General features: G+C 45.3%; 1 protein-coding gene across 1 annotated transcript; it reads right to left on the reverse strand.

Annotated features, from left to right (window-relative positions):
• Window positions 1-13,367: 13,367 nt before the first annotated feature.
• On the reverse strand, window positions 13,368-72,095 carry LOC8030462 (cytosol aminopeptidase). The gene is made up of 15 exons (XM_002401257.5): window positions 71,997-72,095; window positions 68,004-68,125; window positions 67,464-67,518; window positions 57,325-57,430; window positions 49,550-49,618; window positions 48,903-49,014; window positions 45,378-45,521; window positions 39,371-39,526; window positions 38,728-38,852; window positions 35,710-35,798; window positions 33,946-34,048; window positions 28,950-29,029; window positions 23,476-23,625; window positions 15,022-15,115; window positions 13,368-13,432 (listed from the first exon to the last, which is right to left on the reverse strand). The coding sequence occupies exons 1-15, from the start codon at window positions 72,093-72,095 to the stop codon at window positions 13,368-13,370; spliced, it is 1,569 nt and encodes a 522-aa protein (XP_002401301.3).
• Between the last annotated feature and the right edge of the window lie 72,084 nt (window positions 72,096-144,179).

Raw genomic sequence — 144,179 nt, forward strand, 5'->3', positions numbered from 1 at the left:
AATCACCATTTACATATATCAATGAGCTTATTCACATTATTCCTTTTCTTTGCGTAATAGACAATATGCTAAATATAGAGCGCCATCTAGAGGCGCGCCAAGAACTACGTCGGCCATCTTGGTAGCGTTGAGAAAACGAAGCCGAAACCAGTGACCCAACCGACAAAACACTATGTAAACATTTGACCGCGATTCGTGCGAGAGATGCGACGATAAGGCATCGCTGCGTTCTGCTCTGGAAGCAGCGATATACCTTCAATTCGTGCATGACGGTAGCCCAAATGTGAACAGGGTTCAAATTTTATAATTTTTATTTGTTACTTTTCACGCAGCGCGCTTGACAAAAATAATCAACGAAAATGTGGAAAAAAAAACATTCGAAGGTTATCGCATTGCGCAAATTTATGTATAAACCAGTATTGAACTGGCCCCTAATCTTCAATGAAGTTTGACCTAGCTAGTTTGTCAATTTGTGATTTCTTTTTTTATTCATGCTCTGGTGTCGTCCTCTCTTTTTGATACGAAGCAGCTCAATATATGCGGATGAGACCAAGGCTGAAATATGCTAGTTTTAATAATCCACGCCACCAAGTACCTTCGAAGATGCGTGTGATTAACAGTGAACGACAAAAGATGAATACACCATAAAGTCGTCCCAATGAATTCTGTATATTAAAAAAGAAGTTGCACAATCAGAAAACAATCTCGATCCATAGCATTGAATTTTATGCGCCGATCAAATGAGGGCGACGAGTAGATGAGAGATCGTGGGGACGTCAGAATTACAAGCTCTGGTTGGAATGGTTAGCGAGTAGACCGAAAGCTACCTGCATTTGTCTCCGCTGCACTCGTCGAACGCGCCAGATCGCGGAACGCCGGCGTCCGGCGTTTGGCTTTTGCAATCAAACGCGGTCGACGTGTGCAGTGGGGACAAAGACAATTAATTATAGGCCTACCGAACTAATCCTTCCAACAAGAACTCGACGTTCTGATGTCCCCGCGCACTGTCTTCTCCTCCTCTCCCTCAGTTTCTCGGCCCATACACTTGATCTTGTACTGGGACACGACGTTTATAAAAAACCTCTAAATCCAAACGGTAGAGTTTGCTGATAAAATATTCTTGAAGATATGACGTTTCTGTTTATCTGAAATCTCACTGAAGGGAATTTGCTTTATTTTTCGTCGAACGTCACTTTTGATTCCATCACTTGCTTAGGTTCATCGAAGTGGCTAAAATTTCAACGCCGGGTGAGGCGAAAACCTACGCCGCAGACGTCGGGTGGAGCAACACCGGTGATGCCTACTTTGTTAACGGCCTCCTTTTACTTTCTTTTTTTATCGCAGCAGAGTGAAACTTTTGTTTAGTGCGAACGTGCTAGGCCGGTAGTTCTGGGAAACACGACGTTGTAAATCTGTGAGGGTTAAAGAAATCTTCATAAACCAAGTGGATATCCATCAAGTGTGCTTGAGGTAGATGCCATCTGAAACTACTTTTAGCACTTTTCAACGCCGGAAAAATATTGTCCAGGGCACAAGTTTCCTCTACAAGAACTCAGAGATTTCCACACATTAAAACTTTCTACAATAATAGCTTAAAAAAAACTAACCTTGAGTTGCAGGTATTGGTGGGGATCAGTCTACCCCCAAACCGTATGATTCCATTCGTCTTCGTGTAAAAAATATTTGGAAATGTACTCAGAAATGAAAGAAACGACGGCCTAGTTCATCGTCCACATTGGGGATCGGAAGCAAGAAAACAATACTGTCGCTGAATCACAATCACTGGCAGACCATCTTTGCCCATGAAAACTAAACCGAAACTCAAGAAACATAAAACTACGAAGATGGCAGCCCACACAGTGCTTCCAGATCACCTATCAGTTTTGCATATCGTCTATTCCCGGTGAGAAGTTTGAGTACCGCCGCCTGGTGGAATTTCTTCACAAGCCAGAGTAAAGATACTTCAACTTCCTTTGCTGATATAAACTCGTGCGATGGAAAACATGCATGTACTATGAAGATTTAAACATAACCGCGTGCGTAGCACGTGCACTATCTAGAGTGAGGAAAACAGCAGCGCCCCTCGCGGGCTTCAAACCTCGAATTAGGGTGGCAGTGCTGGCCAGTGGTTCATACCAGGTTCATACAAAGCAAACACGGCACGGTGCACAAAAAAAAGACGAAGACGAAGGAAAAGGGTGTCCACAAGACAAACATGTTAAAGTAGTAGAAGGGTCTACAAAAACCATGTCTTTGCAGCACAAGGGTGCACACAAGAGAAGCGTTTAGAAGAAGTATAAAGGTGTAGACAGCTTTTGTTAGTGAACACCCTTCTACTTCGTCTCCGTTGTTTGTGTGTATAATAATTTTTACAAAATGGACTTCAGTACCCATTTGGTATTTTTTTAAGAGTATGAAGGACTCCTAATGACCTCTTATTAAACAATAAATCAGTAATTTGTTCACCGTGTGTACAAAGCTTGCTTCGTTACGGAACTGAGCATTATGATGTCAAATATATTCAGCGTGATTCCCTTTATATACGGTCGACTTGATATAACAGTATTGTTGTACCACATTTAATTACAGGTGGATAACAATATATTGGCGTAAAAAACTTTATTCGATAGGCTATTCAGGGGAGCAGAGAAGGAAAAAAACGATAAAAAATTAACACGAAAATACGTGGAAATGGCGCGTGCTGGTAATTTTACTGTGCTAGAGGAGAGATGTGTCGTCCTCACCTCGTCATTTATGTAACTCTCCTTTTACACCAGAAAATGCGTCATGAAAGTGGCGTCATCACCTTGACGCGACCATACCACGTGATGTGGTCAAGTGATCTGGTCTGTTGTGTCCCGCGAGGCGTATTACGAGCCAAGGCGTTGTGCAGCCCCAGTTTATATCATATATGTCTGGTTGTAAACACGGTCGCATGAGTTTATCGGCCCTGTAACGAATGTACGTACATCACGCTTTTCGGGGACGGCCAAAACCAGCTGCAAGTTTCCTGTTCATTCTGATGAAATCGTCTCAGAAAAACGTGGATAAGGAGGAAAAGGCAGCACAGATTGCTACTTCCAGCTGAGAGTTTTATTGAAAAAAGAGAATTGTATTCTTCAATAAAACTTCAATTTGTAAGTTACTCTCTGTGCTGTCTTGTCCTCCTTGTCCTTGTTTTTTTCTGATGCGCTCTCTTATTAATGAACATGAACGAGCTAGTGCAATCACCAATTATGTTTTAAGTTTTCAGTCTTTATAATTCAGTCGTGCTGATGCTGACCACCCTTCAAAGATAGTTTTTCAGATAACTCTTTACAGACGGTTCTGCTCTTGGCCCTTGTTATGAGAGTATGCTCATTTCCCTCCGCACGTAGTTTTGCATACGTTTACCAGAAGGTTGTACTGATGACCCTTTGCAGGCGGTTTTGCTGATGACATTTCGCAGACTGTTTTACGGATAATCCTTTGCAGGAGGTTTTAGTGATGATCCTTTGTAAATAGTTTTGTTGGTGGTCCTTCGCAGATGTCTTCGCTGAAGACATTTGCAGGCTTCAAGTGTTGACATTTTGAAGTCTGTTTCGCTGATGACTCTACGGAAGAATTTACTAACCCCTCTCTGCAGACGGTTGTAGTGGTGGCCCTTCGCAGATGTTGTTGTTGATTCCGGGCTTTATGGCGCAAAGCTACTATGGCCATACTGCGCCAAGCTTGCTTCGCAGATGGGTTTCCTGATGACCCTTTGCAGATGTTATTCTTAAAATATTTAGCAGACGGTTTTCCTGATGACCTTTGACAGACCCTTTTGCAGACGGTTTTGGTGATGACTCTTTGCGAATATTTTTGCATTCGCAAAGAGTCAAAATCTCTCGAGTCATTTTGACCAGACTGCAAGGAAGTCTATCTTTGCTCAAGCTGCAGGCGTCCGGTAATGCTGCGCACCTTACCGGTTTGCCGATACCAGTCAGGGTGAGGAGAGGTGAGGGTGACCAACAGAACCCTATAACAAGGAGTAAAACAATGCCATCAATGGCATGTTGAGCCTCAGCTGCATGGTAAAAAATGGGAACCTTCCTAACGTTGCACCATTGTCCTCCTTGTGCTAACCAGTTATTTTGTTATCAAATGAAGTTATGGCAAGAACTCATGTTTGTTTAGTTTTCGGGCTTCTATACCCGTGCGAAAGTTGCGAGTGCGTACTGTTAGTTTCGAAGTACCGTTTCTTGCCATGTGTGCTCTTTTGGTTGGAGTCGAGTAGCACGTCAAAACATTCTTAAGATGGCCATGAGAGCAGTGAGAAAGATTCATGCGCCGCTTTTTTTTAAGGTTTTCGACTTTAATTTTAAGTAACTTATCAGTTCCAATAAACAGACCTTGCTGAAAAGAAAGCCTTTATGTCGCGAAACGAACGGTCGTTGGCGTAACGATACAAGCCAAGAAAACAGTACACCCGGCGACATTCGAAAAAAAAAAGTTATCTAACTGTTCTTTTTTACCTTTGACTATGTCTGTGTGGTGGCTCAAAGAAAATGTGCATGACTCAAGTATGAATTGTTGGTGGGAACACATAATATATGACACAGATCAGCAGTGCTTATGTGAACCTGAACTCTCAACAATACACTACTGTATACCGTATATATATATGGAAGAAAGAAACCCTTGGTGAAAACAACAACGCACGATGTATTCTTCCACGTTTCGGCCGGAGTCCGGCCTTCGTCAGGAAGAACTTTTACAGATGAACGCGGGTGGTATTTATAGAATGCCACGGTCGAGTCCAAGTTTAGTAAAGTTCAGCAAGTTTAGTAAAGCCGCTAATATACGAAAGGTTTATAGATTATATATTTATTTTCTGGTCGCACACTGAGCAGCTGGTGGAATTCATAGGTCGGGGATACGGTCCATTCGTCACATGCACACTCGTCACAGGACGATTGGTCACAGGACGATTCGTCACACTGGAGCATTCGTCATCGGACGACTTGTCACGCGGCCAGCCGGTCCCACAATAGTTCGTCCCCCCCAAAATGTATTGTTCAATTTGGTTCGGGCGGACAAAGTGGCTCACCTCATATCTTAGTATGTCTTTGGCTTCTGAAAGGCGAAGAATTTGTAACAGACGTGTTAGCTTCTGGTTCGGTCCCGAACATTGAATGCTGGTTCGGCCTGACAAAGTGGGTCACCTCTTAGCATGTCTTTCGCTTCCCGAGGTTAAAGAATTTGTAACAGACGTTTTAGCTTCTGCGTACGTCCCGAACGATGAATGCGGAGGCCATATGAGAGCGACTATTTTTGAACTACGGGGGAATGGAAGAAGGTTTCAGCCGCAAGGCATCGTGTTAGCGGGGGAGAACGTCACAAAGGTCACCAAGCAGAGGTTCCTGGGAATCGTCATCACAAGCAGGTTGAGATGGCACAAGGCGTAAAAGCGACATCGGAAACATGCAGGCCTCCCATGAATGCTGTTCGCCGTACGGCTGGAACCGCGTGGGGATGCACGGAGCGGACCATCACAGCTGCCCACACGGCGCTTGAACCGTCAAGGGTAATGTATAGACTCCCATACATGGCCCCATCTCGGACGGACCTGGAGAGGATGGAACAGCGACATCGGCATGGACTACGAACAGCACTGGGGATTCCCAACGCTGCCAGGAACGACGTGGTCCTTCTGGAGGCGGGGACAGAGTCGCTCAGAAGACAGGCCAAAGGAAGGAGACTTCACTAGCTGGCGCGATTATCTATGACCCACCCGGGCAGATGGTTCCTACATCGAGTCCAGGCCCGGATGAAATCGCTATAGAGCAAGGCGGTAGAAGAGTTCCACAATGTCACGGACCCACTACCGACGAGGACGGACGAAGCAAGGATGGCTCCATGGGACGTAATCAAGGTGTCCAGTGAAGTAAGAATCAAGCACCTGCGTTTCAAGAAAGATAGGCAAGGCATCGCTATTAGAGCAGCAGTTGAAGCACACTTGGAAGAACACCATAGGGGAAAGCTTCGAATATACACGGACGGGTCCGTAAACAAAGCAAGAACCTCCAGCACTGCGGCCTACTGCATACCAGAGAAAGGCTGGGAGTGGGGCGGTAGACTTCAAGCACCCACATCCTCCACGGTGGCCGAACTGGTTGCCATCGATAAAGCCCTCCAAGCGGCCACCCTGTTGCCACCACAGGGAATGGTGGTGCTCACCGACTCGAGATGCGCCCTTCAGAAGAATGCGAATGCAGAGTGCGGGGACCCAGCAACGGTCGACCGCCGTAAGGAAGTCACTAGCATCGTTGGAAGCACGCGGATCCACAGCGTGGCTCCAGTGGATTCCAGGGCATGCGGGGATTGAAGGGAACGAACAGGCAGATAGGCTGGCCGCAGCTGCTCACTTGGAAATCCTGGCTGTCCCGACACCGGCAAATCCGAAACAGGCTGCACTTGACGTCCGCTGGTACCTTCTAAATGCAAGTAACGAGCCGGCGCTGCCAAAAGGAGCCCTGTCTGGATTGTCACGGGCGGCAGAGACCCTGGTGCAACGCCTACGCACAAACACGGCCAACACGATGGCTTTTCTGGTCAAGATGGGCAAACGGCGGATGTCAGAATGCTCGCAATGCGACGAGAAAGAGACTGTGCACCACATTCTCCGCGTTTGCCCGGCATACGAAGCTCAACGAACTGTGCTGTATGAACAAAGTGGCATGAATAATCCGGGAGCAACAGTCGATATCCTCTTCCCAGATGGACCTCGAAGGAAATGCCAGAAAGTGTTCAAGGCGGTGCTGCGCTTCCTGCGGGACATTAACCTGATCGACCGACTGTAGTTGTATCTAAAACATAACAAAAGAATGTTTTTTTTTGTTTTTTAAAAGTTTTTTAAGAGCTCGTCGCCTGCCCATGCCAGCTAATTGGGGCTAGGCTAACCTAGGTGACGTAAAACCTAAACGGCGCACAACCACCACGCACGAACTCAGAGTACATTCAAAAGGATGGAGGTGATCGCAACAGAGAGATGATGCTGCACAAGGGGTACTCGTAAATATTCAGCAGAAAGAATTCTGATACGTAATGGTTTTGTCGAATAGTTGTATGCAAGGCAAAAGTAAAAACTGATTTGGCTGCCAGTCGGCCAAATCGGTTGCTGGCTCGTTCAAGCCAGCAACTGAGATCAACCTGCTAAAGGCTCGTAATATAATGCAAGAAAAGGGGGATGAGTATTGTACAATTAGTTTTTTTAACCATTGGTTTAAGTGGCAGTGGGAAGTCGTGAAACTCCTCATCAGGGAAGGTGGGCAGTTGTTTAAATTTACAATTTACTATCGTCCCCTGCCCGATCGATGTGACCAGTTGCCCGCATGACGAGTCATCCTGTGACGAATATTCCTATGTGACGAATCGTCCTGTGACCAATCGTCCTGTGACGAGTGCGCATGTGACGAATCGTCCTCATCCCCATATGTCGATACAACGCTGCTCATCCGAGCATCCGCTTTACACATTCGTACTCTCAAACCTAAATAAACTTGTTAGACGTCAACGTTAAAATGTACGAAGGTAAACTCGCCACGAGCCTGTACCGCAAGCCAACAGATCGACAGCAATACCTGCATTATGAAAGCGACCACCCACACCATTGCAAGAACAGCATTTGCTATAGCCAAGCTCATCGTTTCAAACAAATTTGTTCCAAAAAGACAGATCTTGATGCGAGCAGTCAAAATTTAAAGTCAGTGCGAGAGAAACAAAAGAATCCACCCCGTATAGTCGACGATGCAATGAGAAAAGCCAAGAAACTGAGCCGAGCAGACCTTATCAGCCCGCGCCCCACGCAAAGCGACACACAACGCATAAATCTATATCTAACTTATAGTATGAACAATCCTAATGTAAATAATATCTAAAGACGACATTAAAACATTCTCGAACAAAACGAGCGCCTTAAATGCGCGTTTCCATCCGCCCCTGCAGTAGTCCACAGACAATCGCGGAACCTCAAAAACGCGCTAGTAAACTCTCGGATAAATTCATCCTCACCACCTAACGAATGTAGGCCTTGCATGCACCCAGGATGTCTGATCTGTAGACAGATGCAGCACACAAACACGGTCAGCTGCACGCACTCGCAGTTGTCGATAAAAATTAAAGGGAACTTAACATGTGCCTCGTAGAATGTCGTGTACTTATTCGAGTGTACGATATGCAAAATGCAATACATAGGGCAGACTAGAGCGGAATTTAGACTGCGCTGTAATAATCACAAATCTCACGCCATCAATCTTCCGACACTGCCTCTATTCAAACATCTCGCTCTCCAAAAACCCTGGTTTGATAAATTGTCAGTCACGCTCCTAGAATGTGGATTTAAAGAAATACTTCAACGAAATTTGAAATATTCCTGTCGTGTTCAAAAATAGGTTGAATATGATCCACAATATCCGTAACTGACAATCCCACGTTTGTATTTTGAGCCTGGTGGCTGTATTTTTCGTTACACTCTGGCAAGCGCTCGAAAAAGGCCCAGCGGAGACCACGTGACATCAAACGCAATAGTGATGTAGGTCGTCTCGTGAAGAGCAAAGCTACGGCGAGTCTGACGTCGAGAGAATGGCCTAGTCGTTCCAGCTACCGAAGCGGCTGTTTTTGTACGAATTTCGAGTGACGGGTTAATCTTCTATAATCATGTAGTTGGACAATAGCGACTTCTGCGACACACAAAAGGCATTCTCGGGAAGAGGCGAGTTCCTCCTTCCCCTCTTCTCTGGTCGTGGCCGGAGGTGAGACACTCACCGTCACTAGCTGCCAAGGTTCCTAGACGAGCATTACAAACGAGGCGTTAGCGACATCCACCAGGTGCTCTTTGCTAATCATTTAATTCGTTTTAAAATTTATTTTCGAGACTTTTTTAAAAAGATATTGGTATGATCGATGTGATAATGCTCCTTTGAACACACATAGACCAAAAAACGAGCGCCGAAATTTCATTGTAGTATCCCTTAAAATCAAATCGCGAACACGAACAGCGTGAATCCTACTTAATTTACCGATTCAACGCTATTAAACAAGGAACCAATGAAAGCCCCGGTACTCTGGCATCACTTAAAATGCTAACAGACGATGAGCAACAGCGATCAGGGGACGTTTTATCAGGTCCCAGACCTTGGGCCCTAATCTGGACACTTGGCGGAAAAGTCGGCGAGAAATTCGGCGGCTATGATTGGCCGGCGCCAAGGTCAAGTGTGGCGTTGGCCAATGGCGGCTGCCAGATTTCTCGCCGTCGTTTTCGCCAAGCGTCCAGCCTATGGCCCCTGGAAGGGAACAATGTTAAACCTAGAAATGAAAAGTAAGGAAACGAATATCACAACCTGGAAATAAAAGAGAAAAGTTGATGATCCAGTTCCGGCCACAAGCACAGTACCACTGCTAACAATAAGGTCTGACTCATGCATGCCCCACAAAGCAACACAAATGACCCTGCTGTTTTATTTTTTTTATTTTGAGACAGCATTTTAGTTGGCGCGCATAACTGTCGTCTATTGTACGCTATCGTCCAGGTCATCCCTGCACGCCCGGACACAAAGTCACCCTGCGCCCCCTCTTAAGAAGCTAAAACCGTCATCCCACTGTCCTTGAAACTTGGCCCTTACCGGCAAGCTTCTTCCCCTGGACACGAACTGCCCTACGCTTCCCTCTCACGAAAGCTCCAAGCGTCACCCCGCCGAAATTCGGACCCGACCGTAGCATTGTAAAAACGTTTGCCCATCTGGAACTCTTCCTACGCTTCTTTGGAAACTCGAACCGTCATCCCGCCGTTCTTAAAACTTGAACTCGACCGTTGCATTTTATAAATACCACCCGCGTCCATCTTCTGTAAAAATTCTTCCTGACGAAGGCCGGACTCCGGCCAAAACGTCGAAGAATAAGATATATATATATATATATATATATATATATATATATATATATATATATATATAAGTCAGAGATCCGTACTTGCGGAGTTGCTATGCTAGGAGTTTATTGCATGTATTTCGACAGTTTCGCCAGAGGCTCGGCTTCGTCAGGAGATGGCATACATGTGAGGGCATCAGACTGTGCAAAGCAGTAAGGGGCCAATGGGGCGAGGAGGACGTGAAGTCACAAAAAATAAAAGTAAAAAGATATAAAAAAAAAAAGAAGAAAAAAGTTGTATTTGAGCGCGTTCCCACGTTAGGGCGGCGGGTTTCAAAGCTAAAGAGGCGTATATGAAATCTCCGACACTGCGGTGGGTACAATAGGTCATAAACGGACGGCACTGGCTCTGGAACGACATCTTCGGTACTAATTGTCCGTAAGGCTAAGCCGATGTGGGCGTCCGTCTCCGCGACGGTCACCCCTCGTCCCCTCGGGCGCCGCTCGCCGCGGAAGAGAGGGGAGAGGGGAGCAAGGAGCAGATCGCGGGGCAGGGGGGGCGCAGAGGAGGGTGGGGCGAATACCCCCGGATAGTTGCAAAGCCGTCGTCGTACCGGACAGAGAATTAAAAATGCAAATTTAAAAGATAAAACATTAAAGTAAACCTTAAGATAAATACAAATAAATACGCATGCCTCGGGTCAAGACCGAGTAACATTGTGTGCAGCAGGACAGCATAGCGCGGAAGGCGCAGGTTTCCTTCGCCTTTCAATGAAAAGAAATGAAAATTGAATATTAGCGGATCTCGCATATGAGTGGGTAGACCAACGAAAAAGGACGCAATGTGCACAGAAGCGCGCGTGGAAGGCTCGCTGTTTCGCACACACACACATACACAAACAAAATAATAGTCCAATTCCACCAGCTAATGCAGTGCCACTTGGTCAGGGTGAGAATGGTGATCCCTGTTAATTCTTAGACAACGTTTTAATCGCTGCAAGTGTCCCTGGATTTTCATTTATTCCTTTATCGATCGTGTTGAATCGGTATCGGAGATTTCATATACGCCTCTTTAGCTTTGAAACCCGCCGCCCTAACGTGGGAACGCGCTCAAATACAACTTTTTTTTTATATCTTTTTACTTTTATTTTTTGTGACTTCACGTCCTCCTCGCCCCATTGGCCCCTTACTGCTTTGCACAGTCTGATGCCCTCACATGTATGCCATCTCCTGACGAAGCCGAGCCTCTCGGCGAAACTGTCGAAATACATGCAATAAACTCCTAGCATAGCAACTCCGCAAGTACGGATCTCTTATTACATTTTCCCGGTCCATTGTTCTCAAGCTACTCTGCCTCACCTATATATATATATATATATAGCAGTGTGTCGAACCGAAAAAAATACGGGTTCGGTTACGGTTCAGGTTCAGGTAAATTTATTTTGTTCCGGTTCAGTTCCGGTTCGATTAATTCGATCCGCGAACCGGTTCGGGGCGCTGAACCGGTTTCCGAACCGGTTCGGAAATTATAAATGACAAATTGCAACATCAAAATAAATTACAAACAAAACATCTGAAATCAGTACATACGAAACGGGATACATCGTAGTGTAAGGCTCAGGGATTTCTACCAGGAATGGTTTCTTTATGTGCGCTCAAAGGTTACCTCACCGACGTTTACGCATTCGGACTTCATCTAATTGGGTTCGACGCAGTAGCTGTAAAATCCGCGACCTCCTTACAAACCCACTTACAAGTAGAACTCGCTAACTATCCCGCCACCTCGGCGTGTAAGCAACTGAAGGATGAGTGGGGAGAAAATACAGCTTTCTTTATTTGATGTAGCCTTCGGTAACTCAAATTAGACCCTTAAAGAAGTTTTCATTAAACAAGATACGGAATATGAAAAACACTTCACCGAACGCAATGCCAGAAGGACGTAATAGGATAAACATTAAAATAGAAGAGTTCGCTGTCTCACAAATATGTTAGCTTCTAAGTGCCTATACGAAACTGGATGCATTATTATCAAACTCCACAGCCTTTTCTTTTCTCATTCCGATGGAAGCAAGCTTCAAGAACTCGCGCGTTCTAGAAACGTGTTACGAAATGAGCACACAGCAGCATTTAGGATTTACGAGATTGTAGGAAAATAAAATTCCGTGACGCGGTTTTTTTTTTTTTTTTTTTTTTGCGACGCCTTCCCATTCTTTTTTTTCCGTGCAAGCCGCGACCAGCACAATACTGGTTCCTATGTCAAGATTCATGGATGCAGCGTTTGTCAAGATTCATGGATGCAGCGTTTATATTCCTAAGACTGAGTGGAGAAGGAAAATATGTAAGCGAGGTGTGTGTCAGTTGACGGCACTTAAAAAACAAATGGCATTGATAGCACATTCATTGTCAACAGCGCGTGGCCGAACCGTTTTGACATGAGCCGGTAACCGTTATTTTTTTTCCGGTTCAGTTCCGGTTCGGGTTCATCGCGATAACAATATAACGGTTCGGGTTCAGTTCCGGAAAAAAATACCGGTTCGGTTCCGGTTTTCGGTTCGGTTCGGTTCCGGTTCGACACCCTGATATATATATATATATATAAATATATATATATATATATATATATATATATATCTTTGTTTTCAGAATACTCCAACCGCCATCCCGACGTTTATGATAGAGAAAATGGTGAGTTTCTAGTGTTATGCCCAAGACTTGCACAGCCGGCGCGTCACGTTATCCTGCATTATCTGCCGCCTTGCTAGAATCATTAAAAAAAAAGGAATATGTTTCTCGCGATTTTTAATCATTTATGTAGTGACCTAATATTTAAGGTCTTAAAATATTGAGTGTTAATATTTTGTGTCACATGATGTACGTCTTATGTCGGTTTTCCTTTATTTATAAGAACAGAGAATATTTCTGCGATTAACAATGAATTTGCAAAGAGCTTGTGACGCCTGTCTTGCATTCTTGATGCTTTCCATGTAGTTGTCCGCGCACGGAGCATGAAGCCCAGCTTCAAAAACTTACAAAAAAACAATAATTTGTTTATTGAAAAATGGCAATGTTGTAGATACACTAAACGCCAGGAGCGCTAATTGTGACTAAATGACGTAGGATAAACTCGGCTGCAGACATATTTAAAAGCCGCCACGCATAAATATATTCTAGATGTCACAGGTTTTCTTCAGAGAAAAGTTCACTCCTGAGATTATTACAAAATACAGCTGAAACTGAATCACTAGAGTTGCATTAGGTTTACATGAATACTCTTACGCATTATCAAGTTTACTCGTTATACAAAAATGGAATTTATTTTTATTACCATATAAAAGAGAGAGTCAGCAAAGGTCAATAGATTCTATGTTAAGTGTTTAATAGCCTATTACTCCCGAAAACTCCAAGATAGCAGTCTTTCTTGTAGCCATTGGGCTCCGAGACAAGATAGAAAAAAGATAAACATCCACAGAGATAAGCTCCTATGAAAGGCTCTGTAACTTCGACAGTCTCTCTGCAAACTCCACCAAGGTGCGAACTGGCCGTCCTGTAAAGTAAAATAAAATAGATTTATGAAATTTACAACCAACAGAGACAAAGAGGTGAAAAAGGAGCGCGGAGCGAACCAAGAAAGTTGGCCTTACACAAAGTTACATAGATTTTGGTTGTGTTTGCTGCATGTTCCATTTCTTTGCCCTTGTCTTTTTGTGCGCGGTACTGTTCACCAAAAAAGAACAGTTCTTCGTGCCGGAATTTGGATTTTGACTTGCCATTTGTTGTCCTATGTAGCCCCAAATAGTCAAGGAAAATCAAGCTTAATTTTATTTTGCTAACGTCTCGGTATTTTGTTCCTACGTTGCCAAACAAATGACCTAATTAGGCCTCACTGCCAGGTTGTCCGTTTGATAGCTGGCCTTTTTGAGTGTCGGTTCCCAAGGAAATGTCATAAGTAGACTTGAATTTGGGTCTCTCAACTGGCAACCTCGTGCCTAAATAGCCAAGCAAGTGTTATAATTAGGCATCACGTTGGTTGTTTGGTTGATACGTGAAATATCTGGCTTATGTCCCGCAATTCTACAATTGTAAGGCGAATCGGAAAAGAACAGGAAAACTAATTCGGCCCTAACTAACACCTTAGCGCAAAACTTATTAGGTCGACGTTAGCTGTCTAGAATTGCAAAATTTGGTTAAGGCTAGGCGTTTCTCTGGCCTGCCGCCTGGGACGCCTCTAACCGGCCTTGTCAGATGGGAGTCTTAGGCTTAACTGCAAGGAGGGCGAATGCAACAAACGGGACAATAGTAATATTCCCATATCCGCGCGAGAGTTCATCAGGATTGGAATTCATGAATGTAACTAGTGAGAAAACCTATCGACAGATAAAGTATGAACGATTTTTCTACTGTAACAAAACTCGAGGGCTGCGAGAACATGATTCTGTGCATTAGCTTTGTTCGAGTTCGAGCGGCTACCACATGAGTCCGATGGCGAGCTTTGTAGCTCCAGTCTCCACGTCTACTTGTACTACAAATATCAGAGCTAGCGAAAAAAAAAACTTTTGCTCCCATTGATATTCCCATACTCTATGGTAGATCGTAATGCAAACAACCCCCTCCCCCCCCCCCCCCCCCAAAAGAAAAATAAATAAATAAAAATAAATAAATACTGCCCGGCTTAAGCTTTTAGCGCTTCTATCCTAATTTCGCACTGACGCCAGTATATAGATCTTCCTCTGCGGAAGTCGGCTAGTATTTGTGTCCGCGGATCACTAACGGTACGTAACATCGCACGTAAAGCGGCCGGCACATTCGCCGCTGCATATCACAGCCAACCTTAGTAACCAACTTTAATCAATAAGGAATTTTTTTATCCAATGAGCGCATACGATCACATTAGTCTCTATAAGATCACCTAAGAAACAAAAAAGAACATATAAGTTATAAGAAGATTATATAAAGTTTCTAATAACTTCTGATGTGATCTTATATTACTCTTATACGTTTTTATAAGGTTCGTACATACTCTTATATTATATATTTTTATCATATGCGTTTATTGGACAAATAAGTTATTTTTAATATACGACATTTCACTGGGGAATGCACGTATATCGCAGTGCAGTTTGTAGTCGCCCAGACCTGTCATTCCGACGCCAAGATAGGGAACCTCGTCCGTGTTTTGCATGACCCCGGCAATGTCCAAGTGAGCCCAGTGTTCAGCTTTCACGAATTCCTGGATAAACCCGAGACACAATAGAAGATAAGTCCACGGTACGCCAAACGTGGTAGCTATTCAGACCAGTTGAGACCAGGGAAACAAATATTCTTATTTTTAATGAAAGTAGTTAGATCAGTAGCATTTTATTTAACTAAGGTTAATTTGATTTAAACATGATTTATTTCATACTAATCAGATTTTTTTATCTGATTAATCATAATAATTAGATGTACATCCTAAAGCTATAAAACAGTAATGTTTTACACTATTTGTAATTCTCAATATGGCAACTTGATTAATTCGCCGATCACTGATGAAATGTGGATTGAATAATTACAGTAAATGTAAAGTACGGTTTTACTAACAACAATTATTGGCAACCTGCAGTAATAAAAAAATAACCGTTTTTTAGGGAATAACGAGTTTTATTTAATTTTTCTTTCGTGTTCAGGCTTGATTGAATTAGGATATTGCTAGCCTAGTTTTTATTTTTTGCGCACTGAATTTGCTTCGGTAGGATGCTACGTAGGTAATGAAAAAAAAGTGTAAGAGAGCTGAAAGCTACGATATGCTCAGAACACTTGGTTTTCCTTGTGTGCAGTCATATATTTCTTCCTTGATGATTCCTTGATTCTAATACGAGAGCATCAAATGATATAAAAGCATTAATAGTATGTTTTTTGTGGATATATTTTTGGAGGTCCAATTTACATTCAAATCGTCATACTACACCTTTTTGATGTAAGCCACAATTTAAATCACGATTTCAATAATGATTTAGTTATTACTGCTTATCATTCTTCACTCTGGTAGAGGCAGATGTGGATGTTTGGTGCGCTGCCAAAATTCAGCGATGGTATTCTATAACAAGAAAAAGAATCCGTTTGTGGATCCTTACGCAATGCGTTAGCTTGACCCTGGGAAAACGCCACACGCGTCCTCCTTTGGGAAACGCCATAGCTGTCCTCTTTTCTCTTTTGGCTTCCGTTCGCGGATTTCTCATTTGCTTCTTCTGTTTGTTTTTTTTGCGACTTTAAACTTCGTTATGGGCTCAGTGACAGCGTTTCACAAATGAGGACGTGTGTGGCGTTTTCCAAGGGTCATGCTGATGCATTCCCTGACGATCCACGAATGGATATTTCTTTTTTTCCGGGTTCTGTCGCTCGCAGACCCGCGTCGGCTTGCCACTTCTCGCTCCGCATTTCAGCCAGCCGAGCTAGGCCTCCGCTGCCCTGTCTCACTGACCCGGCTTGCACGCTCAGCAGCTGTATCCGCTGCCTCACGCTGCTGCAAGTTCAGACTTGCCCCAGCATTAGCGCGCGCATTGACTTCCACCCGTGACATCTCCTCCCTCTCGCCTTTGACCTACATTACTAACTTCCCCTCTACGAGGTGCGCTTCACTTTCCACTGTTTTGTCCGGAGACAACGACGACAGCTTTTGTCTTTCATGTAGAATATGAATGCTAACACATTATGACTCAAAATTTTAATATTGGCATTCACACAAATTAGCATTAAAGTTGCGTGAGATTTAAATAGAATAATCAAGGATCGTTGCTACCTTCAGAGCTACTGGAAGACCACATCTCTCGGCTTACCCTTCGCATGTGGAGGCTACGTACGACGCATGAATAGATCATTCGAGCTACTACTCCGATACACCTATTTATATTTTACCATACATTGATAAATGGAAAAGGGTACTGAACAAGTAAGCCCACGAGAACACTCGATGAAGATAGGCAATGATATATCGTCGCTGTGCTTTCCCCTTGCGGAGGGCTATAACACGCTTAACTACGTTGATCTGATTGGTTCAGCGTTTGCTTCTTTCCAAGTGATGGATGTGCGAAGTATAAACAAACTCATCTTTGTACGTCCTTGGAACCGGGCCTTGGCTTTCTGAGCATGTAGAGAACATGGAGCTGGCGTTTTTGTGAAACAACAACATTTTCCGGAAAGATGCACAACAGAGTAGAAAGGGAGAGGTGTAATGACAGCAGTGAAAAAGACTCTCTCCTGCGATCACTCTGCTATTAACTCCGAGCTTGAAGAAGTGTGCGTTCGTGTGAAACTAGGATGTTTCATTCTTGTTGGCGTAGGCAACCGACCGCAATCGTTTTCCCTTCACTTCTGCGGCCTTTTGAGCGAATGCACGATCTAAATAATCAACAGCTATTCCAGAAGCCCCATAATCGTGAGTAGAGACTTTAATTATCCGGTGTCAACTGAAGCGAGTGTTCTCGCAGCACGGACGGTCATGATTCGGCTGAGTGTAGGGAGCTTTGTCGTTCTCTCAATCTTGCAACTTTTCTCAGATGGTTCCATATCCTTCGCGTGGTCATTCTGTCCTTGATCTTCTATTTTTGCCTGAGCCCGACTGTATTTCTGTTTGCCACGTTTTATAAACCATTAGTGATAAGAAATCCATTCTAATTAACTCAGAATTCTCTCCTGCTAAGCGTAATGTTGTTAAGAATAAATTCTAAAACTATAGGAAAGCTGATTCCAGTAAACAGCTTTGTACCTTAACTTTTTTTCACGCGACTTTTTGGGTCGCTTTGACACGCGATCTGAAGAAGAGAACTGGGCTGTGCTAAAAAAATATATTTCCTTGTCGAGAAGTTTGTCCCAATATTGTCAATAGGAAAGAATATAACGAGCGCTTGGTTTAATAACTTCCTTTGGCATTCCCTAAATGAAAAAGAACGAAAAACTGTTGTTTTTCCATGGCCAGGAAAAGATATTCTCCTGAGTTCTCGGCTAATACGAGGAAAGTGCAAAAACAAAGAAATAAGCAATAAACAAGAGTAAATAAAAGTTATTTTTCATAATTTGCCCAATATGCAATCAGCAAACGCTCGAACGTTTTGGCAGACGGTCTAGCCTAAATGTCAAAATCATTCTCCCGTTCTGAATGACAGTATTGTAACAACAATTTACCCCTTAGGCTCAGCGGCCATATTTCACTCGTTCTTCAGTTCAGTCTTTACCGAGGAGTCATTTCCTCTACCCTCAGCTTCTCATGATATTAGTACGAGTACGGACTCAATAATACTCACTCCCTGTGGAATTGATAAAATTATTGACCATTTGCGTCTAAATTCTGCTTGCGGGGACAATAAACATTTAGAAACGTTTTTGAAACTAACTACAGGTAACATAACCACTCTTTTGTGCTCACTTTTACAAAAAACTTTCCTAATATTCAAAAAATATCCTATCATTGGAAGTTTGCAAATGTTATTCCCATTTTTACATCAGCTGATCGCAATAACCCGTCCAGCCATAGGCCGATATGTCTTAACAGTATTCCTTGCAAAACGAAGAAGCACGTCAACTATTCTCAAGTTATGGACTATCTGAACGATAACAGCTATCTTTTACCAATCAGCGTGGCTTTAATAAAACCCTTTCATGCGAAAATGAGCTATTGGAATTTGTGACGGACTTGCATGACAGTTTAACGCCGCCTCTACGACCGATGAAAACTTCATCGATTTCGCTAAGGCCTTTGACAGAGTCCCTCATCAATGATAACTGGGTAAACTTTTAATTCTAAACATAAACCGGGATGTCATCAATTGGATTTCTTATTTTATAGCTAATCGCGAACAGTCTGTGTCAATAGACAACACCTCATCTCATCAAATTTCAGCAAAAATCCGGTATGCCACAGGGCAGCTTCCTAGGACCCTTGTTTTTGCTGGTTTGCATTATTGACCTACCTCCATTAATTGAGTTATCGGTGAGACTTTTCGGTAATGCTTGTTTTATATACCTCCGGATTTCCAATCACAATGACTCAAGAATCCTCCAACGAGGCATTTACATTCTGGCGGAATGGTGATTAACATGGCAAACGAATATTAATATTGTGAGAACAAATATTGTATATTTCAGTCGTTCTAAAACATATATTCCATCCTACTCTTACAAATCTGTTGCTATTTCACCCTGTCCCCTCTTCTAAATACCTTTATATCACTTTCACGGACGATCCCTCTTGTTTTTAGGCACTTTTGCCAAGCCCGTCAGGATGTAAAGCTAATGACATACAAAAACCGTCTTTCAATCTAACCTTGAATATGCCAGTAAGATATGGGACCCTCACCAATCTTAACTTATCAATAGGCTACAGTCAATTCAAGACAAGGCAGCCCGATTCATGCATCGTATCCATTTTTTCCAAGGCAGCATCTCCCAAGTTAAGGATCTGTCATACCTAACTTCCTACGATGTATGAAGCAAACTCCCTCGTCTTTTTCTTGCTCATAACACATATCGCAATATGCCATCTTTCATGCTGATATACTGGAAGCCTTCAAAATGCATTTTTCTACGCTATGATCATTCCTTGAATTTTGAGCCAATAATCTGTCGCACTGATTAATTCAAATTTTTCACCACTGCGCGTTTTATTACAAACTGTGACTTCTTAATTGACGATACTGTTAAAGAGCAAAATCCTTCTGTTTTTTGCAAGCAATGTTTAATTGAACTGACCTAAGTAACGAACACTATAGCCTAATTATATTAGTATAAACTACCAGTGCTACGGATCCCTGTATATAGTTTTTCTTCGTGTGTTTTATTATTTTGTGTGTGTACCCGCAATTATTGTTTAATATATATAGTATATTTTTATTGCCGCAACACAGCATTGTTTCCCTCTAATATTGCCGCGCGCGCAGCTGGCCAAGTAGGCAGCGCGCGTGTGGCCCAACGGTTATTGCGCTTGCCTTGCACGCAGAAAGCCAGGGTTCGATTCCTGGGGGAGATGCGTCTTTTTGTTTATTCTTGCAGACTAGTATTCTGGTAAATTCGTGAATCCTGTTGGCTTCTTCGAGGTCCGAATGTTCTACGCGTCGAACTTTCTACGCCGATTATTCCAGAAGACCACGCATGTACTATCGCGGGACAATATGAGCTGCAACAGCGCTCCGGCGGGCGCACGGTACTACCTTCGCCGCCTGTCGCCTTGCTCCGCACACATGGCGCACCCTGAGTCCGAGATATTTTCTCACTTGCGCTCGCTGCGCCACTGCGCTCTTCCGGCTGTCTGCAAGCTAGACGGTAGATGCGACAGCGGGCATGTGTGGTAGGGCGGCGGGGGGAACAAAAAATTACATTTGTCGTTCCCTTTTTGGTATTGATTCACTTTACTCTATCGCGCAAAATCCCGTAGGAAAAACGCTGACTGGTGAAGAAAAAATATTGAAGTGTCTTAAATTTCGACTGTGATTACAGTTTTTGAAAGTCATATCAAAATACGTTGCAGGTTGTTTTTGTTTGATTATAGGTGCATGCACAAAGTGGCACATCGTAAGATATAGGCCAAAATCTGTATGCCAGATTTAGTCCGGCTCCAATGTATTTTTTTTTCTGGTTCACTGATCACAGATGTTCAAAAGCGGTTAGCATACATATTACTAAAAAGGTTTTTAACCTTGATTAGTATGAAAATGTTCCAAAATAGTATTTGTTCATTACTAGGCCCACGTGTTTGTTTCAAGTAAGTTGCTGACAAAACACCAGTTTTTCGCTTACGAGTTCCTAGTCTTAACAAGGTGGGACAAACAGTGATATATTTGTCAAGAGAAGGAGATTGAAACATTATCCAAAAAAATATTTGCAGAAGACATTGTCAGACGCGAAAGATTAATAGTCAGCGTGGAAGTTCAACTGCACTATACAAGAAGATCGGGATGAAGGGGACAGCACTCAGAAGTATGCGTGGTTAACGGCGTCAAACAGTGTGTCGCAACTGTAGCATCAAGTTTTGTTACAATCGGCAGAAGTCCAGTTCAGGGGGTCCTGAGGCGCAATAAAAGTTGCAAAATAATTTAATACCGCGTCATTCTCCCCTGACCCGCGACCGCGGCTCTCATCCTCTCTGGTAAGAAGTCATAAAGCGCGGCCACAAAGTCTGGCTCAGCCCCGAAGCTACTCCCATTCACCTCCCATCGCTTTCCACAATTCGTAGGCAGTGGCGCGATGGAGGGGACGCCGTGACATGGCTACCTTGATGCCCCTTCAGATGTTTTCAATGATATTCAGATCGGCACCTTTTAGGGGCCAAGGCAGCTTCGTCAGGCAGCGCTCCTCGAGGAGATATGAGCGTGACAGCGCATTTTCCACTTCGGCGCTTTCGTGAAATCCACTGAAATGCACGTTAGGTGAAAACGTGAACATCGGGCTAGCAGACGGCCGGAAGAGCGCAGTGGCGCAGTGAGCGTAAGTGATAATTTATCTCGGCCTCAGGGTGCGCCGTGTTTAGGGAGCGATGCGACAGGCGGCGCAGGTAGTACCGTGCATAGGCCGGAGCGCTGTTTCAGCTCATATTGTTCACGATAGTACATAAGGGGCTCCGCGTGGCGAGCCACAATCAGTTTCGCCCCAGGGATCGACTCTGCTGTGACGCCGACTTTGACGCCCGCGAGGCTGTTATTATCTTTTGTACCCTTTTATTTTCTGCACAAGTTCTCCACATTAAACGTTTATTTCTTCCAGTTTATTTTTGTTTTTTGGTCACCACCCGTTACAATATAATGGATTCCACGAGAATTCCCTTTAGGGTAATAAACTTGAGTTTGAACTTGAACAAAACAGTGGTGGTGGCGCGTCGGGCGCACTTTCGGACAGAGTTGGTGGCCGGAGTTTGCCGTGAGAGAACAAACACTCCTCTCTTAAAAAAAAAAAAAAAAAAGCCTGCTTTTTCGTTAAAACGCCGCGAGTGGGGCTTCACGGAAAATGCCGGGAAGGTGTGAAGACCAGTTCCTTGTGATATCTGTCTGCTCGGTTCATTTGAGAACGTGGATGGGTGCCGTGAAAATGAAAACCAGACACCGTCGAACCACGATTGCTTGTCTGAAAAGCACTTTGGTTTGAATTCACGGATACTTTTTTTTTTATTTCTTTGTTTTTTTTTCTAACATTATTACGGAAAAACCGTCAAGCTGTCCGGACCTCCCGCTGACCACATTGCGTGCGCAATTACATTCAAATGGCCGTCTGATCGTTCGAATTGTCGTCTGCTCTTTCAAAATTGTTTAAACTGTCGTCTGGTCCTTCAAACAACACCGGCAAGAAGACTTATCATTGCTGTAAAAAGTGAAGGCCTCAACATAAATTTTAGGTTTGATGGGTTCTTGGGGTAAGTAGGCTGGGTCTAAACAGTGCGAATAAGAAAGTTCTTATCATTTTTATAGCTGGCCATCACGGACGCTTATGCCTGATGCGCGTGGTCTGATTCTGATTGCGATTTTCAGTATCGACGTCGAGCATCGCTGCTGTCGTCCACGCTTATTTTGCTGCCCTAGCGATCGTTGAGACTGAAAAAGCGAGCAGAATCTCACCATGGGAGTCACGCGCACTTCCCCATTCTGCGGCGTGCACGCGACCTGAATCGCCGCATGTTACATTAATCATGTGATGTTTTGGGGTGTGACGAGCCTCGTTAATTTCGCTGATTCCTTTAAAGTAGCCAGACTTTGCTAAGAAGACGTAGAATAAACATTTGCAACGCGAAAAATAACGAGGGGAGTCAAGCCTACGCGACAACATCGCATTCTAATGGTTTGTTGATAGGAAACGTGGCGCGTCTTGCACACACTCAATCACGCATGCGCAACGCCGGTGGCGTCCACTAAGGGCGCTCTATATTTTTTTTTTTTTTTTATTTATGAGTGCGGGTACACTGTAAAAGATTATTTATTTTGTGGTTCAATATAATAAGATTCCTGACAAATGTGAAATTTAGAAATATATCTTAGACAACATATTTTCGACTTAGGTGCAATGGTGTGCATTCGGCACCATAGGGCGGTATATATGCAGCACCAGACTTTTGAAAGGAAGTTCCAAGACGTGAACCTCGCCAACGTTAGGTTGTAGATAGCAGCTCACCTATGTTTTTTTTTGTTTTTTTTTTATTTTTACAGATTGGGCTTTAAGGGGCACCACGTAGAGTTCGAGGTCGTTTTACTTATTGCGCAGCATATGCCATTGGTATTTATTCTTTCAGGACATTAATCTTCGTAAAGAATTTTCGTAAAGAACAGCAATAGATGCTATAAGTTCTTTCCCGTCATGAAACAATGTAAGGCATTCGTCGTCGTTAGCGTAACGTGACACTGTAATGTACCAGAGGTGCGTGGCTACACGATATTAGGTGACATCATCATGTCACCTCATATTGGGCTGTCAGGCAACTTCACGCTGGAATGCTACGTCAAGATATCACTTGACGTCATATCAGAAAAACGAACGTGCACAACCACTCAAATTATTCACTGAGGAACCGTGGCTGACTTGAAGGTCGTGGCCACTTACTCCTTTCCAGCGAGCAAGCTTCAGCTGACCTGCACTCACCTTGAGAAAGGCAGCCGGGGTGCATGCTGAGGCGGCGGGCACAGGCTTGCCTATGTTGTTGAGGTCGGCGAGGGCAGTCTTCATGATGTCCTTGCGGTAAACCTCCAGCAAAGGCATGCGCCAGAGTCGGTCACCACTGGTCATTCCCGCCTATGAGTAGTCGGGAGAGGCAGTTAGGGACGCTACTTGCCATGGCGTGCTACTGACGATTTCATTGCGCTAACACCGCAGAACGTGAAGGTCGTCATAAACCTTGTCGAGCAACATCCCAAGAAATATGTGCCACTTTGTGCTTGCATATCCCTAACTGGTTACGTCAGCACTCATTTAGGAGGTCGTGTATTTAGTATAAAATATTGGTAATAACAGATGATGATTCCGCGTCGAACAAGTTTTCAAGCTACTATAATGTTCAGTAGACAACAATTCTTTCAGAATCTCTTCAATAAAATAACATATGAATTATACTGTTTCTATATAATCATATGTTTTAATTAACAGTACGAGAGTATCTAGGTTATTTAAAGTGAAAAGTTTACTCCTAGGTGTAAAAAATTCACCATAACTTTATTTGTTATTTAAAATCCTCCCCAGTATTACAACATATGCTGTGGTTTCTACTATGTTTGTTACATCCATAAAAATATATTTGGGAGGCATCTCTCTTAAATATTTGTTAAGAATGAAGTTTATACCAGCGGAATTAAGAAATACTATGATATATAAGTCTCTTAGTTTCGCGGCTGTGAGGACATTGTTAACATGCTGAGTACAGTTCACGTTTTCTTAAAGTCACCTGCTTTGGTTCTTGAGACAAATATGCAAATAAAGTGTGTCGGTCCTTGTTCAGCCAGGCGTCAATTATCATTTCAAAAATCTTGATTCTAAAACTAATAAACTAGTACACAAAAACAGCTGGTTTGCAAAATGGCATTTCTTTTTAATTATTCACAAATGTTTCTAGCATATTTTCAGGGATTACGAAGATGCCAGCATATCTGCTGATACGCCTAAATTTGCGATTAGATAGCTCTTGTTACAGTATATAAAAACCTAGTCTAAAGTGAATTGATAATAAATATATGATTGAATGGTGTCAAAGCAAGAGAGGGAAAGGTTTGTTGGCCCCACAATGTTTATCATTATAATGTACAGAAACACTTGTTCTGTACATTGTGTTCTGAAATCAATTTTAAAACTAAACACATCCACAGATTTCGTTTTTGCACCTAGGTTATGCCATCAGGTGCAGACTAAGGAAGGGATGGTCATATTGAATTAACAAAAAATTTGACAAATAACTTTTTTAATTACAGTGTATTGCATGTGCCAATATTGGAAGTGTGAAGGTGGCCATGTTATTAGATTATTTCCGTTTTTAGAATGCATCTCATTAAATGATGGAGATGCGTTCTGCATCTTCATCAATATGAATGTCTAAATTTACCAATTAATCCAGCTAATTACGGATTACAAGTTCGACGCACAAGATATAATGGTTACGACCGAAATATTCCGATGACAAAGGCGTAAGCTGATTGCATTTTTTATTAAAAAAATACTTTTTATTTTAACACAGCATTTCGCGCCCGTCGTTGCAACAGGGAATTGTGGAATGGATTGCAGAAATATGTTTAATATTAATATCACATATCATCTTTTTCGTAACCTTGGCAATCACTGGCAAACTGGAGATACGCCTGTATTTCCCGAATTAATTTTTGCGTCTACTTTTGAAGGGTGGTCGTGCAATATAACCTTTAGCTCAACTGGCATTTCTTACCTTTCAATAGCCCGCTCCAAATGGCAAACAGGATGTACTTTATTGTTTCAAAGTTCCCAGAACATTGATATACTTCCTGGGCGAATTCAATGAATTTGATCTTGTTCTCTTATCGTTATTGTACTTGCTATCTTACATAAATCTATGCCTGTTATAATAAAAAAAATAGCTGAATTCGCGTTCCTTACCGGTTTTTCGACGGCATTTGATGATTTGATTTCATACCATTGAGACCTTTTATCAATATTAAAAACTGTTATTATATTTCTTGACAGGAAGGTGATGTCAGTTGATTGACCGAATTAGTTTTGCATTGTATCAATAATGCGCGCTGTTTTTTTTGTTTTTTTTTTACAAATTTTAGTTGACTTGCTAGGTCACATGTGTGGTTTGTTATGTATTTTCCATCCTATTCATTTATTATTCATCAGCATACTTTCGGGTTGCAAACTTAATATTTACCTGACACTTGTTTAATCTTGAAAGGGATTAAGTTTTCAGAACAGTACTGCCAGTTTTTCTCTTTCAACAGGTCCACATTTTATATTTTATGTAACACTTTCTTGCTCTCGGTTCGCGGTGCTCTCTCATCAACTCCGTCCCGTTGTGGTAGCAGTGCTATGCGAAACGGGCAGTGTCCAACAGGGGCAAGCTTCTGCACTGATATTCGCGGGTTTTTATTATTTCGTTGGCAGGATTATTCCTAAAAAAATGGACCCGTGTGTATCTCGAACCACGGGCTAATTAAAAAAAAAATGGATGTTTTGAATTACAGCATTTCTGATAATTTTAATACAAACACATACATAACCTACTAAGCGTAAGTAAAACATGTGATGAGTTTTACTTAAACCAAAAATTGAGAGCGTCAAATATTCCTGCATTTAGTTTCGACCAAAGCGCATAACCAAGGTGCAAAAACGTATTAACGTACTTGCATCGATTATTTGTTTAAATTGTGTAAAATTTAACTTGGAGCTCCCTGCGTAAAATCCACTAAACTCCTCCCATAAAACTCTCTGTTCGCCACGACTGGTGGTTTTCTTCTGGGCTCCTCTCCACTCACACGCTTTTCAGAACTTGTCTTGCTAAAGTGGAAGGCTTTGTGAGAAGAGCGTGTGCTCATCTTCGAAAACTGCGACGTACTCCAGAGCGCAGTTTCTATAATGGAAGACATAACAAATCTATTTTAAATATATACGGTTAGGTATGGCATAAAATGGGCATTACCCAGCAGATTTTAACCCACAAAAGAAAATGCTGCAAGGCGCATTTTCCTCGGGGCGATTTCAAGCACTCGCACACGTCAGCTCAAAGCGGGCTTCCAATGTAGGTCACCGACGTCCAAAAAAGAAATCATTTCGTGAGAACATTCTGCGCAACATTCTGCGAGAACAGAAAGTGAAGAGGAGGTGGACCAATACTGTGGACATTCACGGCTCTATATCTGCTTCGGCGTAAATATTGCAACAATGAATGTACTCTTTTTAGAAAACTTTTCCTTTCACAGAACTCAAAATATTAGGCAAGAGCCTTCTCATGTTTAACAAATCTTTAAAAAGAAATCGTCTCTTTGTCTTACTCAGCATACCAAACGCAGCGACAAAAAAAAATTAATAAAGATTAAATATGGGATGTGTAAGGCAGTCGAAACTGTGTACACACGTAGAGACCGAGTTGTGCGAAAAACAGCATGCGTAATTTATTAGTTATGAATAACGAGGTCGCGTTGAAGTGATGTGCACCACCTGGGTTCCGAGGGCTCGTTCTTTACCCCATGTAGTGGAATATGATCCCGGTACCTATATCGCATGACACCATAACGAATAGTTTGAAAAGTACCATCTCTATACTGCCGCGGTTCCGTGCACGACAGTTGGATAGTCGTGTTTGTTTAGGCTACAAGAGCGCTCAAGCTTTTGTAATACACCTTGCCACCCGTGGTGGTCACTGTACTCGAAGTGTAGCATCACCGTCTTCATCGCGGAGCGACTGCGGGCTGTCTCCTCGGCGCGCCGTGTTTTTCCTCTCCTTTTCGGTAGTTCTCTGTTGCACTATTTCTCTGGGAAAGTCCGGAGCGCGTGCTTGTTTGACAGAGCAGAGTTCGGCTGTGTGTCTAAATACGTGGTGTTTTACCCCGAGAGTTGTAATAGCGATGCGCTCGAAGATGCCGCTTGGCTGGCACTGGTGGTCTTCTCTGTGAGGATCCGAGCGCAGCGTCAGCGCTCGGTTAACATCCGGCTTCTAGACTTCCGTCTCTACTTTGGAAGTGGAAATAGCTAGGTCCCAGTCATTAAACACAATACGTGCCTAAAAAACAAACAAATAAAAAAAAAACAAGGACGATGGGCATTTTTCAGGTTCGAAACTAATTGCCTATTCGTCTGGGACACACCGCACCCGTCCAGTGCAGTAAACTCTTTCCACTTTAGTACACGAAAAACTGGCGGGGCAAAAAGGAAGCTCCCCACTCCCCTCTAGCCTTCCGTGTACAACGAGCCTTACTGCACCGGTGTGATGCGGGCCCACATGGATTGGCCATAAGGACATAAAAAAGTCATAAGAAAAGGTCAAGTAACCCCCAAGGCCCGCGTGTCGAGCTTCACACCTTGAACTGGCTCATGCAAAGAGAAGGGACTGCCGCAGAGTAGGATTTCAGCAGGTTAAGCTGATCCAAAAGTCACGATCTGGTGATCCATCTGCCCTTTGCTCGTTTCTTGCACATTAATACGGCAGCAGGTTGTTTCATAATGTGTCATGGGTGCGTGCTCATTGCAATGTATGGCACTTGGTCTTTCCAGGCATGAAATAAGTTTTGCGTAGTGTGGGTCTTATTTGAGCAAGGTGTACCTACGAGTTCCTCTTAAAAGAGCTTACGTTGGCCGCAGAAGTGCTTGTTCATTTGTTTAATTATTTATTTGTCTTGAGTCTAGAAACAGCCGAGGTCTTAGACCTGTTACACGCTCACATACAAAAATTATTTTATTAACATTCATATACACTATAATAACACTCACAGAAAGGGCAGAACACTGGTGCAAGTAGATGGGAATGTTTAGCACACTTTTGAATTCTCGCTGACATCCGAAAATGTGAACTCATTGCATTAAATTGCCCCGATTTCGTAAAATGATGGAAAATCAGCACATTTAATTGACGTATTACGTGTTTGGTGGCGACAGTTTCGTCGAAGCACATATATACAAGCACATAAACAAGTCTAGGCCAATGTATTCTGTTATGTACATTATTTTACAGAAATACACAACCTAGAAAACTCCGAAGAGCTACCAGTGTCGGCAGTTTTGCCCGTGTAACATCGACTCCTACCTTATAACGACTGGCGTCCGTACTAACGGTCGCATATAATGCGTGCTAACTTTCTCTGCACATGTTGCAAGCTTTCAGAGCTGAAAACCGCCAGACAGTTTCATGCTATTGAGCCGAACTACATCTTCGAACGTGCAATAAAGGTGTCAAACTTTAGAAAGCATGACGAATTTTTGGAATGACAAGTTTCACACGAAACAAAAAGAATCAAACAAGAACAATAAGTTACACATGAATATTAACGTTAAGGGATGAATTTATCAAAACTAAGGGAACAGTGTAAACGAAATGAGCGTGACCCCCATACCCACAAAAATAAATGTAAGCCACGAGACTCCGCGCGAAGCGAGCCGGCACTCACCTCATGCAGCAAGGTCCAGAGAGCGTCGGAGGAGCAGAAGGCCCCGGCTGCCCCGGCACCCAGTGCCACTATCATAGAACCTGCAACACATGAGATATTACGATGCCGCACACGGATCATTAATGACTAGCTGGTGATGAATCACCACCCTCTGCGGACAGCTCTGGGGACGGCAGTGTTGTGTTTTATCAAAGAGCCTGAAGTGACTTAGAGACAATACGCCGAATAACGTCCTACATATCTATATCGCAGTATTGTGGGGAATATTAACAGGCACTCCAAAAGACGTTGCAATTGTGTAAGTGGCTAAAAAAAACTGCGGTGTCTTGAACCCGTCTTCCACTGGTAGGTTTAGTGCCCGATCCCGTCATTACATGTAAAGTGGTCCCGAAGTTGAAATAACTGACATCACATCACATATGCCGGTCTTGTCAAAATTTCGCGATCCTGTTGATCCTGGCCAAAATTAGGAGCGAACGCAAGTGTTGCTGTGATCGCGGCGACCATGTCTCTTGCTGCAGAAGCCTCAGCAGACTGCCAAGCTATTGAGCGACCTGCAGCAGAACAGGCGTCTGCCATATTAACCACAACATTTGCAACATATAATCTTGCAAATGTTGTGGTTAATATAATCTTGCAGCCTTTCCACTTATGGATCCTGTTATAATTGATTGCTTTGGTGTGCTTAGCATAATAAAAAATTTAAAAGTTTCTTCTTCATCTGGAACTGACGGGATTAATTCTAAATTTCTGAAGAACACTGAAATGCTCTCTTCTGTAATACTGTCTAAACTTTTCTCGCAGTCCCTAGATCTTTGTTTGTTGCCCAGCGATTGGAAGGTGGGTAAGGTGGTACCTTTGTTTAAATCAGGTGATGCTCACTCTCCTCTTAATTACAGGCCTATATCTTTAACTAGTGTCCCGTGTAAAATGTTGGAGCATATCATCTATTCTAACCTAGTTAACTTTCTTGAATCCAACTCATTTTTCACATATCGTCAGCACGGTTTTCGTAAGTCATTCTCATGTGAAACGCAACTGGTTTGTTTCACGAACGATGTTCTCTCTGCGCTAGACAATAAGCTTTCAATCGACTGCATATTTCTTGATTTTTCGAAAGCCTTTGATTTAGTCCCTCACCAACTGCTCTGCTTAAAATTAAAAAAAAAAACTAAACATTGACTCTAACATTCTTGCATGGATCGAAAATTTTCTCTCTAACAGAACACAGTTTGTAACTGCAAACGACTCAGACTCTCTTCCCTGCCCTGTTACTTCGGGTGTGCCGCAAGGTTCCGTCCTCGGCCCCCTTCTTTTCCTTATATACATAAATGACCTCGTTAACAATGTCCAGTCATCCATAAGGTTGTTTGCAGATGATTGTGTCATTTATCGTGTAATCTATTCTGATACTGATACGTCTTTTCTTCAGACTGACCTAAATTCCATTACTAACTGGTGTGACGTCTGGAAAATGCGCCTTAATGCCAGTAAATGTAAAGTAATGAGAATGTCACGGAAAGCTGCCTGTACTAACTTTTCTCAATACAACATTGGTTCTGTTCTTGAGCAGGTGACATCGTACAAGTACCTAGGTGTCCATATAACATCTGACCTCTCCTGGCAAACTCACATTAAATTTATTGCTAACAACGCTAATCGCATGCTAGGTTACTTACGCCGCAACTTCTCAAGGGCTCCTTCATCATTAAAACTACAACTGTACAAGACCCTCGTTAGATCCAAGCTTGAGTATGCGAGTTCGGTGTGGGACCCAGGCCATGCATTTCTAATTAATCAAATTGAATCCGTACAAAATCGTGGCGCACGTTTTATTTTTGTCTAATTTCTCGCGTTTTTCCAGTGTATCATCCATGGAACTAACTTTACATCTTCTGAATCTTTCATTGCGTAGAAAATTATCTCGTTTGTCCTTATTTCACAAAATTTATCATCACAACCAGCATCTAAGTGAAGAGCTTTTTTCTGAACCATCGTATGTATCCCATCGAAATGATCATCACCATAAAGTCAACGTTCCTTTCAGTCGCACGAAGCTCTTTTTTGATTCTTTTATCCCAAGGACTACTAATGACTGGAACCACCTGCCCACCTCCATCGCCACAATCACAGACGCTCCTGCATTCAAGTCTGCCACTGAAAACTATTATGTTAACTAATATGTGTTGAATTCTATTTTGTACTTTTGTTTTTCCCCCACTCCCTTCTGTAATGCCATGTGGCCTTGAAGGTATTGAAATAAATAAATAAATAAATAAATAAATAAACACCGCCAGGATCGTGGCCGGCGGCACCATGACATATTTAGGACGTCATCCGGCGCAAATCGCGGGACCACTTTTTAACACAAAGTAAACACCAACGTTTCTAGATTACCTCAGTTGTGGAACTCCCGCAGAAATGGATACCCCTTACTCAATTCAGTTTACCTTCCGTCGTTCGAAGCGCCATCTAGATTTTCGTTTGCGAACTCTGTTTTTCATAAAGTATGGTGGAACGCCGTCTAGACGTTGCGCTTCGAAACGTACGCATCCCGTAGAACACACTGCAGCTTCCATAGCGGCCGTCCGGCGCATCGAATGACGGGAGGCGAGTCGTGGTGAGTGAGGGGTGGGGGGAGGGGGTACTCTTCGTGCTTGCAGCGTCTAGGAGCAGTTCCGTAACTGAGCTAGTCTAATAATGTTAGTAAACAGAGCCATGGGACATGCGTTCCACGCACCTTTACGCAAGCAAGGCACTTTCCAAGGCTGCTAGGTCGTAGCTAACGCGTACATTTTAGATCGCACATGGAACAAATTAGGATCGTAAACATGCACAGTAATGTGGGCAGAAAGCAGGGCAGGGCAGTGATACTCCAAAAAGTATTTGCGAACACAAATACTGAGATACATGTGTTTAAATTCAAAAATACAGATACTGAGATACATTTGTCTTTTATGCAACCGGATATCCTTATTATACTCTTGCAAAATATGCGAAAATGTATTTCGGAACACAGATACAGAAACTCATAGAAATATATTTGTTCCCGAGCATTTGCTAAGTAGGGAGGGTGTAGTTTGAGGCAAAAACAAATGGTAATTATTGCTTGTGCTCCTCTTTTGTGCGATATTACGCTGTTCCAATTAGCTCGAATTCTTTGCTCATCATTAATGCCGCTATAGAAAACAAGTCGCTCCGGTTGAACCACATAGTTACAGAACGGTGAAGGCTGCGCGCCGTGCTTGCTAAAAAGCGCCTGCCCGAAATGAACCCTGTTTTGACGTGAGGGCGCATCTCAGACTGTCACATTATAGGCTTCTGAGTCACTTATAGTGTGGGGAGATCGGACAACAAGGCCGCACTTTTTCTTCAATCAACTTCTTTAGAGCGGTCTCTCTGATAAATTGGAAAGACTGAAGGGCATTGTGAGAGGAGTTGGTTTTGTTATTCTAGCCAACGTTACTAAAACACTCAGTTGGCAAACTCGCCATCGAAACCTGGGCCGCTGGCGTCCACCGAGACCGAGCTAAATACGACAACAGCGCCACTCTTTATCATTGGTCTGTACTGTGGTCACCTTGAGCTTTTAGAAAGCCTGTTTTTGCGTAAAAACAAACGGAAAAGACTCTTCTTTTATTACACTTATTGAAGTTTGCTACAAAATGAAGGGCGCGTGATGCTTTTAAAATCTTTAGTTCGCAAGGTTTTGCGGCACAATTAATAGTGTTTTAATACAACCATGCCTTAGCAGTGCTTTCAGATAGCGCGTCCCGACCTAGGCGCATATTAACTTCGGCAGTAAGACGCGGTACGTCCGCTGGGGAGACGGGAGTGGCACCCCTGAAACGTCTTCCGCTGTATCTGTTTTGGCGCCAAAATGGCCGATTAAAGCTAAAATAGGCGTCACGTGCAGTTCCTCGAGTGGCCGCTGCGGGAGAAATGGCGGCGTTGTGTTCGCCATTAGCTCGGTGCTCGAGGACAGATCGGGGACACTTTTTCAGAGCAGTCTCTATGGCAGTTCCCTACTGAGTCGTGTATTAATGTCGATTCTAACCGAAAACCTTTTTTTGAAACCACTTCGCTTTAATGTCGGTGACTGAGATGGGTCAAGTCATGGGGAGGGTTTATGTTAAAAATTGCGAAGCATACTTGCACCAAACTGATGCTTTCATATTTTAAATTTATCTTAAAAAGGGCAATAAATGTAACGAGATACCTAAATCTGGCAAAAATATTGCGATACAAGCAATACATCTTAAATGTATTTCATTGCTAAGATACAAATACATTTTTCGAATGTATCTTATTCCAGAGATACAGATACTCGAAAGTATCTCTAAGATACTATATCGATACATTTGTATCGCGATACTGGCCACCCCTGGCAGAAAGAGGGTTATTTTCAAACCTTCTTGTAAATGATCAGATTTCAGATTATAGCAGCCTTTACTTCAGAACCACTAATTAGTCGATGTTAATTATAGCACAAAAGATGTGCCTGTAGTAAGGAAATGTTTAAAATAGGTTAATAATAGTTGTACAGGCATTTTAGGTACTAGATTAATTATGACTCTAATCAACAGAAATGTTTGTCTGAAAACAATGGCTGTACTCCAGATATTCTACTCGAGCAGCCCTTCTGCCCCTTCGAACATTTCTGTTCCAGCAAACGTGCGAGTTGATGTTCAAGCAAAAGGTTATATGGTAGTACTGAGTTAAGTGGGACCACCTATACTATCATGGTTCCACGTGTATTCCATTGAAATAAAAATAGCAATTTTTTTAGATACGCTGGTTATAAATCTATATTTATTCACGATGAAGGTAATATAAAACTACCTATGCTGCACGTCCAGGATAAAGGGAAGTTATTTGTGTCTTTTTTTTTTTTTTTTACTATCTTGAGAACGCAGCTCTAATTTTAACGTCCGAAGCTTGGGGTGCTCTTCAATTCCTAATTTTCTGGGGAATCAACAGGAAGCGAGGGACACACCGGTGAGGGTTGCAATGTCAACCACAGCCTTCGGGTTGAAGTTGGCAGAATAGCAGAGCGCGTCAGCCAGGATCAGACGGCCTTCTGCGTCCGTGTTATCCACCTGCCCAAGAGAAAGACGTGGACAACCCCCAGGCTGTGCCTTGCCAAACACGTATTCTACTATTTCCCACAGCCGGGTATCGGCGGCTGAGTGCGTTACCGTTTCGTAGAAACGAGCACGTGTAGCGACAGCACGTGCTGAAAATCCCTGAGATTCTTGCCTCAATCTTCTCCTATGCTCGTTTAGATGTGAGTAAGCATTTTACCAAAGTGCTGTTGATACCCCTAGTGCGTGATGCACACTCAAGATAGAAGCTGGAGGATGTACTGCACTGGGTAATTGTATTATCTACATCAAATACACGACATGCCCGTTGGAAGTAGATTGGTTTCCGCTGTTTACAAAAACACGTACACCATTATATTTCTCAGAGTTATCGCTCGGCTTGTCCAAAACACCTGAAGACACTGCGCTTCCATAAACATTTTAAAGCTGAAGGTGCATACAAGGTTGGGTAAGTTATTTAATTTTGTGCAGGTATATACTGCATGCTCTTGAGTATCGAATGCACGCTCTGATATGAAAAAAGTCAGCGCGCCTACTTTGTCGTAAAGCCCCGACACAAATAATTCTTCAACTGAAAATAAAATAGTTTTGAATGCATTGCCCTTAAGGCACCTTTGGTCACGTTCTCCCAAAGCAACAACCTGTTGCGCGCGTTACACACGGCACCGAGCAGATAGTCCGTGAACTGCCACTTCAGCCAGCATTCGGCTTTTTTTTTTTTTTTTGTAACGAAAACTGGCGTCCCATCGCTGCTGGGACCATTGCTCTCGTATGACAGTTATGTTACCGATCCTCCAGCTTAACCCTGCCCCGACACCGTTTTTATGTCGACACCAATTTGGTGGTACACGTAGCCCATAAGCGGGGTGGATAATTGATATCAAGAGGTTTTGCATTGTGATTTAAAGCGCATAGCTTTTGCTATAATGATTTATGTTAAAACTTTTCTAAAAAGAGAATTGCCGAAATTGTGTTTTATTTAGTGTTTGTCTAACATTCTATGCTTTCTGAGTGCATTCGTCTTCTTTTTAAATCAAATAACATTAAAGCGAGAAAGATTTCAATAAGGCTGAGCACACACAAAAAGCTACACCAGCAAATCATCATTCAGCTTTATTTTCTACACTCCACCTAGATCGTCAGCTACATAATGTCCTCGGGTCGGCCAGCAAATCCGAACACCAAGGAAACGAGAACAAGAAGAGTAATGTCTTATTAAGAAAAAATCAGAACACAGAAATGTTTTCAATTATAATATATATATATATATATATATATATATATTCCGCTCTCTGATCGGTCAGATTGATAATATATCTGCAATATTTAAAAATACATGTAGTGATGAATATGATGGTTTTCCAGAATATGGTAATTTAATTTTATTAAATAAGAAGGTGTCTAAGTTATTTACCTTTTTTGTATTTATTTTTCACCTGCCACACAAGCTTTCAAAATACATGTGGTCCGGTATGGTGCCGCCGAGCTCGCACAAAGGGAAGTTCCCGCTTCGATAGTAGGTGGCGATATGAAGCGTAGCGTGCATTCGGCGACTGCACGCTCTGTCGAGCCTGGATTCCAGGCTTGAATATATGAGCGCTAATAGCAAACCCTATATATGCTATGCATTAAAACAAAAGTATGACGAGTCGCACCTGGATGGTAGTTCCGTTCATGGCAGTCACCACATCTCCTGGCTTGGTTGCTTTCCCACTTGGCATATTCTCACAGAGAGGGATTAGTCCTGCAGAAGGTGACACTCGTTTATCACGTTCACTTTTTGGGATTATCTTACATACCGGTATCAATGCATCCGCTCAACTCATATAAAAGCGAACATCCAAGGATCATCTAACATAGCAACTATACTGGTACTTTAAGGCGTAATTTACTATAGAAATTGTACATGCTGACGTTTTGTGTAGTGATTGGGAACCGTAAAATGTGTCTGTCGCAGCGCACAGACTCAACAGCAAGGGGCGGGTTACATGAACAATAACTGTTTTATTATAGTTCGTTTGGCCTAAAGTTCGAACAGTGCCGACGCAAGGAGATGATGGGATCATTCAAACATAGTAAAAGCCGTTAGACACTGGGGCTTCTCTGTGCATGATGGGCATTTAAGAACACAGCACATGACGAACACTATGTCACGCAACGCCCGCAGAATCTCCCGCCGTCGTCAGTGTGAGTCGTTGCACGGCTAACAGTGAAGAACTCAATGGGGGGGGGGGGGGGGGGGGGGGGGGCATTAAAGTATGTGGTTCAGACGGGTTAGCCTATTGAAGATCCCCCAGGATTTCTAGAATGCTTTGACCTGCCCTATAAGAATGTTTGAAGGGTTCGAGATGTTCGTCGAAGTTAGCTAAAGCGCGTGACCGTACCCGTCTAGAATTCCTAAAAGGTGTAGATACCCGTCATATTTCTTTGAGAGGAAATTTTCAATGAAATCTAGGCACCAAAAAAGTGTTTTAACGGGTCTGCGGGAAAGATCACGCGACCCTTCACGATATTTGCACGGGGAATCAGCTTGGCCATTTTGCATTATGCTGCCCTATCGAGTCTTGGAAATTGAGGGGGCGCTCCATTTGTCGTGGCCTTGGCTAACGCGGCCTCCTCGCTGTGTCAGTCTGTTCCGTACACGTGATTTACGAGCTAGACAAGAAGCGCCCAAGGACGCCAATTCCTCGCTCACAAGGGAGGGAGGGTGCGCGCGGAAAAGGGGAGGGAGACCCTTTTTCTCTTTGTTTGAAGATAGCCTGTTTTTAGTCGATCGAAGTACACCCTTCGTCAGTAGCTAGTCGCCGGGTATTTTCTCCGTCAATGAGCGCGGACTAAATGCGGAACAACAATCGGACGCTCAGTTTCGACTTCCCGTCCCGTGCGTGGGACCTATCATCTAGAGCAGCGGTGGGTGCGGATCTATAAGAAATCTCAGTGCCCTGCTTTGTGCGCCTCTTAGTCCGGCCGGCCTCAGAAGCATCCAGCGAGCAGAAAAGGCTCCGGAGACGACACTGTTTCTGTGCTCAAAATTTTTCAAAGGTGGCGGATGTTGGTTGCGCGTGCGTGGTTTTCACTAAACGTCCTAGTGACATTCTGTACCTGGCAGTGTGGTGTATCGGCTCGGTTTTAGGAGTTGGACAACCGTACATCTTAAGAATTTACCCAGCGGCATTGTGAGTACTCCACAGGATATCACTGACTCTCTCTCTCTATATATATATATATATTAATTTATTTATTTATTTTTTTTTTGCGACAACGACCTCGGTTGTTTCTATTTGGTCTGATCGCTTTCGTCTTCAACGTCTTGCGCCCGGGTTTCAGCAACTGTTGCTTCTTATCGTCTTTTGAGTTGCAACATGCATGTAAACCAGAATGCCGGAAATAAATTTCGATTAAGGTTTTAACAGTATTTTTCGTCTACATTTGACTGCCATTTGGGCGTTTTTAGTCGATCGAAGGGCACCCTTCTTCAGTTTGAGGGTGAAAGGGGTCCGAAAGGCTGAAGGGACTGACGGCTAGGAGGGGTTTGAAGTGCTGAAGGGGTTTGATGGGCTGAATGCTTTTAAAGAAATGAGAGGGCCACATAACACATCAGGGCTGAAGTGTAATTTTCAATTGGCTAAGTTGTTAGAATTTCACCACGAGCGACTTCAAGTAACTTTTAAGTCTGCAGTATCAAAACAGAGCCTCAGATTCACATCGACAAATGCAAATATAATAACATACTCACACTGATTGTCTAAAAAAATGGCGGATTTTTGTCGCTGCTTTTGAGTTTAAACCAGTGTTCGATCGAGACAAGACCGCGCGAACATTGCTTCTGGGTTAGAAATGTTAATAAACAGGTCTTTGACATTCCCTTCAGTAACAGTCCTCACCTCAACCTAAATTCCGTACTATAGCCCGCAAAGAATATAGGTATAAAAGTTTGAATATTAGGTGATGCAGGCTATCTAGGGGTGAGAATCACGCAAGGATGCATTTTCCGAGAGAGGTCACTATGACAAGGCATGACGGATTTTGTGAATAGTAAATGAAAGCATCGAGATTTCTGTATGATGGAAGCTTCTTGTGGCGCGAAACATAATTTTTCGATGACTTTTGCTTTGGAAATTTGCTTTCGTTCCTTATACGCACCGGCTAAGCACTACTAAAAAACGTTTTTTTTCTTTCTGACAGAAGTTCTTTTTCGTTAACTATACTCATATGCGCACGACAAAATACGGTAATATAATGAGTGAGTTTTATCATTGATGTGTTGCTAACCCTCATCAGGTCGCAAATTTTGGCATTCACACAGAACGTTGATGGCGTGTTTTTAATGACACCTTTACAACATCCTTAAGACCGCAAAAAAAAGCAGGCGTTTTTTTATTTTTTTATTATCGTAACATTTAAGTTAGGCTTGCCTTCGATGTATCCTGCTATAATTTAGTTTGGAATATTCAAGGTTTGCGGGATTTTTTTATTTCTCTTTTAGTTTTGTCTATTTCACACACTACAAGGGCCAAGATCTGTTTGTTTTCACTGTAGATAAAACATAAAAACGAGCAATAACAACAACAAATTTCTGTTATATGGCCATCAAAGTAGTACCGTGTCGAGAACGCGTATTTGGAGCTATCAGATGAGATAGCGCGTTACAACAGCCCCGGGGCTGCACTCACCGACTATATTGGTGGGAACACCGAGCGATGCGATTGCCGAGAAGGCGCCCACGACGCAGGCCCCGCCCCCCATGTCCCCGCGCATGCTGTCCATGTTGACACTCGGCTTCAGCGAGATACCTCCACTGCGTCAGGACAGTGAGGTATCGTCAAGGTCATCGTAATAAAAAATGAAAATATACCTTTCGCGTTCAGGAATATGTTAGATATGATACTCTGTAAATGAAAATTCCACCTTTTTATATTGAGTGGGTGACTTTTGTTTTCCTTTAATGGACCAAAAAGCCATCTACGAGTGCCTCAAACAAAGGGGTGTTTAGCGCGGCGGACGACATCTTCAGATAGAAACGAGGCGAGACTTCCGACAAAACTTTTAAGAGGGAGCTGTTGCCAAAGCTCACAAAAGTGTGACTTGTGGCAACAATAAACGGTTCCATAACACTTGTGTGTTCTTTGTCTTAACCTACTGCAGTGAGGTAGAAAGTAAAGCCACGGAAGTAGCATGTTACACTTCGTGGTAACGGTCACTTAATTTTATGGAAGGATAATTTTAACTGCAATTAGTTGCAATTAAGCCTTGTGAAATTGTTAAGGTATTTTACTATTTTCAGTAACGTTTACACCTCCCCTAGGCCTGACCAACCTGTCGAAGGTGACGCCCTTGCCGACGAGAGCCAGAGGCTGCTGCTCGTCCTTGGCGCCCTCATAGTGCAGCTCCAGAAACACGGGCGCTTCGTCAGAGCCCCTGGTGACACTCAGGAAGGACCCCATCTTCTGCTCCTCGATCCACTTCTTGTCCCTGAGAAAATAGGAAGTGTTCGTGTGCACGTCAACCACAATACAGACGACGAGTCGCAGTGGCACGAGTTCATATATGTGTCCCTAAAATATTAAGCAATGTAAATGCGGTTGACTAAATTTTCTTTCACGAAATTCGAAGGTAGGGGGTGGACAAAGAGACCCCTGGGGCTGACGAGATAATATGAAAAGACACACGTCGCGTCTTGTATGTTTAGTATGTTCATCATTTACAAGTTTGAATGCCTTTTTCTTGTTCCACCGCTTCAGAAAGAAAAAAAAAAAAAGTTCAGTTCTTAAAGTATCAAAATAAATCAGCTGAGTTCGAGGAATACGGCTAGAGTATAACTGCATAAGTTCCGATTCACGAGTCATGTCAATTACTTTTGCTTAAACAGCTAGTTTATATGATTAGTGTAGTCTAGTGTAACCATTCGTCTCAATAATTTAATCTCTTAAGGACTCAGTTGATTAACTTATATATGCCATGCAACACTACCACATATTTCCGCACGCACTGAAGTTCCTAGGTCACGTTGTGAGCAACAGATGTGTTCGTCCTGACCCCATCGCGGCATTTCCACAGCCCATCGACAAGAAGGCCTTCCGAAGATTTCTGAGACTTTGCGCGTTCTACAGGAAGTTTGTCCTATATTTTGCCGGGAGTTTTGTGCCGCTCCATCCCCTCACGAATGACGCCGTGAGCATGAAATGGGGAAGAAAAAAACAATAGGCATTCGGCAAGATAAAGAGCGACGACTCCAGTCGCCACCCATTCTTTGCCACTTCGACAAATCAGCCGAAATAGAAGTTCATACGGACGCCAGCAATAACGGACACGGCGCAGTACTGGTCCAACGACAAGAGTGTACAGAGGGCGGGATCGCCTACGCTAGTCGGACGTTGTCGAACGCGGAAAGAAATTGCTCGACGGCCGAGAAGGAATGTCTTGACGTCCTCTGAACCCATCACAAAATTTCGCCTGTACTTATACGAAGGCTCTTTTCGAATGCTCAACGACCATCACTCGCTGTACTGGTTAGCGAGCCTGAAGAACCTATTGGTACGCCTCGCTCGATGGAGCCTACGACTGCAGGAGTACGATCCTACCGTGGTCTACAGGTCGGGCCAATATCACAGTGACGCCGACTGCCTGTCTGGAGCCCCTGTCGAGTCAGCTACCGGCGGCGCCAAAGACGATGACGACGACGACGATCGCATTTTTGGCGCAGTGGGCGTTAACGGCATGGCTGCGCTATAGCGGGACGACCCTGAGCTTCGCGCACCGATCGACCATTTGGAGGGACGAGGGAGTACGATTTCCCGAGACTCCTCACGTGCGCTGACAACCTTCGCCGTCCTGCACGATATTCTCAACAAAGAGAGCTTTGGGGACAGCAACTCGACATAGCTCCTGGTAATCCCTGCTAGTCTTCGAGAAGAGATCTTCGAAGCCTGCTACGACGACCGGACATCAAGTCACCTTGGCTACAGCATGACTTTAGCAAGAAGTTGAGAGAAGTACCACAGACCCGAGCTCCCGAAGACTGACTCGTTGTACACACGATCGTGCCATGAGTGCCAGCGACGAAAAAAACTGCCGACGATGCGGGAAGGCGTCCTGCAGCCGATCGCGCCCTCGACTGGTTCGTTCCAGTAGATTGAAATTGATATACTTGGACCTTTTCCTTTGTCGACGCCGTGAACCCGTTGGATAATTGTGGGAACTGATTACCTCACCCGGTACGCCGAGAGAAAAGCACTCCCTTCGAGAACCGCGGTAGAAGTGGCCAAGTTCTCCGTCGAGTCCAGCATCCTCCGACACGCCGCTCACCAATTCCTGATTACAAACCGAGGCGCATCGTTCATGGCGCAACTGCAACTGACTCATGGATACACCGTCTGAGCCACACTGACCACCGCTGAACCACGGAGTAACACCCGCTGACCAACGTGATAACAGAGTGATTAAACACAACCATTGCCGACATGATGTCAAGATACGTGGCGTGAACACAAGACGTGGGATGAGGTGTTGCCCTGCGTCATGTTTGCGTACAACACAGCGGTTCCAAAGACCACTGGGATTACACCTTGCTAGCAGGTGCACGGCAGAAAGGTGACGACGATGATCGACGCCATGCTCCTCCACGACCCGACGCACAACGGCGTCGGGTCGTGGAGGCGCATGGCACCCAGCTAGTCCCCCTACGGGCAAAAGAGGTACGCCAGCTAGCCCGCTTCGAATAAAGGACCAACACCGTGTCGACGCTGGGTGATGCAACCGCCATCGTCCCGATGCTGAGTTGCAGCACAGACACAGGGTGAGGTTGTGAACGCCCATTCGTCGCCGCGGCCTCAGCGAGAAACTATTAAAACGCTACTTTGGACCCTACGAATTTATCCGCTGCGTTAGGGACTTGAACAACGAGATGCTCCCCGACGGACCCCGACCATCAGGACGCCGCCAGCCACGAGCCGTAGTCACGTAAAGTGTTTATATAAATCGCCTAAAATACTACAAAGACGTTGAGGTAGACGAGACAGCTTTGACATTTAAGGTGAGCAAGCGCGGTGTTCATAACGCGCTGAACATTTGCTGATGCTGTTCATAGTTCGAAGGACATTACTTTAAATTCATACAGTCCGTGCGGCGTAATCAAGGCTGTCTTCTCGCAATCTCGTTCGTCAACTTCGACCTCCCAGTAGCCGCTCTTCGAGCCTCTTAACGAAAACTATTGGGCGTTGTGCAGCCGATCTAGGGTGTCGTCCATTCAGAGAAGCCAGTAGACATCTCTCTTCGTAACGGCATTTTGTCGACGATAGTTTACGCATGGCCTCCAGTGATCCGTCTTCTTCTTCACCACTACGACTGGTGAGAGCCACGGGCTGCTTGAAGTCTGGGTGATGCTGCCGTTTAGCATTTCTCGCACTTGTTCATGAATTTGCCTCCCTTTACTTTGGGGAGAGCCGGTACGGCGGCCGATGTACAGGAAGCGCACTGTCATATGTAACGATGCGATGCTTCGCACCTGTTGTTTTGCGCACTTTTAACGTAGTCGCAAATCAATCGCTGAATTCGGCAAGGAGGTCGCTGATCTGTGGTCGTTCCGTGGCACTGAGCGTGTGGTTAACGTCTAAATGCGGCGGCGGTGTACTGTACGGCTAAGATGGCGAGGACTCAGCGGAGGTCGGGGTGATCTCGGCGGTGTTCCGGTATTCCTCGACGTGGCCTGCAGTGGCACCTTCCGAGAGGTGGTGCACCTCGTGTCAAACGTTCGTCACGGGGACCACACTGCGTCCACCCTGCAGCTCTCTTACGGCCCTGCGACGAATATTCATCCTTCGAGACTCAGTTGGACGTTTCCTTTCCGAATAATGTCCCCGCAGGCGGCCTCATTACTCACGACGGGCACTAAAATACTCGACCGCGGTGTTAGGTTCATGTGATGCTCCATGACTCGGAAGGCAACTGGCGTCGTTCGGGACACCTCCGAAGGTAGGACGGGCCTTCGCAGCGTCAACCTGTTCGCTCCAGTTCGATCACTGCAGTGTATTTACACAGAAAGTCCAAGTCAAGGTTGACGTCTCTTGCACAGTTCTGAAGGATGAAGAACTTGACTGGACAGGTCTTCCCTAAATTTCGACGTGAACAGTGCACCGCCAACATACGTGATGAGGCATCCTCCTGCGGTGCGTGCGTATTAGCGGGTCGTCCCATGCCATCGTGTTTTGCTGAAGAAGGCGAGAGAGCTTCCCACTCAAAGTGGAGTAATCCGCTCCGGTGTTCACGACTGCCGATCCGTTGTGGCCGTCGATGACAGCGTTAAGGTTGTCGGGTACCGTCACAAAATCGTCGTTCCGATGCTCGTCGTCGCTAGATTTGGGGCCCTTCGACGTACTTGGAGGGTCTTTCCGATCGTCGTCTTCGGCAACTACACATCCGGAAGTGTTGAGCTTAGTTTCCACGACAAGGCAGCTGAGACAGACTCTCTCGGCAGGACCTACGAAGTGACGATGCCGGACGTCGTGATGAAAGCGAACGAGAACCCCGGGGGCAAGCGGGTGTTCGTGACGGCGGGCGATGCAGGTACTCCTTGATGTCTCGCGGCCGTTCTCCGCTCCTCGGGCAGGTGGCGTTCGGTGCGAACCTCGAAGCCCAAGCTGCCGGTAGAGGCATCGCCGAGACACATGGTTGAATTCGGCGCAGTGGTAACACAGCGGTCGTCAGTCAGGCGTCCTCCATGCATCCGTCTTCCTTGGCGTAGGTATCTCTGGGCGGACGCACTGCGGCGCTGTAGTTCCACGTCGAGGTGGCGCCGTATAGACGCAAAGGGTGGCGGTTGTTGAGCAATTGCGCCGAAGCTGAGAGTCGGTCTCTCAGGATCTTGCATGTCGGTGGGAGCCTCCAGCTGAAAAGCTCGTTGTACCTCTTCTCTAACTACTTCGGCGATCTAATTTGAATCTGAAGTTGGGAGGTATATTCTTCCGCTCGTCATGGACGACGTCGCGAATAACCTGGCACAGGTTTTCATAACCCACATCGTTGATGAACGGAGTATCTTAGCCGATCGTGTGCACAAAATTCATCTTACAAAAAAGTTATGCTCAGAAGTGACCGGTAGACGACGTAGCCAGAGACAGGGAGCGCAACAATAAAACAAGCCTTGGCCGCCATCCTAAAAGATCGTTTCAGAAAAAAGAAAAAGAAAAGGACGTCCCATTTACGAAGCAATTTACAAAAATAGTTTCCTAAATGAATACAGGAGGCACCATGCAGGCCACTAAAAGAAAAGCCCGAGAGGGAAAAAATAAGCCCAGACGGTGTGTCTGTCTATGATGTTATCTGTTCGCAAGTAATATTATTAGGGAATTGAGTGATCAGAACGCCGAAACACGAATCACAATGCAAGAACCGCACACATAATAAGCCTCCCACAGCATTTTTTGAGCTGTAAGAAATTCTGGCATTGAATTCAAAAAACGAGAATTATCAGTTATCCCGCTAGTCCACGGTATCGATACCACAAACGGCTCCCTTCACTTAGCTGTGTAACATTATAGTTCGTAAAAATGCCTGATGCATAGGCGTATATTATGAAAAGTGGGCGGAGTATGTCAAGAGGACAATACATCATAGCACTCTGATTGGCGGGTTTTCACGGACGTCAGATTTCCTGGTTTACGGGGGAGGTATAGTTTCAAAAAACATCATAAGTGTGCAGGCGAGCTGGTGAATGTCATTTATGTTGAGTCAACCTGAAACTCGGGTAGAAGAGAAACATCAAAACGGAGAGGAAACAAGTAATAGACTAGAAAGACGTCTTTTCAGACGTCGTCCGGTCTGTTTTGTTCTCTCTTTTACGCTTTGATGATCCTCTTCCACCCCAGTCTCGGGTTAATTCAACGTGGTCAATGTTTATTTCAACACGGCCTCTGTGATTTACGCACTCGCCATTAAGCGGGTGTCACTTTTTATTATTTTATCGGGCAGTTAATCCTGGCAGCCGGTTAATGGCCAGCGCCATAGCAACAAAGGGAAATTTTGCTTGGGAACTCCCCCCCTCCGCCGTAAACCAGGCAGTCAAGGAAAACGGCCCAATGAAAATACCTGAGTTCGCGCTATTGGCTTAGTTCTCAAGCTTTTTCCAGAAAAGGAACAGAAAATTTGCGGCGAGCGCCTATTAAACGTCGCCGAAAAAAGCGCGAAGTCATTGTCGTGATAGACCAATCGTTGCGCTCCGTGAACTTCGGGCCCAACTTTGGGTTTGACGAGTTTAGGGGCCCAGTACGGCGACGGGTAACGAGAAAAAGACGTCGCCAAGAGAGGGTAACTGAAACTGGGTAAGCACCTGGGGATAACCTTGACGCCCTTCTTCTCCAATGTCTCGGCGGCAGCTCCTGCGAACCGCGTCGGCGTCATGTGGTTGGCTGGCGTTTCCATTAGCCACCGCGCAAAATTCTGGGCCTCGGACGTCGTGAGACCGCGCTGCCACCTGACGTTAGAAAGACGTACTGTGAATTTTCCCACTTACACAAGCACCATTTACTTTTTTTGCTTGCTTCACTGACAAAGTTACGTTTCGGAGTCTATTTAGTGCTACAGGCAAAAAAGGTAAAAGGGGTTGAAAAAACTAGGCGCCCTATTTACAAAAAAAAAAACAAAAAACGGATGGTAGTTATACCGCATCTACACAAAACACTGCATAATCTAAAGCAAGTAGAAAGTAGGTATGTGGCCTTCTAGGGTTGGCGCCAAAGCGAAAGATTATCAAAATGCACTTGCCACAAAAAACACGCGCGGCTTTTTTTATCTGTTCATAGGGCATTGTAAATAGTATTCCACTTTCCTGTAAACGATGCTATGTCGGACAGAGTGGAAGGTGTCTAATTTACCGACAGCGAGAGCACGCGAGGTGGTCGAGCACGCGAGGTGCTCGAGGCGTTTACCATGTGGGTTTCGCTGACCACTGTGACAGTCAACCGTCGTTTGCTTTAAGTAAAAAATAATTTGCCTCTTTTCTGATCATTTGATTGTGACTGAACTGTATTCCCCTTGGTGCCGGTGTCCCCTGTCATGAATGAATCATGCTTGATTTTTTCTTTCGTCACCTAACATACCAGAGTTGTGAGTACACGCCTGCCAATATCCTGTTCCTTCCTCATTTTTCCTTGTCTTTTTGCGTGCGATTTTTCATCATGAGAGACAAGGGACTCGTAAGCGGTCTTCAAAAGAAGGAGTCCTTCATTTACAGCCCCCACTGCAGTCCACTCTTTTAAATGTAAAAGAAAAGAAAATGATTGCGTTTACCTTTTTGTTTTTTAGGTTGTACTTTTTAAGGAAACTAAAGGAAAAGCCGGGCCCTTATGCTCCGAGAGTTGAAGTGGGGACCGAGGACCGCGGCAGGGCATGGGAGTAAAAATGGAAAGCAAACGAAAAACGTTCCTCTTTTGAGGCAAGTATTCTAATCAGAAACACGAAAACACACGGAGAACGGTGTTTTTGACTAAAGCTGAGAATCGCAAAGTCACTTCCTTTTGAGCAGTGTCTCCCGTCCCCTCGTGGCGGAGTGTCGAGACTCATCGAAAAAAAGAGGGTGCGGGAGGACTGCCTTTAGTGATCGGCCATCGTGGCGGGGGTTATTTGAATTCTTTTGTGGCACCCCTATTTTTTTTCACTGGCTGATTTTTTATGGAAAAAAGAGGTTCACCAGAGTGTGGCGGTATCATTCATGGTGAGTGTTGAAAGGCAGTTTGAGAAATCTTTGTGCTGTCTCTTCTTCATTTACTTTCTTCTGTTTTGGTTTCCCTTACCTCGGGGTGCTATATATTTGCCAGCTAGCCATCCCCATGACCATTATTTCCGGCCGTTTGACCCCCTTCGACTCCCACCTTGTCTATGAGCGTAAACATTCCTTCACATGTAATGAAGGTGCGATGGCATTTGCGTGGAATACTTCGGCGCCCGCTGATTATTTTACTAACAGGCAGTTCCTACGCATATGCAAAGTCTCCGTTCCTGCGGAGCGAACGGGGAAGGAGAAAGGGAAAACGAGGGGATTGTTAGTGCACTACTCGCCTTCCGTTCCCCCTCAACTTCAAAAGGTGGGAGGCCACCTGTCGCGCACTTATGACGTCACACAAACAGCTGCGCCTCTTTGCTAACAATCTCATCCATTGCCTTGCCACGTTGCAGCCAGCACGAGCAAGTAAGGTTCGTGCAGGGCACCGATATAAAGCTGCTTCTTGAACGTCGTAGACAAGACCAGGGACCCGCATTCGCAGAGTTGCACTTACTTCTGGGACAAGTGTCATAATCTTAGCTGCTGCTCGGCGCTCAAATGTAGTTTAAGAAGTGATCCCTTAACAAGAGTGGGCCGAATACAGCTTAATCTTTTTTCTACATAAAACACTGAAACGGGTGATGTTGAGTATGTAACGTGAAGAGTTCACAATGAGTTTTCTTTCTCCACTTTCGTCGGAACACTTCTTTGAGCGGCACTATCTTTGAGTATCCCCTTGCCCTTTTACGTAGCGGGCCAAACAAACGGCTATCTTGGAAGAGGCTTGGCAATCTTGAGGGGCTCACCTTAGAACTCATATGGATTTTCTCCAACGTGTTATTGCCAGAGTACTCTTCTGCGTTTTTCTGCACCATTAATTGGCTCGCCATATAATTGGCAAAGTGCCAAACTTGAGACAAGAATATCACGTATGAGCCAAGAAAACAGCAGTGAAGCCTAAAGCTCGCAGATGTTTGACAATATAGGCTCGAAGTTGCCATATAAAAAAAACGAACATCATAAGTGAATAACTCTGGGATATATTTAACGACTCTGGCTCATACATGCCAGATGACAGCCAAACTACCAGAACCGAATCCTAGTATTGACACTCTGGCGAATTAGTGCCAGGGTACATAGACTCTGGGCAAAGCGGTACATTTGGATCAACGTTTTTTTGTTTTTTTTTTTGTTTTTTTTTAATGTTTTAAATGATCAATGAAAGGCCAAGTTTGGGCCCGAAGAACTGGGCTACCTGGGGCCCTCTTCAAAAGTTTGGTCGAGTCGTTTGGATTTCTTTCAATCGTGTACAACCAGCGTGATAAGGCTACCAGACGATCGCGATTTCAAATAAAGTGTCTTGAATTCAATCATCAATATGGTGTTTTTGACCGAGGCATATTTCGCCTCATAGCTCTGCTGTAGTTCAGGTAAGCATAGCAACACCGAGCAACTACTAGTTATGAGAATAACTAGGAACTCCCTTCGTCTCATCTGGTCATAAACGTTCAGTTGACTGTACAATATTTTGCTTTGAAATACGCTCGAACCTTGCTGATCGTGGCGCCGGCCGCAAGACGATAATATTTTGATTGCTGGTGCTAGGTGTCTGTCCAATTTTCACAGAGAGTGAAGCTTTAAACTATTAAACTAACTTTTATAACGGGAGACGTCAGTATACTGGGGCATTTATTTTTACATCATATATAAAAAGTAAACAAACATATTTATGCGTTTATGTTAAAAATATATAACAAACGACAAAATAAAATCAGTAGTTGTCTTGACGGCAGGTGTCCAAACATTCACCGCAAATTAATATAACCAGTTGCATATGACCACAAACACTCTTGCCAAAATGTGGCATTGAGGGATTCTACGTCGTTTATTTTTGTAAAAACGAAAAAATGAGGCAATTTGTGCTTTCGACATCAGGAGTATTCTTTTTTTTAATTTATATTATAAATTTATTCTATTAACTGGCCTATGTAAGTGGCATTGTCGCAGAGCTATTTCGCCCTAAATTCCACCCCACGAGTGTAACGCTAGAAAAAATAAGTCAGGGTTATTAAGTAAATGCGCAAGAAAACTTACCTGTCAGTGTCGTGACCTCCAAAAAGGGACAACGAGACGGGTGGCATACGTGACTCTTTTTTCTTTAGGTCTTGGTACACAAAAAGTGCCAAATTGGATCCCTCGGCCGCAGCTGGAACAGTGAATGGTATAATGTGGTGTCAGTGCAAACCCATTAGTCCTCTTTTTGTTTATAAGGAAGAGGAAATAAAAAAGCCATGTTTTTGAAGCACGCGTTTTTTCGTTGGCAACATAGATTTATATTTATGTGCTCCCATGAAGCATTGAGGTTCATGTTTCGCACTGCTAGAAGATAGGCGCACAAAGAAAACTTTATGTAACGATACATACACATTTAGAGGGCCCTGAATTTCGGTGATAGACGGATAGAAAATAATTGTAGTAAGAGAAATGAAACACATGTTCCTTTTTATAAAAAAAAGTAATTTTCCTCCTCCGTTTCTTTTAAAGCTATCACATATACCTCAGAGCAGATTGTTAAATAGGGTGTACGGTATAAGTATCAAAATATCTAGTTCTTGTAACTGATTCTGAAATAGCTTTTGGCGTCTAGCTTTAGCGCCGAAGGAAAAAATAGTAACTGACGTATTATCGACGACATGTGTTCGGCACCAGGTTATCGAGAACAATATATCATGGTTGCTCACCTTCCGGATTGGCGCAGGGATCAACTTCGATGCTGGTGGCGCCGACCGATCTCAAGCTTCGTACCCCAGCTACGAAACCAAATGAAGAAATTTCTCAAAACACGCAAAACATACAAACCTAAGAAAAAAACTCAAAACCACACACTAGCCACATGCCGACTAAATACTAGTTTAATTGTAAATGCACCAGCCGCTTGAGCCCAAAACTCAAAAGGGAATGAGCCTCTAGGTAGTATGTTCACCATAGCACCACAACCTTTCCGGACAAGGCTAAGACGGGAAGAAGCCTGGTGATAAAGATAGCGTGGAGGTCATTCAGAAACCTTTATATCAGACTCCAGTTGTTACTCGCAGGTTACTACTAGAACTCAGGATCTTTGAAAGTCGCCGGCAATTGAAAATTATAGCACACTTATTTGTTTATTTGTTCAAATACAGCCAGTACCAGGAAGCCACGCACAAGGTTTCTGGTAAATGAAATCAAAACAAAGATGTCTACGGAGTTTTCACGTCAACAAAAAAGATAAGCAATAGCCGAAATGAAAAAAAAAAAACTAACATGTGTATTCGCGGCCAGAGTGCATGCTGCAATGGCATTTTACGATGTGAACTTTATTAACCTAGAAAAGAAAAAAAATCGTGTGCATTACGCGCCGAACGCAGCCAGGCCTAGCGATAAAGGAATGGTGAATTCGGGTGGTCGCCTCTCTCCTCTGACCTTGATTGAGCAGAACGCCCCCTTCTCGCCACCAGAGCTACTCGGGATCCCTTTCAGCCGATCACAACTGCTGGATTCAGAGCGCTCAGACATTCTCAGACTAGTCACGGAAGCAAAACTTCCTGAGATTAATAATGCATAAAAAAAAAGAGTTTACATCGTTCCGTAAACGATTAAGTAGAATTTACGTTCGCAACGCGATAGAATAACGGCTGTGACGTAATTGTTTTACGCATAGGCATGCAAATAAAAAGAAAAACTGCAGTATGCCAATTGATTTTTGCAGAACGGAACGAAAGCCAATGCCTGGAAAGAGTTGTAAACTCATCGCATTTTCGACAGTGAATGCGCTGCGATAGCGCTTATACGTACGGCATAGCAGGCTATTATAAACTGGTTAATAAACCGTATTGGGATAACCTCTTCATCTTTCCAATAAACATGTTTTCTTTCTCTAAATCGTATTTGTCTCACGGCAAAATATCGCGCAAACAGGATATACCACAAATCGCCATTTGACACAAATCACATCGCATTATATTTGGCTCTCCTTTCATTTTACAACACAAAACTTAGAACGCACATTTACCAAACATGAAAATTTCTTGAACCGACCACAAAACCCGGTAAAACAGCGTCAAGCTCTGCGAGCTGTTTCTTCGTCGGTTAGGCTTAGCGGATTCACCGCCGTGAGACGAACGATCTCGTGAAAGCACTGGGAATACTTCACACGTCGACTTTTCTATTTCGATCCCACCGATTTCTGTGAAGTGTCGCATGGGTCGAGCCGACACCTCCTTGCATAATGTAAAGACCACCGTTTTTCGTTGAGTGTGGGGTGTGTTTTTTCTAAAGCAGATACACTCTCAACAAGAGGGTTGTCGTGTGGTACTAACTTTGGGGTAGTCAGAAGCCGTCACAGATATCGCTACCCCACCTTCGTTATACTAACAACCCCACGGGTAATCACACGGCACGCAATCAACAGGTTGTCACAGTGAGCACCCCCAAAAGCAACATGGCGGCTGGCAAGCGACGGTGGAGCAGTACGAGTAAGGCCTAGCAAGCTGGACTGCTTTTTGCTAAAATACGATTCTCAAGTGCGTGCGCCCGTTCGCAGCCTTCCGTGCGCACTGAAGCACTCCAAAACGCGCCTCGAACCACGGGCACCGCACGTATTACGAGTAGAGGCGACGATGTGAAAGGAAAGGGAGGGGGGGGGGGGGGGGGGGGGGGGGGGGCAGGGCAGGCAGGCATTCGAGGGGGTGTCCGCGACTGCTTTCGCGCGGCCGGCTGCATTTACTTCGCCACCAGAAAACATTCAAGAAAGGAATCGTATAGCGACAAATGGAATGATATCTTTATTGAACAGAGCGTCTCCTTGCTGTGCTTGCCGCAAGTGATCCGGCGGTTTCGGTTGACAGCGGCGAGGCGAAGCATCACGGATTTAAGCGGCGTCGGTTCCGATCGTTCAAAGCTCCTGCTCACCTGTTAGCATTCGTTATCCACTTCCAAGTCCCTGGTAATCCTCACCGCGTTTGTGCACGCACTTAGCGCTATTCACCGCACGGAACACCCATTCAACTGGCTATGAGACTGATCCCACTGGGACGAGAGGCTGAGAACCGAACCCTTTGGGGCTGCTCTGGCTGCTCCGTAGAGCCATGGAACGCCTCCATGTTTTTCACTCAAATAAGTAGACACATAAACGCGCGACTCCTTGAATTGGGCGGCGCCACGCGCCACCTAACGGACAGGGCTCAAACTAGAAAAAAACGAAACGAGCAGTTTTTGTGTTCAGCGCCTCGCCAGACATTCACGTATGTACATACTCTACTACACACTTCACACATACGCGACATACAGACACCATAGCATTCTACACAGAAACGCGTTCAGACACAGCACAAGGTACTACATGCTACATGAGATATTGACACTCTACATTCCTATACACACGTCTAGTCGACACCGCCACCTTATATACTGCTGTATTTTCTGTGACTGATTAGGATGGTGACCACTGTCATATTTTGCATAAATACGAAAAGACTGTGCAAGGTTTACGCGTATATATTATTTTCCTCTACTGCCCTTAGGAAAGCGCTCGTATCTCTAATGTAATTTATTGCAAAAGTGAACTGCAGGTTATGAATAAATTTGAATAGTCGCTACACGTCACATTTTGATCAGTTTCGTTTTCTCGCTAGCCTACACTTTAAGTATACAGAAGCCTGTTTAATTAATTGTATTAATTATCGAAAACAATTTCTGCAATCACAACTTTCTGAACACGCTGATGCATTTTATTTTCTCTTTTTACATATCCGAATGACTTCAGCGGCGGTTGAGTAAATGTTGAGTACACTGAGCGCGCGCAGGTGATTCTGGCGAAGCCTGTCCGCCGGTCCTCCCCACTGATCTCTATGACAATTGCTGGATCGCGCTTCCCCGCTTGTTCGCTGCAGCGCAAGTGAAGCCACCGGACTTCACTCGCTTGGGATACGATTTGCCGTTTTCGCTAGCCTTTGCTGCGGTTTTCCAGCGTGCTGTGGACACGTTTTCTACTCGTTCGTCGTCATTCGCCGAAGAAGTTTTTTGAAGACTCTGTGTATTGTTGAGACTTGCCGTTGTGAACACGTGGAAAATTTTACGAAAGTGCAGTGTCGCAGGGAAAAGGCACAACGCGTTGAAAGGAAGGGCTGGCGGCGTGTTCAAAGCTTCCTTGGCACGCCGAAGTGCCGTGTCTCTGTGCCTTCGCACGCTTGGATACCGACCAAGAACCGACGCCGTGTGTATGTGTCTAGCGAGTGCAATGTGCGTGAAGCTGTTCGTGCCTCTGGATCAGCGTCTTTTCCCCTCGCGGTTTAGGAACGAGCTTAATCCAGCGTCCACTAGCGACGGAAGATGGGGGGAAGGTACGTCTTTTTTTTGTCCTTAGACGATTTGCACAATACCGTGCACAACAGCTCCTCATCACTGATCAGTGCTGGCTTATTATCAACCTACTTAATTGCACTTTACGTTTGAGCGCGGCTCGCCTAATTGTAATTGGTCAGCAGATTGCACACGACCATATCGGCCGCGCTTCAAAGATTTTCATTCTTGCCGTCTTGTACTTTTGCTTTCGAAAACCCCCCTGGCTCCACAACGTTGCCCTATTCGTGCTCCCACGGAATCTATTAGAGTAGATTTGGGACATAGCCATGGTTAATATAGTACATAAGAACACGTACAGATCTCTCCCTTTTATTGATAGCAACTCACCGGAACAGCTGGACGATCCAGAACTCCGTGGCCGATATATATAAATGATCTAAAGGCTTCTACGCGCGACACACGTTCAGAACTTTGGCGCGGCGTCAATTCTTGACCGGTATCCAAGCGTGCGAAGGCACAAAGATGCATCACTCGGCGTGCCAAGGAAGCTTTGATCACGCCGCGACACCGGCGACACTTGTTTTCGACGAGTTGTACCTTTTGATACGGCTTCACGCACATTGCACTCGCAAAACACATCCACACGGCGTCGATTCTTGGTCGGTATCCAAGCGTGCGAAGGCACAGAGACACGGCACTTCGGCGTGCCAAGGAAGCTTTGAACACGCCGCCAGCCCTTCCTTTCGACGCGTTGTGCCTTTTTCCTGCGACACTGCACTTTCGTAAAATTTTCCACGTGTTCACGACGGCAAGTCTCAACAATACACAGAGTCTTCAAAAAACTTAATCGGCGAATGACGACGAATGAGTAGAAAACGTGTCCACAGCACGCTGGAAAACCGCAGTAAAGGCTAGCGAAAACGGCAAATCGTATCCCAAGCGAGTGAAGTCCGGTGGCTTCTCTTGCGGGAGCGGCAAGCGCGATCCAGCAATTGTCATTGAGATCAGTGGTCCTCCCCGAAACGTTGTTTCAGTTTTCTTCTTTTCGCTACAATTGTTTTTGCTTAAGCGCGTGTCTTTCAAATATGCGTTCTATGCGCTCGCGCTCGCGCCAAGAGGACAGTTCAGAATTGCCGCTTTCGGGCCCGTGCCTTCACCTGCAACGAACGCGAAATACGTATGCTAAATTATGTAAAGCCTGGTTCAGACAGTGGCGTTTGACTGCGTCTGACTGCGTTGCGGCAGCGAGAAACCAGGGCATCCCTGCTGCTTACATCGCGTGCCAATATGATTCCTTGAATTGGATTCCACGCTTCATACGAAGCACAGTCGTGCCGGTGAGTCGCTTTCGGTTCTCGACGCAAAGCTGTCAAACTCATTCAAACGCAAGTGTCTGAACCGGCCTTACCGGTCATTCACACTAGAAGCGGATCCGCGTTTGCAAAGCGGTTGCGAACGCGGTTGTATAAATATCCAGTACGATTGCACGCGCACTCCATGACATCAAGTGCGCGTGCAATTGGACTGGATCTTTATACAACCGCGCTCACAACCGCTTTGCGAATGCGGATCCCCTTCCAGTGTGAATGAGCTGTTGAGCATCAAAGAACGCCGAGAACATAGTTCTCTGCGCTGCACCTGCTGTCGTCTCCAGCAATACTTTTTCTAAAAAAAATTGAAAAGATCTAAAACAGATAGCACGTATATGTTTGCTAATGCCTTATTTTTGGAAATTTCCTTGGAATCTTTTATATAGATAAAAGGAACGCGTGCTGGAAGGCCTGAAACCCTAGTCCCTTTCGAAGTACTCCGCCTTGGATGACACACACTTGTTTGAGCATTTTTTTATCGAGTATGCTCGATGAAATGTGCCAAATGAGCCAGTGAAGGTGAATCATGTATCCCGAGACAGAGAAATAGTGAAACACACGAACATGATCGCAGATATCTGTGTAGGTTCGTCCTGTCCGGCCTGAGTCGTGGTGTGCAATGCTTCATACTTCACTGCACTTGCAAGCGAAAAAATTGGGTACGACAGGAGCGCAAGTTCGGCGGAACGGGCGGAACCGAGGAGGCCATTTGCAACTGAACTGCACGCAGAACTGACCGATCATACCTTTATTGAGTGCACGCTCTTTACTGAACCGCACAATAAAAGACGACAAGAGTATCTCGTCCGACGAACATTCAAGTCAACTCACGCCTGTGCGTAGCTTTCTGTGCTTTTCTAGAGATTTGGTTAAATTCCTCGAGCACAACGCCAGCTGCCAGCTGTTGTTTGCTGTTGTACATGGTAAAACCCGCGACGGAACCAGAAAATACAACCGCGATACTTTTTATCTGCCTCGGGTTTTAGTAGGTGCGTACCAATGTTGCCTGTACTTGTTTGTTTTCTGCCAGTTTAGGCGAAATGAGCCACACGCTTGTTTCGAGCGGTTTAAATTTGGATAAATAATAACCAACGCACAAAGAAAACAAGTTTTAAGTACTTTTTGAGATTTTTGAAGTGACTTTTACTATTAAACGACTGCATGCACTTGAATGTTCAATTCAAGAGTTTATAAAACGTGACTACCCCATGCTTGTCACCTTCCAACAGGGTGCTAACTCTCAATGGCTCGAGCCCAGTGGGTAGTTAGGTAAGCCTGTGGGGTAGTTAGAGCCGTCAAAACGCACGATGACTGGGGGGGGGGGGGGTGCTCACTTTTTCTTAGAGTGTAGGCCGGCTAAGTATTCCCATTTATTGATGAACACAAGACCGAGTTTGAACAAAAAAAAAAAAAAAGATAAGCCAAACGGAAGTTTCTTAATGTTTGATCGAGAAGGAAAAACAAAGCAAGCAGAAGGAGCTTAGTTGCATTTTCTATACCCCTTCGACCTGAACTTTTGTTAAGCCTACCCAACTTCTTTTCTGTCTTCGTGTGTCTGTGAATGGAGCGCCGGCTGCTTCAAGCAAATCGGAGGGGTGGTGCGAGACACATCACCGCTCTCTTTAGAATAAAATCGTTTGTACCAAAATGTGTCACGTGACTAGCTCTTTCGCGCTGATGGAATCACTCTGGTCATAGCCTTCGCCGCCTGCCAAGTTAAGGATATTGATATAGGGGCCACGTAACATCGGTTTCCGAGATGCCCTCTTCAGTGTTCTGTTGCTTTGGCGCACGCCAGACGAGCCGTGGGTTTCCATCGTAAACGGCAGGAATATATCCAGGCCAACTTTTTCGCAGTGCAGTTCTCTTTGTTCTAGTCATTGGAATGCTTGTGCTGTGTTTGTTGGACGCGCTTCGACAAAGTACTGCTTATCGACGACAGCGAGGATTTTGTTGAATGTGGGAGGCCTTCTTCTTTCAAGACTTTGTGTTTGCATTGGTGTATGCTGTCTTAGTCGGATAAGGCATCTATCACTAATTACATCAGATTAATGTTTATTTATAATTACACTGGAAGCGTACTTGTGAGAGTAGTCCTGCTGGCGTCACATTTATAAGCTTAAGTAGGCCATTCTAATAACTTCAATACCCCCGACAACGATACAATATATGCGCAAAGGCAAGTGGGGTATAAGGTATTGTCATCGGAGTCATCGGAACGATCTCCTAAACCTCTCTACTCTCCACGGTCGTTTGTGTTTGTTTTATGAATTTTAATCGGCATGAAGACTGCGAAAATTTATTGAATACAGTACAAGCTGTGTTTTGTGGCAGTGGTTTAATAAACTCGGGTGAACTGTCGAAAACGATACCGTTTGTTTGTACAGGAGCGCAAGCCGTGCCTTATAAAGGCAATTAAAGTGCTTGCCGATACTGCCGATAGGGCCGATACAAAGCGAGCGCATACCCGAAGTCCGGCCGATACGGTGCATATGCAAATCTGACATCTGGCCGATGCGCGGCCGACACTCCGAACTAGGCGGTATTCGCACGATATTCCGGCGATACTAGGCCGGCGGCGGAACGGCGATACCCAAATACCTGCCGGATGTCGGGTTGTGGTGAAAAACCGCACGTTCGGACGATACTGGCGCCGGTTTTTGAACGAAATTGCCACGACACTGGCCAACTATCGTCGTGCTGCTTGGGTTTGTCCAGGCGCGCCAATTTCGAGCTTGTTTTAAGTATCAAAGATTGATTGCGGACACCCTAAGCAAAAATAAATTAACCTTCAAAGAAACCCTCACCGGCGACGGCACCACGAACGCTTTCAGCCACCTCGTCGAGGTCATGGAGTTTTGCTCCTTCGGGTTTCCTGGGTCCGAGATGGACTACGGAGGTGAACGGGTACTTCTGCGATGCAGACAAGACAACAACCGTCAGACATTTTTTGTGTTTTTGTTTTTACAAACTAGTTTATCATTGAATGCGTTCACTTCATGCGTACCCGTCAAAATGTGACTTCTCTAAGGATAAAAGGAACGGCTAAATGGAATGCGAATCTTAAGGCCTGTTCACAGCAGAGATGGCAGTAATGACATTAGTGTAATGGAATTACAGTAATTAAATTACTTTCTGGAATAATGAGTAATTCAATGAATTACTTCTCTAGGCTAGTGATTTAGTAAAGTAATGAATTACTTTCAAGCAATAATTTCGAGAAAATTACTCATTACTTTTGAAATTACTTTTCTCCAAAATAGGAAAGTTCGTTTGCAAGCTTTAAAAAAAGAAGAGAAAAATTATTTTGCATGATGACATGCTGTGAAAGAGCATCAGAGGAAATAAACGGCGGCCACCATAGCGCCCAGCCTCTTACGAAGAGCTGGACAGATGCACAAAGGAGGGCTGGAAAGGCGAAGGAGAAAAGCTTACGTGTAGACATCGCTGGAAGGCCACGGCTTACGAACTCCAGGCACGACAGATTCGCGGCGTCGCGTCATAACGACGATACTATAGTTCGTTCATCCCTAAGCTGACAGTGCGGTGGGAGCTGCAAACTAACCAGAACTAATCAAACACCTTCCTTTAATCACCTGTCCCGTCGCTTTCTCTGCACGTGAGTATGAACGACTGCGTGGTTATGTGGCGAACGATGGACATGTGACTGCTCCAACAAACACGTAGCTTTCACCGCTCATCCCTAAGCTGACAGCTCGCAGCTGAGGGATGAACGTCTCATAGCCTACAAGGCGACCGTCACATCACCAATCAGTTAGGCATGATTTGAAACCTGCGAGGACAAGACAAACAGATCCCCATTCTTGTACCTTCGTCAAGCGAGGTCAAACCTTAAGCTTCGACCATTGTGAAGATCAAACAACCGGAGTAACTGGTTAATTGCAAATGCCTTGTCGAAGCCCCGGAACGTTTCATGCGTCCTCGAGCGAAGCAGGTGACGCTCGCGGTATGCATCGCTGCCTTCCCTTGGGACGATTATTCGGGAATAAGCCTCCTAGCAACTATCGCCCCCCATTTGTTGGGAAATGATCCTTGAAAGGAATGACAAGTGGGTCAACTATACTCGGCGACAACATTTTTTGGCAATGCAGTGAAAGGTACAGGCACGCGTTCCCTCTCCCATTTTGAGCGCTGAATAAAGCTTTGCGCGGGCTCTCCTCATCTCCACTACCTTGCCAAGAAAAGTTGTCACCGAGTAGTGCTCTTGGAATAATAGAATTAGATTCAGTCCGAGGCGGAAGGGAAACGTTTCACATGACAGCTCCTTATAAGAACAAGCTGCCATTGCCCGACTTAACAACCCGACACGGACTACACTTCTAAATCAGGAAAACGGAAACATATCACCCTTTTAGTAGGAACCTTCACCGTTGAATGGACGGCGAAACCGGTGAGTCGACTGTCTTTCTGAGTCACATCTAAAGAAGCTATTCATCATGTTTAACAGTTATGCCGTGTGCGCCGCAAAACCACTGTTCAATATGGTTCACTTTGAGGCACATAAGGGTGTTGCGGTGTAAAGAGAAATATCTGCGTTTTGGCACATATAGACCAACTCAGCTGTTTGACGTCACATCATTGCGGTGGCGCTGCTGACGGCACTGCGCGTGCGCAGCACCTCGCTTCTCCCGGATCTGGTTCCTGCACACGCGCACTGTGGGGGCAAACGAGGGCTTGTTTTGTAAACACTGTGTTGGTGTATACGGTAAATAAATTGAGCACGAATTACTGCCTTAAGGTATTCAAAAGTAATGTCAAAGTAATTTCAAAGGAATTTCATTACTTTTGGAAAGTAATTGAAATGTAATGTCATTACTTTTAGTCTGCAGTAATTTGTAATGTAATTTCATTACATTTTTGCAGTTTTCAGAAAAGTAATTAGTAATGCAATTTAATTACTTTTTGAAAGTAATTTTGCCATCTCTGGTTCACAGACACATCCATCACAACACTAACCCAGCGCTGTTTAGAAACAACTTGAGCGCCTTGGTATTGCCGGGCTGGTTGTCCCTCCAGACTGGAGGGGACTCTGAATTCTGGTAGCCAAGTTGCTATTTGACCGACGACTCTGCCAGCCGTTTGTGAGTTCTTCACATAGTTATGCATCATTATCTCCTCCGAAGTGACAATGGATAGGTTTAACAACACGCAACGTCACGCGTTCCGTCAAATATTAATTTGCTTTCAGCGCCGGTCAGAAGGAAAGAAGACAAATGTTCATTACGGTCAACGAAAATCGGCACTTGCCGTTCGTAAAGATTTCACCACACTAGCAAAGTTCAGCCAGCAAGCAACTTTGAGGGACTTTAGACAGAGCCTTGACCTCGCGCTACCTAGGCGCGGTATCAGCGATCCGCTGGATGTAACCTCGCCTTTTCGAACGTGCAAACACATTGCAGTGCAAATGGTCTGCTGAATTCATAGAGAGAGAGAGCGCGCCGATGCAGTGTTGGTTTGTGCCATCTCAGCGCTTCACGGGAAATGTGATTTGCGCCACACGGTGATTAGAAATACTTGGAAGTTGGCAACACTTTTTTTTTGTGTCGGACCTGTATGCATAGAACGACATGCAACCGAAAAATACATTAAATGTTTGAAGCGGTCCCTTGGAAATCCGTTTTCAGTTATTTCTACGAGGTTCAACTTACTTTATGTTTACGGGAACTCTTTCGAAGCCCAAAGGATAAACGACGGGATACCCCTAATGCGGTTGAGTTGTCTTGCTATCGTGAAACACGAGGCAGTTTTGTTACCACAAACCCCCCTGCTTTCGTTTATGTCTACAACTTATTGAAGGTTTTAGGAAAATATATATCCAATGTAAGACTGCGAAGATTCTGGGCCTACTTTTAGGTCAAGTGAATTCTGAGCTATTGGGATTATGAAGCAGAAAACCCATAGTTTGGTTATTACTGCTATCCCGTCAAGCTGGGAGGCATTTCCTAAAATCCTGCATTGTGCGTCTAACTGAACCAAGGTTCAGCAATTTTACTTGGAGCTATCTAACGCCTTTATTTTATATACAGGGTGAAACAAGGAGACGGCAGGCTCTTTAAATCGACCGCAAAATTCGGTTTCTTAACCTATCACGCTACGACTTTGTGCAGCGTTGCCCACAGATGGTGCATTTTTTTTTGTTGTAAAATTTGCAAAGAGCGAACTTACCTGAGGAAAAAGTAAAGAAAGAAAAATGCTTAGCTCCTATGGAAACTCAGCGACGCCACCGGTCTGCAAACAACACGGCGCCGTTTCGCACGGGAGACAAGAGATGGCGCAAGCGGTCGCGACGCCAACTGCCGCCAACGAACGAGCAGACGACGCCGAGAGCCGGCGTATTTAGCAGACAAGGAACTGCAGTTCCTTGTTGTTACCGAGCCTGTTTTTGTTTCTGCGACTGCCGCCGCCTGCGGAACGCGCACCGCTTTTGAGTCGAACAGATCGTGTGCTAAGACGCCGGGTCTCGGCGCCGTATGCTCGTTCGTTGGCGGCGTTCGTTGCGCCATCTCTTGTGTCCCGTGCGAGACGGAGCTGTATTGTTTGAAGACCGGTGGCGCCGCTGCGTTTCCATTGCAGCTAAACCTTTTTCTTTCTTTACTTGTTCCTCATTTAAATTTGCTCTTTGCAAATTTAAAAAAAAAGCACCAACTGTGGGCAACGCTGGACAAAGTCGTAGCGTGATAGGTTAAGAAACCGAAGTTTGCGGTCGATTTAAAGAGCCTGCCGTCTCCTTGTTTCACCCTGTATATTAAATCGGTAATACTTACTAATTATGTTTCGTTATTCGTCTTTGAATTCATCCAGTGCGGCAAAGGTGGAAAGTGAGCTTGTTGACCCTTTTAAGGCTTACCTCTAGATAGCTTTTACTTGTAGAATATAATTGGAGGTCCGTCATTTAAGTGCGTTAGGCAGAAAAAAGATATCGATTCGAATAAAGTACCAGTCAGATAGCTTTTGCGCGGCGTCATGAGATTTACTTGTATAAAGCCAAAATTGCAGAAAGCTTCAAAATAGTATATGCCTCAGATTCGCAGCAGGGCATTGATTATAGCTCCCACTGATATTTTTCGAGTTTACTTTCTTTGAGCTCACGTCCACTATGCGATAAACACATATTCTTGTAATAAAAAAATTATACATTAAAAATTACCAGAACAGGAACGTCGCCTACACTACAATAATAGTAGCAACTAATCGCTTTTAAGGAAGTAAAAAAAGATACCCCCAAAATTACTGTTACCCGGTTCATGAATAATAAAAAAAAAAAAAAAAACTCTTCAATACAATTTTTCTATTTCTTCATTTTAATGGTCTTGATTTTCTTTTGCCAGTCATATCGTCTGCAGAACGCACCAGCTTATTCTCAAAGCTTTCCCCTTTCGAGTGTTGCGTCTCTGTACGCAGAAAACATATGGTTTTTATTCTTGTGTACTCGAATGTCGGCAATTCATGGCATCTTCTGTCGAAGATGCCAAAGAAGAGTTCTTTGGCAGCGGCAGCAGCGAGCTGTTCGGAGGGCTTATTATCCCACTCTGTTCACAGATACCTTCACGATCCTGCCCCAGCCCCTAACGCACCATCATCGTCAGGGGTGACCTTCCACGTGCCGCATCAAGATCAAGACCGGTCCACGTTTCGACCGAGACCATCAGCGCCACCACCGCAAACAGCCGAAAAGGAGCCTTGAACCAGCGGCCAGTTCTTTGGCAGCGGCGGCAGCGAGCTGTTCGGAGGGCTTATCATCCCACTCTGTTCACAGGTTGTAAGCAAACGTTCTTTATTTTTGTATCTTGCATGCCTAATTCTGTATGTTGCGCCATATCGCTGACGCTGCTGCCATTTAGCGTGCTGTTTGCTTAACCGTTTGTGCAATGACTGCTGATTTTGGTAAACTGTGTGACGACCTAAAAAAAAGAGATAAAGCAAGAGTTCAAAGATTTCCGTAGTTCTTTCGAGAGAGAAATTCGGAAAGAGCTCAGGGAGATCAAGCTGAGTCTCGATCATTTCAACAAAGACTTTGAGGATATGAGGGCTGATGTCGCCATTCTAAAAAAAGAAAATGCAAGCTTAAAAAAACAGCAACGGTGACCTCCGAGAGGAGTGTAAAGCCCTGAGAAGCCAAGCCGAACAGAGTGAACGTCGGCTCACGGGCTGTGAACAATACTCTAGAAATCGAAACATAGAGATTAAGGGTGTTCCCCCAGTCGAAAATGAAGATCTGGCAGCAATCCTACAAAAAATCGGCAATTTGATTGATGAACCAATCCTTCCCTGTGATATCAATGTATGTCATCGCGTTCCTGCTGGCAATTCATCGTCATGCCCGCTCATCATTGCACAGTTTAAGTATCGTTCGAGACGGGACGCTGTAATCGAGAAGGCGCGGAAGAAACGGGTATCAACGGCCGATCTAGGTCATGCTACACGCGCCCCTGTCTACGTCAACGAACACTTGTGTCCGGAGCTAAAAAAACTGCTTGGCATGACAATCGCCAAAAAGAACGAACTAAAGTGGAAATCTGCGTGGACGAGGGGAGGAAAAATCTACGCACGAAAAACAGATGAGCCACGGGTTGTTCATATCAGTAGCACTAGCGATCTTGCCAAGATGATGTAGCAACTTTGGCATATCTTTTCTTGTGGTCTCGTTTCTTCATCATGGCTGCTCACGCACATCTTACGCCAAATGAAATAACCACTCTTTTTACATCCACTAAAGGAAAATCTATATCTTTCTTTCATTCGAATCTGCGTTCTGCGCGTAATAAAGAGGACGAACTCTGTGCGTTGTTCCAAGACTTTGGATTCTCGTTCGACGTAATTATGCTCACCAAAACCTGGTACCAAAGTGAGGAGGAAGTACTAAAACTGAATAAATACAAAACGTTTTTCTTAAATCGTGATTGCAAAAGGGGTGGAGGAATATTGATCTGTGTAAAAACTACTTTCGACTGCGAACTTGTTACTGAGTTTTCTAGCATATGTGTTGATTTTGAGATTCTGACGCTGAAGTGTGCGCAAAATATTTTTAGTGTGGTGTATAGGCCCCCAAGTAGAAACTCGAACAATTTTTTGTGTTATTTTGATAAGTTTCTAGATTTTTCAAGTGCAAACAAGTATAATCTTTTTGTGGGTGGGGATTTTAATGTCAACATGCTTACTGCCTCAAGTGTGCAATGTTCATTTAAAAGTGTCCTTGATTCAAACGACTGTGTCAACGTCATTACATCGCCAACACACGTTACATGTGTCTCATCCACGCTTATCGACCTATTCATAACCAATACCGATTTAGGTAGCGCATATGGCGGTGTCATTGGTGTGCAGATAGGTGATCATTTGCCAATATTCATGATCGCGAGCAACGTCAATGTTATACATTGCGCTACACTTGCAGGCATTCGTGTGTTTCGAGATATAAATTCTCAGACACTCGAAACCTTTAGGTCCTTGATTGTTGACGTAAACTGGAACCCAGTATACAACTCAAGTTCCGCTGATGACGCGTATATCAATTTTCTAGCTCTTTTTTTGGAAGCATATAACAGTAGTTTTCACTATAAACCAATCCAACAAAAGAAAAACATTCATAAGCCGTGGGTAACCCAAGAATGTCTCAAGATGATTCGTATGAAAAATAAATTATACCATAAATTCATAAATACTAGGAAGCCTGGTGATTTAAAAAAGTTCAGGACACATAGAAATAGACTGAATAAAATGCTTAGGCAAGCAAAGAAAAATTATTTGCACTCTTTATTTAATGAAGCCACAATGTCAAGAGTAGACAAAACATGGAAAATAGTAAATCAACTCCTAAATCGATCTCTTGAAAACAATAGCATTCTAGAAATTAAAATTGGTGATAGAATATTACGCGGACAAGAACTCGCAAAATCGTTTAACAACTATTTCGCTAATAGTGTTCATAGCAGTCATAACCCTCTGTTGACAAGCTACCTAGAAACTCGCAATGAAAGCAGTGCCTTTTTTTCAGCCTACTGACGAATACGAAGTTTTCAGTACATTCAATTCCATCCAAAATAGTAAATCGAGTGACATTGACGATATTCAAATTTGGCCTGTCAAATACGCTCTGGACTTATTAGCACCGGTATTATCCCACATTTACAATGTTGCAATTTCTTCGGGCAATTTTCCGCGTCAAATGCAAATTGCCAAGGTGGTGGTTATTTTTAAAGGTGGTGACAAAAATGATCAATCCAATTACAGGCCTATCTCTATTTTACCCGTCTTCTCTAAGTGCCTGGAAAAACTCATCCACTCCAGAATTTCTTCGTTTTGCAACCAATTCTCTATTCTGACCCTCTCGCAGTATGGCTTTCGAAAGGGGCGTTCGACTGAACTTGCCTTGCTAACCCAGAAAGAAATAATCTTGAAATCATTTGAAGAAAAGTGTACTACTCTCGGTATATTTGTGGACTTTTCTAAGGCATTTGAGCGCATTAATCATGTCACTCTACTTAAAAAGCTTGAGTATTACGGCTTTCGTGGGATAACTCTTGACGTTGTGGCTTCATATTTAGAATTTCGTCAACAGTGCGTTGTCATCGACAATCAGCGTTCAGGTTTACAGTCATTAGCTGCCGGTGTTCCTCAGGGAAGTATACTGGGTCCTCTACTTTTTAATATATATGTCAATGATATTGTAAAAATTAGTACGGAGGCAACTTACGTTATATATGCCGATGACACTAGTTTATTTTTTTCTGCTCAAGATAAGGAAAAACTCGCGCAAGTCGCAAATCATACTCTTAACTCGCTTCACAAATGGAGCTCTGTAAATTCACTTCCTATTAACACTTCCAAAACTAAGGCAGTGCTCTTTAAACCGAAGAATAAGTCTGTGGTTTTCGACTAGAACCTTGTTCTGGGGCCCTCCATCATTGAACTAGTACCTAGTACTAAAACCCTAGGCGTAATTTTTCAGGAAAATCTGTCATGGGATATTCACATTGAAGGTCTCATTCGCAAGCTTTCAAAAGCCGTTGGCATTTTTAACAGGTTTCGCTTCGACCTCCCAGTAAAAATTAAACTCCTTTTATACAATTCTCTATTTTCTTCACATTTAAATTATTGTCATCTGGTTTGGGGAACCATAACATTAACCAATATAAATAATCTTCATGTCTCTCAGAAAAAGGCCATACGGAGTATCGTCAATGCCTTATATTATTCTCATACACAACCCCTTTTTGAGACTCTGCGTATCATTCCAGTTACCAACCTGTATGACTACGCAATAACTTTAAGATACACAGCGGGCATTAAACTGAACAATCCTTTATTTCAAGAGATCGCTGGTCTAGCACGAAGTATAAATTTTTATTCTACTCGTAATGAGGATGTCTGGAAGGTACCATACAGCAGAACAAACTATGGAACGCAGATGTTGAGACACCACCTCCCATCATTATTGAACAATCTAAGGAGCAACAACTTCACCATAGAAACACTAACACCTCGTGCCATCAAAAATATGTTTCTGTCGCTCTCTTATTTTTGTATTGTGCCTCATGATATCAGTGTTCTACTTCCCAGTTACAAGTGTCTACATGTTTTTTTGTTATGTTTTTTTTTTACTCGTCTTCCTGCTATATAATTAACGATTTTGTTTTCATTTTCCTACAATTTGCTTATCCGCCTCTGCCAAGGAAACGGGGGTGGGGCCCAGTCAAGCCAACATGTGTTGGCTTTTTGCCCATGTTCCTGTCGTCTGTACATATAGACGAATTAAACTGATTCTGAATGTAATATGTGCGCTAGAAATGAAGTCGGTATGGTTCGGAAAGTTACGGATAAAAGCACCTGCAAGCAGAGTGCACAATGTACTGCCAAGCGCTTCACATACTCTAAATGCCAGCTGCTAGTCTCATTTCGCTCACATCCTACCATAAAAGTGGCGAGGTCATCGCCAGTCTGCTCCAATTCTAAACCGTACATTTCCGACGGCCTGCGTATAGCGCTTTAACTGCACCGACACTGATATTTTTTTCGTTTAACTGTATATTCTATACTGTTAAAAACGCGCCTAATGAAAGAGCACCATATAACAAAAGTCCACCGAAAGTGCAGCAATTGACGTCTCCGGTTGACCTTTGAAGTACATGACAACTCACTCGAGAGCAAGATGCGGTTAACAAAATATACCGTTTTAATATTAGTAACTCGATGCACGAACACAATTCAAAAATGAGTCCTGAGCCATCTGAATAAGACACTTTGGTACCTGATGTTGTAGCTTTCGGGTGTTGCCCTAAGAGCATAAAAGAAATGAATAATAAACTCTGAACAAAAAAAAAAATTACCACATTTCAGAATCAGCTCCCCCCCCCCCCCCCCCCCCGCAATAGCGAGGAAATATTCACATTTTGAGCTTTTACTTGGCTGTTTTGAATTTTTAGTATCATGATTTACCTAACCTTCACACCAAGTCGCCTGCCCGACTTCAGGTCAGCCCGGAGACGCTGCTGTCGGACTGGCTGCGGACAGATGCCCGAGCTCACCACGAATCCGGTCTCTGAGGTCGCGCAGTGCTCACCCGTGGTGTGGGCGAACGGGGGCTCGTTTTTAACGTTAATGTATACGCGAGCAAAGGGTTTGTCAATTAATTATTTTACACTTTCCAGTTCTTTAACTCCACCAGGACCCATAAAAGTGGCAGCCCTTACGGGAGGATAAGTGGGACGCAGAAAAATAGAAATCGATCAAATATTTCTTTTACTTTACGAAGAACCAAACACAAATCAAACACTTGGTCACAGTTACTGGGTCTTAATTCACGACGCGTCTAATACAATAAATGCAGAAGCAATTCGTATCATATTCAAGTATATATGCTCCAGCAAATTGCAGGTTTCTATCGTACTGAAAATTAAAAAGAACAATGAAAAGAGATCACGAGCACCTCATTCAGTCCATAGAATACTCTTGTTTCTCCTTTCCTAAAGGAACCCTTGGTCCTGAAAAAAATCGAAATATCACGTATACAGAACTGTAGTGGGAACCCTGACCCGACACGCCATTATTCATCTCTGGGAAATATAAAAAAAGCACGGTTCAACTGGATGTAGAAATATAAATTCTGCAATGTAAAAAGTCGGGCTACCTGGCACAAGGTCAAAAATCTCAAGAAAAATTGTACAACTATTACAAAAATTAAAGTACAGTGTAGGAGCGTAGGATTATGCTGCCACTGATTACATTTATCTGGGATACTAAAGAGTTTTGCTAGTAATGCTGCAAATGTTTCACAGATAAACTGTAAGCTTAGTTCAAACTCGAATTATAACGGCCCGCACAAAAATGAAGAAGGTTATCGATGTCGCGCCTGTGTGCATTAGTAGTTTTCTAATTACAACAGTTTTGACCATGCGGAGCATGATACAACATCGGTGTTAAAGTAAGGAAAGTTTAGCAGTCAATATTAAGAACTCTGGGTGCTTACAAATTGAGCATGTCTGTAAACTTGGCGCCGACAGTGCCAGCAAACTGCTCCGCTGCAGGCGTGAGAACAAAGTGCGCATCCTTCTCTTTCTCCTGGTATACTCCCAGGAGCAATCCTTGTTTCTGCGAGACGGTCGGAACGTAAGGACGATTTTAGATACCTTCCGTGTTCGAATTTTATACGGTGGCACACCCGGTGTCATTAACTCAGACGAAAATATTCTGCAACATTTGCGCATACTACTCGTTTTTGAGTAAATCTACGATCTCCGTCGTACACTGAATAATGGCGAATTCCACGGGGCGTTTTGGAGCACGCCGGGATCAGTTGACCAGATGCGGAATGGAGCACACGATCAGAACGGGTTCGCGCCGCGTACGGATCCCCAGTGGCATATGACCACTGCTCCGGGATCGACGGATGCCTTCCCGTCATTAACCTGCCCGGGAATCCCCTTTCCGCGGCCGCCGCGGTCGTTTCGAAGACGTTTTCGCAATCACGGCGCTAACACGTGTCCGACGCACGAGCGGCAGGAATGGCTCAGGAGCTTCTAGCAAAGACTGCCGGAATGCCGGAAGCTGCTCGAGCAACCTGACGACGAAGTGTCGTCATGTAGCAGCAGTAGTAAGGCGGACAGTACAGGCGGCACCTCCTGAGCGGCCATTACGAATTCTTCTGAGGCGAGATGGGAGAGATCAGGCGAGATGTGCCGCGAGAAAGGAAGTCACGTGTGTGCGCCGAGGACGGGTCCGGCTGGTTTCCGATGGAATCCGCCGAAATCGGCGGAGCGACTTTTTCCGGATCCAGATCAAAATCTGGAGCGGGAGCTAATCCAAAACGACCAATGGTACACGTTCGTCTCGATCCCGATGGCCCCAGAGAAATAGGATCGCTCCAGAAAAGTCGATCCCGGCGCGCTCCAAAACGGGCAGTGGAATTCGCCATAAGAAGGGCCTCGACGTGCTGCCTTTAAAGAATACCCTTGACATTACGGTATTTTATACAACAGTGTCAAGTCTATCACTGCTTTTAAATACAATTCCAAGGGCTTCGTAACTCGAAGATTTTATTGCATCAGGGGTAGTGGTATGCCTTCTTCAACATGTGGGTCTGGTTCTCTGCGTCTTTCTAACGCCACACTGCTTCCAAAAAAGGAGCATCTAGGTAAACTTGGTAACACAGAGGGTTTTATGTATGAGAAATTTTTGTTCTAACTGATTTATTGTTTTCCGGCATTGATTGTTTGTGCTGGACAAAAAAAAAATCATATCTGGGAGGTGCGTATTCCCATCTCCGATGACCAGTCAATTGACCCGAATGCATAGAAAACTTTAATATACAGATAGGCAAACAAACGAAGATAAGCGATATGACTCCTAAAAAAACAAGTAGCCACACGGACATTTCAACGTGGTCTGTGTTTAGGGACAACACAAAATAAAGCTGTATAAGTGTTTATTAAGCTTATGATTCTATCCTTCAAGGTCAGCTTCAATTCGTCATTTTTCAGTTTTTATTTTAAACCGTTTAGGTGATAGTCTTGTTATCGAGCTGTGTGAAGTAAAGGTATTATTTCATTATCAACGCCCAGACCGAACCATACCCTGACTGAGCAAAGCTTAGCAACGGTGGTAACAAGGGGCGTGGTTAGTAAAAAAGACCAGTAGATGTAGACATGTGACAAAGCAATGCCAGGACACGCTCTGGTGCAGAGCCGTCACGTGCCTTGCTCCAGCAATTTTATGATCTGAAAAGAGTCAGTTGGTTCGCCGTCTGCCAAGTTCTGTTGAAGTGAAGATTATTATTGATCAGTGTATAACCTAAATACCAAAAAAGTTCATGCACCTCCATTTAACTCAGACTCTTATCTTATTCACGGCGACCACTCCTAACGCATTTGTAACAGTATAATAGCCCCAGTATTCCACATAATTACTGGAGGCAAACGACTGCCTTATATGCTTGACAATAGGCCTCTGCCCGAAAACTGATACAAATTAGATACATAGAGTTCAATACTTGGCAACATATTTTCTCAGAACACGTTCGCTATTTTAATGTTCCTATATTATTTAATACATAATTCAGTGGTTAAGCCGAATGGACGAGAGAGACTATACAACTGTAGACAAGCACTTAGAATGCAGACAATATTCATGCATTTTACATTAGCAGCAGAAACCGTTTACCGTTCTGGCTTCCTTTCGTTCGACTTTTGAGATAAGTTATTAAGCATAAATTTATTTTGAAATGAAAAACGTTCCTAATTAATGGTTAATTATAATTTCAGAGTGTGAGAAATCTCACGAAAAAAGTATGTTCTCCCCTTGGGCTGAAGTAGGCTTTCCCGCGAAAAACCGGGCAACATTGTGCAGTTTGCTGTTCGTTCTCCTGCTATAGCGCCGCGTCGCATAGTCAACCAACAGCTCGTATACTAGTTCACAATTCAAGTTTGTAAATATATGCCGATAGAAAGCGGAGGTTTTGTATGTCATATTCGGTGTAATGGCTCGCTGACAAATGTTCGTGAAAATGAAGAAAACAAAACAACAACAACAACGAGGTATTCTGGGAAAGAACTTTAATAAAATCAAACAGTTTTGATGTACGGGCGAATATTATTTAAAAATCTGTTTAAAAAATATTTAGAGTAGAAATTCACTACAAAGCTTTAACACTATTCAAACCGTCGTTACGATTCCTTGGAAATTTTTCTCTCGTGTTTGCAGTTTAAACCTCTTTTTCTCACGGGCCATTTTGGCAGGGGTCATTTTGTTGGCAACCATTTAGTCTTGGCGGTGTAAACGAATGCGTACCGTTCAGCGCGCCTTGAGCTTTTGCATTGCACCACCCCTATAGTGGTGCAATGCAAAAGCATTGCACCACTATAGGGGTTTAGTTACTTTGTGCGATAAAATAAAAGCAATGGAGGTCTTATCAAATGGCAGTTCCATAATTGTGCATGAAGTTTTGTTTGGTATTTATAAACAAACAGTGCCATCTTCGGTTTCAACTCGTGACGGACCTTAGGGAGGTGCTCATTTAAAGTTAAAAGTGGAATAATACACTTTAGTATTATTCCATTTGTTTTGCTATGTGGTATTTCCTCGCCGCATTAGTTCTTGCAATGTTGGCCACTGTATTCTTTTCTCTTGCCCTTTCATTCGTATTAACTTTGCACTGTTTTCTTCGATCGACTTGCCGGGTCCTGTCCCACAAACCTAGCGTGGCCTGGACAGACCCGTACATGTCTGTACATGTCTCTGTCACATAATAATTGTAAAATAATTTAATATTAATATTTTTATCATCATCATTATTATTATCATTATCATGACTATTTTCATTATTTTTGATATTATTTTTTTCTTTTTATGATTATTATTATTATCGATTGCAGATTGCCTAGTAACGTAATATCCAGAGAGATATCCCACCATAAATTGAAGATAGATTTGGTGAAAATAACAAGTTGACTAACTTCCAGTTTGCTCTAAAAAAGTTGCAAAATGAAGTTTCTAGATTTTCTGGTCAGCAAAGGCTTTTGATCGCAGGACGGAGCAATGAAACAAAGACGACTGTCCTTCACGCACATAAATACTCGCCTATTTCCTGCCGTTGGTAAGTAACACCATTTGTCGAGGTCACCATTGGACCGTGTCCTGAAATCACTAGATTCGGTGTTTATAAAAAATAGCAAATCATTTTAAAATTACAGGTACATTATCTTTCAGGACAGAAATATTTCTCGGAATATTACGAGGTGCACTTGTTTTATGCTTTGTTTTTGTAGTGAAAATTTATATTTAAAGCTGTTTCTAGTTAGATTCTCTATTGAAGCCACGCTTGAATGCCCACGAAGATAATACGGCGCCGGCGAAAAACAGCTAGCTCAAGTGAGGGGTTCTTGTAGGTAAACATTTGTTAGCACTTTAGAAAAACAATTAACTGTGCGAGAGCTATTACTCTGTGATTGAGAGATATGTTACTTGCCTGACACGTCATCGAGGTACTTAGCCGCCGTGCAGCTAAAATGCCAGTTGAGCCCACACGCGGTCCCGTCAAAGTTTTCGCAACACAGCGGCTCAGCATTTGGCTAATTCTTTGTTTTTAGGTGCCTCGACGGTGAGCATCCAAACATCTGCCGCGCAAGGGAACGTCGCGCCATTTTATAGCCTTGCTCTGGCTGTAATGATGGATTGGATCGGATTGGGAGTCGACTCAGTAAATTCAACGACATCGAAAGGCTAACGAAAATTGACATTCTAGTTTTGATTTCAACTTTTGGAGTGATTGTACGTAGAAAACACACTACAGCTTAACGAAATAAAGTTAGAAACAATATTTTGATTTAGAAAGCAAAAGAGGAAAATAGAAGCAAGATCGACGACACGGGCTTTGAATATGAAACAAAACGCTTACTGCAACCATAAAAAGGTGTCAAAATAGTAAAGAGTAGGATATGTTTAGTAGAGTTGTGAAGTCGTTCTATAGACTATGTTTTCACGCGCGTAAGCTAGTTAGCCTGTGGGGATATTTTTTACAATTTTAGAGAGGTGATATGACTTTATAACAAACTGCATGCAGCTAGTCCAGAAATGCTTACCGTTGTTCTGACACACGGTTATCGAAACTAGTACTAAACATATATTGAGCAAATTAAATTTCTTTGGGCGGATAAGTCAAGCATATGTGCATGCGTACGCTGCAGTTTTGTGAACAATTGCAAAATAGTTCGCATCCGAAACGGGAAAGGGCGCAGCTTGTGCTGTCGGCGTTCAGTGAGGGCTGCTGAATCCATAACACGGTAAAATAATCTTATGCGTAAAACTCCGGTGTTTAAGCTTGGGTAGTTGTAGTGTGCGTGATCTTCTCTTGCACCAAGAGCTCACTGTCTCGAACAAATTTTTTAGACGGTAAATTAAGTAGATATTCTTCAGATCTTTTTTATACAACCTTTTCAATCGATACCCATTCACCACATAGACTAACTAGAATAACCGCTCAGCGGTAGCAAGTCAGTTCAAGTGAACGCCCCTGTCAGGTTGGAGGATGAGCACGCGATGCCAGGGGTAGCAAAAGTTTCCCGTGTAAGATAAAAAAAAGTGGCAACATATACACATTGCAAAGGTTCCTAGCCTCGCATTGTTGAAAGGGATTGAATGAATTCATAAAAAAATGTCCTATGTCGCTACAGAAGCAGTCCGTAGTTTAGCAAGAGTAAGTTTTCTTGTCAAGTACAGTGATTTTGCAGCAGACCGCTCCTCATTCAAAATCTGCAGAACATTCTTTTCGACGCTGTATTTGGCACAATGATGCAGATATCCTCGTAAAGCAGTGGTTCTCAAATGCGGGTCCACGAATGCATTCTAGAGGTCCGCGAAGCTCTGCCTCATCAGTCAAGCCCAACAATAAAAGTTTTCTTTTTTTTTTCAACTTGAGAAGAAAAGTTCCGATTTCCGGGTGAGTTTTCTCGTGTGTATGTCAATGAGAGAGGTCTACCTCACACAGCCCGTAGTTATTTCCATTTATTAAATAATTATCATATTTAACCTATACCTTTACCTTCCCATGACAACGAACAAGGTCCTCCATCATCTCCGCCGACCTACAAGGGGTCCGGGAAACATCAATGGTTGAGAACCATTGTCGTAGAGTACTAGACATGCACCGCACTGACGGTCTAGTGATGTCATTGTGAGCACCTTGTACGTTGCAAGCCTGGGAGAGTGAAGAAACATTCTTACAAGAAGAGACTTGGTTCTTAGTGAATCTTTTGTGATGAAGAACCTAGTTGGATTGCTAATTCTGCATAAAACCGAAAACAGCTAACAAGCCTTTGGAATATAAAGCATACACTAAAGACTGCTTGTCCTTCACTCCTTGTGTATTCACCGAAAATTACCAGATAGTTTCTGCAAAAACTCCTTGTGCGACACTTTTCTTCTATTCACTGAAAATTGCCTGATAGTTTACGACTGCAATCAACGTAGCGCTCTAAGTGCGTGTCGAAGCCAGACATAGGTTCCGGCATAACAATAAACTCTGTTAAACGGCTAAATATTCCCCGTGACTATTCACATGCTCACGTTAGGCACAACCTCAGATTGCCGATTTTATCGTTACATTTCAAGAAACCCTCGGTCTCGATATTGAGTGAGCTTCCTCCTTTATTCAATTTTTCGGGTGTACGTCTGAGTGTTCTGCAAAAAATGCGGCAAGTGAGCCTTTTTACACGTGGCTATCTATATATATATACACGTGGCAAATTCAGCTGCTTTTAATACTCTTTGTTTCCCATAGTCGCGTATTTTCGCAATGCTGAGTTGGAGAACAAGAAATATTCATTGTTAGTTAATATGCAGAAGACAACAACACAGTAATCGAATACCGATTCTTTCGAGCTAGTTCTTTTTAAGAAGGCTGCAGCCATTGAACGAAAAATATGGCAAAACACATAATCCTTCCAATTATACTTTGTCATGCTCAGTATAAAACATGGATGCATCATCCTCTCTAAGGTTTGAGAACTTGCACCACCTAGCCTAAGTCTAAAATGATCAGCATATGACACCTCCAGCCCCTCTAAGACCAATCTATTCCACCTAACTATGACGTGTGACGTCACGTGTGACGTCACACGTCGCATAATGCTACGCGCGGTTGCGCCGACGCCGCTCAACCCGCAAACGGGCGCCTAAGAGCTGCGCTCTGAAAGAACAATTAAAAAGTACGAAGGGTTTATTGAAGTTGTAATATCATTCAGATGACGGAAACGCAGTTTGTTACTAATGCACAGTTTGCTACTAATTCAGCACGTGTTTTTCGTTCCATAACTCCATGATTCGTTCTTGTTGTCTGTTTTGATTGTTTTATTTGGCGTATATTAGCATCCTTTTGGTGTTTTGTCAAGCTGATTCACTCTGTGTGCTTCATAGCATTGACAATATGCAATACGTGCCCTATAATAGCAGTTTGCAACGTAAACACGTATTATATATGTGCATTTGGCTATTTAAGCACACGGATTGACGCTGTGGGTTCCAAACAAAAAAAACCCGTAAGATGTATTTCTCCATCTGATTGTAAAACGTCCCAAACTTTTATTCTGTCACAACCCCCCCCCCCCCCCCCCCCCCCCCCGCTAAGCAAAATTTCCTCATATAATCGAGCGCAAAGAGAAAACGCATTTGCGTTTTCCCATGGTAATGCGTTACCAGAAGTCAAATTTAGACTGTTCGCTGTTTGCTTCAAAGTGCAACAGCACACTAACGCCATTTGAGCCTCTAGCGTTTATTGCAATAACTCTATGAACACACTTTTTGCGAAATAATTACTTTTTGTAAAATTCAAATTGAAAACTAGCGCCACCTGCTTCTCGGCATGTGCAAGTCTGGATAACACTGGTGTACGGACCGGCGACCGTCGAGGCCAGAGAAGAACGAACACACACACGCGCCTGGGTCCGGGTGGAACAAAAGTAACTTCGTCTGGCTCTTTACTCTCTTATATGTATACAACCTAATGGTAGCGACACCTACCACAACACACCCCTTTCTCAGAGACATCCCTCGTGGAAGAACGAATCAGGACACACGCCCTCACTACCAGTTCAGTCTCTTCGGAGCTACTACTCGACGCCAGATCTCGTGCGTCGAGGAGTTTGGATCCACATATTCGCTGGTGCCTGACTTACATCAGGTCTCGGACTTGCCCTTGGCTCTGCGGGAGCTTCCTCGGCAGAAGGCTGCGGAGAGGGAGCTGTAACCAGTCTTGGTTGTTCAGAATCTTGGGGTTGCAGGCCCTTGGCTCCATCGGCAACAGAAACCGGCAGAAGCGGAGGTGGCAGGACGGGAACTGGCTTTGTAGTGTAGGCTGCAACGCACCCACAGACCCATTCTCCTCATCAAAATAAAAGAGATGGCTCGAGGCGCAGCACGCGCACGCGCCTCGGAGAGCGCGTGCAAGAGAATGCTCTGAAGCCGCCATCACAGGCAGACACGTCGTTCGCTTGTCTCGTTCCATGTCCTCATTTTAAATAACGTGGCAGGGCCTCGCGGCCCCCCACTTATTTGGTGACCCGGTCGAGGACCTTGGACAACGGCGAACCCCAAGGAGCAGCAGCCGGATCCCCGGCTTCCATCTCGTCGGTTGCAGTCCGACTTCCGCCGTACTATGACAGAAACCCGAGGGTCTGGTTCCTGCAGGCTGAGTCCCAGTTTCATCTCGGCGGTGTGACGAGCCAGGAGAACAAGTATCCTCATGTCGTCTCGGCGCTGTCGCTGGCAGCTGCCAACGAAGTATACGACATCCTTGCGCAACCCTCGGCCACAGCTTCCTACGACCAGCTGAAGGCGGCTTTCCTGCAGAGAACCGAGGCATCAGATCGCACCCGCCTTCAAGTACTTCTTTCGGCGGAAGAACTCGGCGATCGACGTCCGTCCCAGCTGCTAAGGCGGATGACTCAGCTCCTTGGAGATCGCGCCAACACGATCGGCGACGCTCTGCTGCGGGAGCTATTTATTCAGCGCCTGCCAACCAACGTACAGATGGTGTTGACCGCCGCTACGGCGCTCGACCTCACAGGCCTCGCAGCCCTGGTGGACGCCGTTATTGAAGTTGCCACCCCATCCGTCGCCAGCGTTACATCGGCGGCAGAAGACGGTAGCGAAGCTATGCCTGCCCTGCCAGGCACTCCATCGTTCGACGGAAACCTCGAGCAGTTTTGCCAGTGGTTGGAACAGAGTGTTACCGCAGGAACTCACCGGCGAGATCGTCCACGGACTCAACAACAACGTGGACGTTCAACATCTCGTCGGAGAAATGCTGACCATACCCGCTCGGCAAGTTCAGCGGACGTCTGCGTATACCATTGCTGCATTGGTTCCGACGCCCGGCATTGCCTTCGGCCTTGCTCCTGGAGCAAACCCATAGAGTCAACGAAAAGTCAAAACCTGCCAGGAAGTCGCCTATTCTACATCGCCGACTAGACCACGGGAACCCGTTATCTCGTCGATACCGGGGCTGAGGTAAGCGCTGTTCCTGCAAAACGCACGGATCGATCACAAACGCCCATCTACTACCTTCGGGCTGTGAAAAACTCGTCGATCCCCGCCTACAAGGAACGGTCGATCACCATAAATCTTGGCCTCAGACGAGTCTACCGATGGGTGTTCCTGGTCGCAGACGTAGGCAACGCGATTATCGGCGCTGACTTCCTACATCACCACAGCCTCCTCGTAGACGTCAAGGAGAGACGTCTGCTCGACTCCACAACGCGACTCTCTGTGCAAGGCGTCTCAACAACTGACACCGCAGGATTCGCGTCAGTCTGCTCCAACATCGACGGGCCACTGCAACCTCCCCTCCAGGATTTTCCAAGCCTAAGGCTAGAACCCCTGACTGGACAAGACCGGCTTCGCACGATGTTCACCACCACATCGAAACAACTGGCGCACCGGTTCATTCCCGACCCCGTCTACTGGCTCCAGAAAAACTCCGTATCGCTCGCGAAGAATTCGAGCATATGCTCGAGTTTGGAATCATCCGACCCTCGTCAAGCAGCTGGGCGTCTCCGCTGCATATGGTGTCTAAGGAGAACGGAGACTGCAGACCATGTGGCGACTATCGCGCACTGAATAAGAACACAGTGCCCGACAGATACCCTCTTCCGAACATCCAGGACTTTACTGTCAACCTACAAGGCACTACCATTTTTTTGAAGGTTGACCTTACCCGCGCGTACCACCAGATACCCGTCGCTAACGAAGATATCCCGGAGACAGCCATAACTACACCGTTTGGCTTGTTTGAGTTTCTCCGTATGCCTTTTGGCCTCAGTAATGCGACTCAAACCTTCCAGCGGTTCATCGACGCCGTCACGCGCGGGCTTCCCTTCGTATTCGCCTACGTTGACGACTTGTTGGTCGCTAGCTCGACACCGGAGGAGCACACCAACCACCTCCGTCTTTTGTTTCAAAGACTCTCAGATCACGGCATCATTACCAACGCCGCAAAAAGTGAATTTGGGAGAACAGAACTTGACTTCCTTGGATACCGACTGGACCGCCACGGCATTAGACCTTTGCCGTCGAAAGTTCAAGTGATCAGAGACTTCACAAGACCTACCTCGATCACCAAGCTCCGCCAGTTCCTCGGCCAGGTAAACTTTTACCGCCGGTTCGTTCTAAACTGGGTGAGACTGGTCCTGCCCCTTGACTCCCTCCTGACCAAGTCTCCACGTCCCTTATCTAACGTACCATGGAGTGAAGACGCGGAGCAAGCTTTCTGCGCAGTGAAGAACGTACTTGCCGATGCCGTGCTTTTGCGACATCCAGAGCACTCCGCCCAAACCTCGATTATGACCGATGCCCCAGTCACTGCTGTAGGTGCCGTCTTGCAACAACACGTCGATGGCGAGTGGCAACCCCTAGCTTTCTTTTCCAAGAAGTTAAACGCCGCTCAGAACCGCTACAGTGTTTTTGGGAGGGAGCTGCTAGCTGCGTACTTGGCAGTCCGGCACTTTCGACATTTTATCGAAGGTCGCTCCTTTGTCATCTGGACGGACCACAAGCTACTGACGTACGCCATCCGAAATTCCGGTTCCACCTACACGCCTCGAGAGATTCGGCAACTTTCGTTCTTGTCAGAGTTCACGACCGACATTCGGCACTTCGAAGGTACAACCAGCACGAAATGAAACCCGAACGCCGAAACGCGTGGCCGCTGATACAGGCTGCTCCACCTGGAGGGCCTCTGGGAACTAATGGAAATGCACCGGGGTTCGAGAGTCCGGGGCCTACTAAGATGAGCTCGACCATCGCGCGGCGCGTCTGGGAGTTCCGCGCTTCGCCGGTGGCGCGCTGTAAGCGCCGTCACATTCGATAAAAAATGCACTCTCACTCGCTTTGTGTATCGGATTCCCAGCGATATCTCTTCAGCGCTGTCATTATTTATCACTTTGCGTATCGCAAGGGCGAAATTAAAGTTAAAACATTTCGTGCACAGAAGACCCGTAGTGCTCGATGACGTGTCACCGGAAACAACGTGCCACGCGCGGTTTCTGAGAATTAGTGAAACGTCATAAACGTGAAATAAATTTCGTTTATTCGCACACCCATATTCTTTATGAAAAAGAAAATGCTGCAACAGACCGACGCGGATGCCTCGGTTTTATGAGCAATGCGCAATTTTTCGTGCGAGGTTATCAGTCGATTTTTAAATAAATCGAGAAATTGCTCGCTGAGGTTCTCTTCGGTAACCACCGATATACCAGGCGTATAAATTCCGGAGTGAAATAAATTCATTACCCTGTCTGAGCAGGGCCTATCGCAAAGAGTTATAGCCAGGATAAGCGGCCGCCCGGTGTCGACAGGGCGAGTGTGGTGTTATGTTTCTCCGGGAGAATCGACGAATCCGGAGACCGACGTTTATTTGGCAGCGTTTATTGTTCGGCAGCCGGAACCAAAAGAGCGCAAAGGTTGACGGCGATGCCGCTTATATCGGCAGCAAGCACCAGAGGTACGCCCCCCTGACTCAGCAGTTCTGCTGCGGCCGCGACAGCGATAAGCGATAACATCGCATTGTAACAACTCCTCCCCCTTTTAGGGTGAAACCGCATAAAACAATTTTCCCGCCACTCTCCAGGTTTCAAGCACGTCCTTGGGAATTTTCGACAGACAAACGAACGGCGTAATCCTCGTGCTGCTTGCGCAGAACTTCACAGTCGTTGCTCGAAGAAACCTTCGCAGCGAATACAGGTTCAGCTTGCGCTGATCCGAAGGGCGGGAAGTCCTGGAGACGCAGGGCCCAACACCGTCTGCGAAACTGGCCTGAAGCGTCGACGCGCGGCCCAACACCGTCACTGCAGTTTTCAGTGTCCTTGACTGGTCGGAAGCGTCGACTGTGCGGTCCGAGAGGCGCAGGAAGGAGCGGTGATGGCGTTCCTTGCGACCATGAGCCACAGTCGCCAGCGGCCCAGGAGTAGCAGCCGCTGTCACGTGCCGTCGGTGCCAGGACGTCGGGACGACAACAGAGGTCCGTCGTGCTTCTGAGGGGAATGAGAAGGGCCAACAACAACCAAACACCACAGAAACTGCGGAGGCACCCGAAACGCCCTTTCCACTCACCGAGAGCACGAATTATTCAAAAGAAATAGCTTACAAAATATGCCCCAAACGCAGCCAGAATTTTTTGAAAATATCGTTCCCGATCTTTCGGGAATAGACAGCTAATGAATGAAATTGAATGGAACTATTTACAAATGTGCAGATGAGACAAAAGAAACAGAAAATCGCACTGTGCGCCGGTTAGACCGCTCGGCTCAGACAATCTGCGTTCGCATGAAGCTTTCCTTTTTTATGTCAAACCAAGAAAGAATATTCCTGGAGGGTCAAGCTCCAGCGTAACAAGCGACCGTTTTTGGGGGACAGCTGCTGAAGCCATGTGAGCGGTCTATGATCTGTAATTAAAATAAACTCCGAACCATAGAGATAGCAGCGAAGCTTTTCTACAGCCCATACGAGACAAGCGCATTCTTTTTCGATGGTACTGTAGGCTTGCTCCCTTGAAGTTAGCTTCCATGCTGGCAAACAAAACGGGGTGCTCTTCCCCTTCATTTTCTTGGCTTAGAATGACGCCGAGTCCTTTTTCGCTGGCGTCGCACTGCACTAAGAAGGGTCTTGTGTAGTCAGGGCTGACTAATACGGGCTGAGTCGCCAAGGCTAACTTAAGAGCCTCATACGCATGTATCTTGCGATCGTCCCATTTGATCTTAGTGGGCTCAGTTTTCTCGAGCGCATCCGTCAGGGGACTCGCCTTTTCAGAGAACTGGGGAATGTACTGGTGGTAGTAATTCACCAGTCCGATAAAGGACATCAAATCTTTTTTTGTTTGTGGCAAGGGAAACTCTTTAATGACCTGAACCTTGAGTTCTTGTGGACGTCTCATTTCTTGACCGACTATGTGTCCGAGATACGATACTTCGCCTCGGCCAAACTTACACTTTTTCGCCTTGACTGTAAGTCCTGCGTCTTGCAGGCGCGAGAACACCTGTTCTAGGTGCTGAACGTGCTCTCTCCACGTGTCCGAAAATATAGCGACGTCGTCTAGGTACGGCAACGCAAAAGACTCGGTTCCGACCAGTTCCAGATTCATCAGTCTCGAAAACGCATAGGGTGCGTTTTTCAGTCCAAAGCTCAGGACAAGCGGCTTAAAAACACCAAACGGGGTCATGAAGGCGGCAAGGTTGCTGGCGTTCGCGGTAAGTGGCACTTGCCGGTAAACTCTAACGAGTTCGATGGTTGAGATAAACTTGGCTTTGCTTACTTTTTCAATGCAAGTTTCGATATTAGGGATTGGGTAGACTTTTGTTACCGTTACCGCGTTTAACTTTCGGTAGTCCACACAGGGACGAGGTTCTTTTCCTGGAGTCTCTACCAGAATAATAGGAGACACGAAGTCGCTCTCGGACCGCTCAATCAGCCCTAGCTCTAGCATTTGATCTACGGACTCCTTTAATAGCTTTTCTTGGCGGGGGGAAAAGCGATAGGCCTTACACTGAATATTTGACCGAGTCCTCACTTCGATGTCATGTTCGACTAGATAGTTGAAAACAATTTTTGGTATTTGCCAATTAATGCCGTAAGATCCGAAAACTGGTTTTGGGTGAGCGTCTTATCGACTGCGGCCTCTACGACTTCGGCGATTGTCAGGATCCCGACGGTTTTTCCCAGCTCAGGAATTCGTGTAGGAACTTCCTCTGGTTGGTTTAGTACAATGCTAACTACTTGCACCCTTTCCACGTACGGCTTCATGAGGTTGCAATGGTATATGCGGACCTCTTTTCCGCGACCTGGCAGTTTTACCACGTAATTTGTCTCGGATAGCCTCTGCTGGACCGTTGCTGGTCCTTCCCATTGCAATTCCAACTTATGAGCCTTAGAAGACCTCAAAAGTAGGACTTGGTCACCCACCTTAAACGTTCGGAGGCGGCTGTTTTTGTCATAGTAGGTTTTACCTGGCGACTGCGCTTTTCCCAGGTTAGCCTCAACTAGCTCACGCGTTTTGTGGAGACGGTTTAGTAAGGAAAGCACATACTCCATGTTGGGTTCTCGGCTTCACCCTCCCAGCCCTCGCGCAGCAACCGCTAAGGTGAACGCAAATTACGTCCATAGACCAGTTCCGCTGGCGTGAAACCAGTTGACTCGTGAGCAACGGTTCGCAACGCGAAAAGCATAGCGGGCAATGCCAAGTCCCACTCTTTTTTCTGTTCGTGACAAAGGGCCCTGAGAATGCGCTTCATTACCGAGTGCGCTCTCTCTACGCTGTTACTTTGCGGGTGGCTTACAGAACTGTGAACAATCTTAATGCCACACCTCTCGAAAAAGCTGGTTGTTAGAGCACTGGTAAAAACGCTACCCAGATCACATTGAATTTCACTAGGAAACCCGATTCGAGAAAAGACCGAGAGCAAGTTATTTACTACTTCGACCGATGTCTGCTCTTTCATTGGAACGGCTTCTGGGAACTTGCTGGCTGGGCATAATATCGTTAGAAGGTACCTAAAACCCGTCTTAGTTGTAGGTAGGGGTCCTACGACGTCTATCACTAGCATTTTGAAAGGTTCCGTGATTATGGGCACTAGTGTGAGAGGCGCCTTTCGGCGCTCGTTTGGTCGTCCTGTTCTTTGGCGGGTGTCGCAAGAACGGACGAATTGCTCAGCCTCCTTAAAGCAGCCCGGCCAATAATATTCCGCCAAAAGCTTGCACTTGGTCTTTGTGATTCCTAGGTGTCCCGACCACCCTTCTCCGTGAGCAAGCTCGAGTAATGCAATTCTATACTTGGATGGAACGACAATCTGATCTACCTCGTTCCCCGATTTGTCCTTGAAACTACGGTAAAGAATGCCGTTGCTCATAAAGAAGGAGATGTTCGGCTTGTTTTCTTTTCCCACGCTATCACGACACTTTGAAAGACTCGGGTCGGATGACTGTTCGGCGATAAGCGTAAGCTTATCTACACCGGCTAGCGCACGAAAATTGCTGCTCTCCGGCGAAACCAGCGTGGTCATGTCAGCTCCTTCGTTCGGCTCTTCATCGGGCCCGCTGCTGGTTTTACCAGTCGTCGCGCTCGCTTCCGTCTGAAGTGTTTCCGGCACTGCACTAGTTGTCATTGAGCGCGTGACGACTAGAACAGGATTCATATCACGCGGTATACCCGACTCGCTCAATTGCCTTGCAGTTCTGTTTGACAATATGTACGGACAGTTTGGAAGCACTCCGTCAGAAACAGCTGCTTCCGTTTCCACTACTCCGTAAGGTCCGTTTAGTTTTACCTTAGCTACGGGCAGACTAACTGCCCGATTTTCCAAGGCCTGACGGATTCACACACAGTCGCCTGTAAAATGTTCTTGCTCCACTAGCGAAGAGTGTACCAGATCATACGTGGCGCCGGTATCTCGTAAACCTTTGCAGAATTTACCATTTACTTTCATGTCATACAGATACGGCCTGAGTAGGTCCTCCGCTTCTCCCAGACACAAGTTAACGGGAGCAACTTTAGGGACGCGGCAACCAGAAGCGACATGACCAGGCTGTTTACACCTGTAGCACACTATTGGTTTACGCTCCTCGAACGCCTTCATTTTACGTTTCTTTTCGTCTGAATCAGACACTCCCTTTGTCGGTACTTCACTCTCTTTGCACTTTTCGGCGCCTTTCTTCACGAACGTGCGAGGTCCGCATCGTTCGTAGAAACGGTTTGAGCTACGGTTTTCTTCAACAACTTTCTTCCCGTGCCTAGAGCAGTACTCATCCGCGTAATCTGCAGCTTTTTGCACCGTTTCTACTTCCGGTCTATCCTGAATCCACTCCTTTAGACCTGTCGGAATACAGGAGAGAAACTGCTCTAGTGCTATCTGCTTCAGCACCTTTTCACGATCCTCGTAAGAGTTGACACCAGGGAGCCAACTTTCCAGAAAGCCTTTAAGCTTATAAGCGAACTCCGGGTAACTTTCGTCCGGTCCTTTCCTTGTCTCTCGAAATTTCTGTCGAAAAGCTTCAGGCGACAACCTGAACTTCCTAAGCAGGCATGACTTTACGGACGCGTAGTCATCGGCTGCTGTAGGATCTAGTCGGGCCAAAACGTCGGCCACCTACGCTGGCAGTAAACTCAAGAGCCTTTGAGGCCAGCTCGACTCTACAAGACCCATCTTAGCGCAAACCCATTCGAAATTTACTAAATAGAGACCCATGTCTCCGCCGACGCGAAAAGGTTGCAAAATGCTCGCATGTCAAACTTTTTCGAGCTGTTATCCACCACAATGGCCTCACCAGCGTCAAAGTTACGTTGACGCATTTCTAGCTCAAGTTTTTCTCGAGCAACGCGAAGCCCTTCTTAAGCCGCGTGAAGTTCCGCTTCCTTTCGTCTCTTCTGCACCTCGCTCCAACACTCGGAAATTTCGTCGGCGCCCGCGCCACAATCTTCAATGGCCTTGATAATCTCGGGCTTTCTCATGGCCTTCACCACTTTAACACCCAGCTCTTCCGCTAAGAGCATTAAATCGGGCTTCACAATCGCCGCGAGATTTATCGGATCCATGTTCAGAAATTTCCAAAAAAGTTTGGCTACTTTTGCCCAGCGCCCGTATCAACTGTTTGGCGACACCACAGAACTAACTGACTTAAACACTTAAGCTGCTCGGTGAACGGAAAGGAAGCCTCAGGCACTCGCCGACAGCACCCATGGAACCCGGCGTCGTCGATCCATCCCACCGCTGCCACCAGCTGTTACGTTTCTCCGGGAGAATCGACGAATCCGGAGACCGACGTTTATTTGGCAGCGTTTATTGTTCGGCAGCCGGAACCAAAAGAGCGCAAAGCTTGCCGGCGATGCCGCTTATATCGGCAGCAAGCACCAGAGGTACGCCCCCCTGACTCAGCAGTTCTGCTGCGGCCGCGACAGCGATAAGCGATAACATCGCATCGTAACAGTGGCGACAGAAGAGCACCCCAAGTGACGTAAGGCCCCTTAGAGTGACCGCGCTTACAGCGCACCACCGGCGAAACGCGAAAGTCCCAGACGCCCAGCGCGAGGGTTGAGAATATCTTAGTAGGACCCGCACCGTCGCACCCAGGTGCATTTTCATTAGTTCTCAGGGGCCCTCCAGGTGGAGCAGCCTGTATCGATGGCCACGCGTTCCGGCGTTCGGGTTTCATTCCGCGCTGATTGTACATCCAACATCCCTGCTGATGTACTGAGCCGAATTGACGCCATGCCGTCATCTTCTCCACAAGTCGACATCAGGCTGCTGGCTCAACATCAGGCATTCGACCAGGAGCTGCAGCGGCTACGCACAACAAGCACAACTTTACAATTGCAGGACGTCCAGTTTCCTGGAGACATCACCATCGTCTGCGACACATCCACAGGAACGCATCGCCATTCGTTCCGGTTGCTCTACGAAGGCAGCTTTTTGATGCCATTCATTCGTTGTCGCACCCCGGCGTGAAGGCGACGCAGAAACTAGTGGCCAATCGCTATGTGTGGCCACGGCTCAAGTCCGACGTGCGAAACTGGGTACGGACTTGTTTGGCATGTCAAGGCGCCAAGATACACCGACATCCAGTCATTCCACACACGAGCTTCTGCAGCCCGATTCCCGTTTCGACAAGGTTCACCTTGACCTTGTCGGACCCCTTCCGACATCCCAAGGGCAACGATACATCCTGACGTGTATCGACCGCTTCACAAGGTGGCCCGAGGCTACGCCGTTGCCTGATATGACTGCAGCCACCGTCGCCGAGGCTTTCGTGTCCTCTTGGGTGGCGCGCTTCAGATGCCCTTCTGAAATCGTCACCGATAGAAAGCGACAATTCGAGTCCAGCTTGTTCACTTAGTTGTCCCGAATCCTAGGCATGACAAGATCCCGGACAACGGCATACCATCCGCAGTCTAACGGCCTGGTGGAACGTTTCCACCGACACCTCAAGTTCGCGCTCATGGCCCACGCGAACACTAGGGAGTGGGTACAACAGCTTCCACTCGTCTTACTCGGAGTTCGAACGGCATTGAAGCAGGACCTCGGCTGTGCAACCTCTGAACTCGTCTATGGGACGACCCTCCGATTACCATCGGACTTTTTTGAGGTCGACCCATCTCAAAACACGAGGCCAGAAGACTACGCCACAAAGCTGAAGGAGGTTTTTGCAGACCTACGACCAGTTCCTACGCGCGCGGTATCTGTGAAGACTCCTTACGTCTCTCAAGACTTGCACAGTGCAGCGCATGTGTTCGTGCGCCAAACCGCCCGACGGAAACCGCTCCAACCACGCTATATGGGACCGTTCCCGGTTCTGGAAAAGAAGCCAAGTGGCTTTGTTGTACAGATCAATGGACGACGAGACACCATCGCTCTCGAGCGTCTAAAGCCAGCCCATCTGGAGCACGCACCCGTGAACCTCATCACAGGTGAGACGCGCGAAGAAAGTCCGTAGTCTCGCAGGAAGTCTGCTCAAGTCCACTGGACAAACTCATCACCACAACTAGCGCCCTAATTGTGTGTTGTCGTTTTTCTTTTTGTTTTATTTAATCGCTCGTTGGGGCTAATCGCTAAGGGAGGGCATATCTGTAGGCTGCAACTACGGTGGAAGAAATACATTTAGGTGATGACTCTCTGTCTCGCCCGGCGCCCACATTATGTTCGGCGCACCGAGCGCGCTTCACTAGCAGGGGGTAGATGGCACCCACGTATAGATGGGCTTGTGAAGGTTTGTATAGAGGGCTTGTGAAGGAAATTATGCATTCTTTACTCGGTCCCTGTGTACTGTGTGTTGAACTGATGAATTTATGTCGGCGCACTGGCACTGATTGCCTTTTCCCCGTGCACCTCCTGTTTTCTTTTTTTTTTTTTTTTTTTAAACGAGAACATTCCGATGACGATTCAACGTGCCAAAAATACTCGTATAAATATAAAACTTCCCGGCATAATCTACAGGGCCTTCAATCATTTTGGAGTAATTTAGAGTAAACACATTGGTCGTACTCGCATGTTTTGTCAATCAACATCTTTGGTAACAGTTCCGTAACTTGTTTACACAAATTGCGTGGCTTTATATGAGGTCGGTGACCTTTGCCCCCTGCTCCTGCCTTATTGAAAAAAAATTCTAATAATGTTACATAGTGGGGCCTAAATAATTCTCTACGTGCACATAAATGTTTTACCGTTATAAATGGGTTATACATAAAATAAACTTGGAACATACAAACCTTGTGAGCAGAAAAAAATCCTATTTATGATGACATAGTGACTGAAACGATGACACAGTATGATGACATACTGATTGACATGATGACACGGTGACTGAAAGTCAAACAATAGTAGCGGTTATAAGACATAAATCACTTTTCATCTATACTGTCACAATATGGTGGCACTCCGTGTTACAGGTAAAAAAATACCTGACAAGTATTTTTGCTTTAAAATGTATATAAAAGCTGAATTCCCTGCATACTACCAAAGAACGCCACGTCCTACATCCTGTGTTTCTCGCCCATGCCCTTAAACTAAGAAGAGCGCTGCTTTGCTGATTTCTTTATTTCTTGAGCTTGTTTGTTGATACTCATCGTAATATGCTTACAGTGTTGTCGCATTCGCATGCTGAAGTAGTAGTGGAGCAGCTGGGCAGTTGTTTCTTCTTTGTGTTCAGCGAATGGAAACGTTATTGTGCATGTGTCAAGAACACTGTCGATTGTGTCCCAGTAGACAGTCTGGTGGCTTTTATTTTCCACGAAGAACTGTTCCGCTTCCTTCAGTAGCTGGAAAAAGGTTCTTGTTGGGGTGTATAAGGCCTCCTCTGTTCTTCACGTTTGTCAGGGCTGCTTCAGTAGAAGTGTTCTTGTCGATGCTGAAAGCTGATCGGCATGCAGGCAGGGTGTAGCTTTTTTTTTATTTTGACTCTCAACAACCGAGTTACATAAGATAGCATGCAGTTCACAACCTTGGTTTCTTGAGCCTTTTCTGTCCAGATATCTTCGCATTCCCAGCCTTCGACAGAAATTAGACCGTCAAGCTTGGTCTTCACTTGGTCAACGAGATGAGGAGACTAGGTAGTAACTTGCGATCGGCCCTCGGGATTGCACGACGCCACTGCTCCAGGCGAGCGTCATTTGATGGAGCTTTAAACAAGGACACTCGCTCTGCGCAGTTCCGGTACCCCGAATTGCAGTTGGGAACGAACTACGTCTTTCCCATCCTTATAGCATCACTTCTTCGGGTTAAGGCTCATCTTCGTGCACGATGGTGGCACCGGTGATTGACACAGCACCAAAGCAAAACATAAGGCCAGCCACTGACCGCACACCACCACCACACCGCGAAAAAGGCGAGCCAGCTACGCCCCCGACACCGTGCCCGCCGAGGAGAAACCTTATACCCACGGTGCTCACACCTCAGCGCCCTCCGCGGCGGCGCGGAACAACTACACCTCATTTCACCTTATGTTGTACCGCAGCGAGGGCTACAAGCGCGAGCTCATAGCGTTGGCAGCTGCTCTTAAGTCACGAGAGCTTGTGCCGCCGGGATGTGCCCCAGAGCAAGGAGTTCGCGCTTGTAAACTTTCCTGCGGTACATCATAAAATGAAACAGAGTGTACTCCTTGTTAGAGGCTAGCTCCGAACATGATCTGGCCGCTCGCTCCCCGCGTGAAGAGCGGCCAGAGTCACCACCTAAATGCATTTCTTCCACCGTGGCTGCAACGCACCCACAGACCCATTCGCCTCATCAAAATAAAACAGATGGCTCGAGGCGCAGCACGCGCACGCGCCTCGGAGAGCGCGTGCAAGAGAATGCTCTGAAGCCGCCATCACAGGCAGACACGTCGTTCGCTTGTCTCGTTCCATGTCCTCAGTTTAAATAACGTGGCAGGGCCTCGCGGCCCCCCACAGTAGGTTGGCTCCCGAAAGGAACCAGGAGTCGCCGATTTCTCTGCAATACACCCCGCGCAGTTCCGACGATATAAGAGCGTGGACGTTGCGTTGGGCTAAGCACTTGAGCAGTGCACTGTGCGTCGGTCACCCACACATATTCGTCAGGTGAAAGTTCCCTGAGCTCGCGCACTCCATGACGACGGTTGAAGTCAGAAGCTTGGCGTCACTTCGCTGCGCTGTCCCGCTCCAGAAAGACCTGTGACTTCGGCCATGCTAGCTGGAGTTTCTCGGCAGCCTTGGGTACTTGAGTCCGGAGCTGTCGACCCATTAGCAGCTGAGCAGGGCTAAACCCATGATGCCTGGAGTATCTCTATAGACGAGAAGTGACAAGACCGGATCGTCGCCTTTAACCAAGAGGTACTTCACTGTCCAGACTGTACGCTCCACTTCTCCGTGTGACTGCAGAAATCCAAGGCCGCTAGTGACGTGCTTAAATCCGTAGTCTTCCGCGAATTTGGCGAAGTCGTGGAGGCAAACTGTGGTCCGTTGTCACTTCGAAGTACCTCAGGGATCCCGAAACGGCGCCATGACACTTTTTATTGCAGAGCTCACGGCTTAACTTGACGTGCTTCGCAGTGTCATTACTTCAAGATTTCGTGAGTGATAGTTTACCATCAGTAGAAAATCTTGGCCGTTTAAGTGGTATAAATTGACTCCCACCTGTTGCCAAGGTAGCTCGGTTGAAGGCGACGTCATGAGAGTTTCAGCCCGCTGTACCCTTGTCGATGCGTAGCGCTCGCAGTTCTCGACCATAGTTTTGATTTGATCGCCGACACTGGGCCACCACACCTAGTCTCGACCCGTGGTTTGCATCGGTTCACTTCTTGGTGTCCCTCGTGAATGGCCTGCAGGTCATCAGGTCGCAGAGTTGCAGGAATAACAAGGCGTCCTCCTTTGAGAAGCACACCGTCTCAAACGGTTAGTTCTCCGCGGTAGTTTCAGTACTTCATTAGGTGACACGAAACCTTGGTCTTCTGAGGCCAACTTTGGTCACAGAACTTTGTCAGTGCTGTGCACTCGCCATTTGTTGACTGTTGTCGACGGACGACCTAGAGGCTGACGCTAGAGGATGTGACGTTCACGCAGCACCGCCCGGTTCTGTCGAGTCAGGTCCACGCATATGCGGTAGCTTCCCGAAGCTTTCGGCACCACTACCATGCCTGCGCACCACGGTGTCGGTTTGGTTACTCTTCGGATTAAGCCTTGGGCCTCCATCTTGTCTAGTTCAGACTTTACGACATCGCGTAGCGGGATGGGGACCCTTCACGGAACGTGAAGCAAGTACGATACCGCGTTCGGCTGAAGACGAATTGTGTACTGCTCCCGAGTTTCTCCGAGACATTGAAAGAATTGTGTCGACAAAGTCATGTCGAGCTCACTAGGACAGCTTTCGGCAGAAGACTCCGGAACGTGATCCACAAACTTGACCACGCCCAACGCCTGAATTGCCCGAAATCCCAACACGGGAACAACTTGCGAACGCACCACGTAGAGCTTCTGCTTGACGCGCTTGGTTTTCCAGTCCAAGGCCGCGATGAATGTTCCTAGCACGTCCAACGGTTGACCGGCGGGTCCTGTCAACTCCCCTTCTGGGGGCTCCAGGCGAGTTGGTATCCCCGAAAACGTACTGGGGACGATGGTGACCTCCGCTCCGCTGTCAAACTTGAAGCTCAGCAGTACGTCGTTGGCTTTCACGTCTACAAACTTCGCTCTAGCCTTGGACGGAGAACGGGAAGGCACCAAGCTCCAGCGAAGCCAACTTGTTCTTGGCGCGGCCGACAGCTGCGAAGTGGCCCTTCTTGTGGCACTTGTTGCATTGCGCACGGTTAGCAGGGCACTCTCAGTGCGGATGCGGAGAACGTCCGCAAAAGTCGCATGAAGATGCACTCGCTGCGTTGCCGCTTGCTTGCTTCGGCCTTGGCAGGCGGTTCTTCGCAACTTTTGCCGCGTCAATGTTTAACGCTTTTGCTTCTGCTGAACCTGCCATGGCTGTGCATGCCGACGAGTCCCGCAGCTTCCGTTCCCTCTCTGCGTCCTCGTATTGGCGAACTTGAATGAGCGCTTCATCCAACATAATCTTCCTGTTTCGGCACAGTCTGTCCGACAGCTTTGTGTCTGGCAAGCCCACCACAAAACGGTCGCGAATGAGCCGCTCCTCCACTTGTCGCAACGGGTAGTTTTGTTTTAGCCATGTTGCTGAGCGTCGTAAAAAAGGAGTCAGCTGACTCACCCGCTTGCTGCACCGTCTGTGGAAGCGTGCGCTATCGTAGAGCTCATTGACTGGGTGAACGAAGTACGCGTTGAACTTCTCAGCAATGAGATCGTAGTTGTCGAAGTCCGAATCGCCGACGTGTAGCGAAGCCAGGACGTCCCGCGCTTGCGGCCCCATGGAGTATAGTGGGGTCCGAACACGGACTTTATCGCTGGCGGCGTAGAGCCCTGACGCGTCGACGTAGTCATCAAACTGCTGATGCCACTGTTCCCATTTTCCGGGGTTGCTGAAGTTAAACTGGGGCGGTGCTCGTAGATTGAGCGCACCGACTGGCAACGCTCCCGGACCGGCGGCGGCGCCCTCCCCTTCGGCCATGGCGGTCTCCTCCGAGGCTGGTGCTGGCGCTTGAAAAGAGAAAAGGCGCTAGCCGTTCACTTCTGACACCATGTAGAGACCGGCGACCGTCGATGCCAAAGAGGAACGAACACACACACGCACCTGGTCCGGGTGGAACGAAACAAGTAACTTCGTCTGCCTCTCTACTCTCTCATATATATACAACCTAATGGTAGCGACACCTACCACAGCAACTGGGTCCAGCGATCACCACTTGGTAACATTTCGAGGTCTACTGACTGACGCCCTTAATGAAAAGAACCATGCTGCAACAAAGTGAGTAATGACACCGTGTTTCCTATTACAATTTTATAATATGCTAGGCGCCCCTTTGTTGTGAATCAGGTAAACGCGTTAGTAAACACTTTCGCCAAAATTGTTATCGTAATTCCCGTTCACAACACAGGTGACCGCCAGTTAATAAGTAACCACTGCACTATTGTCCTCTCCATGTGTTCAGCCTAAACCAGTATTGTAGGGGGTAACGAAAAAAAGCAACGCAATGCGGAACTTGTTACTTGCAAATAAAAGAAACGCATTACCGACCTACACAAACTCGTAATACAAAGAACTCGTTAGTGTAACCGCTACAATTAAAGAGTAATTCACATTACTCCTGTGTTACGTTTCATATACGCAGTGACGAAAACAGTGGGTTTTTTCGATGGCGTTTCTCGACCTTAGGACAGGGGTAGGTAATGCGTTTCTTGAGGTTTTTCTCAAGTGAGACTTTTCGCAGGGGGAATTAAGACACAAAATTTTTAAAGTGCTTAGAATGTAGTGCAATAATCAATGTCTTAGTGCTACTCTTTTTTTCGGCTTAACGACCGACGACCAGTTCGCACTTTCCACTTTTCCCCCCATGCCTCCTTCTCTCTCTCCTCCAATCCTGTCGTGCATTGCCAGTTTCATCCTCGTCCAGGGTGAGGAAGGTCTTCCACCTTGCAGATTGTAGTGTCTTGTCGTCATATTGAAGTCCAGACGCAGACGACGCTACGAGCCAATGGTGTCACTCAGCCGGCGTGAAAAGAGCGAGTCCCTAGGCCCAAGGCCTTACTTGTTCATGATTGCTTGAGCGATGATGGGACACGAACAGAAATATGACAAACACCATGATGGTGTCCTTTTCACGCTGTCTGATTGGGCCCATCAGCTCGTAGCGTCCGATGCACCTGGACTTAAGGTAATACAAAGTATAGAAACCCGAAAAAATATTAGGTGTACTTTTTTGAGGTCTTTCAAAGAATAGGTAACGAGAAACGAACAACGTTACTCGTTATTTGAAATAAGCAACGTAATTACGTCACCTTTTTAAAAATTTACAAAAATGCTTTTCAAAAATCACCGACTCTGTTAGTACGTTACCGAACAATGTAACGCGTTACCGGCAACGCCGTTACTTGTAATGCATTACCGCGAACATTAGTCTAAACCTCTAGAGAAAATACTTAGCTCAAACATCATACATTTTTAGACTCGCAGACATTTCTAAAATCAGCATGCATTTTGTAAATAATCCTTGCGATACAGGTAGAAAACGTAGTAAACACCATTTGTCACCGACATTTCTTCAAGTTTCGATTCCAATGTCCAAACGGTATCTATTTTTTGTAGGGCTGGGCGTCGATTAAACATTTTAACCCGATTAATCGCCCCTTTTAATTGATTAATTAATTGATTAATCGGTTGTGTTGATTTTATAATATATTGAAAAGGATGCAACCACTTGGCTTGCCCTTGAAGACTTATTTTACACTCTGGTACACGCCGCAAAGGACGTTTACAATTGATGGCACATATAGTTCAACCTAGAGCCACTAAATGAGCTGCGCTTAGAGTATCGGCACTCCGTTCCCCGGCACTGATTCAAAAGTGCGACCTCCTCAGCATTAGATTGGGTGTTAGGAAGGTCACGCAATATTGATTTGCTGTGTCAAGAACTGTTTAAGCATTTATGGATGGCAGAAAGGCGTTTCCTGTGTTTTTGAGATAAAGCTTCAGATAACTCGCAACCATGATTTTTAGTAAAAATATGGCCGAGTGTCGTTACTTTTAGTTTGGGCATGACGACATGACCAAACTTTTTTTGGGGGCAGGTCGTCGAGGATAGAGCCGTGCGTCCGTGTAATCGACCTATTTTTGGGTACCATTTAAAAAACCGATTAACCGGCTAAAAAAATTAATCGCGATTAAAGCCTTAATCGATTAATCGGAAGGTTAATCGATCAACTGCCCTAATTTTCCGTCGACTTTTCCAAGGCATTCGACAGGCTGAGAGAAAAAGAGAGAGAAGGCTTGCAAAAGAGGAAATACTAAATCGTAAGTCATATCCAGAAGCCAGACGGTCATCATTAGTAGGGGGGGATATCTAACGTCTTTTAATAAAGCTTAAAAGATTTAATATTCAGCGCCTTGTTTTCAACTGCATTTCCCAATCCCGAATTAATCGCAACTGGAGTTCTGTTGACAATTCGAAAATGGGCCCTCGATGGTAAAGTCTGTGGTCTCTTAAGGAATTGTACTTTGCTCTCTTTTATTTCCGATATGTATTAATCACCGTCGTAGTAACATCTCTCCCTCAGTGCGGATATTAGCTGACGATTGCTTAACTTTCCAAGATAGTATTTCCCTCATTCATCAACTAACCTTACATACGATCTCTCATTAACAACTAAGTGGCGGAAAAATTACAAATTGCACTAGATACGAACAAATGTAAATCCCTCTAATTTTCGCGCCGTCTAATTAGTAAATATTATCCATATCACCTAGCTGCCACCCCAGTGACGCATTGTTTAATACATAAATATCTGGGAATTCACCTTAAATCTAATCTATCATGAATTAAGTGTTGCGTAGTTGCCATTCCGGAATTGGTATGATTTTGGAATAATTCCGCACTTTCGCGACCCCGAAATGGAATGGGAATAGAATGCGGCAGCACTGGGGGAATGAAATGGGAACGAAATTAGATGCCTTTTGCTCGGAATAGAGTAGCAATGAAATGGGCTCGATTCTTCTGCCAGCTCTGTTGATTTTCATTTAGGGCCTACTGGCTAAGGGCGCACTTTTTTAGGGCATGGTAAGGGGCTCTTGAAACAACAACTCTGCACTGGAGGTGTTTGATGGCTTGAGGGTCTCACTGGTGTATGCTCCATCAAGGATTAAGATGGCGCGCCTTTAGGTGAAACGGCCAAAACTGAATAGTTTTAGTCGGACAAGGTGTCTTTTCTGGCGCCGCAAGACGCGACAAAGGGCCGTGATCAGCATGCAGATGTTACATGGGGCTTCGAACCGAACCGAAAACTAGAGTGAAGCCAATATTTTTAACTGAACAGAAACAAGACTGTAACCGGAATCAAACATTTGGCATTGTCATAAATGACAATCGATGAGGTAATGGTAACTGAAGGAACTAAATGTTTAATGGGGCGAACTTGTGCCCAAAACAAAAATAAAACAGAAGATAACAGTACAGCGTCGCGGGCGTCGATGACGGCGTAACAGCAGGATCGTAGGCTGGGGCGAGACTATTCGGCCTAGAACGTTCGGCGAGTAGAACATTCGGGCAGCGGGCAAGCGAGAGGATTCTCGAATTTATCAGAAAACTTATTTCCAATAATAAATAAAAGACACGTCACTCCCAGGAATCGAGCCCTGGCGTTTTGCGCTGAAGGCATGCACAATAACCGTTAGCACACGTGCGCGCTGCCTGCTTGACCAGCTGCGCGCGCGGCAATATTGGACCCGAGCTGGAACGGAACCGTAATTTCATCTGGCGGTTACCGATCCATTGGAAACGGGTTGGCGTAATGCAATGTGAGGTGCGCCTTCATTCGGGTGACGGTGCGATCTCCAATAAATATTCGCGACGGCGGCGTCAGCGGCTCCGTTCTGACTAAAAAAAAAAATACCGACAGTGACGATATGGAGACACCTCGATAATAATACAGCAAGTAAGTATATTTCGCGTGTATGTACAGAACGAATTGTGGTTGGCAAATAGGCGTCGAGGCGCACACCTGTATACTTGGTTTCACCTTACGATAAAACTCGAAGGACTCTACAAGACGGGGAAGCCAATTCACAGCTCAGAGGGCGTGACGTGTCCTGTCGGTTGCGCGGAGCGACGGGTAGAGCGCTGAGTTACGAGACGAGCTACGAACTACAGATCGGCTTGTGCAGCTCGCAATGTGCGTGCATCGCGGTACACGCTAAGGTGAAACGGTGTATATATCTAGCTATGCAGAGAGGTAAAGAGATTATTTCTGCGCGCACATGCGTGTGTCTTTTTTATCATACTGCTAAGAAATATTACGTAACAAAAAAAAAAACAAATACACAAGCAAATAAAAACAAAGAGTCAACGGCTGTGAGCGGTTTTGTCCCGCGGTGGCGAAATCTGGAGGCGACAAGAGGCGAAACGGCGTCGAGCATTAAGCTGCGGCGTCGGTCGCCGAAATGCCAGTCATCCAGAGTTCTGGATGCTGCTTGAAGTAACTTTCTGCGCGCGCGGAAATTGTGTGTGTGTGCGCGCGTGTGTGTGTCTGTGCGTGTCTGCGTGTGTGTGTGTGTGTGTGTGCGTGTGCGTGTGCGCGTGCGTGTGCGTGTATGTGTGTGTGTGTCAATAGCAGCGCTAGCAGCCGTAGTGCACTAAATACAGTTTTCATCTAAAGTGGGTAACAATGTCACCATACTCTTGCCAGACTGAACTCCTGCAATCTAAACAACAAAGTACTAATTCTTTTTGTGTGGGTATTTTGCGAGTAGTGTGTGTTCTGAGTGATTGACTTCACACGTCAGCAATGTACTTTGTTACTGTTTCTAAGTGCGTGTATAACCACGTAATTTTCATTGAACGGTGTTCGCGTTAAAAATTCAAGATTAAACAACGAAAGTAAGCATGTATTTGTTTTGTGGTCGTCGCTTCCGCGTACTTTTTTCAGTCGTCTTCGCCTTTGATAACATCAGCAGCTCATAAGCCTTATGCTGCTTTTCTTCAGCTACGCAGGGTCGCTTTAAATGGCCGTTTGTTCACGTCTAGGAATTAAAGTAATGGATTGGTGGAGTTCAGCCATTTTAGGGGTGGGAATGGCTGAACTCCACTAATTCCCGTAAATGAAATCGAAATTGTATGGGTGTGCTCATTCCGCAACATTGCCTCAAATGACCTATTTTGTTGCTGACGCTAACTGTACTCTCGGATGTTAGCGCCGCCACCTCAGGCTGGCGGCACTCCCCGTGAAACGACTACCCTCCACTACATCGCTAAGATCCAAGCTCGAATACGTTTCCCCTAAAATGTCTTAATGCCGAAAATATTTAGTTAACAGCCCAGATACCGTTTAAAATATATTACTTCGTTTTATTTCTCCTCACTACTATCCATATCCTGGCATATCAGGATTAGTCGAGACCGCTAAAACAGGTACACTTTCTCTCTATTACTGTATATCCCATCTCTCACTTCTTTATCGAATTTTTTATCTCAATTACCATATGAAAGAATTCTTGCTATCGCCTCCTTGCCGTTTATTAACCTCCTCTTTACACATTCTCTTAAAAAATGCGAAATGTCTTTGTCAACAATTTCTTATTAAATGTCTATATTACCGTTGGCAATAAAAGACTCGAATACACTACCCCATCAGGTTGTCCCTATAAAAAAGGAAATATATTTGTCGCATCTGCCACCGTTTTGCTCTTTAGCTGCTCAAACTAAATTACACTGTTTTAGTATTGATCAAGTAATTGTTGCGTTAATTGTTTTACATTTATATATTTTACTGCAAGCCCTCTCCCTCGTGTAATACCCCTTGCCGGTGCTTAGAGTAAATAAATAGTAATGATTAGGATCTCCGACATGGTCTCCCCGAATTCCCGTCACAGATGAGGGCCTGTAAAGTGAGTCGGAAGGCGGCAAGCTTCTTTCATACGTTGTGAAAGCAGTTCCGTGTGTTCGGTGAATACCGGTAAAAAAACAAAAAGTATTCTCGAACCTGTTTTATCAAGTTCTAGAGATGTTAACCACAGATGGTATCAGGTCATCAAGATATAATTGTGAAACTAAACTGGCTTGATGGAAATAATAATTATGCAAGCTTCAGCGTGTTGTCAATGCACAATGATTAAGGAGCACTGAGCAAAAAGTGAGGACAGGAGAAAGAGGACACACAATTGCTGACAGCAGGCCACTCGATTCCAGCGACCGCCAGAGCTTCTTATGCTCGTGTCCCACTAGAGCGCCAGACAGGAGCAAAGGACAGCCACAAGCCTCAAACTAGAGTTTTTCGCGATTTGAGAGGCTTCGTAGAATAAAGTAGGCTATGCTCAAACACGAGCATCATGCACGCGATGGTATCTTTGGCAGACTTGCAATCGCTCGTGCTTACTTCACGAGCACCGAAAGACCTGCCAAAGGTACCATTGCGACATGCTGCATGGGTTTGAGGCTTGTCGCTGTCTTTTGTTTCTGTCTGTCGCTCTAGTGGGACACGGACATTAGCAGAAAACCCAGAGACTAGGAGCTAAAAGGACAGAACAAGACCGTCTCAAATTTGAGACGGTGTTGTTCTGTTCTTTTAGCTCATTGTCTCTGGGTTTTCTACCATGTTTCGTCACCAGCTCGCCTCCGTCTTTACTCTAATTTCTTCAGAGCTTCTTAGCTTCCGTCAAGACTATTTAGCGACTGTGTGTCCTCTTCCTTCTCTCCTGTTCTTTTTTGTGCGGTGTGCGTTTTAATTAATGTATCAAGGATAGTTCGAAATTTCACCCCTGTCACATACCGTGCTTTGTAACTAGCAATGGTTTCAGACATTTTACTTCATTGTACAACTTCTTACCTTGTTCGCAGCGGAACTTTCCGGCACTCACATGATACGCATTAACGAAAAAAATGTTTAACGCGTCCCCTTGATATGACTTCAGTATCAAAATGTGCGACGCATCGAATTGGCTCAGGAGAGACGCACGAAACTTGAATTATATTTGGAAGTAGGCACTATACCCTATAAAGTTTGTAAACCAATTCTATTAAAATTAACCATCGTAAAATGCAACATCAAGGCAGGTCTGTTCCGCAAACCAAAGTTAAAAGTAAAAATCTCCCTAAATATAGTCTTTTACTTCTTGCTTTTTTTTTTCTTCATTATATACACCTGCTAATACAAAAAAAAAAAATTCCGGCCTGAGCGGGACAGAACACATGTGGGTGGTAGACATGGCGCGTTTTTACGAGCGTAGTATACTCTGCTCCCCATACGTTGAAAGTCCGGTGGGAGCTATGTGCTCATTTTACCAATCAAACGGCTCCCTTTCATCACTTGACGCCCCCCCCCTCCCCCCCCCCCGCCCCTCCTTCCCGCTTCTGCGCCCAGTGGTGGGGGTGTAGGTAGGAGCATGATAACGTTGCAAATGTGGACCTAATTACTGGTCCAACGCGCACTTAGCTTCTACAGCTATGTCAGCTTAGGGGTGAACACAGTACAGCAGGCAGAGCCCTACGAACGCTGAAGCGGTGGCTCCAAATCAACTGGTTAGAGCTCCGCACCGACAGAAGAACAGGCGCATGTTGCGCTTGTGAATAAAACATTGGCCACCACCGAGATGCTTGCTTCAATCTCAGTGGCTTTCGAAAACAAACGTATCTTAGTAAAAGAGAACAAAACGGCAATAGGAAAGCCACGTCCAGTCTTCTATGCCAGATGGATGTCGAAGCGAACTCAGCAATCAATATGTGTGCTTAGCACTCCTTTCAAGTAGACTGAGAGAAGGAGTTATTGTTTAGCTTGTATTTGAGTGTCTGTGTGTGTGTGTGCGCGTGTGTGTCTGTGTGTGTGTGTGTTTATTACAGTTGCAGTAAAGAAGAAGAGAAACGTATTCTTAATACGCCTTAGAAGGTTGGGTGGCTTTTGTAAGACTTTAAAGGATGCCGGCTACTTCGGTTTTGTTTGGGAGAACAACGGTGCTCACATCACCTGGCCTGGAATGTTTTTTTCCCGTCACTGAAAATTTTCTTTCCAGAGATAAAACGAAATCCAGGAGGCGCTCTGCCTTCAATATGACTCAATCAGTCAGATTTCTTGGACTACCTAACGGATGAACGAGGGTTCGAAGAATTCAGAGCGGGGGAAGTCGATTTATTCGTATACCATTTTGTAAAACCCCACAAACGCTTTTCAAGGATAAATGATCATAAGCGATATATTTAGTAGAGGCGTAGGGCTCACAACGTAATGTAATATTTAAAGCGCTAGGCGAATAAATTAGGAACAGCGCGCGAAAAGTCGAGCATAACGAGAGTAGAGCTTATGACCAGCGCTGACTATCAACTGAAGTTTTATTAAAAACGGTTAAAAGAAGAAAAAACACCACAAATGAAACCAACGCCGTAACAACCGCTCACAAGGCATCTATAAAATGTTTCTTTTTTGTGTAGATAAATTGAAGGCTGGCTGACGCAGTGCCCCGAGCGAGCTTTTTCTATCTTATGCGCGTCTAGCACCAGGGCAATCGGGACGCTGTGTCAAGGAAAGAATACGTGAGCATGCCCTTTCCTTACGGTGAATCACTGGAGGTAGCTTGTACGTACACAGTAGAGACTGTCTCTGTCACCCTATCTTCGGCAATACCATAATCATTGGCAGGGGGCGTACAAAATTGTAAAGACAGGTGCTGGAGGCGAATGCAATAGAGAAAGCTGGCCCGGGGCACTGCGTCAGCCGGCCTTCGACGTATCTACGCACAAAAATTGATTGATTTTATAGATACCTGGCGAGCGACACGCCGTCTGTTGTTCGGCGTCGGTTGGCTTTGTGGCGACTTTTTTGTTTCAGCCGTTTTTAATAGAGCTTAATTCGATACTCAGTGTCCGTCCTGTGCCTTACTCACGTTGTCCTCGTCATTTTGCGCGCTGTTCCTAATTTCTTATGTCATGAACCAACTTGCCTCCATCGCCACCTTAACTGCGCGAAGAACACTGTGTGCAATAGTTGTGTTACAATGTTTTCACATTTTTCCGCATTCCTATTTCTTTTTATTTTCTTCACTCCTACATGGATTAACGCCGCTTGTGCTAACGCAATTTACTGCAACGGCTAACATTTTCAGAGCAGTAGCTTTTTTTAAAACGTTGGCCGAACGACCATGAAAAATATTTGTCCTCCTACTTTTTGCTTTGTTTTCGTCAGCACAAAATGCACCAGGGAGGTTGGTTTAATTTTGCTTGCTGTATTTCCTTCGCGGTCCTTACGAGTTGCGTATCACCTTAAAATGAGCAATACCAGTTCTTGTTTGCCAAATGACAATCTCTTCTCTTTCGTTGATTTTTTTTTGTGTCAAGCTGTATTGAATTGTAAAAACTTTTGTTGTTTGGCTAGTTGGCGATAAACGTTCTGAACCATGACTAAAAGTGCTAAAAACACACAAGAGAGAAGAAAAACACGGGCACTACTCACAACTGTATTTGAAGCAAATACAGTTTCTAGCAATGACGTTGTTTGTTGTCCCTCTTTGGTTCGTCTTTTAGCGTGTTTAACTATGGTTTAAAATGCATTAAACCACACCGATTTTATCTGTATCTTTAGTTGCCTCTGCAAAAAACTACCAGCATGCATGCTCGTGATTTCACCCAGAAAAGCGATATTTAAGTAGCAACATGAAATAATAATGTCCGCTTGGGCGTTCTGTCCTTCGGTAAGTCGCATAGAAAGCATATTCTGTCGGTGTGTTTCCAGCGTTTCAAAAGTGATCAAAAAGTTGTGCCCCATGGCGTCAAACAAGCGTCCGGTTGTCACCGGCAGCAATCCTAGTGGTGTCGCAGCAGCGGTGGCGGATGTGGAAGACACCTGTCCTGCAGCAGGTAAGCTCTCCAGCTTGCCAATCTACGAAACTTTGAGCAGCTAGGAGTTCTGATTCCGCCGCAATGGTGACACCCGCGTTCGATTGCATGCTTTTCCACGACCTATAGCACCCTTCGCCAAGAGCACCACATCCCACATGACACGTCCACGTCAGTGACACCATTTGTTGCCACTTAGGTGCCACTTTTGATGGGCGGCCTGGATAAAAACTCTAAATACGCTAAGTTAAAGTGGCATTCCATGGACTGTACTTTATTTTCTAGAAATATTGCACTTAATCGATGATTTGCTCAGTGCGCGAAATAAACAAATTCCTAATTAACCGTCACTGTCATCAGCCGCATTTCGAGGTCAAGTCTTGTGGTGCCTGGTCTTATGGAAACAGAAAACAGAGAAGTCGATTTTGGCTTCTCTGTTTTACAGCCCTAGTATAGTCGATAACAGCTTTATTAATGCCAGGCGTAGCTCATATTGTTAACTTTCACTGCTTCATATTTTTTTAGAGCGCAGCTCTCAGGCGCCCGTTTCGGGCTTGAGCGACGTCGTCGTCGCCATCGCCGTCGCCGTCACTGTCGGCGTAACTGCGGGATGCACTATGGGACGTTTCCCATAATGCCGTCACACATGACGTCCCGTGGGACGTCACGAGGGTCACAAGTGACGGAACGAAGGTCACTCGTGAAGGAGAAGGTCACGACCTTCAGTAACCTTCACGAGTGGCCTTCATGATGTCACGAGTGACGTCACGAGAGTCACAATTGATGTCACGAGAGAGGAGAGAGAGAGGAGGGGAGTAGTAAGAGACATAAAGGAAAACGGGTTGAGGATAAAGAGGAGGAGGAGGAAAGTAGCAGGAATATGGAGGAGAAGGGGAAGGGAGGAGGAGAGGAGGAGAAGGTACGGAGTAGGAGTGGATACACTCCACTCCACCTCCTCAAGAGATGTGCTCTGATTCGGTATTGCGGGAAATTCTAAATATTTTTCATTTTTCTTCACCATTTTTATTGGAGAGTTTTGGCATTGTGTATAGAAGCAAACATAAGCTTTGCGGGTGTGCGTTAACGTCGAAGGGTCCACGCTGCGCATGCCCGTCATCACCATTTGTCAATTCAACACCGCAGTTTGGGCTTCGTCGACGCGCAACGTGGAACAAAAAACGCTCACGCAAACGCACAGTAGTTGCTTTCGCTCGTTTATGCAATAGACCCCTTTTGAAATTCCCGTGCCGATTGTGAGAAGGTCGGAACACTGGCCCAATGGCGGAACAAGTGATATCGCTGAAATGCAAGTGATTACCTTAGATAGCGAAAGTCGGAGCGTGGCCAACGTTACGAGCCGACGACCCAAACACACAGCGTAAAAAGTGCAAAGTCACTGTGCGCATCACTCATTTCTGTGTTTTTTGTTTTTTTTTCAATCGAAAACGCGTAAAGTGTGCCTTGACGTTGCGGTTTTAGTCCGACATTGTGCAGGGATTCCTCAGCTGTCAACAGAGGGCAGTATTTTGAAAGGCGTCTATACTAAAACTAACGGTTTACTCATGCCGAAATTGTTTGCGGAGCTGCGATAATAAGGTGCACGACACGGACCGCGAAGTCATGTGTTTTACGCTGTTTCTCATATTATAATTTAGGCGAATCGCTTTTTGGCTTGGCCAGCACTGCACTTGTCGCCTTCTTCTTGTTTTTTTTTTCGTTTTTTTTTGAAGTTGCTGGTCGCAGCTTGTATTGCTTTCTTCCAGGCCCTACTTTATGCGCACAAAGTTATCAAAAGGAATGCACAAAAAATAAAATAAATAAAGCCATAGAGAACACTCATCGCACCATCCCAGGCAGCACAGGGTGTTGGGCCAATATTGGAAGAGCATTGGCAAAAAAAGGTCCAATGATGGTCCACTTTAGCCAATCTGCCAATATTGGCTATACCATTATATGGAATCTTCAGTGATGGCCCAGCTTCTCCAATGACCAACCAATATTGGAAGCACATTGGCATAAAATGGGCAATATTGGCCTCTCAGTTCCATTGGCTTGCGAATATTGAATGAACACTGGTATAAAATGGGTCATCTTGGCCTGTAAGTTCCATTGGCTTGCGAATATCGGATGAATACTGAAGTAAACCGGACAATGTTGGCCTGTCAGTTCCATTGGCTTGCAAATATTGGATGAACACTGGTATAAAATGGGCAATCTTGGCCTGTCCGTTCCATTGGCTTGCGAATATTGGACAAATACTTGCGTAAACCGGACAATGTCGGCCTTTGAGTACCGTTGGCTTGCTAACATAGGATGAATACTGGAATAAAATGGTCAACGTTGGTCTGTCCATGCCGTTGGCATTCCAATATTTGATGGGGACTGGCATAAAATGGACACTGTTGGCTTGGCAATGTTTGATAAACACAAGCTTATAATGGTTACTGTTGTCCTGTTGGTACCATTGGCTCATTGTCATTTCAAGAACACAGTGGCATAGAATGATCGGTGTGTGTTACTTTGACAATACCATTGGCTTAATAGTGGAAGCATGTTTGAATACGCTGGTTTAGGCGCGTTCGTTTCACCTCAACAAGTTGAAATTGCTCGAGCGCTTGTAAATTTTATGTTATTTCTTCAAAACGCGATTCAGGTGCTTTTCGGCAAAGTAAACAAGACAATAACAAGGTACAGAACTTAATGGCGAAGATTTGCTCCTTCACTGTGCATATTAAGCAGTCGCCAGCGATATGGGCTCATCAGGACCGCCAACTGGAAAAAAAGAAAGAAAAACGATGTCCGGGTTATAGAGTCAACATAATAGATTATCATGTTGACTCTATGATCTTGACAGCCACAATAAGAGCCCGAATGCCTCCTGCACGGCGCCAAGGCACTGATAGCAGACGACAATGTTGGTCTTGATTTAAAGTCTAGCCGGATTGTCTAGCCGGATGTTGGCCTTGATTTAGAGTCTAGCCCCTTTTTTTCCGCATTTGATTTATCATTGTCTCTTCTTAATTTTGACATTAAGCTTCGAGCTGATTTCGGAGCTTCGTGTCTGTCAGTCCCGTTTCGTCCTCTTGCTGTAGGGTTATCATGTCTAAGCAATCTCTACTACCTTGGTTTTTGAAAACCCGAATAGCAAATAACAGCAGAAACAAACGAAAGAATTCGAGAGAGAGAAGTATGCACGGGAGGGGTCGCGCCGACGGCCTCGGAAGGGCTTCCCCTCCCATTTTCCCCGCGCCGTCACTAATCCCTCCTTTGTGAGTGAAGAGGACTCGGCGACCTTGAGGGAGGAGGACACTGCGCATTCCTAAGCTGACAGTGCCGGGGAAGATACGCGCCGGCCGGACCAGTCATCAGCTGCACCGCTCTCTGCGCGTGGTTGCGGGAAAGAGCGTGATCACGTGATTAAAAATAGACCTGCGATTAGTTCACCGGGCTTCTTAGCTTCCTCTGCACTCTCAGCTTAGGGGTGATGGAGTCCAGAACGCGAAACACACGCACACCCACACACCCACGCACACAGAAAGTGGGATCGCGTGCATCAAGGCCACACGATAAGGTAGCGACTGGAAGACGGTGGGGACGGTCTCCTCAATTTCCATCACGCGCATCCGCGAACTGCAAGTTGGCAGACGCGCTTCGCAATTTATGCATGCTTTTTTTGTGTGTGGCAGAAATAGCTCTTTTTTCCAAGGCACAAGAACGGCAAGATAATCATGCGGATATCAGGGCACCGTGGTGTCCTTTTCTAAGTTGTCTGAGTGCATTTGATTGCTTAGCAGACTGTTCTTCTCGGGCGAGGCGGCTCGGCATCTCCGCCATGGTTCTAGAGTTCCGATCACCAGCAGCGCATTTCGTCTTAGTGCCAAGTGCGATCTTCAACATGCGGATTGCCAGGACCATGGATATTCTTTCGACAGCGCCTGCACATCGGTGTTCTTCCTTCGTTGTGGGCACACGTGTGACCACTAGCTTCGACGAACCGAAGACACGACGGACCGCTCTCTCTTCCATGTGAGTGACAAGGAGATGTCCTCCTGACCATGGGGATAGGTATTCTTGCTACGCAATGTACGTTTTGTCACTATCCGATAAGTTTGAACCGTGTCGAACTCTGTGCAAGGAATCTCCGACGAGTTCAGCGTGTAATTCACAGCGATCGGCCCGAAAGGCCCTCTACAGCGCTATTTGTAAGTGCTTTTTATCCTAATAGACCGTGAGAGACGTTTTGATTGATGATATCTAGGGTTTCGCGTTTTCAGTTTCTATTTTTTCGAAATTCGGCGTACTTTTATCGGTGTTTATTTGAAAATACAATTTTCGGTTTTTTTCGGCGGATATTTATGCCCACAAAAGTTTATCGGCCTTTTTCGGTGAATATAAAATAAACACCAACGGACACCGGATCAGATGATCCTTGTACGTCGCTCTGATATTTGTGATCACTCAAAGAATAACGGCACAGATACATTAAAAAAGAAATGGACACTTCATTTGGCAAATGTGTGCAACTTTAAAAGAAACAAGAAAAAAAAACATACAAGTACAAACAAGTTAGACATGAAGCCTATGCCCAATAAACATGGAACTTCACCTTCTGTACATCAGGATTACGGGATCTCATTATAGTACACACACATGTACTTGCCAAGGTTCTTCTCCTTAATCCGCACTCTTTCTTTTCTGTTAATATGACCATGAGCTTCGAGAATGCCCTCTCAACGCTAACACCGGGCACTGACAGGCTGAGGAGATGAAGCGCTGCCTGAGCCAACATCGGCCAATCAACCAATTGTGACCGCCGAAAAAGGCACGGTGCGACGTTTTAAAGCACAACACAACATGCAGAGCTTGCATCACGTCAGTCTTCCTTACAACGAGTTTGAAAGCACGCTTGTACATGGCGAAGTCATGGGGCATTTCGGACTTCACGTTCCGATCAATGATGCGCACATTAAACCAAAACGTCGTGATGCCATCCGTGTATCCCATACTTTCGGACACGTTTCGATACACTGTCGTTCCACGTTTTTGCCACGGCTCTGTTGTACGACTGGAAGGTCAAAGTGACCTTTTCCGGTTAAAGCTGAATTTTAGAAAATGGACTCAACGAACTTTTATCGGTTTTTATCGGTTTAAATCGAAAATGCTGAACCTAAAAACTGACCTTTTCGGTTAAAACCGAATTTCCAACAATGAATTCGGCGTACTTTTATCGGTTCTTATCGGTTTCAACCGAAAACTCCGAATCCTAATTATATCTGTGTTCGAAGTCATTTTTATTTAATTTTTCTTGTTAAAATGTGGCTGTCGTCTTGGCGGTATATGTGTGCTTTAGTAAAAAGTCCTCCCGGTAGGTCCAAAGCCGAATACCACAGAGCGTTGAGTAGTCCTTATTTGCCAAGGTTCGGCTTGTTGGGTGCGAGTGGAGTGTCGGTTATGTCACCGCGCTCTGCGAGTGTAATTGCCAGTTATTGTCTTTACACGATAAGCTATTTTATGTGTGTGATTTATTTTAAGTTCTTGATTGATTCAAGCATCCAGTTCTGTTCGACTTTCAGGTTCTTACGTTTAAAGGGTAATTATTGAACTCTTAATTTAGTAGTGCGTTTAACACTGGTGAGCTAAAGAGGGTGCCAGAGGTTGGATTTATAAATTGTAAATACTATGGAGGCAATATGACTACATTTATAACTACACATTTCTGTGCCGCGAAAGGCGTAAATCTTAAAAACATTTTTTTTTTCAACTCAACGTAGAAATATCGGTGTTTACTTAAATAGCGAGATTGTAATTCCTAAGGCTTCTTAAAGGTAAATGAAAGGTTAAGGGACGCCATGACATTACAAGAGTAGAGCTGAGCAATTTATAAAATAACCTTCGTACTATTTGATTAATTTTTTAAATCACTATGAATATTTTAATCTAGATCGCTCGAGTTCTGAGTAACGACAAGTCGGACGAACAAAACAATAGTAAACGCCTGGGCCGTCTTGCTAGAAACAGCGTCTCAGCTTAGACGGGGGAAAAGAAAGCACTGTGAAAGCCAGCGTACGAGTTGAACGGGACTCAAACCTCGACTCAAGACGCTCGCGCGTCCCAGCCTCTACAGTGCTTTCTTTCACCCAATCTCAGCTGAGACATTGATTCCAGCAAGCCGGCCCCGGTGTCTTACCTGCGCATCTGTTTATTTTAGAAGGCAGTACTCAGTTTTTTACATACAAAATAACGAAAAATAATTCGCTCGAAAACAAAGTTTATAATATGCAAAAGTAAACATAAAAAATTCGGTAGGCCTTTCGAGATTTTATACCTGAGGAGCAACTGAACCGATTAATCGAATAGTTAATTAAATGGCGATTAATAATGAAGCTATGTTTTATTTTGATATTCATTTTTGACAAGCGTAAGAGAGAACTAAGAGCCTCTGAAACCCTTCACCTGAATGCCAACCCCCGCTTCTGTCTCTTTCAGAATCCTGTGGCCAGGCCCCTGCATGGAATCCCTTTGCGCAGCCCTCTGCCCTGTCCACTACCGAGCCTGCTGCCGAGTCTGCCTAGGCTCCCCTGATTGCAGAATGTTTTAAATATTTTTATTCGGTTTAAATAAATTATGAACTGTCAGACGTTATGAACAATTCCTTTGCAAGCTTTAATGATTTCTAAAGTATCCAAATACGGTAAAATGGCTGCATTTATTAGATTTTAGTATCAGACAGAAAACAGTGTTGAGAAAAAAGGGCAAGATACTTGCTTGGTTCTCTGCACTGTTCTTGTGACGCTGGTTAGACCACTAGCTGAAAAATGGCATCCAATAATAGCATACACAATGGATGCAAAAAATAGCCAGTGTATAAAACTGGATGCCAATATTTAAGCCAATGTTGGAAGAGCCAGTGTGTAGGGCGCTGGGTGCCAATGTTGGTTTAGCCAATGGTGAAACCTCTACGCCAATATTGGAAAAAAAAAGCGCAAACCACGTTGGTCCAACGTGGGCTAGAAAGTTGGCGAACCAGTGGTCCAACATTGGCACCAATCTTGGACCACCATTGGATCGGGTAGCGTTTTCGAAAAATGCCAACGTCAGACCAATATTGGAGCCATTTTTTTCGAACATTGAGCCAACGGGGGTCCAACAATGGTGTGCTGCCTGGGATGATATTCCAAAGAAAAACAATTATTTAGGCGATGAATTACTGAAGCGAACTAAAGGATTCATGGGGCTAAACTGTGCTCTAACAAATTAAGATTTAACGGAAGATTGATGGCGTCGATGACGGCGTAATGGCGGGGCCGAACGCAGTCAAGAGACGCCCCTGTACGGCGCAGCGCAGCGAATTCTGAGCCTTTTCGGGGACTTTAAAATATTCCGCATCAATCCTTCTCGAACGATACATCAAGCTATAGCCCAGGCAGCACACCATTGTTGGACCCCCGTTGGCACAATGTTGGCAAAAAATGGTTCCAATATTGGTCTGACGTTGGCATTTTTGAAAAACGCTACCCGATCCAATGGTGGTCCAACATTGATGCCAATGTTGGACCACTGGTTTGCCAACGTTCTAGCCCACGTTGGACCAACGTGGTTTCCGCTTTTTTATCCAATATTGGCATAGAAGTTTCACCGTTGGCTGAACCAACATTGGCATCCAACGCCTTACAGACTGGCTCTTCCAACATTGGCTTAAATATCCGCTATTCTAATATTGGCATCCAGTTTAATACACTGGCAAATTTTTGCATCTATTGTCGATGACATTATTAGATGCTATTTTTCAGCCAGTGTTCTAACCAGTGTCACAAAAACAGTGCAGAGAACCAAGCAAGTATATTTCCCTTTTTCCTGAAGCACCGTTTTCTTTCTCATACTAAAATCTAATAAATGCGGCGATTCGACCATATTTGGGCACATTAGAAATCATTAAAGCATGCAAATGAATTGTTCATAACGTTTGACAGTTCATAATTTATTTAGATCGAATAAATATATTTAAAACGTTGTGCAACCACGGGGGCCTGGACAGACTCGGTGGCAGGGTCGGCGGCAGGCTCGGTAGTGGACAGGGCAGAGCGCTGGGCAAGGAAGGGGATACCACACAGGGGCATGACCACAGGATTCTGAAAGAGACAGAAGCGGGGGTTGGATTCAGTTGAAGGGTTTCAGAGGCTCTCAGTTCTCTTACGCCTGTCAATAATTAATATCAAAATAAAAGAGAGCTTCATTAGTAATCGCTGGCCTTTAATTAAATATTCGATTAATCGGTTCAGTTGCTCTTCAAGTATAAAATCTCGGAAAAGCCTACCGACTTTTTTATGTTTACTTTTCTATATGATAAACTTTATTTTCCAGTGAACTATTTTTCATTATTTAGTATATAAAAAACTTAGTAATGCCTTCTAAAATAAATAGATGCGCAGGAAAGACACCGGGGCCAGCTTGCTGAAATCACTGTCTCAGCTCAAACTGGGTGAAAGAAAGCACTGTAAAGACTGGAACGCGCGAGCGTCTTCAGTCGAGGTTTGAGTCCCGTTCAGCTCGTACGCTGGCTTTGACAGTGCTTTCTCTTCCCCCGTCTCGGCTGAGACGCTGTTTCTAGCAAGACGGCCCAGGCGCTTACTATTGTTTTGTTCGTCCGACTTGTCCTTACTCAAAGCTCGATCGATCTAGATTCAGATATTTATAGTGATTTAAAAAAAAAAAATATTCGAATAGTACGAAGGTTATTTTATCAATTGCTTAGCTCTAATCTTGCAACATCATGGCGTCCCTTAACCTTTCATCTTAAGAATTATAATCTCGCCATCTAAGTTCACACCGATATTTCTACACGTAAGAACATGACAGTTCAACAAAATTTTATGCTTGAATCAATCAAGAATTCAAAAAAGAATCACACATATAAAATAGCTTGCCGTGCAAAGACAATTAGTGGCAATTACACTCGCAGAGCGCGGTGACATAGCTGACACTCAACTTGCACCCAACAAGCCGAACCTTGTCAAATAAGCACTACTCAACGCTTTGTAGTATTCGGCTTTGGACATACCTGGAGGACTTTTTACTGCAGCACACATCCGCCGCCAAAATGACAGCCGTATTTTAACAAGAAAAATGAAATAAAAAAAACTTCGAGCACGGAAATAACCAATCAGAACGCCTCTCGCGGTCTATTAGAATAAAAAGCACTACAAATAGCGCTGTACAGGGCCTTTCGGGCCGATCGCTGTGGATTCCGCGTTGAACTCGTCGGAGATCCCTGGCACAGAGTCCGACACGGTTCAAACTCATCGGAAAGTGACAAAACGTACATTGCGTAGCAAGAATACCCATCCCCAATGGTCAAGAGGACCTCTCCTTGTCACTCACATGGAAGAGAAAGCAGTCCGTCGTGTCTTCGGTCCGTCGAAGCTAGTGGTCACATGTATGCCCACAACAAAGGAAGATCACCGGTATGTAGGCGCTGCCGAAAGAATATCCATGGGTCTTGGCAATCCGCATGTTGAAGATCGCACTTGGCACTAAGACGAAATGCGCTGCTGGTGATCGGAACTCTAGAACCACCGTTCTTGCCCATGGATGGCGGAGATGCCGAGCCGCTTCGCCCGATAAAAGCAGTCTGCTAAGCAATCAAATGCACTCGGACAATCTGGAAACGGTCCCACGGTGTCCTGGTATCAGCATGATTAACTTGCCATTCTTGTTCCTTAGAAAAAAAAGCTATTTCTGCCACAAAAAAAATGCATGATTTGCGAAGCGCACCTGCCCACTTGCAGTTCGCGGATGCGCGTGTTGGAAATTGAGGAGACCGTCCCCACCGCCTTCCAGTCGTTGCCTTATCGTGTCGCCTTGGTGCTCGCGATCCCACTTTCTGTGTGCTTGTGTGTGCGTGTGTGCGTGTGTTTCGCGGTCTGGACTCCATCACCCCTAAGCTGAGAGTGCAGAGGAAGCTAAGAAGCTCGGTGAACCAATCTCAGGTTTATATTTATTCACGTGGTCACACTCTCTCCCGTAACCACGCGCAGAGAGCGGTGCAGGTGATGACTGGTCCGGCCGGCGCGTAGCTTTCCCGGCACTGTCAGCTTAGGAATGCGCAGTGTCCTCCTCCCTCAAGGTCGTAGAGTCCTCTTCACCCACAAAGGAGAGATTAGTGACGGCGTGGGGAAAATGGGAGGGGAAGCCGTTCAGGGACGTTAGTTCCGAGGCCGTCGGCGCGACCCCTCCCCTGCATACTTCTCTCTCCAATTCTTTCGTTTCTCTCTGCTGGTATTTGCTATCCGGGTTTCCAAAAACCAATGTAGAAGAGATTGCTTAGACATGATAAACTCTACAGCAAGTGGACGGAGAAGGACTGACAGACACGAAGCTCTGAAATCAGCTCGGAGCCTAATGTCAATATTGAAAAGAGACAGTGATAAATCAAATGCGGAAAAAAGGGGCTAGACTTCATATCAAACCAACATTGTCGTCTGCTATCAGTGCCTTGGCGCCATGTAGGTGGCATTAGGGCTCTTATTGTAGCACCAGTAGTGCCGTAAAGTCATAGAGCCGTCCTTGTACAACCATATTTCAGAATAGTGTCCTGTTCCAATCAATCGCAAAGAAGTTCTTCACCTGACACGAGGTGCAGCGCATAAGCCCGTAGTTAGAGTACGAAGCTTTTCTGTCGAGATCATAAAGTCAACATAATCTACAGGGTGTCACAAAAGAAAATTTACACGGTCTTTTTTACCGCAAAAATAAACTAGGCATCGCCGAACGCTCATTCTCCGCCCAAAGGTAGAGCTAGAGGTCACAACCAGATGCCAAAGTAACAGCCCGATCCGATAACTTAATCAAAAGTGATAAGCGATTTTCTGAAAATTTCAATGGGAAAATGGCGGCCGACGGAGTTTTCAAACACATGGGGTTCTATGGCACCAGAAACCGAAAACGGGCAAAAATGGGCTCCATTTTCCCATTGAAATTTTCAGAAAATCATTTATAACTTTTGATTAAGTTATTGGATCGGGCTGAAACTTTGGCATCTGGTTGTGACCTCCAGCTCTGCCTCTGGGCGGAGAATGAGCGTTCGGCGATGCCTAGTTTATTTTTGCGGTAAAAAAGACCTTGTAAATTTTCTTTTGTGACACCCTGTATTATGGTGACTATAACGCGCACATCGATTCTTCTTCTTTTTTTTTCCCAGTGGGCGGTCCTGATGAGCCCATGTCGCTCGCGACTTCTTAGTATGGACAGTAAAGGAGCAAAACATCGCCATTAAGTTGTGTACGTTGTTATTGTTTTGTTTACTTCGCAGAAAAGCACCTCAATCGCGCTTTGAAAAAAGAACATTAAATTGACAATCGCTCGAGCAATTTCAACTTGTTGAGGTAAAACGAAATTTGCCAAAACCAGCCTATTTCAACATGCTTCCACTGTTAAGCCAATGGTGTTGTGAGACTAACACACTTTAACCATTATATGCCACTGTGTTTTTGAAATGACGATGAGCGAATGGTACTAACAAGGCAACAGTCACCATTATAAGCTCGTGTTTATCCAACATTGGCAAGCCAATGCTGCAGGCAAGCCAACAGTGTCCATTTTCAGTCCCCATCAAATATTGGAATGCCAACGGCACGGACAGGCCAACGTTGACCATTTTATTCCAGTGTTAATCCAATGTTAGCAAGCCAAGGGTACTCAAAGGGCAACATTGTCCGGTTTACGCCAGTATTCATCGAATATTCGGAAGCCAATGGAACTGAGAGGCCAAGATTGCCCATTTTATACCAGTGTTCATCCAATATTCGCGAGCCAATGGAACTGACAGGCCAACATTGTCCGGTTTACGCCGCTATTCATCCAATATTCACAAGCCAATGGAACTGACAGGCCAAGATTGCCCATTTTATACCAGTGTTCATCCAATATTCGCGACCCAATGGAACTGACAAGCCAATATTGTCCATTTTATGCCAGTGTTCATCCAATATTCGCAAGTGAATGGAACTGACAGGCCAAGATTGCCCATTTTATGCCAATGTGCTTCCAATATTTGTTGGTCATTGGAGAAGCTGGGCCATCACTGAAGATGCTATATAATGGCATAGACAATATTGGGTGCAGATTGGTTAAAGTGGACCATCATTGGACCTTTTTTTGCCAATGCTCTTCCAATATTGGCCCAACACCTTGTGCTGCCTGGGACGGTTCTTGACCTTTTTCGAATCTTCTCGTTTCACAAAGAAATAAAAAAAAAACGGCACGCAGTGCCTAGCCGTATACCCCAGCCATGTGCGTGTCAGCCAAGAGCGCTGCCGACTACGTAAGCGCGCGGCAGTACTCCACCCTTTAAGAGGGAGCGCTCCTCGATTTTCATCTCCGATAGGAACTTTTCAAGAATCCAGATGGCGCGCGCGCCGAAGGCGTGAAAAGGCGCTCTCCCTCCGAGGCGAATGAGTGCGTAACGTATCTGGGTCTAGCAGCGAAATGAGAGCTCGTGTCCCTTAAAACTCCTCGGGAAAGAACGTAAACCACATTTTTGTTCGTTACAGTTGCATTTCCTTCAGTGTAGTCAAAACGCAACCAAAACGCCGCTAGTGACAGCCTTCACAGTGCTTCCGTGCCCTGAGAAATTCGCGGACGGCGCTTCACGTCTCCTTCGGTAGGGTGACGTAAATGACACGTGATGACGTCGCATTCGATGCTCGCAGCGGATTCGCGGGTTTGTGAGGCTCGTGCCGAGTCGCCCACGGCAGCGGCGGCGGCGGGCCGCGGCCGGCAGTCGCCCCGAGGGGCTAGAGGGGTGAGGAGTGGCGCGTGCGGTAGGTAAATGTTCGCGGGGAGTGACTTCTCCGGAGGATTCGGAGAACTCTGAACGCCGATATGTTGTCCGTCCGGCGGTGACAGCTGTTCGCGCACGACCGCTCTGTTGTGGTCGTTATTGGTTTAGAAGGCCTAGACTTTTCAGTCGCGATATGTCAGTCGGCTGGCCTTCCCGAAGAAAACCGAAATCAAGAGGTAAGAACTTTTTTTATGACGTCCCCATTCAGTTATGATTTCTGTCGCAAGTGATGTACATTTTCCCTTTATCAGAATGGTGCGATTGCCACGATCGATTGAGAATCACTTTGTGTACTTCAGGTTGGTGCGAACCACACACTGAATAAACGTATAGCTTCTATTGTAAACAGACTGCTTCCAGATTCGGATGTGTTCGAGGGACGAAGTACGTCGCTATCATTACCTAGTTTGAAATTTTCATGAAAGCTCGCAATCGTTACTTGGTGTCCTGCATTGAACATAATTATTGACTCTGCTTTTAACCAATCTGCTATTTATACGTTCTAGCGCAAGACTTGGTCGGCTCGGCAAACAGTCTTATCGACTCCAGTTTGTGACCGCCTCCAGTCCTTCAACTTGGGCGGACCCGTGCCTGAAGACTGCGCTAATCTGCAATCAAGGGACATGATGTTATCATTCTATGAGCAGGCCTTTGAAACATTAACTCGTCATCGTCTTCACTGTATTGGGGTTGTGGAAGAAGAGCGAAGTCCCGCTACAGTATTCTGAGTGAGGAAAGGAACAACATGCGTTCTTTCAATTGAGAACGTTTCCACTTGCGTCTATTTTTCAAATTTAGACGAATTTCATAATTGCAATATTAAAATGCGACCACGCAATGTGAATAAAATCTCCTGGGTGCTTGTTTTGCACTTGACTGACCACCAGTTTTCGTTTCTACATTTCTTGTCGTGTCTCTATAGTCGTTCCTAAGTTTGGTTACTTCTCCTCCACTACTAAAATCCCTCTTTTGTACTCGAAAAAGTAAATCTACAAAAATATGTTACGTGAAGGGTCCGATTTTCCTCTACCCACTAAAAGAAAGCATTAAAATGTGATGTTGCAAGCGTATTCTACATAAATAAAACGTAAAGAGGCTTACTGATATTTGTGCGTCAAATATACATGCAGTTCTGTTATGTTATGCCGCGGCAGTTTTCTCTAGGACGACTCTGTCTTCAGATAAAAACGGCCGACTGTGTCCGGTGACAGTTTTTAATTTTGACCAGAAAAATGCATCTTGCTGCCTCAATGCCCAGAAAAACGGAACCGGTCTTTGTTTTAGGAAAAAAAACAAAATTTACCTTCAAGAAAACAAGTCAGAAACACCTGCTCAATCTGAAGCGTTGTCTGTGGATTTAGCAAAATTGGCATTTCAGGCAGCTCTCCCCGAAAATGTGTTGTGGCTGCTGGCCCGTATCGGAATGGTTGACCCAAATTATTTATCACTACGTATCGACGTCGTTATTTTGAAATAAAAAAATCGCACAGACGACGGCACATTGAGCAATACTGCCAAAGTTTTAACTTTTTTTTTTGTCCGCATTTATTCAAGCCCGTTTTCAAACTTTGCCAGCGTGTTGTCCTCTATTTTGCTATAAATATTGTCGTCCTGATTAGCAGGAAAAGTTGACGAGAAACGCTCAAATCGAGGCATTTTACTAAATATGCATACTTTTGCAAATCAATTAAAAAAATGCTATCTTCGATATTTTAACTCTTCCAAAATAACCCCAATAGTATCTATGAGCATGATGTGCAAAAATATTATTGCATTGTTTCTGTGTCTTATACATACCCGTAGTTGACAAGTTCATAATTTTTACAGCCCGTAAGAGTGCTCCGGGGTGGTCAGATTGGCAGCGCAGGGGTGGGCGATAGTTTCTAAGTGATAATGTTTAGCAAGTTATTTTTTCTTCGTACGAGATTTAAAAAAAGAAAGTACGCATGAGCCGGAGCAATCGAGAGACGCTAGCCTGTCGCACGCTTCGCAGAGTACGTTTTCGGTAGTCGGCGTGTAGCGTCTCTGTGTACGCCAAGCAAAGGAATCAACAGAAGTGGTTCCGATAGCAGATGTTTATCTCAGCGTGTAAGAGAATGGGGGCTGCCGAGAACAATGATCTTCGGCACGTAATCACAAAAGAAATATTATTGTGCTACAATAAATAGGACGTGAACGGGAAGGAATACACGAAGTTTCGGGCGGACGCCCATCTTCGTGTAAGAAACAAAAAATCGGTGAGTAACAAATGTATAGCCCCCTTTTCTTGTGACGTATACGACCCTTTCTTTGTTTCTCGCCGTGTTTCGTATCTATCACTTGAAGAAGGACGTTCGCCCGAAACGTCGTATTTTCCTTCCCGTCCACGTTTTAGGCAGTGTAGCTGCATCTTTCGTGTTTTTGATTAATTGGTCACCCGGAGGATCACGTCACAAGAAAGGGTGCGTTGATTGAAGGAAAAGGAGGGGAGGCGAAACCATTAGAGGGCACAACCTCTTCGGTTGCCATATATTATTAGAGAAGATATTCACATGCGACGTCATGCATAGTGACAACCAAGAAAAGGGACTTGTAGCTGCGCTCCAATCAGTGATGAGACCAGCCACGATTCCGCCCGCGCATACTATGGCCTTGGGAACATTCACGAGTGGCTTGGGGAGGTTGCTCCTTTCTACGCACATTTTATGTGGGTCAGTGACGGCGGAGCAAGCTACTTCAGGAATAGGCACCAACTTCATGAGCTCACTAAGACCGAGTACCTGTCGGCCAAGTGGCTAGTTTCCGCTACTGGGCATACCAAGAACGCCTGCGATGGGATTGGAGGCCTCGTCAAGCACCATGATGCAACTGTTTACAACCTTCGAGGGGCGGCTACATCAGATATGAAATGTGCGACAGATATGGTGGACGTCCTCAGCACCAAATTACCCAACGTGGCATTGATTAGCAAGGGCTGACTTTTAGGAGTTCAGTTGAAATGAAAACAACAGCCTGGGATTCCCTCCATCCCGTGCCTGGAATTCCCTCCATCCCGTGCCTGGAATTCAATCCTGGCACTGCTGACAGTGTATAGATGCGTCAACTCACTGCGACACGAATTGTTCGTAGCACGAACGATAGCGTCTACAAGCAAGCCACTCGGACAATAAAGGCTCGATTCCACCCAGGCCTGCTGGCAGGCTAGTGCGAAGCGGCTACAATGCGTCTAAGACAAAAATGTGATGAAAAGGGAGCATAAAAAGTCTCAAACAAACGAACTGTCCAGCTCGCTTGCACCTTTGCATTTAATTGCATTATAAACAAACGAAAATCTTTCTTCCTCTTTTTTTTTTTTTTTGCGGTGTGCGGCCCACCACGGCCGAGGCTCTATTGCCGCGCGAAGGTGCCCCCGTTGTACGGCGCCCTATCCTCAATATCGTGTTAGAGCCCAATATCCTGTTACCTAAACGCCTGTTATCGGAGCCGCACCGATCGTTTCCCCTACGTGGCGCGCGCGCAGAGACGCTACACGCCCGCCATAGAAAGCGGGCCCTGCGAAGCGTGCGACAGGCTAGCGTCTCGCGATTGCTCCAGCTTCTGCGCATTTTTGTGACTCTTGTACTAATAGGAAGGACAAAAAAAGACGTATCAAGAATCATCACTTCAAAAGTACCCTCCACCTCTGTGCTGTCAATCTGACCACCCGGGAGAGGTTTTACGCTGTGTAAAAATAATGAAATTGTCAAATAGGCGTACGCACAGGCCTCATTCATGGCAACCGCGGTAGCCTCCACTTGGCCAGGTTTTTCTTGCTTTGTAACTTTAAAGACACACAAATAATGCAACATGTTTTTGCACATCCTGTTAGTACATATCACTGGCGCTAACATGAAAGAGTTTGAAAAAATCGAAGATGGCCTTTCTTTTTAAATTGATTTTCAAAATTATGCACATTTACGAAAATGCCTTTATTATAGCGTTTTTCGTGAACTTTTCCCGCTAACAAGGACAACAATACTTGTCACGAAGATTAGCCAAATAGAGGATAACACGCTGACAAAGTTTGAAAATCCTGGCTGGAAAAAATGCGGAGAAAAAAAGATAAAACTTGAGCTGTACGGCTTATTGTGCAGTCGTCTGTGCGATTTTTTATTTCAAAATAACGACGTCGATACTTCGTGATAAATAATTTGGGTCAATCATTCCCATACTTACTTTGTCGGTAAATATTTCTGGGCCAGTAGTCACAACACATTTTGCGGGAAAGTTGCTTGAAATGCCAATGTTGCGAAATCCGCAAACAACGCTTCAGATTGACCAGGTGTTTCTGACTTTTTTTTTTCTTGGAGGCAACCCTGCCCCCCCTCCCCCCCTAAAAAAAAAGAAAAAAAAGAAAACAACAACAACAACGACCGGTTCCGTTTTCCTGGGCATTTTGGCAGCAAGATGCATTTTTCTCGTCAGAATTAAAAATGGTCACCGGATATGGTCGACCGTTCTTATCTGAAACACCAGATGCACCTTCCGAATTGTGCAAAGTATATCAAAGCGCGTAGATTAAACAAAATAAATAATGTCTTCGTTGTTTGCTATAATTGTTCACGAGGCCTATTATTACTGGCACTTTTTTTTTTTTTTTTTTTTTTTTTTTTAATATGTAGCAATGCGTTTGAAGAAAGTGTGATTTTGTTTTTGTTGGTGAATGTCATTTGTGCTGACATACATGATGATAAGCTACGATATTGAACTGCGGAAATGAAAAAATAATTCTTCTTATTGCACAAAAGCTCCCTTCGCGAGATTATGAATTTCCCGAACAAATTACACATGGGGAATTAAATCCCCATGCATCGATTTAAGTTACCTGTGGACAAACGAGTTTTTTTTTTTTTTTTTTTTTTATTTAGCACGACAAACTTCTATCTAATTTTCCGGCATTTATACGTTCGGCATTAGTCATTTGATTACTTGGTGTTTTGAAGTTCACGCCTCTGTATTGTTCCAAACTAACATCCGCAAGGTAGCTCGTAAAGTAAAAAAAAAAGTAGCAAAACACACCTAAAATGCCTTCCGAAGTCATTATCTTGTGTAAGTACAAGGACGTTTTGTAAATTTTGGGGGTAAACCTAGGGAGATACAGGTTATCAGTTTGACATAATGTCAGTGTTAGTGTTATCCGATTACCTCATCTTGCGAGACGTTTGCTTTTAGAATCTCAATAATTGGCATACTTTTGTAGCAACACATGCAGGACACGCACACCTCAAAAGAGCGAAGGCAAATGTAAAAAAAAAATATATATATATATATATAAAGAAAAAACGCGGCACGGGTTATTTGCACTGTGTCGCCCGTTGGCGAAGACAAAACGCCAACAGTCCAAATGGACTCAGATGTGCGTATTTCGATGCCGCTCTTACCTCCGCGGATTCCCGTTTTGCCCCGGAGGCATGCGGTTTAGAAAAGCTCCTTTTAGGGAACGCCGTTTTATCGATATCAGTTTATCCAATCGCAGTTTAGAGAAAATTACGGCAGCCGGGGTGCTGTTTCCGATATCCCCCTGGTTCATTAGCCTAGATTGCCGAACCCTTGGCGGTGAACTATTGGTAGTGCACGCTCAAGCTTGAGGTTATAATAAATTTTCCCCAGTGACAGTGAGGGGCGACCGCGCAAAGCGCGGTCTGATTGGAAGCCTAGCTTGTAGTGGTCCAAAAATATCGATAGTACTATCGATAGTATCGATAGTCGCCAGAAATTTGACCATCGGTAGTAAAAGAAACTATCGATAGTACATCGATAGTCGTCTATCGAAAAACTATCGATAGTCGACTATCGAAAATCTATGGATAGTACTATCGATACTCGACGATCGGAAAATTGTTGTTAAGCGACTATCAGAAAACTATCGATAGTCGACTATCGTAAACCTATCGATAGTACTGTCGACAGTTTACTATCGATAGCTATGCGACATTAGTAGTGTGCGTCGCTCCCTCGTCTCTTTTTCTCGCTTTATTTTTTATTTATTTTTTTTTTTTTCAAATGGGACACCAACTAGCCCAAGCAATTACCGTCTCAACTTCGGTTCAGCTTTCAGTGATGACGAAGACGGGAGTTTGGCCGAAGAGAGGAGGAAGGGGAAGCGAGCGGCGGTGCGGCAACTGTGTTCGCTCTAGTAGTGCAAAACTATCGATAGTACTATCGATAGTCACCAGAAAACTGAGTATCGATAGTAAAAAAGGAATCGATAGTACCATCGAAAAACTCTCGATAGTTGACTGTCGAAAAACTATCGAGAGTACTATCGACAGTCGACTATCGAAAAACTGTCGATAGTACTACCGATAGTCTACTATCGATAGTTCTGCGACACTATCGATAGTTTTGGAAAAACTATCGATAGTATCGATAGTCAATTTATCGATAGTTTTGCATTACTACTAGCTTGCCGCCGCCTAGAAACAGCAGTTCTCAAACGGAGGCCTCGATAAAACGTGCACCTCTCGCTAAACCGTGCTTCGATAAACCGTACCCCTTTCGCTAAGATGAGCCTCGATATAACGGCGTTCGATCAGCCGTAGTAAAGACGCTTTGTCGCTGTTAGTACAAAACCTACCGCTTTCGCGTAGCAAAATATTTTACTTCACTTTTTTTTTCTGTCAACTGGTTAACTTGATCGGTTCATTGAGTGTGAAGTCTTGCGAGTCTGTAAGTTGCCAAGCCCATTCATTTGCGGGTGCAAATGCCGCCGCCGCGATCGGCAGGTTACCCGAATTTGGTTTCGCCTGCCTCCCCTCCAACTTGGGGTGAACTCGTCCGTCCGGGGCCCGCTCTTCGACAGAGACGTCTGCGCTCAAGTTCAACCAGTTCAACTTCAAAGCCTCCTGCCTCCTTTTGCTCGGTTGGAGACGCGCGCGTCTGTCTCCTTTTGTTTCCCTTCACTTTCAGTGCCCGGAAAGTCCGTCTGGACGGAGCTGGCGGCACCGGGCAGCGTTGGGTCACGTGCACAAAGTAAAAACAAAAGGAAAGACCTCGCTCGCAGTTTGCACGGGTTCTGGCTCTTTCGTTTGTTTTGGGTTAGTTTTTGTTTGGTGTTAGTTTTCACGGTGGCACTCTGCAGCATTGTTGAATGCTAGATATCAAAACAAGTAAAACACGTACAAATAAGCGCTCCGCCACAAATTTCTTTTCCGGTGAAGACCATCTGCACGTTCCGTAAAAATGACTTTAGGAGCTACTTTTCGGTAGTCTATAGTGGCCTGCACTTCAAACACGGACTGCATGTTTGAGGCAAAAATAAGTCTAGCTAGCCGTTTCTCACTCAGCCGATCCTGGGTCTTTCTTCAGTTCCTTGTGTGCGCTTGTGGTGTATTGCTTTCAAAAAAACGTGCTCTAGCGTTCGACCTTGGTATACAAAGAAGTGAGATTTAGAAGATTTCACTGAGGTCCGGACGAAGATGAAAGGCGCAATCTTCGGGAGCAGCCCAGTGAAATGGCTTTGCCGCGCTTTTTAGATGAGTGCATACAAGTATGCAGCTTTAGCTTCTCGGGAGCGACGGTGCAGGCTCTCAAGGAGAACATTGACGGGTTGCCTCTCAAAAAGTTCGATTTTGCGGTAGTCTACGTAGGCGGAAACAACCTGCAAAATGGCAACAGGGGGTCAGCCTCGGTCAAAGAAGAAGAGCTTACAACACCCCAGCATGGTTGTAAGCTATGGAGAAAAATGTGCCGATTTTCGGAGAAGTGGGGTTTAGGGAAGCTCGTTTTAGCGAACACCGTTTTCGCGACAACAGCAGATCGGATCGCCGTTTAGAGAAAATGGCGACCGCCCGCATGCTAACCAACCTTTGGCGATCCACGCTCGAACTTATATTAAACTTTTCCCGGGCGACAGCGAGGGGTGCCCGCACGAAGCGCGGTCTGTTTGGAAGCCTAGCTTGCCGCCGCCTACAAACAGCATTTCTCAAACGGAGGCCTCGATAAAATGTATCCATTTTCGCTAAACCGTGCTTCGATATACCGCACCCCTTTCGTTGAAACGAACCTGGATAAAACCGCGTTCGATAACCGTAATAAACCCGTCTTTTTTTTCTTTTCGACACCTTCAATAGTCGTTTGAAGCAAACATCAAAGTTTGTTGTGCAACACGAAAATCATGCAACCATCTCAAGGTCTTGTTGTCTTAGTTTTATACTAGATCCCAAAGAAAAACATGACGTATCTACATCTTTTGGCTAAATTTTATATTTTCGTGTTCTTTCTACCGAGAAATGCTATCACATATTTTCCGATGATTCAATAAGTGTGCGCGTTTTTGCAAAGCACAGCTAGCATCTGGACTTTGCTTTTCGGGACCTGCTCCTATGGCTCAGGCAAAGAGTACCATTTTGTGTTCTGTTACAAGCTCATACCGCAACTCCGAAAGAAGGCAGTTGAGCCCGAAGTACGGTTATTCAACAAGGCACTGCCACGTGCAATAGAGTGCACAAAGGAGCGGATCTTGGTCGTCTTGAATCTGGACGTAAGTTTGTATCTTTCTGAGTTGCCCTTTCCCATAAAATCGCTCGTCTCTTGCAAACGCAAGGTCCTTAGATGTTCTAAGAAGCTAATTAGAAGAGGAGAACTATCATATGGCATACTAACTCTATCATATGACCTACCATAACACTATTGAGAGGAGTTTACGCGAAATTTTGTTCAGTCTAACGAAATTACTCCTACTTTTTGACGCATTACATTCTAGAGCATAGCGGCATTGAGTTTCGCAAATGGGAAAGTACATTTGCACGAGCCAGGAGAAGCAGGAAAAATATTTTGATAATCTTAGTGGCTTATTTGGGTCCTCAACATTCGTATTATTACAGCGCTGAAAATAAAAGCCACGAACACAAGAACTTTCGTTCTGCCTCGGACAGCGCGCACCTCGATAGAAATTTAATGCGACCCGGAATAGGGGTAGTCACACATCGTTCTCCCTTTCTATTTTTCCTTTATTAGACTTAATACAGATGTTTTTTAACAACAGCAACAAACAAGTATGTTATGCCGGTCTACCTGCCGGCTACCATGAAAGTGTCCTCTCCTCACTCGCGTATCCCCCAATGTACTGCCTTTTATTTCGCCTATTGTAGGGACAAAGGCTGGCGCGTGCGCTAAAACCGGAAGCCGTGACTAATTTGCTTCCACGCGGTTTAAAGTTCCGTTGCAGCAATTTTAAGTTCGAATTTCGGGCACTTTGCACAACCATACTGACACAAGTGTCACGCAAGTATCTCATGCGCAACGCCATGAGCTACAAGTTTAATCGTCGCTGCGTAATTACGTGACCCCACGCAACAAGGTCACGTGATCATGCGACCACCATAGGCGCGCTATTCGCAGTTTGGTCACGTGGTGGGCGGGATCCAACTGACCATGTTCACATGACCCCCACGGGACATGGTCACGTGGTCATGTGACCACCAGAGGTGCGTTTTTTCCAGCGTGGTCACGTGGTGCACAGGATCCCACGGACAATGGCCCACCGATCACTTATTAGAGCACGACGAGCACGAATACGCAAGGTCTGTGGAGGGTTGCCACACGCTTTCCGCCCATAATGAACTTCAAGTATTCATTCAGAACAGTATTCGGTGAAAGTAGCAAAATCGTTGCATGGCCCCTCTAATGAAACCGCATTAACCATGATCATAATAAGCCGTTCAATCTTGCGGTACTCTGAGTTGAATAGGCCTGCTCTGTCCAAATACATCCACTACGTGTCTCTTCGTTTTCAGCACAAATTTCTCGACCCAGGGCCGGCCTTAGAGCAGCAAGCGCCCTGGGCAAACTGCAGGCGTGGCGCCCCCCCCCCCCCCCCCCTTACACACACGTATACTATTCTCGCACCAAACATCATGTTGTAAGCAAACATGCCACAGTGACCCAGCGCGAATGGTCGCGATTTTGTCGTTGTCAGTCGAAAACCGCGTCCTAAAAACGAACGACGTCCGCGAGCATTGTGAGCTTTGTCGGCACCGTGTTCAAAGTTCAAGAATCATTTATTTCTTAGATTAGCCAAACTTCAGCTGTGGGTCTCCCATAGCAAGCTAACGTCTAAGGGACAGAGAAAACAAAAGCACAAGTTAACCATGTCAAATGCCGTAGAAGGCAACCTTCCGAGCCTTCAACAACGCAAATTGGGCTACGTCTTGCGACATATCCAGGCTAGACGCTATCTTGTTTTCAATGGACGAAATTGCCAATGACGATATCCTGTCATCTGCCATGGTTGATCTTAGGTATGTCTTAATAAGCTTTAATTTTAGAAACTCCTCTCAGCGGTGGCCATTGACATTGGCAAAGGGAGGAGGATCCTCAATGACACCCACGTATGAGGGAGTTTGTCACATAGATGGTTGTCCAGAATGAACTGGAGGATGTCCTGGCGAGCACTGCATCCAGTGGGCAGCAGGCTGCATAGTTAGATCAGCTCCTCGCAGAGATCTGTACCGTCGATGTCTGCACTTTCTAGGTGTCTCAGACTCTAAGTGCATGGTCAAGGCATTGGCAAAGTTTAAGACGTTCCGCTTTGTCGGGAAGTCGGGTGAGGCCGTAAAGGAACCCCCAGAAGCTCACGTGCTGCTCCATCCGCGTGAAGCGTTCTTCAATCGACATCTCACGGTGTGAATCATCTCGTAGAAGAACTCTCGCTTGAATTTTGTCTCGACATCATCAACCTCGTCCTGGCACTCATAACAGAACTGGCGCTTTTTCCGCCGCAGTCGAGGGGCCGGTTTCGTCGCACTGTCAATACCCATGCTCTCGGGAAGACCGTTCGCAGTTGCCAGTTGCAGTTTCGTACCCGACATCGCGATAATTGTCGATGCAATCGCTGCATGCTTTCATCAGCTGGGTGGTTGCTACGATGTCCTTCGTTTTGCATTGCATGTTCTCGCTTACAACATTAACTTGTAAAAAGAATGTCGTACCTTACAACAATGTAAACGAGAAACTGAACTGCAAGAGTTAGAGCTTCATGTCGGACACCAGGTTTGCCTGCTGTGATGCGGCTATTCTTGCGCAACATTATAAATTTATAAGTTTTTACGCGGTTTTCGGGATTTTTGTGGCGAGTTTCTGAATTTTGAGTTGGCAACACTGATCGGCATTGGAAGTCCGTAGTCGTCGCTGGTCGCTTACACAAAAAAAAAAAAAAAAGAAAGAGCTGCGGATCCAAAGTTCTTTACACATATTATTTTCAGTTAGGTTGAAGCCTCTGGGCACAGAGACTCACCGGATGCTGAGGGGGCATTGGTTCGTTCAGCTTACTGCTAGAGACTCCACAGCGAGCGTTGCCCAAAACGCAGCTCGAATGTCGGGAGGAATCGGGTTCATTTTACCCCCGGTCAGACCTACTGAGCGAAGTCATTCTTCGGCTCAGAATAACTTGGCAAAGGGTGAAGCCTACGTTTTCTGCGAGCCAATCAGAGACTCTGAGCGAAGCACGTGATAACTAAGAGCAAAACTCCGTTCCAATACTATTTTGTCCCGTGACTCGCTCCGACACACTGATTTGCTCGCCGATGGGTTTGGCGCCACCGTTTAGTAAGTTGCGCTAAGAGTGCGGCATGCTGGCTCCATCGCTTTTTGCCAGTCAGGTTTTGCTCCGCTCGTAATTTGAGAGCTGTGCGGAGGTGACCGCTTGCCCAGTCGTTCATGACTCATTCAATGGCGCTTTGATTCTCACGGGGGAGAGGTTCTCTATAGTAAAACAACATTCGCAGGTGGCTGCGGGTTGATGGACGCCAATTATAACAAGAACTTAGTAGTTGGTTTTGCGGCCGAAATGCCAAACGGCGATGCGGTCGTTTTTTGTTTTTGATTTTATCCCCTCGAGGTTTGAGCCCTGCATGACCTGGCGGCCCTTTCGGCGCCCCTCTATGAATGGCGCCCGGTGCAACTGCATAGGTCGCCCACTCCAAATGCCGGCCCTGCCTCGACTGAGAGAAAAAAGACGAAAAAAGGCCTGCTGGCGGCGGACAAGTATCACGTATCGGGTGGCCCCGGTACAGCGACCTTGGCTGGTATCCTGGTGGGCGCCGTGAACGTCGTTTTGGGCTATGGATGACGAAGCGGCCTGGCGTTGATTGACGACCACGGATTCACAGTTGCAAAAGTTATGGGGCTAAAGCTACACGACTGGAGTTTGCCGAAATTTCCGAAAATGAAAATGCAGGCCTCAGTGAAGTCTGCTGGCTGGTCGAGATTTTTAATTTTTAAGTATTGTTCAGGTTCTTTTTATATTTTTCCGGCACACGCAATCACAAATATTCGCCACTCGCTACCTTTTTTCTTTCCTCGCACAACTTCCTGCGCGTCTACTTTTCCTAGAGTAGAGGATCAATCTCTGTAATCTGCGGGGGAAGCTCGGCAAATGGCGAATCCGAATTATTGTTTCGCTCTAAAAACGATGTCTTTATGACGGACAGACAACAGCCGTGTCATGCCTCTGAGTGTCCCCTCGGCGACTATTTTTCAGTCTAGACTCATCAATGGCTTCGCAATTCGCCGAGCATCCTCCGTAGCTTACAGAACTGGCTCTCGAATTGCTTTGGGAAAACACAGACACACGGGAACTTTTTTTACCGAGGTATACATTTTGGACTGGTGTCGCCCACTGTTTATTTGTTTTACATTTATCTTTAAAATATTGAAAAGTGTCGACCAGTGCGTTTCCTCAACAGTTGTGCACCAGCTTTCTGTATATGTACATACGCATGTCAGTAAAGATATCTGTAAATATTTCGTAATTATACTGCGTATTTTATGGTATGTTGAACAAGAGGGCGGGTAAACCACTTTTCTCATGTGTCGCCAGCAATATGACGGCAGGAGGTTCGCTTGAAACAAGCAAATAGCAAGGCCTCTACGTATCTCAAATACTCTACTCAAGATACTGTAATTAAGATACTTTTGTCGGTATTTTGGTATCTTGAAGATACATTCGATTGAGAGTAATTAGCACTCTATCTTAACTACATTGCTTAGTATCTTCTACTCAGTATCTCAAATACCTTTTCCGGCGTACGAAGAAGTTTGTCCCCAAAGGGGAAGTACTAAGACTAAATGTTCTTTCTTTCTCCTTTGCACGTGTCTAGGGGGACAAATGAGGTGTACACTAGGAGGTCATCGAACGATATGCGTTTCAGCTAAGTTAATATAATCAAGATGCCCCCATTTTTTTTATTTAGTTGTAATAACTTCAGCTCGTCGCGCGCTTATAAAGTATCTTCGAAAGTAATTCAATTATTTTTCAAAGTATTTGCACTTTACTCAAAATAGTTTGGCGCAAAAGTAACTTGAATACTACTCTAAATACTTTCTCACTTGGGTATTTAGTATCTTGTCTTAAATACTTTTGTCGAGTATCTTGAACAACACTGCAAATCGTTGACACCTGCACCATTTGAAGTATAGATAAAATAATCGGTTCAGATCGCCTAGACGCTGCAAACGAAAACCGCCTTGGTGTCGAAGCGCGAGGCAGTTGATCGGATTTGGTCGGACACAGTGGGTCTAACGAATACTGGCAAGTGGGTTCCTAGCGGGTTCCGGGAGGGTTGATGAGGTGATGATTTCAGCAATCCACCAGCCGGATTTCGGTGCCACACGAATCATGACACGATAGTCAGCTCAATGTACGCGAAATCATTAAAACATCCACCAAGCAAAAAGTACAGTACATTTCATTCACATCCTTCAGTCTTATCAACGAAAAGAATTTAGCACTATGATTTCGTCTCGTCCTGCGATGGTCGTCAGCCGACGCCACGGCCCGTTAGGTTCAATCGGGAGCCAGTCACGTAATGCATTACTTCGACGCGCGTATAAGAAAAGCACGCTAATGCACACGTGCCTATAACTGGTCTGTTATTGGACCTGGTGGGCCATAACCTAGGTTGTAGATAGGGACTTTAACTTTCGGACAAATGCTATAAACTCTGTGAAACACTCGCCGGTGAAAGTATCGCGAATTCGGATTTATCCGAACAACTCCGAATTCGACGGCTGTCAGTTGTAAAATCTTGAGCGGTCTTGACCTTTTCCAGGGATCCGAGGACACGTTTTGCAACCGTTTTTCTTTTTTTTTCTTTTTTGTTCTTGTAAGCGTCAAAAGAAGCGTCTTTCTCTGCACATATTCCTTTGTTATCCTCGTGGGCAACAGGAATTCAATAATCAGTCAGACTTTCGAAGTATCCGCACGGAAAAGGCAGGACTCTGCCAAGGAATACAGATATTTTGAAGTAACTGACAGAGACATTGTATTGCCTTTGAGGCTTTATCATACAACTTGAAAGTTTAATGAAAGAAAGAAAAAAGAAAAAGAAAAAAAAGAACACCCCGTTTATAAATTAACTTCTGGAGAGAATGTGGTATCAAAAGGCTAGTTCGTTTCACCTTATGGTCGAGCGAAGCCAACGCTACAAGCGCGAGCATGCTGCTTGTAACAGCGCCTGTGGTGCACGTACGCACGTGCGAAGCCGGCACGCTCGGAGCCTTGGGCAAAAGCTTCTAGCTTTGACTTCGCTCGCACATGACGTGAAACGAAGTATATACACCGACACGCGGCTCCGACGTCGTCCCTCTGCGGTGGCGCTGCCTTGAGTACGGCGCACCACGCAGAGGCGGCTTCTCTTCAAAAACGAGACGCTGCGATTCCGCAGTGCCCACACCCGGTGTGGGCAAAGCAAAAACCGTGTTTGTAAACAGGGCGGTCTTCGCGCGCTCGTCTATAGCCAAAATTGCGGGCTCGCACCGAGAGATGCCAAAGCACGTATACTCTGCATAAACAAAAAAAAAAATAAATAAATAAAAAAAAAAAGGTCGGGCAGTGAAATCGCCGAGATGTCGCCATTCCGCACAAGCGAATGTGTACGAAGGCACCCTATTCACGGTGGCGAGACAAAAAAGAAAAAGAAAAAACGCCTGCTCCCCGCAAAATCAACCCGCAAAAGCCTGCCGGGTAAACGCGGGCGCAGACAACTGCAGGTCTTCCACGCGCGCGGACGGGTCTCCTGACTCTCTCTCTCTCATTCTTTCTCTGCGTGTCTTTGTTTTTATTTATTTCCCCCTTCGTTACTTCTCTTCCTCGACCCTCCTTTGCCCCGGGTTCGTGGTATGTTCCGTTTCTCCTTACGATGGACCGCAGAGGACCCTACGAGCTATCGGAGCCAATCCAATGCCGCGTGAGCGTCACGTCAGCTTTAGGACAGACACAACGAAGCACGAGGCGCGTGGCACGTTCATATGCGCTGGATTGGCTGCTACGACTTGTAGCTCCAGTTCCGGTCCATCGTAAGGTGCGTGCAACGGCCAAGAAACTCGCTCCGCGAATGGGCACGTTGTTTGAAGCGAGGATCGGTCGGGCAACCACGCGCAGTACTCTCGGTTTGAAGATGCACTGCCGTTGTTCGTGGGAAAGAACGTCGTCCGTCGTCACGTACGGCGACGCGGGGCTTGCGTCCTCGCCGTCGCAATGTTTAATCTTCGTCTGGCTCTTGCAGAGCCCATCTGGCTCTTGCAGAGCATAACCAACGTGTATGCTCTCAAAATAAACACCCAACTGTGTGGACAACAATCTAGACAAAGCGGCCCCTATATTTCGATCCGCTCCCCAATAGTCCAATTCACGAGACGCTCTCACTGTTCAGTAATTATTTCTAAGCCAGTTCATTCATGCTCTAACGAGTCGTAAAAATTCATCAGCCTTGCTCTTCCAAACGATAAAACGAATTCCGAGTAGGATAAATTTAAACTCGTTTCAAAGTACACTGCCAAGATAAAGCCGCCCATATTAATTGTCTCTAAAACAGCAGTTGCAATATGACGAATCACGGAATTAACTCGAGATATTTAGCACATCTTAGTTCAGCGGTTCTCAAACTGTGGTCCGCGGCGACGGTTGAAGGGGTCCCGGCTGATTCGAGGATCACCCTGTATATGTGTTCATGTGAGTAAAAACAGCGGCGCACAGACACAACTAAAGGGAAGAAAATTAAAACAAATGCAAATTTAATAATTCGAGCAAAATAAGCGAAACTGCACTGAACGTACGGTTGAATGCACTGACCGTGGATTCAAATAAACACTTGTCAACTACAAACACATGGGACACGAGGCGACAAAGACAATCACAAGACATTACTTCAAAATCCGTCTTTACAAGTGGACCGGCGTGGAGAGTTCGCCAGTAGCACTGTCAATATATAATAAATATTTTTTTAATTACACAATATATTTTTCGCGATACTGTATTACATAAATGGCATTGATAAAACACTATCAAATGATCTGTGCCGCGAGAGGCGCTCCGGAATATTATTTCTCAGTATAAACATTGTGTTTGCAATTAACACGCTATTTATTTTGTACGATGTGTTAGCGAGTGATTGCTTTATTCAACTATGCAGAAATAGCGGTACTGCGATTCCCGTGGCCAAACGAGCCAATTATGTTTTGGCCATAAAAAAACTGAAAACCTAGATACTTAAAATCCCTTTGGGTTTTAGCATTACGTCCAAATTTATTTACCGTCTAATGACTTTAAATATATAATTGCAACACGAGCTATAAACCCGCTCGTGGGAAACTTGATTAGCAGATTTTAGTTATTTACCCACCCAGCTTATCGCTACAATGATCTGCCATGTAATGTTCGCCGAGCCCCCTAAAGGCACAGTGAATACGGCACTAAGGTCAATGCCTCCCCCTCTTTTAAAAGAAAAACACGTTCCAGTTAAGTAAAAACAACACTGTATATTAGGTACTTTAAAAATAAATACATAATCGAATACATATATGACAAACTACCGGCATATACCTTCGTTAATTCATCACAACTAGCCACCAGAACTGCACAACGAAGTATTTTTATACAATTTTTCACGACACTGATTGTTTCTTATAGTATTTCATAGACAATTTGTAATGATTGGCGACCGGGCAGTTTTTCATGACTTGAGAACATATCTTCCAATAGTCCTGATCCCCACACGTTCTGCTCCTCGGAAGACTTCGTAGAAGGTTGAGCACTTTCGTGTAGTTCGTTCCACACTGCAGCAGAATCGTTCAATCTAAAAAATAAAAACAGAGAAAAACACCATGAACGGTTATAGGGTCTAGTCACGTGCTGAGTCATCGCCCACAAACATGACCACCAAACGATAAAGCAAAACTGATTCCGGAGAGTTGTGAAAATTGAAAGACAAAGCAAACTCGCCAATGGGATAACTGCTTTTGCCTTCGGTGGCCATACTTCTGTGTTGTGACTCGGCACCAAAAGGCAGTCTGACGTCATATAAATACTTGTAACCTCCTTGCCTACTAGCCCCGAGAACGAACGCAAGCGTCGCTGTTGTTCGAGGCGTTCGAGATCGTTTCATAGGTCACAAGGAAAGGGTACAGAGAGTTTAATCGCAAAAGATTACAATAGCACGAATAGAAATATAAAACATGGCGCTAAACATAAAGCAAAAAGTTACGGTGAAGTTATCAGCGGCCAATCACCAACCGTCCGCAACGTGAGTACTAAAGGTGTCGCGAACCAGACGACGTTCGAGTTCGACCAGGTTCGAGCTTCTCGAACCTTTCCCGGAAAGTCCGACAACGTGCGTACTTGGGCACACGTACGCCCAAGTATGCATGCGCCCACTCAAACACGCACGAATTAGGCACTCATACGCATGCGCGAACACAGATACGCGGATGCACGCGCAGGCACGGATGCAAATTCACGTACACACGCACAAGCACACCCGCGCACACGTACGCACGAATTACACACGCACGTGCACGCGCGCACTCGCACAGGCACGCGCACTTATGAGCAGGCAAACGCCCACGCGTGCAAACACGCACGCAGATACACGTATAACACGCACACAGATACGCGGGTATATATACTCACGCGTAGGCATGAAAACACGCATGTGCACGGGGGGCACGCACATAGGCATCCTCGCTCATGCAGGCGCACACGCAAGCAGACACGGACGCGCAATTACGTTCGCAAGCGCGAGCACGCACATAATAGAAAAACTAGACGAAACGTCACAAGGTGTATCGATGAAACGAACGCCGGCTATTTCCGATGGAACGATTTATCCTTGAAAAAGTGCAGCTTCGAAGAAACGAGCTGTCTAAAACGTCGTCTGACGAACTGACTGCATGGCACCGCGTATATTCGGAATGTATAGTACATAAAACAGCGGTCACTAGAACAGGCACACAAAAAGCATAACTGTTTCCAGTGCTTCGTGAGAAATCGTCACCCCAGTTGCCGAAACAAATCTTGCATTCACAGAAATACACATACAACAGAGAGGGATTCTAACCACGGTCATCTCACCATAAGAATAAACTACGCATTGCCAAATGCTCAGCGTCCGCCCAAATGTAGCCTAGCGACAGAGACTAATGTATTTTCGTGGCGAGAAAAACATGCTTCGGATTTCTTTCGAACGCACTGTAAAGAAATGTATATTATATCTACGATCAAAATTCGCGCCCCTTTTAGAGGAAGAAATGTAGTACTTACCGTACCAGAAGGAGCGTCGTTCTTGTGCCTGTACGATCGCTTTGATCACGCACACTCTACAACGACGGTAACAAGCGGATAGCTTTCGGCATCGATCTCGCCAGATTACTTCGCGCGCCTCGCTTCTTCCACTCCGGCCTGTTGCATGGCTTCCCAAGCGGCATCTTCAACACCCCGAGTCAATTCGTTCTCGCAGCACTACGACACGATGACTCAACCTCACCATCCGTAGTTTCAGCAGACTGTCGCTTACGTGCAAACTCTATTTGCGACTTCGAGACCTTTCGCTTGCCATATTTATACCTCTTTGGACCCATAGCTGCGAGGACGGCCTTTATAGTTATGAAAACACGCACAGCTATCCGCCAGACACCCCACCCCGAGAAACAAAACCACCCTGCCTGGACGAGTCTTGCCGTCTCTGGACCACCACAAGCGCGTTACTGAAGAGCGCATGCGCGCGGAGTAATACAAAATCAGAGCAGCGTGCGTGGCGAAATGGTGGCGCCCTCACGCGGCGCTCGTCGAACTAGTCTTGACCGTCCAAACGAGGAAAACAAGCCACAATACCTTGGTTCAGTTTTTTCGATGTAGTTAAAGAACGGATGTACTTACAGCTATAATTTTAATATAATTGAATTCCGTGTTAAATTCCGCAGATATCCCACAGGAGACATTTGTAGTTAAAAATTCACAGGTTTTTAAAAACGCGTTCTAACGTAAACATGTCAAAACAGCCAATTCCGACCGATTTCACGATTTAATATAAAATATAATAAATTTTTTTATAAAAAATATGCTCTGTGGGATAGTTGGACGAAGAATCAATCTTTTTATAGCAAAAAAGTTTGAAAAAATCGGTGTAACGGTTATTAAATGAAAATTTTCGTAAAATGGCAGAAAATCGCGTGTATTCTCTATGGGGCTTGGAGGAGCGCTCCCTCTTAAAAAGCGCATCGCCCCGACGCAACAGGAAACGAAACAATTCCAAATAAAAGAACTGTGAACTAAAAGAGTCATCTTGAACACAAAAGTTTTCCTGTCCTATCGTGTGTAGAAATGCATGAGTCGAAAGACGTGAACCAGATTTGGTCGTGGTCGCCTTCGTGGTAATGCTTGCGTTCCTTCCGGCAGCACATCTTGGTTGACCACCCCAAAACGACGAAGTAGCTTGTGCAGTACGAAATACTCTTCTAACAATTTCTCGCTGAGGCCGCAGCGACGGATGGGTGTCCACACCCACACCTTCTCCTCGTTCTCTAAGTAAACGTCGCTACGAATAAAGTTGTAGAAGCCAGCGTCGACACGTTGCCGGTCTTGAATCCGGAGTCGGACGAGCTGGCGCCCTTATTCTATCTGCTGTGCAACCACCTTGGCGTCGTCGCCCCCATCGTCAGCCAGACCTGTGGGCAGCATCCCGTCGACCACGGTCGTTACGTTCCGGCCATTAACCAGCTGTAAAGGTGTAACTTGCAGTGGTCTCTTGAACGGCAGAGTAGTAGTCGAGCGTGACGTGGATTAACAAATCATCCCACGTTTTTTGCTCTACGCCGACGTACATAGAAATCGTGTTGCAGATTGTCTTCTTAAGTCGCTCCGTCAGCCCCTTTGTCTGCGGGTGTTAAGGCCCGTTCACACTCTTTCAACCGACTATGACCGAGAGAGACGAGACTTGTTAAAACCTCTTAAAATTTATTAGGACGAGAAAACACACTGACACGCTGGCGCCATCCCCAGTGAACACAGAACGTCTTGTAGACGTCTTGAAAGGTCTAAAATGAGCTCAAGACGTCTTGGGCTACGCAAGATGTCTACAAGATAACTTTTCTAGACGTCTATGAGACGTCTTTACCTAGACGTCTACAACACACCTTGTCAAGCTGTCTGGAAGGCATATATTTATAGACGTCCAGAGGACATCTACAAGACGTCTTTTGTAATCTCGTAAATATTTTTATCTCAACGTCGGGATATCCGAAAAAGTTTCTTTGTATAAATCTGTTTTTCATGGGTATGTCTTTTTTTCCTTATCAACGATTGCTTTTATTACTTCGCGTTAAATATTACATATTTCTCCACCCCTCATGAGCCTCTGCCCAGGCAGCCCAAGATATTGTGCCGACATTGGTCTCAGCATGGTTAAGGTGGCCCCATATGGGCCCAGCTTGACCAGTCTAGAGTCAGCGTTCATGATGCCGGCACTAAACTGGCTACATGACGGCAACATTGGCCGTTTCTGCCAGCGTCCAACCAATATTGCGGCATCCCGGCTACATGACGGCAACATTGGCCGTTTCTGCCAACTTACAAACGATACTGCTGCATCCCGGCTACATGACGGCAACATTGGCCGTTTCTGCCAGCTTCCAAAAGATATTGCTGCATCCTGGCTGCATGACGGCAACATTGGCCGTTTCTGCCAGCTTCCAAAAGATATTGCTGCATCCCGGCTACATGACGGCCACATGACGGCAACATTTGCCGTTTCTGCCAGCTTCCAAAATATATTGCTGAAAATATATGAAGCTCTATATCGGGCTCTGTTTTGCAACCGCCAAATGACGGCACTGTACCAGCCAAGTCGCGGCAACATCGCCGGGATTCTTCCATATGTACTAGGAATATTTAGACACATAAGCATTTTTTCCTATAAAACCTTAACCATCAGACTTTAAAACCTGAATTGATTGATGTTTCTTTCATCTTCGAGCGCTGCTCTTAGGCGTCCGTTTCTGGCTTGAGCGGCGTTGCCGTCGGCGTAACAGTAAAGCGTCGGCGTAACACATTTTCGTGAAGCGCCACAAAAAAGCGTTACGCCGACGTGTTACATAACGCGTCACGAAAAAGTGTTACGCGACGCCGACGCGTTACGCGACGCGCCACAAAAAAGTGTTACGCGACGCCGACGCGTCACGAAAAAGCGTTACGTGGAAACGTTAAGCGACACCGAGGCGTCACGAAAAAGCGTTACGCCTACGCGTTACGCGACGCCGAGGCGTCACGGAAAAGCGTTACGCCTACGCGTTACGCGACGCCGAGGCGTCACGAAAAAGCGTTACACTGACGCCGAGGCGTCGTGGAACGCATCGTCATAACGTTTTTTTGGGACGCCTCGGCCTCGGCGTCGCGTAACGCTTTTTCGTAACACCTTGGCGTCGCGTAAGGCGTCCGCATAACGCTTTTTCGTGTCGCCTCGGCGTCGCGTAACACTTTTTCGTGACGCGTCGGCGTAACGCTTGTTTGTGACACCTCGGCGTCGTGTAAAGCGTCGGCATAACGTTTTTTCGTGATGCGTCGGCGTAGCGCTTTTTCGTGACACGTCAGCGTCGCGTAACGCTTTTTCGTCACGCCTTTGCGTCGCGTAACGAAAAGGCGACCATAACGGTAGACGTAACGCGTCGGCGTGACGCGTTGCCGTCGGCGTAACCGCGCGGTGCATTATGGGAAACGTGCCATAATGCACCGCGGTGCCGCGCGTGTTGCATTATGAGACGTCTCCCACAAAGCACCAAGCGAGAGGGAGGAGGAGGAGAAGGGGTACGAGGGAGGAGGAGGAGGGACAAGGATGAAAAAGAGGCAGGAGGAAGAGGGCTCCCCCCTGACAGCTCCCCCCGCCTCCCCTCTACCTACCTCACTGGTGTATGAAAATCTCAAAATAACCCGCTGTTACTGAGCCCCGCAACTCGACCAAAGCTTCAGACAAAAAGAAAAAAAAAAGAAAAATAGAAATGCCAATAATTTTTAAGCAAAACATAAAAACTCAAAACAAATATTTAATAATTAAATAAGATATTGCATATCCTCACATATAAAAAAAAATCAAGCTAAATTAAGATGTCGAACACCCTGTTCCTTTTTTTTTTCTTTTTTGCACATAAGTTGACGTAGATTTCAGTCAGCAAACAAAGGTTATCATGGAACGTATAGCAGGAGAAGAAGCTGGGACATTATATCTGCTCGCCCAAAAAATTGACTTCAAACTGCGTAGAGAACAAGATAACTCCAGTAATGGCTGGCCACGGTAGCGACACCGGCCACCGAAATATAAACTGCAGTAGAGTTGGGTCGAAACCGAAACTATATGCCGCAGTCGTATACTTGTCCGATCCAAAGCCACAGCCAATCCAAAGTCTAATCCAAAGCCACAAGCAGCTTCTGGAGCAAGTTCTGGAGTCTGGATTCTTCTCCGTCCCGTCCGTGCAGACAAAGGCCTGTTTGAACCTTCAACGTGCGTGGGTCAAATGATTGTTTGGGTAAGTTTTCTCGATTTCATATTCATAATGCATGCCCGAAGAGTATCATCTACATGTGCTGGATGATCTTCTGAGCACCGTAGCTTACGTTGCCACCGTAATTCGGATGATATTTAACTTTTTTCGACGCTTGAGCGGTCTCCGCGATTTCGTGTCGCGTCGCAGTTCTGAGGGATGCTGGCTGCCTTCGGGAAACGATCGCTATCGCTTGTGGAGGCTGTTCGTTCAAGCCTTGCGTAAATGCTAGCCGCTATCTTGAGAATCCCGTGAATGTTCTGCGATACCGGAGCACTGCAGAGACGCTGATCAGATTGTTTCGAAAGTTCGCGTTGCTATCGGCGAGCCCTTCGGACACGCTAGGGCGCGCTAAACTGAGCTGTGCTGTCAAACGCTTGGATACGGATCTTAGAACGAACGCCTTGAATGTGTTCGGGACGGCGACACGCGTGAAGAACTGGATGGTTTTTACTTTGACGTGTCGTCTCGTCCTTTCTCACACTTGCGACAGCGTATCCCGGTCAGCGCGCGCTGGCTTTTTGAGCTGCGTCCAGCGGGATGGCGCGGTTGGGGTGCTGGCGTTTAGCGGGTTTCAGCGGGTTGTCAGAACACGCTCCAAGCTGGGCGTCGTCGTAGCGCTCGCGTACGGCGTGTGCCCCGCGCCGGCCTGCTCTGCGTGTCGTCGGTGTTCAGGCGCGCGGGCCTAGAGTTGCTTAAAAGTGTTGACAGGACCCTGTTAAACTCGTCACTTCCCTTGTTTTCTCCCTTACGGGCCCTGCATATATGTCTGGCCTTGTGAGTCACCCAGAGTACTACTACTGTAGCTAATGAAGATTATTATTGTTTGCCTTAATGGCGTTTTAGTTTACCCCGGTCATATTCGTGACTTCAAGAACCCGGGGGTGCACACGTACTTTACATGGCTGAGGAAAGAGGTTATATGTAAGCACTGATAGAGTGCAGGCGAGCTGGTAATTAATCGACATCTTGTAAACCCTAAGATGTTTGTTCGTTTTTTTAGCATTCCCCATATCAGAGTTTACAAGATATAGGTTATACGATTTGATTAAAATGCTCAAGAAAGTTGCAGTGTAAAAATTGCACACCTGGCAGGTGCTCTCGCTTGTATAGTGGACAGCTCGCAATGAAAACTCGCACGGCTGTCCCTTTTCGCACTCCGAAAACGGAAGCTTTGCCATGGTCAGCACATTAACATTCTGTGGTGCTTAGCTGGTGGGGGCAGTAATGTAGGAAGGGGGAGGGGGGCGGCAAGCAAATAATTTTCAAGATGCAATTGCTCCCCCCCCCCCCCCCACGCACACACACACAGATGTTCAAAACTTCCGCTGCTGCCGCACCCAAAACAGCCATGACATCTATCGTCTACTTACAAACGTGCACATCATTCTATTAAAAAAAAAAATCTACAGTAACAAATGGCCGGGGACCAGTGGCGTACCAACTTGTTTCTGAGTGAGGGGGCAAACGACCCCTCCCCCCCCCCCCCCGCCCCCGAGCCGGGGGGGCGGTGCCCTTGGTATCCCTTGGTATCCCTTGGGCGCCGCCGGCCAGTGTTTGCCCTGCCCAGTGACGGCTGTTTAAGGGGGGCGGCTGTAAAACACATTCCTTGCCCCCACGGTTGGTACGCCCATGGCAGGGGCTTTTCAAACATTCCCTCATCTAGTAGTGTTGAAAATGTTCAGAAGACGTGTATAGTCTTGTGCTGAGGTCATGGGGGCAGTGGCATAGGAAAGGGGGGTTCTTTTTTTTAATAATATTGTTTACTGGAAATGACGAATTTTCCTGCAGCCCCCCCCCCCCCCCTTTCCTATGCCACTCCCCCATCACCTAAGCACAAGACAATACATGTTAGAAATTGCACGCTGCTCTAATTTCTTTTTTTTCTTTCGTCAATAAAAATATTTAACCCTACAAAAAAAAATTATCGCCAAAACTCTTTTTTTTCCTTTTTTTTTTTTGGGGGGGGGGGGGGGTGATGTGTTTGGGATTCTCTAAGTTTTGGAGTGGGTACAAGATACCCACCCTTTCCCCTAACCCCTCCCTCCCCCTGCGACATAGACATACATTGATCGCCTGTGTCCGATCCCCGTGGCGTGAGTACCGTTTAATCTGAAGTGCACCACCCAATGCTAATTATTTTCGTTTTAATAGAAGCAAAAACATTTGCATGAAATTATTATAATTCTGAAACCAGAACCACCAATATTTTTATAAACTCGTCGAGGCTCAAAGCCAGTGTCATTCACAACACAAAGTTGAGAACTTCTAAACCACATGTTCATAGCGCGACAAAATCACACCACACGCGAAGTGCAGATAAATAAAATCCAACACACTCAACGGCTTCGTGCCAACGCCTTCGTACCCTAATCTCCTAGTACCCCCGTACAGCGTCCGCGCCTCCGCACGCAATCCGCACTCACACTAGAGTCTACTCACGCACTTTGAGTGTGGATAAGAATCCAACACAATCCGCACTCGGAGTGCGGATTAGAATACAAAATTATTCACACTCGGAGTGCGGATTAGAATCCACCACCATCCACACTCGGTGTGCGAATAGGGACAGCCACAAGCCAACTCCCACACCTGCCAGGCACTCTCGCTTGTACAGTGGAGACACATTCCAATCAAGGAGATCCAGCTTTGAATGTGAAGGCTTCCTACTTCAACTTTTAAATACTTGAGGTTCTGTTAAAGTTGAAGGGAGTCTCTTAAAGCATTTTTGGAACCATGTCCAAAACCCAGTGCTGGGTATAATTTTAGTCTAAAAGGCTGGTCCACACTGTTGCTACCCGCTAGGACTGAGTCTGACAAAACCAGTCTTCAAGCCTTTTGTGACAGCTTATGATCGTGCTGCGCAGCAGCAATGTTATTCGTAAGCAACTTAAAACCCTGTTTTGTTCAACTTGGTCATAGTCGGTTGCAACAGTGTGAACCAGCTTTAACACTTTAGGTGACTGTAATCAACAGTAGCTTCAGGATAAACTTGCGCATTGTACTACCCCAAAGTATTTTGACAACATCTCCGGTTTTGATTCTTGATTTCTATCCCAGCACTACAGAACACGTCAAAAGGCTTGTTGATTGCTGTGCATGTGCTTATCAAGCAAGCTGTGCTATTTCTAGGTGGTGTTTAATTTGTTTTGAAGTTCCCGGGATCTTTTAAGGCACCGGTAGGTATCTAAGCTCCACATGCACACTGTTCTTAATACAACTACTTCATGCAGAAGTTAATTTTCCTTATTTGGTTGAGTTTAATGGTGGTGTCGTCATGGTCTTTGCACTGTCGACGACAAGAGAAGCGTCATGTTGCACTTGTTCTTTTGTTGATCCGTGAAGCAAGTTCTGGTTTCTTCTTTGTTCCAGAATGTCAGTCTGAGTCTTATTCATGATGTTGCAGGAAGTCTGTATGATGACGAAAAAACTGCAGGTGACTAGAAGCTGCTGATGAGCTGCCAGTCCGGATGGCAGCTATCAACACGGCAAGGGTCTGCAGGCGCATCAGCCCCCCCCCCCCCCCCCCTGTTCCTCTACTGCCATTGGAGACAGGATGCTTTTTAAAAGGTGAAACAGGGCCCTTGCACTGCTTCCACAGCGCCCTGCTGGATTTATCTCACATTTTGATTTTCAAAACAAACAACATTACAAACTGTAAATACCGAACAAACGCCCACTCTACATTGGAGATAATCATAGAGAGCTGGGGGTTGAGCACTTGGTAGGTACGATAGTTCGTAAGTGTTCATGGTACCTTGCTTGGTCTGTGCACGGAATTACGAATAGCTGCATTTGCGGAGCTAGTTAATTATGCAAACACAAAAAAAAACAAAGCGTGACCTTTTTTTTTTTTTTTTTTTTAACAAAGAAGCATTCTGAAAAGTGTTCGATTAGCATTGGCTGTTACTAAAGCCTTCAATTTACTCTTCTGAGTTAGAACAAAAGAGCAACCCATCTTTTCTTGTACACCACTTTCTGTGGCAATAAAAAAGAAAGCTAAAGGGGGGGGGGGGGGGGGGGGGAGCGGGGGCGGGCCGGCAGGTGCAAATGGCTCTGTGTTAGCGCACCACATAGTTCTGAAGTTCTTTTGGTCTCGGTTTGAGTTTGGGTTTTGGCATGTCAACCACGCAGTTGCTAGAGTGCATCTTTTTTGTACGAGGATTGCAGTTGAGGGAGTTGAATTGGGATTGCCGAGCATGGCAGGCACATTCACATCTCTTTACTTTCGGGTTACCCTGCACTGCCCGAAGGCATTATTGCAGGGGGGATGAGGGGAGGGGAGGTATGTAGTCAGTCGTGAAGGTAGAAATACGCCCGTGCATATGTACCAAAAAAGAAATGCAGGCACACAGGTAAACACATTCAAAAACAAAAGCGAGCCCAGAATAAGATAAAAGCCACATTGGTTGCTCACATTCTATAGTCGGTGACAGGTCAATAAGGAAGTGGAAGCTGCTCCCACCTTTTTCCACTCTAGCAGACTGAACCCTGGAGAGGAGGCACCCTCCTTTCCAGCGTTTGCTCTGCTAAAGGGGAAAGAGGTGGGAGGAGCTTTCACTTCATTCTTGACCTGTCACCGACTTTAGGTACCTGCCAACGCTCCATGTTTTTGGACGTAAGCCAACAGTTTGACCAGTAGGATGAATTGGGCTGTTGTATATTGGGTGTATCAAGGAGCGGCCAGGCTCTTTAAATCGACTGCAAAATTCGGTTTCTTAACCTATCGCACTACGACTTTGTGCAGCGTTGCTCAGGGATGGTGCATTTTTTTTGTAAAATTGCAAAGAGCAAGCTTACTTGAGGAAAAAGTAGAGAATGAAAAAGGCTTAGCTCCTATGGAAATGCGACGAAGCCAAAGGTCTTCAAACAATATGCCGCCGTTTCACTAGCGAGACAAAAGATGGCACAAGGGGTCATGACGCCAACTGCGGCAACGTACGAGCATACGGCGGCGAAAGCTGGCGTCTTTAGCAGACAATCTTTTCGACTCAAAAGTGGCACGAGCTTTTCTGATATCAGTTGCCAATGCATTATTTTATTATCCTTACTGATAAAACATATTGAATGGACACATAATCGATTAGAAAAGTGGTTTGTTGGGATATTTTGACTGTTTTTTTCGGAGTACCGATGTCATCTGCTTTCAAGTTCCTTGTTGTTACCGCGCCTGTTTTTGTTTCTGCGACTGTCGCCGCCTGCGGAATGCACTCTACTTTACATGCTTGATCTATTTATTTTGTTCCTTGGTTCGTTAATGACTTGAATGTCTTCTAGTCAGAGCAATGAAATTGAGCGAGTTCAGAAGCGCCTGGCGCGGACAGCTTATGACAGATACTTTCAACATTGTTAATATAATTATGAATCACTTGTGAACTATTTCGGCTTAAATCATACCATTCGTGATGTGCGTTTTTACATAAAGTAACTTCTGGCCGGACTGATAGCAATCACTCTTATCATCCGTGAACTTTCACGTAACGACGCGAAGTAGTAGAGTGATTTTACCATTTTACCCTAATACCCCATATGATTCCTCACCCATGTCTAGAATTACGCACTTGTATAATAAACTTCATGATGTGGATCTGAACATATATGCACATACATAATTCCTTATCAACGCTAAAAAGATTGTAACCTCTATATATACTTTGTTTTTTAGTGCTGGGCTTTGTTTCGCTTTTAGCATGCCATATACTCATTCTACAGACCTCTGATGTTCCTGTATTTTGTTTGCTCACTTAGCTGTGTTTTTAAGGTGACGATTACTTTTGTTCATGTTGCTGTGTTTTCTGTTTGTTTGTTTTTTAGTGTGAAGCTAATTTTTTGTTTATAGTGTACCAATAACAAGGTCTTTGCAGCTGTTTTTGGACACTAGCGCAAAATAAAGTATTATTATTATTAATATTATTTCTGGAAATGTGCCGCTCCAAATAATTAAAACAACCCTCACTGTAAAACATGCCAACAGCAACATGACAAGAAATTTCAATAAATTGTATTAAATTGTAAATCGTCTTCATGTATTATACAGGGTGTCAACTAATCTGGGAAACCTGGGATTGTCAGGGAATTTTGAACCATATGGAAATGTCAAGGAAATTTTAGTAAAGAGCTAAATCAGGAAAAATGGCACATGGAAGTGGTATGGCGGTGTGCAACGAAACCCAACTGTCATGCAGCAGCGTGTCTGCACTGAGTAATGTTGCCAGAAATGTCACTAGGCAGATCAAGCAACCATCCATTAAAAGGATGAGCCACTTGGGCTCCATAATTTAGCAACTATGGCGAGCATAGGACCAATAGCAGGTCAGAGTTCTTCGGTCGTAGAAGCACTCCTTCGAGAGAAACCCCGGTCAGGGAATTTGAAACAAGTAATTCGGTAGGCACACTCAAGCAAATTCTGATGTTGTGCACTGCACGTCACAGTTAGCACAGACAAGCAATGGGCTGTCTTTTTCTTTGTTTCAATTATGTAACTGATACGTGCCATCAGAATTGCTAGTGTGGGGGAAAGTGCTAATTTTGAGCTCCAGCTTGAAGTACTATTTGGGGCGCATCAATATTCTGTATGAGCAAAATGCAATGAAAAAGTGCTAATTTCGTGTTCGCACTAGCAGTGTCATGCAGTGTGCATGGGGCAGGCCGGGCAAAATGAATCGGCACAGCCTATGTCGGTAGTCATTAACAAAAGGGTGACATATCATTTAATCTGGTCAGAACACTCATATATTCACCCATGTCTATTTGTGGTGGTGGTAGGCTTTCATATCTCCCGTGATCATTGCACTAGGGTAACGGACTTGGTTATGATTTTCATATTTTCCCCATTTACAGAAGCAGTCAGACTGATAAAAGGCATGAGTGGTGCAACGCTTGAAGAAATTGAAGCAGGAGCCAAGGGTTGGCTGAAGAACTACCGAGCATGCGTAAATAGCGCCACAAAAAGGTATGGTACTTAAGCATTATTTCATCTAAACATTTTCCCTTTTCCTGCTGACTGAGAAGTGGCAAATTGAAAACATACTTAAAAGTCACTTAATAATACAAGCCTTGTATAATTATGACTATGAAACTTAA

This window comes from Ixodes scapularis, unplaced genomic scaffold, assembly GCF_016920785.2.
Source record: "Ixodes scapularis isolate PalLabHiFi unplaced genomic scaffold, ASM1692078v2 PGA_scaffold4__175_contigs__length_147842914, whole genome shotgun sequence".
NCBI lineage: Eukaryota > Metazoa > Arthropoda > Arachnida > Ixodida > Ixodidae > Ixodes > Ixodes scapularis.

Coding starts and splice junctions, on each gene's coding strand:
- LOC8030462 (XM_002401257.5), bottom strand. CDS start 72,095: ATGCTGAGCCGCTGTGTTGCGAAAACTTTGACGGGACCGCGTGTGGGC. Junction 39,527..45,377: donor GGCGTCAAGGTTATCCCCAG/GTGCTTACCCAG, acceptor CTATTTTCTCAG/GGACAAGAAGTGGATCGAGG. Junction 23,626..28,949: donor TCTGGACCTTGCTGCATGAG/GTGAGTGCCGGC, acceptor GACTACTCATAG/GCGGGAATGACCAGTGGTGA.